The following is a 116,164-nucleotide window of genomic DNA, read 5'->3' as shown; positions in this document are numbered from 1 at the left end:
TCTTGTCTGGTTCTTGATTTTCATGATAGTACTTCATTTGGGAAAGGAAAAAAAAGCTTAGCAAAAACCTAAGAATTCATATACGTGGTTAAGTAGATCAAATAGTGTACATGGGCTTATATTATAAAAGAAGTATCTCCTGACCATTATCCTACTTAACTAAGTTTTGGTTTCTTCTGATGGTTATCATATCGCTAAATAATATGTAGCTGTTTCTAGGTTTATCAAGTTTAGAAAATGTGTATTTAATTCATTTATCCAAACCTCATAAAATTTGTTGCCTGTTTTCAAACCAGCCACATTTTTAATTTCAATTCCTCCACTGAGGCACTGCTACCACTATCTTTTTCTTTAGAGAAAGCTTCACTTGTTTCTTCATCTTCCTCCTCTACTACAAATTCTATGTTTCCCTCTCTCTGGGCCAGCAGTTAGGGTGTTCTAAATTGCTAGTCTGATGGGATGACGTGAGCCTTCATCCTCAAACTACCTTACCCTTGTTGGGTCATGGTTGCTGCAAGTACACTCTTAGAGTTATCAGTAGTTAACTAAATTAGTTAACTAAACACATTAGTTAACTAAACACACACACACATACAAACACACACCAGAATAAACACAGTGAACAAATGAGTTCCATTCCTCTAAACTTTAGGCACCCCTCTGCATCCAGAGTTTCTGATAAATCCCTTCCTTCCCTATCATGGAACTGTGATCCTATCTCCTGACTAGAATCAGGGTCAATTGTCCCCACTAATAGTTACTATTTTCTTTGCCCACTGTGTCACTGATATGAGGAGTCCAAAATGTGATAGCCATAGCTTTAAGTTCAGTGGTAACTTTACTGTGACCCCTGATAGAACTGTCTTCACTACCCTACCCCCGGAAGCAGAACCCAAAAGAATCTGGGGATTGAGGATTTTCGGGCTTGCTCCCCCATCCCAGTTCTCAAGAGTCCCATTCTTTTTCTATCTAGGCCCTGACTTTGGTATAGGAAAATTGTTGACGTGAGTTGAGTCTCTGTTGTATCTCTGCTCTCTTTGCAATTAAATTCTAAGTCTGTTTTGCTGCTGTTGCAGAAGAAAGAGTCTCTAAACACTGCCAAGGAGAACTTCTGACTTTCGCAGTGTATTTTGATTTGATATTTACTTAAACTTAGCTTGTCATTTACTTTTTACAAGGTTTCTAAAACTGTTAAAAAATCCATTTCACTCTGTAAACTGTGTAATTACCATTGTCCCCATACTGTCCATAAGTCAATACTTTATCTTCCCCATGAACCTCACCCCAATTCTTGCTCCCCCGTTGTGTGAATCTTATAAATTGTGATTTTATCGAATGCTAGGAGCTATCACTGATGCACATGTCATCAGCAGTGAGATTGTTATTGCCAGTTATTAGTGAATTAGCCAATTTCCAAGTTTCATCGTGCAGGTCTGCTTTTTAGAGCCAGTTCTTGTACAAACTGCCTCAGTCTATTTTCAGAAAACAGAGCCTGAGATAAGGATCACAAAGTAGTAGTTTATTTTGAGAACTCCTAGGATGCAGGAGTAGGGGACAGGGAAGGGTGAAACAGGAAGGGAGGAAAGTTTGTACAAGTATATTACCAAGCTAATCATCACTGTGAGCAACTGGAACTTAAGCCCACTGGGACCCAGTAAAAAGCCATGTAGAACATAATCACAAATGACCACCTGAAGGGTGGGAGAGGGCTCCTATTCAATATACTGCTAGATTATGCATGTGTGAGTGTTAGGTGAGTTCCTTCAGCAGTTCCATGCAGTGGTGTCAAAGAAGCCCTAATGTAGAAAGTGAGAGATCTGTGCTATCAAATTATAACTGTGCAGAAGCTTCTTGGTACAGCAAAAACTAATGAACAAAATAGGTTAAAAAGGTATGAGACAGGGCATAAGAGGTGTGAAATATACAAGAGCTTTCCCTTTTTTCTCATTTCATTTTGTAGTATATTATTCTTCCTGAATGAAATATTTTTGACTACCTCTGTGGTTACTAAATAAGGTTAAACTTTTTATTTTTAAAATTCTCATTTGTTCACTATGTTTATGTGTGTGTGTATGTGTGTGTGTGTGTGTTTATGTTGGCCTTAATCTGCCATTTTATTAGCTATCCCTAAATGTTTCCTGATCTTTGTTCATATTAAAGAATGAGACAACTGATCAAAGGGATCACTGGGATTTCTTTGTACTTGTGAAGGATTTATTAACTGCCTGGCTTTGACTTTTATGCTGAGTGTGTATTACTACACATTACATAAGGGACCCATACATGTCAGAATGAGAAGGGCTTTACTTTGATGTGTTACATCGATTTTAGTTAATTTTTTTCACTCTGGACAATTTCTTTAAAAAAGGACCCTAAGTTTCTGGGGGTGGGCGTGGGGAATGAGAGTAGGTAGGGTGTAGGAACCACAGTGTACGGATCTAGCTTCAGGTTTTTCTATTCTTTCAGTAACTTTTTCTGCACCAGGATCCAATCCAGGTTCATATGTTGCACATAGTTGTCATATCTCCTTAGTCTCTTTTAATCTTGGATAGTCCCTTGGTTTTTTTTTTTTTTGGTCTTTCTTAATTTTGGCACTTTTGATAAATTATTGGCCAGTTATTTTATAGGATGACCCTCAATTTAGGTTTGCTTGATATTTACTTATGATTCAATTCAAATTATGCATTTTTGGCAATAATACTGCAGAAGTGATGTGCTCTTCTCAGTACATCATTTTCAGGAGACATGATATTAATGTGTCTCATTAATGGTGATACTATTTTTGATCACTTGGTTAAGATGATGTCTACAGGTTCTGTACTGTAAAGTTACAATTTTTTAAATTTAAAATGAAATAAATAATACAAATTACCTAGAATTTTTATATACACACACACACACTCTAATACTAACTAAATGAAAACTGATGTAATAATATCAAACAAGTAGGATGAAAGATGGAAAGTATAAAATGTGATAAACATTTCTATGGGTAGAAGTAATTGACTAAGAATTAACAAGTAAGAAAAATTTGTGAGATTTTAATGTACCCTTGGAAACTGATTGATCAAGCAAACAAAAATTAGTATGAAATTTGATTGTTTTGGGAAAAAAATTAACAAGATTCATCTATTGAATTCCACGGTTACATATAGAGTATATCCATTCTTTTCAAGAGCACACACATGAAACATTTTACAAAATTGACCTTACGCAAGGTCACAAATGAAATCTCAACAAATTCTAAAGTATTTATGTGAGACGTCTCTGACTACAATAAAATTTAAAAAATAATTAAAAGGGTATGTTGTATCCCCAAACATACACATTTAAGAGTTCCATTCAGTGTAGTGGACTGAGCTGATCATAAATGACTCAACCCTTTTGTACTTCTGCTTCAGTTGCATATACATACTGAAGAAAAGACAACATAGAACAACATACACAGCGAAGTATGAAACCAAGAAAGGATATCCACGAATTGTTAGCATAAGAGGAAATCCCATGAATACATGCTTACAGGAGCTATACAACAGTGGCTTTGGGGAGGAATTTTAAAAAGATAAGGACCTTAACAATAGGGATCAAAATTTACTCTGTCTATAGAACGCAGTGACTTTAGGCTAAAAATAAATAAATAAATTGTAATGGAACTGGTCATCCCCTTAGGCTGCAGCAGAGGCAATCAAAAAACATTCTGAAGGGATGCTTTTACAATACAGGACATGTGGAATGTTTGCAGAAATAAACACCTGTTGAAGATAAAGTCATGAAAAACCACATGAGGAAATAACCAACCATACAAAATAGGATGATTTGCACCCAAGGATTATAGATGGAGGAAAAAATCATGATGAGATTTTAAAGTAAGAATGCTTATAGGCAAAACATTCTATGACATAAATCCTAGCAATATTTTCTTAGGTCAGTCTCCCAAGACAATAGAAATAAAAGCAAAAATAAATGAGACCAATCAAACTTACAAGATTTTGCACAGGAGAGAAAACCATAAACAAAACGAAAAGACAACCTATGAACTGGGAGAAAATATTTACTAACATGATCGACAAGGGCTTCATTTCCAAAATATACAAACAGCTCATAAAACTTAATAACAAAAAAATCCCAATCAAAAAATGGGCAGAAGACCTAAATAGACATATCTCCAAAGAAGACATACAGATGGCCAATAGGCACATGAAAAGATCCTTAGCATTGCTAATTATTAGAGAAATGCGAATCAAAACTATAATGAGGTATCACCTCACACTGGTCAGAATGGCCATCATTAAAAAGTCTATAATAGATGCTGGAGAGGGTGTGAAGAAAATGTTGGTCATAGTGGCACTGTTTAGCAAAGGCAAGGAAGCAACATAAATGTCCATTGGCAGATAAATGGATAAAGAAGATGTGGTATATTTATACAATGGAATATTACTCAACCATAAAAAGAATGAAATAATGCCATTTGCAGCAACATGAATGGATCTAGAGATAATCATTCTAAGTGAAGTAAGTCAGACAAAAACAAATGTCATGTGATATCACTTATATGTGGAATCTAAAAAGTGATACAATTTTATTTACAAAACAGAAACAGACTCACATAGAAAACAAACTTATGGTTACCAAAGGGGGAGGGGGGGTGAGGAATAAATCAGGAGTTTGGGATTAGCAGATACAAACTATTACATATAAAATAGATAAACAACAAGGTCCTACTGTATAGCACAGGGGATGATATTCAATATCTCCTAATAAACTATAATGGAAAATAACACATAAAAGAATATATATATACATATAACTGAATCACTTTGCTGTACACCAGAAACTAAACATTGTAAATCAACTATACTTTCAATAAAAACTTATTTTAAAAAAAGGATGTTTAGACTGTTCAGAGGTGAAAGCAGTTAAGAATGGGTTGGGGTGGGAAGGTTGAATATAAAAAGAACCATTTAGAAATTCTAGAAATCAGAAATACATTCATTGATTATATGAAATAAATGGAACTGAATGGACGAACAGAAGAATGAACACGATCAGCTGTAGAGAGAATTACTGAATTTTCTGTTTTCCTGACTGAACCTTGACTGATAGAGCCCCCTAGACCCAAAGGCTCTATGAATTTTCAGTAAACTGATTAGAATATGTGTTATTTGCTAATACATTGCATCAGAGCCCTCCTGATTATCTGTTGTGCTTTTAAAGCTCTCTTGTTTCTAATTGCTTTCCTGGCCTTACTTACCCGTCCTGCGCTGCATTGCAGTATTTGTGATCTGATTCAAAGTGTTTGCCTCCCTTTTTATTTCATTCCATCCTGACTCTTGCAACCTGCATGTCGTCATTATGATTGATCAACCCAGCTCCAAAGTTCATCTTCTCTGACCTTGAATTTCTGATTAATTTTTACCAGCTTATCTATCTTTCATGAATCTTGTTTCTGTGCCAGTCACTCTCAGCCATTTTTTGCAAATGACAAATTGATCTTTTGTACCTTCTCTAAACCAAACAAGAGTCAGTAGAAAAAGCACAATGGAAAAAGTGTGCAATATATGCAAAAAATAGCCTGGAATGGATGCGCGCACACACACACACACACACACAAAGATGGCTAATCATATACACACACACAAAGATGGCTAATCATATTAATAATTAGAGATTTGCCAGTTAAATCAATGAAATACTATATTTCCATATATTTTGGATTGTTAGACTTAATATTTATTATAGAGGAGGCACCAAATATCTGGTCACTCTAGTGCTGGTTTGATGACTGTTTGAACAGATTGTTTGAACAGATCGGGTTCAGAGATGAATGCTACATGTGGGCCTGTAGGGGAGGAAAACTTTTTCCTTCTCTCCCTGGTTCATTGACTGATCTAATAATTGAATTGACATATGAGAGATTAACAGGAAAAAAACAAATTTAATTTTGTACATAAGTGATCCCATAAAAATATGAGACTCAAAGAAATGACCAAAACAGGCACATTTTATACCTTTTAAACAAAGAAAGAATACATTTTTGGGGCTTCTCTTGTGGTGCAGTGGTTAAGAATCCGCCTGCCAATGCAGGGGACAGGGGTTCCAGCCCTGGTTCGGGAAGATTCCACATGCAGCAGAGCAACTAAGCCCGTGTTCCACAACTACTGAGCCCACGTGCCACAACTACTGAAGCCCGTGCACCTAGAGCCCATGCTCTGCAACAAGAGAAGCCACCTCAATGAGAAGCCCGCGTACTGCAACGAAGAGGAGCCCTTGCTTACCGCAACTAAAGAAAGCCACACGCAGCAATGAAGACCCAACACAGCCAAAAATAAATAAATTGAATAAATTTTTTAAGAAAATGAAGAGTAATCCACATCTCTGTGAAATTGGTAGCCAGACCTGTGGTACAGATAAGGAAGCTGAGGCTCAGGGCGGAGAAATGACTTATTAAAAAAAAAAAAAGAATACATTTGTGAAGAATAGACAAGATAAAGGGGTTTGGGCTTGGGGTAGCAAATTCGTGAAGGAGTCACAAGGTTTGTTTAAATAGCCTTCTCAGCCCTAAATTCCTTATCTCTGTTGATAAGGATGCCTTCTACTCTCCTGGTCATAGAGAGGGTAGCTTCACATGGGAGATTTATTTCCTGCTTTCAGGGGGGATAAGGAGGGTCAGAGTATCCTTGCACCAGCTGTTTCCTAAGTAACTTTAATTCAAAATAATATGCCAAAGTGACATATTTTGGGGTGGCATATTCTGTTCCCCTTCAGGCCCAACATAATGGATTCCCTGTAACCAAGACTGAGCTAGCTATTACTTAAGTCAAGAATCTAGTCTGCTAGTATGTCTATTCTACTATTATATTTGCACATCAGGGAAGTAACCACCAGTGGGGCTGCAGACCCAAAGGGGCCTACTCTTAAGTTCACCTTTGGCAGGAGCTCTATATATTGCCACTTGTACAAACTTCATTTTAAAGGAAAGCCATGCCTCTGATTCACCTGAATTTTACTATGATGCAGTGCCCAAGGATGCAAAAACATTTGGGACACTAACAAATGAGAAATTTTAAATACTGTTATTGTCTGCTATACCAGTTTTCAATTTATTGTGTCTCAACTCCAAATACAGCTTTGTGATACAGACATATCTCATTTTATTGTGCTTTGATTTATTATGCTTCACAGGTATTGCTTTTTATTTTTTTACAAAATGAAAGTTTGTGGCAACCCTGTGTCAAGCAGGTCTATCAACGCCATTTTCCTAACAGCATTGGCTCGCTTTGTGTCTCTATGTCTGTCACATTTTGGTAATTCTTGCACTATTTCCAACTTTTTCATTATTATTGTGTTTGTTATGGTGATATGGGATCAATGAACTTTTAAAAATTGTTTTTTAATTTTGAAATTTTATTTATCTTTTAATTGAAGTATAGTTGATTTACAACATTGTGTTAGTTTCAGGTGTACAGCATAGTGATTCAGTATATTTGCAGATTATACTCCATTATAGGTTATTACAAGATAATGTGTATACTTCCCTATGCTATATAGTATATCCTTGTTGTGTATCTACATAGTAGTTTATATATCTGTTAATCCCATATCCCGAATTTGTCCATTCTCCCATCCCTCTCCCCTTTGGTAACCACAAAATTGTTTTCTGTATCTATGAGTCTATTTCTGTTTTGCATATACCTTCATTTGTATTATTTTTTATATTACACATATATGATATCATATGATGTTTATCTTTGTCTGACTTATTTCACTAAACATAATATTCTCAAAGTCCATCCACGTTGCTGCAAATGGCAGTATTTCATATTTTTTATGGTTGAGTTATATTCCATTGTACAATATATATATATTTATATATATACACCACATCTTCTTAATCCAATCATCTGTTAATGGGCACTAAGGTTGCTTCCATGTATTGGCTATTGTAAATAGTGCTGTTATGAACATTGGGGTGCATGTATCTTTTCGAATTAGTGTTTTTATTTTTTTCAGGTATATACCCAGGAGAGGAATTGCTGGATCATATTTTTAGTTTTTTGAGGAACCTCCATACTGTTTTCCATAGTGGCTGCACCAATTTACATTCCCACCAACAATTTACAAGTGTTCCCTTTTCTCCACATCCTCTCCAACATTTGTTATTCGTAGACTTTTTGATGCTAGCCATTCTGGCAGGTGTGAGGTGATACCTCATTGTAGTTTTGATTTGCATTTCTCTAATAGTTAGCAATGTTGAGTATATTTTTGAATGTCTGTTAGCCATCTGTATATCTTCTTTGGAAAAAATGTCTATTTGAGACTTGTGCCCATTCTTTGATTGTGTTATTTGTTTTCTTTGATAATGAATTGTATGAGCTGTTTGTGTATTTTGGATATTAACCCCTTGTCAGTCAGATCATTTACAAATATTTTCTCCCATTCTGTAGATTGTATTTTTGTTCTGCCAATGGTTTCCTTTCCTGTGCAAAAGGTTTTATGTTAATTAGGTCTCATTTGTTTATTGCTGCTTTTATTTCTTTTGCCTTAGGAGACTGATCCAAGAAAATATTGCTGTGATTTATGTCAAAAAGTGTTCTGCCTATGTTCCCTTCTAGGAGTTTTATAGTTTCAGGTCTTATATTTAAATCTTTAAACCATTTTGAGTTTATTTTTGTATAATGTTGTAAAGGAATGGTCTAATCTCATTGTTTTTAATGTGGCTGTCCAGTTTTCCCAACACCACCTGTTGAAGAGACTCTTTTCTCTGTTGCATATTCTTGTTGACTTTCTCAGAGATTGATTGACCATAGGTGTGTGGGATTATTTCTGGGCTCTCTATTCTGTTCCATTGATCTATGTGTCTGTTTTTGTGCCAGTACCACACTGTTTTCATTACTGTAGCTTTGTCGTATATGTAGTCTGAAGTCTGGAAGAATTATACCTCCAGCTTTGTTCTTTATCCTCAGGACTGCTATGGCAATTTGGAGTCTTTTGGGGTTCCATATAAATTTTAGTATTATTTGTTCTAGTTCTGTGAAAAATGTTCTGGGTATTTTGATCAGGACTGCACTAAATCTGTAGATAGCTTTGGGTACTAAGGCAGTTTTAATAATACTAATTCTTCCAACCTAAGAGCACAGGATATCTTTCCATTTCTTTGAATCATCTTCAATTTCTTTCATCAGTGTTTTATAGTTTTCAGCCTGTAGGTCTTTCACCTCCTTGATTAAGTCTATTCCTAGGTATTTTATTATTTTTTATGTGATTTTAAACAGGATTTTTATTTTACTTTCTTGTTCTGACATTTCATTATTAGTTTATAGAAATGCAACAGATTTCTTTGTATTGATCTTGTATCCTGCATCCTTGCTGAAATTATTTATTAGTTCTAATAGTTTTTGTGTGGAGACTTTAGTGTTCTCTATATAGAGTATCATGTCATCTGCAAATAGTGACAGTTTTACCTCTTTCCTTCCAATCTGGGTACTTTTTATTTCCTTTTTGTATCTGATTGTTGTGGTTAGGACTTCACATGCTATGTTAAATAGAGGCCGTGAGAGTGGCATCCTTGTCTTGTTCCTGAATTTAGAGATAAGGTTTTCAGCTTATCACTGTTGAGTAATATGTTTGTTGTGGGTTTGTCATAAATGGCCTTTATTATGTTGAAATATGTTCCCTCTATACCCACTTTGATGAAAGTTTTGTCATGAATGGATGATGAATTTTATAAATTGCTTTTTGTGTATCTATTGAGATATTCATGTGATTTTTATCTTTCCCTTTGTTAATGTGGTATATTACATTGATTGATTTGCATATGTTGAATCATCCTTGTGACCCTGGAATGAATCCAACTTGATCATGGTGTGTGATTCTTTTTATGTATTGTTGGATTCAGTTTGCTAGTATTTTTCATTAGCTAATTTTTTTTAAGGATTTTTGCATCTATATTCATTAATGATATCCACCTATAATTTTCTTTTTTTTTTGTCTTTGACTGGTTTTGTTATCAGGGTAATTGTGGTCTTGTAGAGTGAATTTGGGAGTGTTCCCTTCTCTTCACTTTTTTGAAATAGTTTGAGAAGGATAGGTATAAATTCTTTTTTATATGTTTGGTAGAATTCCCCAGTGAAGCCATCTGGTCCTGGACTTTTGTTTCCTGGGAGTCTTTTTAAATTTCAAATTCAATTTCACTTCTAGTGATCAGTCTGTTCAAATTGTCTGTTTCTTTTTGACTCAGTCTTGGCAGGCTATATGCTCCTAGAAACTTGTCCATTTCTTCTATGTTGTCCAATTTGTTGGCATGTAATTGTTCATAGTATTCTCTTATGATTTTTTGAATTTCTGTGGAATTGGTTGTTATTTCTCCTCTTTTATTTCTTCTTTTGTTTTTTCGGGTCCTCTCTTTCTTCTTGGTGGGCTTGGCTAAAGATTAATCAATTTTGTTTATCTTTTCAAAAAACCAGTTCTTGGTTTCATTGATTTTTCTATTGTTTTTTGATGTCTATTTCATTTGTTTCCTCTCTGATCATTATTATTTCCTTCCTTCTGCCAACTTTCAGCTTTCTCTCTTCTTCTTCTAATTCCTTTAGTTGATAGATTAGGTTGTTTGAGATTTTTCTTATTTCTTGAGGAAGGCCTGCATCACTATGAACTTCCCTCTTAGAACTGCTTTTTGTTGCAACCCCTAGATTTTGGAAAGCTGTGTTTCCATTCTTATTTGTCTTGAGGTGTTTTCCTTTTTCCTCTTTGATTTCATTGTTGACCCACATTTTTGGTAGTAACATGCGGTTTAGTCTCCATATGTTTGTTCTTTTCCCGATTTTCTTTCTTTAGCTGATTTCTAGTTTCATGCTACTGTGGTCAGAAAAATGCTTAGTATAGTTTCTATCCTCATAAGTTTGTTGATACTTGTTTTGTGACCTAGTATGTGATCTACATTGGCGAGCATTCCATGTGCACTGGAAAAGAATGTGTATTTCTTATTTTTTTTGGAAGTAATGTCCTGTAGATACCAAGTAAGTTCGACTGGTCTATTGTGCCATTTAAGACCACTGTTGCTTTATTGATATTTGTCTGGATGATCGGCCCATTGATGTCAGAGGGGTTTTAAAGTCTCCTGCTATTATAGTACTATTGTGAAGTGTTCCCTTTGTGTCTGTTAGTATTTGCTATATATATTTAGGTGCTCCTGTATTGGGTGTGTATATGTTAACAAGTGTAATATCCTTTTCTAGTTTTCCCTTTATTATTCTATAATGACCTTCTTTGTCTTTCATTATGGCCTTTCAAAGTTTATTTTGTCTGATATGAGTATTGCTACCTCTGCTTTCTTGTTGTTTTCATTTACATGAAATATCTTTTTCTACCTCCTCACTTTCAATCTGTGTATGTCTTTTGCCCTGAAGTGAGTCTCTTGTAAGGCAGCATACTGAAGGCTCTTGTTCTTTTTTATCCAATCAGCTTCCCTATGTCTTTTGGTTGGAGCATTTAGTCCATTGACATGTAAAGGAATTTTTGATAGTTATTAATGACTTATTGCCATTCTAAAACTGTTTTCCAGTTGTTTTTGTAGTTTTTTTCTGTTCATTTCTTCTTTTTGTTTCTCTGTTGTGGTTTGATGATTTTATTTCATAGTATGCTTGGGATCCATCTTTTTGATTTTTGTGTATCTATTATACATTTTTGATTTGTGGTTATTGTGGGGTTCATATATGTTAACCCATAATTATATCTACTTTCTTTAAACTAATAGTCATTTAAGTTTAAACACATTCTAAGAAATATTAATTTTTTATTCCTCTCCCTCATATTTTGTGTTTTTGATATACTTTACATCTTCATGCTTATCCCTTTACTGTTTATTGTAGTTATAATTGCTTTTGCAATATTTTTTTGTCTTTTAATGTATATACTGGCTTATTTAAGTGCTCTTCAGGAAAAAAAGTGATCTTCAATCCTTACTTTATATTTGCTGTTTCTACTGTGATTATCCCTTTCCTATAGATTCTTACTTCTTTTTCATTTAGAGAAGACCCATCAACATTTCTTTTTGGGTAGGTTTATTATTGCCAAATTTTTTTAGTTATTGCTTGTCTGAGAAGTTCTTTATCTCTCCTATTTTAAATGACAATCTTGCTGGGTAGAGTATCCTAGGTTGCAAATTTTTCCCTTTCAGGAATTTGAATAGATCATGCTGCCCCCCTTCTGGCCTGAAAGTTTCTGCAGAGAAATCAGATAATAGCCTTATAGTGATTCTTTTGTAAATGACTCTTTGTCTTCTCTTTCTGCTTTTAGAATTCTCTCTTTATTTTTAACTCTTGTCATTAATTATGATATGTCTTATTCTGGGTCTGTCTGGGTTCATGTTGTTTCAGATCCTCTGTGCTTTCTATACCTGGATGTCTGTTTCCTTCTTTAGATTTGGGAATTTTTTAGCCATAATTTCTTCAAATACATCTCGATACCCTTTTCTCTCTCTTTCACCTTCTGGAACCCCTAAAATGCAAATGTTGGCATGTTTTATGTTATCCCATAGATCTCATATGTTACTTTATTTTTATTTATTTGTTATTTGTTCTGATTGGGTGATTTTCATTCTATTTTCTAGATTACTTATGCATTCTTCTGTGTCATTTAGTATTCTATTCATTGCTTCTAGAGTGCTTTTTATCTCAGATATTGAATTATCTATTTTTTTGTGTGTCTTCTTTATATTTTCTAGTTCCCTGTTAAAATGATCTGTGCTTAGATGAATTCTCTTTCCTAATTCAGTTAGCATTTTTATTATCAACAGTTTGAATTCATTGTCTGGTAGACTGATTATCTCTGTTTCATTTTTTTTTTTCAGGGGTTTTGTCTTGCTCTTTCAATTGAGAGTAGTTCTCTGCCTTTTCATTTTACTTGCTCTGTCTCTGTGAATATAGGTGAAACAGTTATCTCTTGTGGTCCTGAAGTAGTGTTCTTATGTGGAAGCATCCTTATGTAGACCTTGTGTGCCTTTGGTGGGAGGGCTGTGTTTAATGTGGATGCCAGTCACACATTTCCTTAGGGTGTGCTGGGAGCTATCACCTTGGTGTAGTGGTTGTGGCTGGTGATGGAGAAGCCTGAGCCTGTGCAGGGTGTGAGGTGGGACTTCCGCTCTGCTCAGTGGCCATCTTCACCCTTTCACAGGTGGAGTCTGCTCCCAAGATGCTGCAGCAGAAGGTTGAGAATCTGGCTCGAGCTGGTTGTGTGTTCCATTTAAGTGTGTGTTTTTCCTCCTCCCTGCACTGGGGTCTTTTCCCCAAAGCAGGGGAGTGCTGAAGCAAGTGGGGCTTCTGTGCTTACAGTGGTCTGATGCACTGCTTGTGTAGGCATCTGTGGCTAGCTCAGACACCGCTCACATTCACATCTCTTCCCCTGTTGTGGTCACTCCAGATCTAGTGCTAGATTGTGGCATCAAGTGGGCAGGGCTGGAGCATTTGCTCATCTGGGATTGCGTACTTGTGGTCACAGGAGTTCAAGCAGCTGTGCTGCCATCAGAAGTCTGGGCTGCTTATGGGGTGCTGTCTTAGTAAGCACCAACAACGGCTTCCACCATCCCACCTGCAAACACCCCGGGCCCTGGGTCACCTCTGAGTCCCAAGATTGAATCTTTTCCCAGTTTGTGGGAAATCTCCCTAGATCCAGGGCCAAGCTGTGGTGTGGAGTGGGTGGGGTAGGAGTGTTTGCTTGGCTTGGACTGGGGAGCCCAGTGAGGCAGCAGCCACTAGGGCTGACCTCTCTCTGCCCTGTCTGTTGGCAAGCCAGCACCCTTGCATTCCACATGAGTGGAGTCTAGGCTTCTCCAGACTTTCTATCTGTCCCAGCAGTTCTCCAAGCAGCCAAGGGAACTTGTCTCCTTCCTGTAGGACCCCAGGACTGGGATGCCCAGTCTGTGACTTGACTCACTCACTTCCCAGAGTGAGTGTCCACCTGTGCAATCTCTCTTTTCCTCTTAGTACCCTCCCAGGGACATTGGTCCCAGACCAGTGCTTTTTATCCTGTCCTACTCAATTATGTGTGTATCTTACTTACAGCTTTGGTTTGTAGGAGTTCTGCCACTTTCCAGTTAGTTTTCCATGAGAATTGTTCCACCTGTAGATGTATTTTTGATGTGTTTGTGGGGGGAGGTGAGCTCCACATCATCTTGCTCAACCACCATTTGATCCTCCTCTGATCAGAGATCTTTGACGTTACTATTGCAAAAAGATTATGACTCACTGAAGGCTCAATATGATTAGTATTTATTACCAATAAGGTGTTTTTAGTACATTTTAAAGATGAAATATATTTGACATAAAACGTTATGTAATTTAAGGTGTATAATGTATTGATTTGATACATTTATATTCAATATACTGTAATAGAATTGTCATTTTTCATGATAGTTTGCACCTCTATCATGTCACATAATTATTATTTCTTTTTGTGGTTGGAATAGTTAAGATGTAGTCTCTTAGCAAGTTTGATGATTATAATATAATATGGTTGTCCATATTCACTGTACTCTACCTTAGATCTCTAGGACTTATTTTTCTATGAGATGCAAATCTGTACCCTTAAAAGACATCTCTCCTATTCTCCTACCCCTCAGCTCCCGGTAACCACCATATTACTCTCTGCTTTTACAAGTTTGACTTTTTTATATTCCATATAAAATGGATATCATATAGTATTTGTCTTTCTCTGTCTTTAAAAAAAATAAACAAAATGACAATCTTTAGCTAGATTAACTAAGGAAGGAAGAAGACATAAATAAAATTAGAAATGAAAGTGGAGACATTACAACTGATGCTACAGAAATACATAGGCTCGTAAGAGACTACTGTGTAGAATTATATGCCAAAAAATTACATTACCAAGAAGAATGAATAAATTCCTAGAAACACGCAATCTATCAAGACTGAATCAGGAAGAATTAGAAAATCTGGACAGTCATAATAAGTAAAGGTATTGAATCAGTTTCAAAAACCTCTCAACAGAAAACCCCAGGACCAGATGGCTTCACTGACAAATTCTATGAAATATTTAAAGAATAATTAACGCCAGTTCTTCAAAAACTCTTCCAAAAAAATTAAAAAGGAGAGAGAGAACACTTCCAAACTCATTCTACAAGGCCAGTATTACCTTGAATATAAGCCGTTATCCAGGATGAATATAGATGCAAAAATTCTCATTCAAATATCAGCAAGTCAAATTCAAGAACACATTAAAAGGATTATATACCATGACCAAATGGGATTTATCCCTGGGATGTAAGGATGGTTCAAAGTACCCAACTCAATAAGTGTAATACATTGCATTAATAGAATGAAATTTAAAATAACTTGATCATCTCAATAGATGTAGAATAACATTTGGCAAGATACAACATCCTTTCCTGATAAAAACCCTCAACATATTGGGTGTAGAAGGAACATACTTCAACATGATAAAGATGTGATATATATAATACACACACACACATGCACACACACACAGAGAACTGAATGTTATTCATCCATGAGAAAGAAGGACATCCTGCCATTTTTTGACAACATGGATGGACTTTGATGGCATTATGCTAAAATTTGTGCTTTCATTCTAATCTTATTTACTCCTATAACTAAATATACATTGTGACATATATTTTGAAAATTGTAATTCTAATTTATATTTTTTATCCTACAAGAAAACTGTGATCTTATTATAGCTGTTATTTTCCAACTAAACCTCATACTATAGTTGATTTAGTGTAATAAGAAATTCTTTGAGAAAACGATTGTAATGGTGTGATATGCACATGATAATTTATTTAATTATTGCTTAATTTTGAATATTTACATTACATCCAGTGTTGGCTTTTATGAATTACTGCCCAAAATATTGTTTTTGCACATCTTGATTAATTTTCTCTGTATGGTTTCTTAGGTGTATACTATGAAGTCAAAGGCTATAGCATTTTTAAGATTCTTGAAGCATTTTGCCAAATGTCTTAATTCTTTAAAAATTACAGAAATTTTCTGAGAACCTAATACTGAATGGAAAAGTTAGTAGTTTGAAGGAATAGTTTCTTTATATAATGAAATCTTCACAATCATTGATGGATTTAAATCTTGTTTTGCAACTTAATAGCAACAGCTACTATTACTAATTATTATCATTATCCTACTATTCATCTTTTCTTTGTCCTTATTCCTCTCCTCTTAACCTCCCTTCTTACTAACACTATCACTTTCCTGCAATAAGAACAGGGAAATCTTTCATAAACTAGGGTTAGATAACATAGACCTTTCACTAATCTTATCTCAGCTTTTTTGGTGCAAATGGCATTATTTTGTTCTTTTTTATGGCTGAGTAATAGTCCATTGTATATATGTACCATCTTCTTTTATTTATTTTTGGCTGCATTGGTTCTTCCTTGCTGTGCATGGGCTTTCTCTAGTTGCGGTGAGTGGGGCTGCTCTTTGCAGTGCACGGGCTTCTCATTGCGGTGGCTTCTCTTGTTGTGGAGCGTGGGCTCTGGGCATGCTGGCTTCAGTACTTGTGGCTCACAGGCTCTAGAGCACAGGCTCAGTAGTTGTGGTGCACGGGCTTAGTTGCTCTGTGGTATGTGGGATCTTCCCGGACCAGGGCTTGAACCCATGTCCCCTGCATTGGCAGGCAGATTCTTAACCACTGTGCCACCAAGGAAGACCTTAAGTCAATTTAAAAGAGATCATATCAATTTAAAACAGATTAGATTCTTGCTTTCCTTCATGAGGAATAGCATCCTATAAACTGTTGAGAATTCTTTGTATTTTTAAACTACGGGAAGTTTTCAGATTCAAGTGGTACAAATTATTTGCTGTTTAGTGTATGTGCAGAGTTTATGGTTCTTATATATGCAGTGTATATTTTCCCTGTGCTCATTCTGTTAGGCAGCTATGATGTTGAGATGTACATTCCTAAGGGAGCTTTACTGAGGTTTTCTATAGGGTTGGTATAGGCAGAAAACACCTATCCTAATAAACTAAGAAGTTATCTCTTTTATTCTGCAAGTTGTAAAACCTTGGGATTTCAAATGAGGAATGGTTTAAATGCTGATTTGAAAGCTAGGAAATGCTGAATTTGGCTCCAAAAATTGTTAGGTCATACATTTATATTGTTCAAGAATGGTCTTCTTTTTGGCTAGTGCACCAGTGAAGATTCTCAATCCTTAGAAAAGAATTTTATCATTTCATCTTGCTGATCAGATAGCCAAACCTTGAAAAATTCTTAAAATTAAAAAAACTTTAAATTAAATGTATTAAATTATATTTTATTTAACTTAAGTTTTATTAAACGTATTAAAATTTTAATTACCTTTATTTTTCATTTAAAAACTTCTAAAATTTACTTTTAAAAAACTCCTTGGGATATCTACTCTTTAGGGCTTTGCTAGATTATATAATCTTGATATATTGGAAAACCAGTTTCTAGTAATTTAGAAATTAGATCCATGTGACTGGTACACATTGGGTTATTGACAGTATGGAATAGCAACAAAATAACAATAAAGACAATAGGTAATATTTTTTCTGGATCACTAAGTATGTTCCAGAGACATTTTGGGTGTTTCATACGTACTAATAGATTTTTTTCCCCACAACAATATGAGGTTGGTACTATTATTATAAGAGTTAGTGCGGACATAACTCTATGAACATTGTATTCTAGTTTTCCATCATTGTTGCCTGTATCTTGCAACAACCAGCTAAATGGTGTCCCTTTTCACTCTTGCCCCTTTACAATCCAACCCAGTGACTACATCCTGTGTGAGTTTTCTTTAATGTGAACATCTCTCTCCCTTTCTTTACCCTTTTAATTTTCTCCCTAATGCTCCTACTAGATGTTTCAAACTCCTTATAATTATCTGTCTCCAACTTACCTCTCCAGCATCATCTGCCTCTTTACTCAGCCTCTTCCTTTTTAGGCTAAACTTAGACTTCTTGGAAACTGTCATTACTACTCTACCTGCTTTTCTTTTGTGCCTTCCTCTACCCCTGCCCTATCCCGAACATCTTTCAGATCTTGTCTTAATTATCAATGCCTCAGGGATAATATCTGTGATTCCTGCTGGATGTTTCCTTAGTGTTGTGGTCTTTCCTTATTATAAAAATTTCACACAGTTTTTTTTTTTTTTTTTTTAAGAGAAAGGTAATTTTAAATTTATTTATTTATTTATTTATTTATTTTTGGCTGTGTTGGATCCTCGTTTCTGTGCAAGGGCCCTCTCTAGCTGCGGCGAGCGGGGGCCACTCCTCATCGCGGTGCGCGGTACTCTCACTATCGCGGCCTCTCTTGTTGCGGAGCACAGGCTCCAGACGCGCAGGCTCAGCAGTTGTGGCTTACGGGCCCAGTCGCTCCGCGGCATGTGGGATCCTCCCAGACCAGGGCTCGAACCCGTGTCCCCTGCATTGGCAGGCGGACTCTCAACCACTGCGCCACCAGGGAAGCCCTCACACAGTTTTTACTACTTGCTGGTATTCTGTCTTTCCAGGTAGAGTGTCAGACGGCAGAAACTGTGTCTACACCATTTCTCTGCATATTAGCACTTACTTCTGGAATATGCTAGTCATTTTATAATTATTTTTTAAATTTTTTATAATAATTCTTTTAATGAAGTCTGATGCTTTATTATGTATTGAATAATGAAAGTAATAATTTTACTGACATATTCTCAAAGTCTTCCACTTTATTCTGTTTGATAATGAAATTCTGATACTTGCATTGGTATAGAAATAAATATATGAGTTTCTAATTGACAAGTCACTTTATCTAGCATCCCACATCTCTCTCACTGTAATTAACTATTCTAAATAAAGAACACAGGAGTCTTCCTATTGAAAATGCAATGTAAACAAAACAAAATAAATAGGAATAGGTAAACTTAGGCAGGGGTTTGGCTGGTTTGCAGTGGAGGCCTCCAACAAATTCAAAATTTGGTATAGGTATAGCAGTGGGAGAGGAAATGCAAAATCCCAGTATGTTCGAATGAGCCACATTTCAGCTTTCCCCATTGCCTTTAATAATGTAGTCGGTCTTCCTGGAAGGAAAAACCAAAACAACAAGAGTTAGATTAAATGAGAATATTGCCATGTGAATATATTAGGTAATTTTTGGAAAGGAGTTTGGAATGATGTAACCAAAGATGTTTGAAAGTGTTCTCTAATAAAGCAAATATATATCGTATGTGTATAGTGTATATCATATTGTATCATATTATATCATATCATATAATACAGAAACCGAGCTACACAAGTAGAAACAATTTCTAAATGCTACCTAGATACTTGTGCTACAAATATGTAACTCTTCAATCTACCTGTCTTCATTTATCAAGGCATTTTATGAGGTTTCTAGTGACTATTTTTAAGTTAAAAAAGGAAGTTTACTAATATGGATATATAATTGCTTGGAGAAGTCCTAAGTGCTTCAGTTTGTGTTTTATGGCTTCCTGGAGAATCTGTATGAGTAATGGGAAACAGGGTTATACCTTACCCTATAATTTAATATTTTGATAATATATATGAAATCATTTTATATTTTCATTTCATTGTTTCACTTATAAGAGACAAAATTCTGTTACTTTATACAAACTCACCTTCCAAGGCACTAGGAAAGTTAGGACTTCATGCTACCAACTAAAAATATGACTTACCTAGTACTTCGCTGTAAAACTGATTCCATTTCTTCTCATTAAATGTCTGGAACCAAAAGTCAAAATAAAGTGCATATATCATATTTTTGACCCTCTCCATGAATGTCATGTGATCACTTGATTCTGAAAACATAGCAGGTACATAGGATGGTGGGAATGGAAGTCTTCCACTATACTTTTCAACTGAATAGCCAGGAGAGAAGCGGAGACTGTACACTGAAGGTACTTTAAGTACCTCAGCCAGCAGCTCACCACGGGGTCCAACAACATCTGCAAGAACAACATCAAACCTTGATTCATGTAGTTTTGTCATAAGCTTCTTGTTCGAAACAACATCTTTACAGATATTCATAAGCATGTCAGAAAGTTCCCAAAATAAACTTCTTAATGATGAAAAATATGTCCACAACGAATTTTTTGCCAGATATGTCCATTTCTCTACCAAATGCTTGATGGCATTCTTCAAATTATCTTTAGTTAAAGACATAGGGAAAGTCTCAAACTTAATAGCAGATGGTTTGTTGGGATCAATAAGAATGGAAGCTGAAGATGTCAGAACAGTCACCTTATGACCCCTCATGACAAGTTCATCCAGGATTGTCTTCATATTCATTCAATGACTGTATTTCATTGGCCGTGCCAGCACCTTTCCACAACTTCCAGGACTAAAGTAGCAAGTCAGCTGTAGTAGCAGCAGAAGTGAGAGCCATTTCACAGACATCTTGTTCATATGCAATACTTTTCAAAAATTACATTATCCTTTTGCCATTGCTCATGCTTATATCCAAGGAGAAATCAATCAGGATGTTAAATTATAACTCCTATGCCTCAAATAACTACATTATATGAATAGTCACAGCTGTGGAAATCAAGTGAAAGGGCAAAGTGTAGAACACTTCATGTTTATACTGGTGTTTAATATTGTTTCATCAGTGCTATCACCCATCTAAAAGTCGATGACCTTGCACACGCAAATCAGTTATTATGTAAGAGAGAAAAATAGTGTAACAACAGTGGCAAGTGAGAGGCTCTTGTGTCTGCAGTCCCCTTGACACAGAATTAGAGATAATGTGACATCAATGGGATGGAGGGTTAGGAGGTCCCAACGCTTGTATCCCCCACAAAAGCAACAAAAACAATAAATGAGCAACTACAAACCAATGTAAATTACTTTGGGAAAGCTCTGGACTACAATGAAGCAGCAGCAGAAACCCTGCAGATTGCAAAAACTGAGGATGGCCCTGGAAAAAAGCTTGGGAAAGATTTTACCTCCATCACCTCATCCTCCAGTTCAGAGCAGCTTGGCACCCACAGAAATTCCTTCAAATGGATTTCACCCCATGGGGAGAAGAAGAGCAGGAGAATCCCAGCAAGTGTCACCATCATAGAGGTTTGCAGCATTTGCTACTGAGGACTTCCACAGTCTTCACCAACACTGATTACAGCAGACACAGGGCTGCCCAGAGTCCCTGCTTCTGTGTCTTTCCTGAGGCTGGAAATGTTTCTGTGGTGAGATCTGACACTTGGGGCCCCGTCACTCCGGTACCTGGCTTTCCCTGGCTGAGTTGCCACAATGCCTGACTATCTATGAGACTGGAGCTCCTGCTCTGTGCCCTGCCCACAGGTATTAAGTCAGTACTTTGTCTTGCCATAACTGGAGCAAGGCTGCTATTGCTTGGACTTCACTGTGTATTCCTAGTTGTGGCTTTGACTGGTCATTACCTAGGCTGAGCTGCTGAGCTACACACCATTCCTGGAGCCTAAGTCATGGCTTTAACCTATCATTGCTGGGGCTAAAATGCTGCTACTTTGTACCTCACCCTGGGTCAGGGTTCTGATCCACAATTACCATGGCCACACTACTGGGGCTCTGCACCCCACCCCATGGCTCCTGACTTGCGACTTTAACAGGCCATTGCTGGGCACACGCTGCTGCTGCTCTGTGACTTCCACTATGGCCAGAATTGGAATCTTGGCCCACCATTTCCAGGCTGTGCAGCTACAGGACCCTGGACGCCTGGACCTAAGCCATTGTAGAACCCTGTCATCTCAGGGCCTGTAACACTGCTGCATCCCACTCACCCCCCCCAAATATATTAACTATATGTCAAATGCCTAGGACTACAACTATATACATGTTCGACATGCTTACTTTTTATATTTATTAAGAGAAGAAAGACGATATATGCATTTATACTGTCATATAATTACTTATCTCACCAGTTCTCTCTGTTTTATCATGGTGATTAGAATTGCAATCTGGGTTTACTTCCTTCAGTTTGAAGACTTTCTTTTAATTTTTCCTATAAGGCAGATTTCCTAGCACTGAATTTTTTGGGGGGGAGTGGAGGGAGAGGAATATCTGTATTTTGCCCTCATTTTTGAAAGATAGTTTTGTTTGATATAGAACTTTTGGTTGACAGTTTTGTCTTTCAGTGCTTCGAATATGTCATCCCACTGCCATAGGGCTTCCATTGTTTCTGATGAGATATAAGTGATGCCTTATTGGAGTTCCCTTGTATGGATAAATTACTTTTCTTTTAGTGCTTCAAGATTTTCTGTCTTTAGCTTTCAACATTTCATTAGGTCTGTGTATGGCTGTCCTATGTTTATCGCACTTGGACTTGGTTGAACAATTGGGATACGTAGGTTAATGCTTTTCATCATATTTGGGATGTTTTCAGTCATTATTTTTAAAAATATTTTGCTCTGCTCCTTTTTCTTCTGACACACTCCCATTTTGTGTATGTTACTGTGCTTAATTATGTCCCACAATTCTCAACCCCTCAGTTCATTTTTCTTCATTCTTTTTTCTCTCTGTTCTTTGAGTTGTATTATTTTATTGATCTATCTTCAAGTTTGCAGGTTTTTTTTTTTTTAATTTATTTTTGTCTGTGTTGGATCTTTGTTGCTGTGCATGGGCTCTCTCTAGTTGCAGTCAGTGGGGGCTATTCTTCATTGTGGTGCACGGGCTTTTCACTGTGGTGGCTTCTACTGTTGCAGAGCACAGGCTCTAAGTGCGTGGCTTCAGGAGTTGTGGTGTGCAGGCTCAGTAGTTGTCATGCATGGGCTTGTTGTTCCATGGCATGTGGGAACTTCCTGGACCAGGGCTCAAACCCATGTCCCCTGTATTGGCAGGTGGATTCTTAACTACTGCGCCACCAGGGAAGTCCCTTGCAGGCTTTTTTTTGTTTTTTTTTTTAAACTTCAGCAAGATTTTGTTATTTTTTTTGGATAGACCTTGATGATCTGATTTTTAAATTCATATGGAAAGGAAAAGGACCTAGAATAGCCAAAGTTGTATATCAAACTTTAAAAAGGAAAACAAAGTTGAAGGACTAACATTACCTGATTTCAGGAGTTATTGTAAAGCTAAGTAATCAAGAGAGTATGGTATTGGTGCAAAGACAGACAAATAGATCAGCGGAATAGAATAGCAAGTCCATTAACTAACCCACACACATATGGCACACATATGTGGACAGTTGATTTTTGACAAAGGTGTAAGACAATTTAGTGGAGAAAGGGTAGCCTTTTCAACAAGTGGTGCTGGCATAACAGGACAGGCATGTGCCAAAAAAAACAAAAAAAAAACCAAAAAAAGAACTTCAAACCATACCTTGTATCATATACAAAAATTAACTTAAAATGGATCATAAAATCAAATGCAAAATCTACAACTATAAAACTCCTAGGAGAAAAACTTAGGAGAAAACTTTCATGACCTTGAATTGGGCAAAAATTTCTTAAATATGACACCAAAAGCATGGTTCAGAAAAGGCAAAACTGATCAACTGGACTTTATCAAAGTTAAAACTTCTCTTTGAAAGACACTTTTAAAAGAATGAAAGACAAGCCACAGACTGAGAGAAAATATTTGCAAATCATATGTCTGATAAAGGACTTGTATCAAGAATACGTAAAGAACTCTCTTAGAACGCAATTAGAAAACAAAAATGTCATTTGTAAAACAGGCAGAGGAGTTGAACAAATACATCAGTAAGGAAGATATATGGTGGTAAATAAGGTACAAGAAAAGATGCTTAACATTATTAGTCATTAGGGAAATGCAAATTAAAACCATGAGGTACCACTATACACCTATTTTTTTTTTATTTCGTAGTTACATGTTTTATTAATCACATCTGAGAAAAGTCACTGATTTTCATTTTGTACAGCATTATCTTGTAAGGACAAGATACAGTGACAACTTCCAAGCTTTCTGCATATCAGAGCTGAAACTGAAAGCATCTCCATAATTGAATTTTCACTTCTTATTTGTAATAAGTTTATCCTTAGGAGGATACTTCATAGTGTTTGATCACAGATGAGTTTGGGCATTGCTATCACTCAATAATGTTAAGCATCTGTCAGGTTCTCTCCTATACTATATATTAATTTTTTTCTCCATTAAGCAAATATTTATTGGCGGCCAGTGGGAATAAGATACACCTAGGTCCTCTTTCCTTGGTATATTCACAAAAGCATCTGAAACTAAATTTCCAAGTCAGGCCATACTAAGCCATGGCATAGCAAGTTTTCATTGTTAACAGTGCTTTTTTTTTTTTTTTTATTCAAACAGCAAGTCACAAAAATTATAATCATCCTCATCAGTTCACTTAGTCCCACGTAATTAATTTTTTTTTTTCATCTTGATCTTTTGTTAGCACTTTTATGAATTCATCAGTTTTCCATTAGAGTTCTGAAAATGCTTATTCATTCAGTTCAGCAGTATAGTCAGTTACCAGAAACCTGTGCTTGCCAGAGTCTTTTCCATGAATTCCTTGAAGATGAAACCCTTTTATAGGAACATTTTTGCAAAAGCATCAGAGTACACCCAGAACTGTCTGTAAATGACAAAAGACTTAAAAATGACCACGGTTAAAGATTTGATGAAAGTTCATAATAATGTAGTTGACAAGGAAATTTAGTTATTTCTGAGATATACATTTTAAAATAATAACTAGAATTATGACTTATAACATTATACCAGAATATATGACTTTTAGAAATTTCATGCAATGTCTGAAACATTTATATTAACATATTTCCATACAAATAACCCAAAGAAAGTTTAGTGTTAGTTGTTTTTTTTGTTTCTTTGTTTTAACTTTTGAATTTTATTTTATTTATTTTTTATACAGCAGGTTCTTATTAGTCATCAATTTTATACACATCAGTGTATACATGTCAATCCCAATCGCCCAATTCATCACACCACCATCCCCACCCCCCTGCGGCTTTCCCCCCTTGGTGTCCATACGTTTGTAGTGGTGAGCGTGGACAACTTTGTCTTGTTCCTGATATTAGAGGAAATGCTTTCAGTTTTTCACCATTGAGAATGATGTATTCTGTGGGCTTGTCGTATATGGCCTTTATTATGTTGAGGTAGGTTCCCTCTATGCCCACTTTCTGGAGAGTTTTTATCATAAATGGGTGTTGAATTTTGTCAAAAGCTTTTTCTGCATCTATTGAGATGATCATATGGTTTTTATTGTTCAATTTGTTAATATGGTGTATCACATTGATTGATTTGTGTATATTGCAGAATCCTTGCATTCCTGGGATAAATCGCACTTGATCATGGTGTATGATCCTTTTAATGTGTTGTTGGATTCTGTTTGCTAGTATTTTGTTGAGGATTTTTGCATCTAGATTCATCAGTGAAATTGGTCTGTAATTTACTTTTTTTGTAGTATCTTTGTCTGGTTTTGGTATCAGGGTGATGGTGGCTTATAGAATGAGTTTGGGAGTGTTCCTTCCTCTGCAATTTTTTGGAAGAGTTTGAGAAGGATGGGTGTTAGCTCTTCTCTAAATGTTTGCTAGAATTCACCTGTGAAGCCATCTGGTCCTGGACTTTTGTTTGTTGGAAGATTTTTAATCACAGTTTCAATTTCATTACTTGTGATTGGTCTGTTCATATTTTCTGTTTCTTCCTGGTTCAGTCTTGGAAGTTTATACCTTTCTAAGAATTTGTCCATTTCTTCCAGGTTGTCCATTTTATTGGCATAGAGTTGCTTGTAGTAGTCTCTTAGGATACTTTGTATTTCTGCAGTGTCTGTTGTAACTTCTCCCTTTTCATTTCTAATTTTATTGATTTGAGTCCTCTCCCTCTTTTTCTTGATGAGCCTGGCTAATGATTTATCAATTTTGTTTATCTTCTCAAAGAACCAGCTATTAGTTTCATTGACCTTTGCTATTGTTTTCTTTGTTTCTATTTCACTTATTTCTGCTCTGATCTTGATGATTTCTTTCCTTCTGCTACCTCTGGGTTTTGTTTGTTTTTCTTTCTCTAGTTCCTTTAGGTGTAAGGTTAGATTGTTTCTTTGAGATTTTTCTTGTTTCTGGAGGTAGGCTTGTACAGCTATAAACTTCCCTCTTAGAACTGCTTTTGCTGCATCCCATAGGTTTTGGATCATCGTGTTTTCATTGTCATTTGTCTCTAGGTATTTTTTGATTTCCTCTTTGATTTCTTCAGTGATTTCTTGGTTATTTAGTAACGTATTGTTTAACCTGTATGTGTTTGTGTTTTTTACGTTTTTTTCCCTGTAATTCATTTCTAATCTCATAGCGTTGCGGTCAGAAAGGATGCTTGATATGATTTCAATTTTCTTAGATTTACTGAGGCTTGATTTGTGACCCAAGATGTGATCTATCCTGGAGAATGTTCCGTGTGCACTTGAGAAGAAAGTGTAATCTGCTGTTTTTGGATGGAATGTCATATAAATATCAATTAAATCTACCTGGTCTATTGTGTCATTTAAAGCTTCTGTTTCCTTATTTATTTTCATTTTGGATGATCTGTCCATTGGTGTAAATGAGGTGTTAAAATCCCCCACTATTATTGTGTTACTGTCGATTTCCTCTTTTATAGCTGTTAGCAGTTGCCTCATGTATTGAGTTGCTCCTATGTTGGGTGCATATATATTTATAATTGTTATATCTTCTTCTTTGATTGATTCCTTGTTCATTATGTAGTGTCCTTCCTTGTCTCTTATAACATTCTTTATTTTAAAGTCTATTTTATCTGATATGAGTATTGCTACTCAAGCTTTCTTTTGATTTCCATTTGCATGGAATATCTTTTTCCGTCCCCTCACTTTCAGTCTGTATGTGTCCCTAGGTCTGAAGAGGGTCTCTTGTAGACAGCATATATATGGGTCTTGTTTTTGTATCCATTCAGCAAGCCTGTGTCTTTTGGTTGGAGCATTTAATCCATTCACTTTTAAGGTAATTATCGATATGTATGTTCCTATTACCATTTTCTTAATTGTTTTGGGTTTGTTTTCGTAAGTCCTTTTCTTCTCTTGTGTTTCCCACTTAGAGAAGTTCCTTTAGCCTTTGTTGTAGAGCTGGTTTGGTGGTGCTGAATTCTCTTAGCTTTTGCTTGTCTGTAAAGTTTTTGATTTCTCTGTCAAATCTGAATGAGAGACTTGCCGGGTAGAGTAATCTTGGTTGTAGAGTCTTCCCTTTCATCACTTTAAGTATATCATGCCACTCCCTTCTGGCTTGTAGAGTTTCTGCTGAGAAATCAGCTGTTAACCTTATGGGAGTTCCCTTGTATGTTATTTGTCGTTTTTCCCTTGCTGCTTTCAATAATTTTCCTTGTCTTTAATTTTTGCCAATTTGATTACTATGTGTCTCAGCATGTTTCTCCTTGGGTTTACCCTGTATGGGACTCGCTGTGCTTCCTGGACTTGAGTGGCTATTTCCTTTCCCATGTTATGGAAGTTTTTGACTATAATCTATTCAAATATTTTCTCTGTATCTTCCTCTCTCTCTTCTCCTTCTGGGACCCCTATAATGCGAATGTTGTTGCATTTAATGTTGTCCCAGAGGTCTCTTAGTGTGTCTTCATTTCTTTTCATTCTTTTTTCTTAATTCTGTCCTGCAGCAGTGAATTCCACCATTCTGTCTTCCAGGTCACTTATCCGTTCTTCTGCCTCAGTTATTCTGCTATGGATTCCTTCTAATGTAGTTTTCATTTCAGTTATTGTATTGTTCATCTCTGTTTGTTCTTTAATTCTTCTAGGTCTTTGTTAAACACTTCTTGCATCTTCTCTATCTTTGCCTCCACTCTTTTTCTGAGGTCCTGGATCATCTTCACTATCATTATTCTGAATTCTTTCTTTAGAAGGTTGCCTATCTCCACTTCATTTAATTGTTTTTCTAGGGTTTTATCTTGTTCCTTCATCTGGTACATAGCCCTCTGCCTTTTCATCTTGTCTATCTTTCTGTGAATGTGGTTTTTGTTCCACAGGCTGCAGGACTGTGGTTCTTCTTGCTTCTGCTGTCTGCCCTCTGGTGGATGAGGCTATCTAAAAGGCTTGTGCAAGTTTTCTGATGGGAGTGACTGGTGGTGGGCAGAGCTGGCTGTTGCTCTGGTGGGCAGAGCTCAATAAAACTTTAATCCACTTGTCTGCTGATGGGTGGGGCTGGGTTCCCTCCTTGTTGGTTGTTTGCAGTGAGGCAACCCAACAATGGAGCTTACCCGGGCTCTTTGGTGGGGCTAATGGCGGGCTCTGGGAGAGCTCACACCAAGCAGTACTTCCCAGAACTTCTGCTGCCAGTGTCCTTGTCCTCACAGTGAGACACTGCCACCTGCTGCCTCTGCAGGACACCCCCCAACACTAGCAGGTAGGTCTGGTTCAGTCTCCCATTGAGTCACTGCTCCTTCCCCTGGGTCCCGATGTTCACACTACTTTGTGTGTGCCCTCCAAGAGTGGAGTCTCTGTTTCCCCCAGTCCTGTCAAAGTCCTGCAAGCAAATACTGCTAGCCTTCAAAGTCTGATTATCTAGGAATTCCTCCTCCTGTGGCCGGACCCCCAGGTTGGGAAGCCTGACGTGGGGCTCAGAACCTTCACTCCAGTGGGTGGACTTCTGTGGTATAAGTGTTCTCCAGTGTGAGTCACCTACCCAGCAGTTATGGGATTTGATTTTATTGTGACTGCGCCCCTCTTACCATCTCAATGTGGCTTCTCCTTTGTCTTTGGATGTGGGGTATCTTTTTTGGTGAGTTCCAGTGTCTTCCTGTCAATGATTGTTCAGCAGTTAGTTGTGATTCTGGTGCTCTCGTAAGAGGAAATGAGAGCACGTCCTTCTACTCTGCCATCTTGAATCAATCTCCTATAATCTTTTAAGTATAAATTTTTCAAGACGTTATCTTAGTCTTCTTCCCTCAAAGTTACTAAGAGTGGAGTTATCCATGCACAGTTTTACCTATTTTTATGCAAAGCTAGGAACTGAAGAATAATACAAGTGATAAAATTTTAAAAAAGACAATGTCACATTAATTTTCACTGACCATTATATGCTAAAATAGGCAAATTAGCAGTTTATGCTTTCAGGAGATATAACTGCATTTTATACAATGGAAAACACTAATTTAGAAGGTATCAAACATGCTATATCCAGCCGAAAGAATTCATGGATGCTGAAATTCTCACTTCTCAATGGGATGAGATCCCAAGGAATCCTAGGTTAGTGGGGCAATTTTTTTTTTTTTTTAAAGCAGGTGGTTGTCTATTACTTGTCAAGGCAGTCAGCCTGATTCCAGGCTGTAGAAGATAAAAGTTGTGTGGGTTGTTTTGTGGCAGTTTAAATCATGCCTGAAGGTGGCAAGTAGTTCACAGCTAGTGAGAGAGCCCAGATGGATTTATACTGTCATATAAGTAACTATAGGATTTTACCAGGGAGCGCTTCTGTAATTTTCTCTGTGCTAACCCTAACTACCCCCATGCTTTCCAGTTTTTGCCTCTCCTCTTCCTCCCCACCTCTGAGAAAGTAGCTGTTAATCCAATTGATCAGAACTGTATGTTGATTAGGCCAAGTTGTTAATGGGCAGGACTAAGAGACCTTAAATTCAGAGCCTATGCCTCTTCCTGTCACCCTTTTCTGCTTTAACGGGAAACAAAGCATGGCTCCCAGGGGTCTCTCTTGGTCTTTTACTCAACGACTGGTTTTAAGACACAGACCTACTAGAGAATGGACTTGAGGATACGGGGAGGGGGAAGGGTAATCTGGGACAAAGTGAGAGAGTGGCATGGACATATATACACTACCAAATGTAAAATAGATAGCTAGTGGGAAGCAGCCGCATAGCACAGGGAGATCAGCTCGGTGTTTTGTGACCACCTAGAGGGGTGGGATAGGGAGAGTGGGATGGAGGGAGACGCAAGAGGGAAGAGATATGGGGACATATGTATGTGTATAACTGATTCACTTTGTTATAAGGCAGAAACTAACACACCATTGTAAAGCAATTATACTCCAATAAAGATGTTTAAAAAAAAAAAGAGAAAAAAAAAAGATATATGCTCTTTTCATCTTGGGAAAAGGGAGAGCAGGAGCAGGAGGAAGGATCTGAATCTTTATGCTCCAACTCAGCCTTTTTCAAAATTCTATTTTGAATATTGAATATCGAGTGCAGCTACTAACTGAACTGTAACACATGCCTCTTTGCTGCTCAGAACTTCCACAGTCCCCCAGGAACTCCTCTGGGAAAAAATGATCATTCGTGGGGTAAGGTTTGGACATTCTTATGTTCTTACTATTAACTTAATAACACTGAAACCTCACACATAACCTCCAATATAGAAGTGTCTCTGAGAACAAAGTAAAACTTGAGTTGGAATATTTAAGCACATGAGTCCCCTTGCGCCATTTTAAAATCTGACTTCAAAAGAAAAACAGATATACCTGTTCATTTTGATCTAATTGTGTTATGAAATTCTCTCCCCCTTGCAAAAACTATTTTAATGGATCCACTCCATAGACATTAAAGAGAGTCATTCAAGTAGTTGTTCAGCACAAAGGCAATGTATCATACCTTCTGTGGAATCTGGGCAAGGGCCAATGCAATCATGTTAGCCTTTTCTTCTGGAAGGTTTTGGACCATTGAGCCCAAACGAAATAATACAATGCCATCTTCTCCAGAGCTTTGGACAAACTTTTCGATTTCCTGAAAAGAAATAATTTGTTGTACAACAAAGGGGCATCAGCAAAGAGAGAGAGAGAGTTTTGTTTGTTTGTTTGTTTCATTCATTCCTTTTTTAGTTTGTTTGAAGGAAAGGAATACATACATTTCTAAAGAGAGAAGTATGGTTAGAATGCCTCATCTTCTAACATGCCAAACCATTAAACCCCCCTTGGAAAGAGATGTGTAATATGAAATCTATTTTCTTTAATCAATGTATAATCATTGACTACTAGGCAAGTATGGTGATTTATTTGTTACTTATCAACAAGAGACAACAGTAAAGTGAAAGTTTCCAGTGAAGAACATTTTACGTTGTGACAGCACAGGTTTAATTTTCTTAAGTGAGTTTTGAAAACAGTGTAATTTTTATTCCATGTCTCAAACAATAGCAGGACCAGGAATTTTTTTCTAGTTCTGTGTTAAATAATGCTAAGTTCCAGCAACAATGACTTAGTAATTTGTCCCAGGATGACAGGATTGTGACCAAGTAAAATAGTGTGCTTATTAAAACACGTGACTTGCTCAGCAGGACAAAATTCAAGACCTGACCTCACTGTGTCCAGCAATCCAAAGTTATGCCTTGAACTTTGCCCAGTCCGAAACTGTTCCTTACTTTACAAATTCTTCCTCGATATCACCAACCAGGCCCCAACACCTTAGAATTATCTTCCCCTGACTTTCCTCTGCTGAAAAGTAATAAAACTCTGTCAAAGTGCTGTTCTTGTTTCCTATAATAAGTCAAATAAACCCAGCCTTGCTTGATCAACAAGGTTTTTTTTGTTTGTTTGGCTATTTTTTGGTTTTGTTTGGAGGAGTTGACAAAAGACAAATATTTAAAAGGACCTGAATTCCTAACAGAGAGTCTGTCTGTAGCTCGGCTTCTTGAATTTTTATGTCATTCTATGTCCAGTGTATTTGTTACTGAATTGGTCTACTTTTCTTCTTGGCAGTTTTCAGGATGTCTCTTTTGGTGTACAGGCTTTCCTGATTATAAAGGCTACATATGATAATATAACCTGATTATGAGGTTACATATAATTGCTTTGGTAAAAGAAGGAAAGTGCTCTTGTTAAATCATCTATGTATAAATAAATGACTCTGAATTTATTAATCACAATTTATTCTTTATTTATTGGTGTTTCAAATTCCCAATACTGACAGGTTCCCTAAATTTAATCCTCAGCTAAGATTCTGATCTATTAAACTTCTGGTGATATTACATTAATTGACTGAAAGAGAAAAAGACTGATGAAAGAAATTTTCCTTATCTTAAAATATTATTTCCTTTTTCTTTCTACCTCATGCTCTGATAACACTGGGCATGCTATATTAATTTCATCTCTCTTAAGGAAATAGCTTTTCAAAACTTCCTGCAGTTTATTTCTATTTTCATTCAAAACCTAATGAAATTACAATATCATATATTATCATTATTTTTATATGGGATGTTTAAATTTTGAGTATAAATTTAATTTTATTTCTGATCATGGCCCAGATATTTTAAGGGAATTAATGCTATGACATAATGAATGTGACAGATTTTGCCTGTAAACTGTTTATTTTGGGTGGATTTTACTCCATGAGAGTGTGATTTATTGGGTAAAACATCTGATCAGGCTATCTATGAACTAATTGGGGTTCATGACATAAAGTTATGGAAAACTTTCATTTACATTTTAAAATTTGTAGCCTATTGTGCAGGTTAATACTAAACTAGGCACTTTCTCTCTGATATCTACTTTACTATATTTGTTTCCAAGCCTAGCTAGTGAGATCAGGCAGTTTACATGATTGAAATAGAACTATATCTTATCTAATTTATGCATTACTGGATGATTTTTAATGCACCACTACAACCAGTTCCTGAGAGAGGCTTATTTCCATGAATTGTATTATCAGGATACAATAATTTCTGTTCTATTTTGTGCTGTGAAGTTCTTTGATCTCAAATATGATGAGAACAAATTTTTTGGGAAAACTATCATGAGTTTGCCAGTATGACACATACACAAGTGCATATATCAGAAGGAATCCCTCCACTCTAGATACTAGTGAGACTGCTTAAAGCTTCAAATACAATTTTAACATTTTCTTCTTCTTACTTTGGTTTCTGAGACAAATTCCTTTTGTCAAAAGGGGCACTAAGCAATTTGTCACAATAGCTAATATTTATCAAGCACTATGTCCTTGGGACTGTGTAAAGGCTTTATGTATCCAGTCGATTCTTTTTATTCTCAGTAATTATGTTCTATAAAGTTGCCACAAACATGTCATTAGTGAGTAATGAATCATTGCTCCTGGTTTCACCCAAGCTTCTTGTCGCAACATTTTTGTCAACTGCTCAACACATAAGCTGGTTTTATGTGTGTTTCTGTTTTAAAACACCTTGTTTAACATACATTGTTGATTCATTAACACTGAACTCATAGCCAACAGTGCTATAACTCATGGAACGGAATGCAGATTATCTGGCAAACATATTTTCTTCCTAAGGCACATCACAGCCTTCTTACTTCTTTTCTGGAACAACAGAAAACATGTCAGCACTCTCCTTGGGGGCCATTCTAAACAGCGACATCACCAACAGAAAGCACTCAAATGCAAAAATGTGGCATTAATTAGACCTGAAAGGGACACTTATTTATAGTGTGAGAGCTGCAACAAAAAGGCAGAGAATTGCCTTGTTCAATGCTCAACTGGGAACATGCACGTCCAGTGAGTAATTTTTTTGCTGCTCTGTATATATCTATGAATGACCATGAAGCACTACAAATATTGATTCTGGGGTTACAAATAAGTTTTAGGGAGTAGGCAAATTTGAAAATACAGAATCTGTATATAATGAGGAATGACTGTATTAGACCATTTTATTCTCACACCACTCCAATGAGATAGGTAAGTAAACCCCCTCCCTCATTTTTCTTCTTTTTTTCTGGTGCATCCATATTTTATAGGAAAGGCACTACCGGTAGGATTTGGCTTTTGTATATTTCCTAGCTACCATAGTACCATATATTAAAGCACCAGATTCCATAACCTTTGAATACTCTCACATATTTCCACTTTTAATATTGCATTATCAGAATTTGATTCTTTTAAATACCTCATTGCAATTTACTTTAATAAAATACAAGAGATAAGCTCCCACATTACCTCAGTCTTATGCATTTTGTGATTTGTACTTTATTGTAAATAACTGTTTAACATTTATAGTTTTTCTGGCTGACCAGTCTATAATATCCCTAAGGACTACAACAGTGTCTATTTCATTCACCCCTCCTTCTTCAGTTCAGAGTGTAGAATCTGGTATCTAGCAGACAAAGAATACACATTTGTTGAAAAAAATTATCATTTCTTATGTGTTGGAAGACTTTTTTATAGTGGCTATATCCACACAATCTTGCATTTCTCTCTTACTTTTCATGACTATTATGTAGCTCAGAATCTTCAGTGATAATAAAACATGAAACACATAATAAGTTAGGGCATGGTGTGAAGAAATTTTATATATTGTCCATGTCTTTTCCATAAGACAGTATTTGGACTGGGAATGGAAAACTATTCAAGAGACCAGTTTACCTTAGGCAGTGGTTTGGCAGGTTTGCTGTGGAGTCCTCCAACAAATTCAAAATTTGGTAAGAGTGGGTGGGGAAATTCAAACTCTCAATAGCTTCTTATCAGCCAAATATCAATTTTCCCCATCAATTCACACAATGTAGTGGGTCTTCCTGAAAAAGAAAATAGGAAAAGGAATATATGTAAATTTGTGAATTTGTATCCATTTTTTCTTACAAGATATAGCAATAAAGCTTCAAGTCTGTGTTGGTCAAGATGAACAAATAATGCCAGTGTTTTATAATTTAAACAAACATATATACAGAAAAAAGAGAAGAAAAAAAAATACATGTTAAGTGAGAGACTTACATAGCTTACAATAACCTCTCCCCTCTGCACCTTTGAAGCCAGGTTCAAATAATTGTTAAAGATTACTTCTTGTTTTATGTATTACAAGTTCAAGTTAACTAACAGATTTTAATTCTAAGTCAATATCTCTCTGTAATTATTTAAGTATGTGATGAATATTACATTCTAAATGGTCATTTTCCTGCATAGCATTGGGCTTGTATCACGTTCATGATATTTGTGCATTTTTACTTAATGCTCTAACATTTTAAACTTTTTTTTTTTTTTTTTAACTGAGCATCCCCATCTTCCAGGGATGACCCAGCATTGTGTGACCGCCAGGGACCCACTGGCAGGCAAGCCCCTGGTGCTAATAGGTTAGAGGGAGGCTTCCAAAATTGTGCTTGCCAGTGCCAGTGTCAGCATGGTAGAACAAGATCCCCAAAATGACTTCCACCGGAGTCTCCATCCCTAGGAGGAGTCCCAGCTGCACAATGTCTCTCCAGGAGACTCGCCAAGATCAGCAAGTGGGTCTCACCCAGGTGCCTTTCAAACTACTGCCTCTTCACTGGGACTCAGACTGTGTGAGATTTTGTGGGCACACTTTGAGAACAGAATCTCTGTTTACAGACTCTCCTGTTCTCTCGAATGTAAGCCCGTCTGGTTTTCAAAGCCAGACATTCTGGGGGCCTATCTTACCAAAATGGGGAGCCTGAAGTGGGGGCTCAGACCTCTTTCTCCTGGAGGAGGACCTCTGTGGTTGTGACATTCCTCCTGTTGGTGGGTGGCCAACCCCAGGGTGTGGGTCCTGGTTAGACTGCATCTCTGCTCCTCCTACTTGTCTAGTTGTGGCTCCTTCTTTATATCTTTAGTCGTGGGCAATCTTTTATGCTAGTCCTCAAGTTGTTCTCAAAGATAGTTGCTTTGTGAGTAGTTTTATTTTGGTGTGTCCATGGGAGGAGGTAAGTTCAGGGCCTTCCTACTTCATCAACTTGATCTCACCCCCATAGAGATTGTTTTCTAAAGATTATTAATGACTTTCCACATTAAACATGGACCTGCAGCATGAAGAATTTGCACTATTCACACTTGTTTCCATCTGGTCTCCAGTGTCACTAAGCTAACCACCAGAGAATAAACAGGTTACTCATAGGAGATTGAATTTCCTTTAGGGGTATAGAGAAAGGCGAGAAGAGAAACCCCAGTGGTTTGAGATGCTTCACTAACGATGCATATATCACTAAGAATCAATAGCCTTCCCTTCCATAGCTTAGAGTCTCACCCTTTCTTGTATGTTTTAAAGAAGAAAGCTTACTGTGGGACTAGATTCTTGGACCATCTGTGATCAAGAAAGGGCATGATGAATGAGGTGCACTAAATGAAATGATGTCTTTCACCTTGATCTCTATGTCATTTATTTTTTCTGTCCTAGGAAATTTGAAACATTCTGACTGTATCAATTACTACAATCTAATATAAAGAGAAGGCTGCTTGATAACTGCCTAGAAAGGATAGGAGGCTAAGGAAGTATCTCATGATTCAGACTGTGAAGTGTTTTCCCATATCTAAACTTGTCTCTTTGGTCTCCAGAAAAATTATAAATACTGGAAAGGCTAAAAATAAATATTATGAAGCAAGTGGGAATGAGTGATAAAGGAGACTCACCTGAAAAAAGCTGAAATATCTTCCTTTTTAGTGTTTATAGCTTGGTCAAAGGATCTCCTTTGTTAGTTTCTATTCCTAGAATAAATCAGCAATGCTGTGATGGCTTCTTGTTCAAGGAATGACATAAAACTTCTGGAAAGTCAGACTGGAAAACTGCCTTGGTTGTAAAAGTCTATTTGTGTCAATCACTTTCACCTCTGTCCCCTTATTTACCTACAATTTCTCTAAGCTTTTTCGTGACTTTGGATTATTTGCTTAGTCATATTCTCACAGACCAATGCACCCACCCCATTCACAGCCCAGCATTCTACTTTGATTGTTATTTGGTGCCCTGTTTTCCTTCCCATTGCTGCGCATGTGCTTATTATGGTATCTCATTTAAGAGCTTATTTTCTATGACCTATGATTCCTGATTAATTTTTATCTTAGAAACTTTGGTCTTTGGGTTATTTGTTTAGTCTTTTATTCCAGATAGGCCTACTCATCCTCCCATTTCATTCACCAACCAGCTTTCTACTTTGATTGTTTGGCATTTGATGCTCTGTTTTCCTTCACATTACCTTGCATGCCCTGGCAATGGAATCTCATCTAAGAGCTTATTTTCTATGATCTGTGATTCTTGATTAATTTTTAGCAGAATTTGTTCCTGAGACTTTGACCTTGGTTCTATTCTCCAATCCACTACCTCCTATAACCTCATACACTATATATGTATTTGAAGATTAATATTTATATAACTTGGATATTTATTTCCTTTGTAATTGTAAATTACCTTGTAAATATTCTTAGGCATTGAGAGTAATTATGAATTTCTGTCAAGGATGGTTAAGATAAGTTTGGAAGGGATAATTTTCTTAAGTTTCTAAAATTTTTACAATACTTCCCAAACAAAAAGATGCTTTATATGTACCTATGAGTAAATGGTGATGAGGGAACATCTCTCCTGGCAAAGATAAGTTTGGTTAGTTGAGCGGTATATGCTGACTATGGAGAGTGTTTGTTATAAAGACCACCAACATCAAGAAAAACTAATCTTCTTGGTCTTCTATATTGCAGCACACTTGGTGCTTAGCACAATGCTTCTCCAAATCGTACATGGAATTTTGAAATTACAGTCTCATGCTTTTCTTTCAGTTAATGCAATATACAAGTGCTTAGGTCCAGGGGCCAGACTGCTGTGTTTTAACCCCATCTCCATCACTTCTTCCCCAAGAGAACCTGAGTAGGTTATCTTACTTAAGTTTCCATATTTATAAAATGACGAGAATAATAGTGCCTATGAACAGGATTTCTATGTGTGTCTCTCATGAGTTAATAAATGTAAAGGATGTAGAAGATTTCCTGGAGAAGAGTAAATTCTCAATAAATATTTACTAATTTCCTTCTGTGCTCCACCCCACCATGAACAAGAAGAAGCTCAATAAATATTTGTAGTTGAATGAATGTACTCACAGAATCAAGATTAGAAATCATCCAGATATGAAAAATATACTGGACCTTCGCCTTTTGCTTCATTTTTCAAACTGCAGTGTTGTAGAATCAGAAAGCAGACATTGATAATTCTAATATTAATCCCCAGTGTTTTAGGTTTACTTAGCAAATGACTTTTAATACATTGAGAGGGAAGGAATAATACTGTATAATTCCCAGAGACAACTCATCCACACTAAGAAATTTTCCTTCTTAATAGAGATATTAGCTGATGGAGATGTTAGAGATATTAAAATAATAGAAGAACTGAATCTAGAAGAGAGATATCAGAGACTTTGATGCTGAAAGCTGAAAGGAACCTCAGGTATGAGTTCATAGAAATGTTTAATTTTAAAAACAAGTAAACATAAAGCTTACACAAAGTGTCATACTTTCTTGTACATGAAGTAGATTTTTTTACTAGACCCAGGTTTAAAATTACATTTGCTCATGACTGACTTTCACTTGATTTTTAAATATATTTAATGAAGTTTCTTACTATAGTATATTAAAAATGGCTATGTAGTCTTTGAAACTCCTCCTATTGAGAGGTGAAGGCTACTTCTTCACCCTTTGAATTCGGGCTTGCCTTGTGACTTGTTTTACCAATAGAAGGTGGTAGAAGTGACATTGTGTGACTTCCAAATCTAGGCCTAAAACTTTCATACAAGCTGTTCTAGAATTCTGCTGTCATGTGAAAAATTCCAAGCTTTTCTGTTGGAGAGGTCACATGGAAGAGACAATCACAGTATCCTGCCAATCTGCCAAATCCCAGCCATGAGAGTGACACTTTCTTGGACTGTTCCACCGCAGCCAAACTGATAACTAACCATAGGCTAATGAAGAAGTCCAGACAAGCCTCAAAGAAGAAACATTTCCCTGAGCTCAGCCCAAGTTGCTGATTCATAGGATCATGAGCAAATAATACGTTTGCTCTTTTAAATGCTAAGTTTTAGGGTGGTTGGTTTTACAGCAATAAATAACAGACAGTATGATTTATCGAAAACACAGTGAGTATGTAGCTTTCTAAATAAACAAGTCCCAAGAATATTCACATATTGGAATATTATTGTCAAATGGAGGGATATCTCCAGTGTCACACAGTTCTAGATTACTTTGCATACTTTCTTGAATAGTTGATAAATTTTGACTGAGAAGCTGTTCTATTTCCATTTTGACACTAAAACTAAGAAAATACAAGTTATTTTTTATTTTAAATTATATATATATATACACACATATACACTGTAACCCACACAAAGGAAGTAAGGTTTCTTTCCATCTACTAGAGGGAAAATGTAATAAATAAACCAGACTTACCTAATACTTCACTGTAAAATGTATCCCACTACTTCTTGTTAAAAGTCTCAAATGCAAAGTCAAAATATAGGTAATACAACATATTTGTTACCCTCTCCATAAATGTCCTTTTGTCACTAAGTTCTGATATGATAACAGGTACATAGGAAAGAGGTAATATAAGCCCTCCGCAGAATTTTTCATATGTATTGCCAGTGGTAAGTCAAAGACTGTAGACCAAAGGTAGGTTAAGTAGTTCAGACAGCAGCTCGGCACAAGGAGAAATGGCATGTCCAAGAACAACATCAAATCTGTATTCCTGCAGTTTTTTCACAAGTTTTTTGTTCAAAACTGCATCCTCACAGAGCTTTTGAACAGTATCAGAATATTCATAATATGTTTTTTGCATCTTTGGATCATGTGCCCATAATGTACTCTTTGGTAACTCATATGTCCATATCTTGATCCATTTTATAAAAAGTAAATCAAGCTCATTCTTAGTGAAGGATGTAGGGTGAACCTCAAATTTAAGGGTAGATGGCTTATTGGGACCCACAAGGATGGAAGCTGAAGATACTAGCACAGTCACTTCATGGTCCTTCTGAGCAAGTTCATCCAATATTGTCTTTAAATTGATCCAATGATTATATTCCATTGGCCACAGCAGCACCTTTCCACAAGATGCACAGCCGAAATAAAAAGAAAGCACAAGAGGAGAAGCCCGTGTCTTAGACATCTTGATAAAATCCAAACCTTCTTCATAAACTTTCTTTACTGCAGAGATAGCTCTCACTTATATCCAGGATGGAGTCAATTAAGTAGTTAAAATATAACTGGCACATAGCAAGGTCACAATGACTATGAGATAAAGACTCTTTCCAAGAGCACACCTTCGTAATTTCTCTGCAAGCTAATCTCCAGTTCAGAGGCTTTGGAAAGCAAATAGATAAAGAAAAGCATAGATGATCTTGTGCCTCTATGTGTGAAAAATAAATACCAGTATCATTGTAAATGTGACTGGCTCTAGGCTAAGAAGAAATTACCTTGTATGTAGGGAGTTTCCAGATACGAAAGCAGCATGTGTCAACACAAGGATATTCTGATTTATTTGAGCATTTCTAAGCATTTTTCTCCATATTTTCACACCTGTTTTATTAGCTCCATTTCATTTAGCTTGCTGTTGTTCTTTTGGCTATAGTTATTCCTTCCCTTTTTTCCTTTTTATCCAAACATGGGTATCCTCTGAGTATCAACTTTGGTTACTTTCCTTTATTTAAGAATATTACCTCTGAATTATGATCATTTCCTTTTCTGAACATTTGCAACATTCCTTATATTTCTCTCACTTCTTCAATACTTCCTCAATACTTACTCTTAGAAAGTATTTATCCTCTAAGTACCTTCTTCTGAACTTTGTTTTGTATCCTGCCTTTGTAGTCCAGGTAAGTTATATTTAAAAAAATATCTTACCAGGAATTCCCATCAAATTAGAAGTAGGAAGGGAAAGATGCATGTCATGGGATAGATTTGTTTTCATGCTATCAATAATCTATTGACCTGAAATGAGAGGAGAATCTTCCTTAAAAAGGATTTGGATACAGATTCTAAGTAAACATTCATTCTGTGAGTGATATAAGCTTTGGTTTCCAGGAGACTGAGGAAAGAGATAAAGGAGAAATATAAATTTGGAAATCTAGAAATGGAAATGGAAATGGCTAGTGTACACCCATGAAGGAGGCATTATTTTAGTTATGACTGTTCTGTTCATAAAGCTCCTTATAAATCCCTGTAGGATACAGTATAAGTCTGCCTGGAATAGTAAAAGAGTGATGTTCACAAAGTGATGTTGGTGCAGAGAGTGAGTAATGACTAGTGTTTTGTCAAGTATAATAGGTGTGGGGGGGAATCTAGATTTAGAAAGCAACGTGAAAAAGCATGGAAGCCTGAAGGAACACAGTTTCCTCAGAGTATGAGGAGCAATTCGCAGTGGTAATATAAATATTTAGACTTTGCTCTGTAGACAGTGAGGAGTCTTTGAAAGTTTTGAGTCATGGAGAGATATTTCCTTATTTCATTTTTGAAAATTTCTTATGGCAGATTGTAAGAATGTAGATATGAGATGAAAGAACCACTCAATAAGGGGACCAATGTAGAAACTCTTAAAATTTCCAGAGGAGAAGTAATTAGCACTTAGGAGCCAATGTTTCAGAGTAGCAAATGTTAAATGGTTTCTTGTTGAAATATTATTTCTCAGATTGGTTTTACTCTTACTCTAACTTTCAGTGTTTGTGTCTGTGAATTATACCAAGATCATTCCAGTGATCAATCTTTAGAATGGATGTTAGGTTAAGGTGTTAGGTTTCTTGTCATTGTATCTCTATAGAACCTGTTTATATAAAGAAATGTTTTTATTCCATGATTAGAAGTACAGAATCATAGAATTTAATTCTGTGTTAGTTTTTTTTAATTTTTTTTTTTTTTTTTTATTGCTGGTGTAACAAATTACTACAAACTCAGAACTTTAAACCTTGTAAATTTACTTCTTAGATCAGAAGTCTGATATAGGTCTCAGTGGAATAAACTCAAGGTGTTGACAGAGCTGCATTTCCTTCTGAAGGCTTAGGGGGTAATCAATTTTCTTTTCTTTTTCAGGTTCAGGCGGCTGCCTGCATTCCCTGGTGCATTTCTCCCCTGAGTACCTGCATTCCAACCCCTTCCTCCATCTCCAAATTCAGCATCAGCAAGTTGATTTCTTCTCATCTTGTCATCTCTCTGGTCCTCTGAAGCCAGGTAAAGTTCTCTACTTTTGAGAAATCTTAGATGTGATTAGATGGGCTCTCCCTGGATAATCCAAGATATTTCCCTCCCCTCAAAAGTTTTTAATTATAATAACATCTGCAAAGTTACTTTCACCAAGGGTGCTCACATATACTCACAGATTCTGAGGATTAGGGCTTAGATATCTTTGTCAGCCATTATTCTGATCACCACAGTCTATCCTCTGGGCCCCAAAGATTCATGTTCATCACACGTGCAAAATATATTCACTTCCTCCTAAGGTTTCTAAAGGTCTCAACACATTACAGCATGATCTCAAAGTCCCAAATTTCATCCTTCATATCATCTCAGTCAGGTATGGGAGAAGCTCTGGATATGATTCATTATGGAGAATGATTCCTCTCCTGTGAAACTAAGGAAGATGTTTTCCACTCTCCAAATATAATGGTGACAGATCTAGCATAACAATTATAGACACTGTAGTTCAAAAGAGGAGGAAATGGGGAAGAAAGGATAACTTCCACTATGCTCTCTGGTTTGATTGATTCATACCCTCAATGTCTCCAAAGAGTCTTTTGTGTGACTGAGTACTCTGATCTTTTGATTTTTCTGAGGTATTAGCAAAAGATTCTATAGCCATCTTGGCTTTTTCTCCAGAGCAGTTTTATTTTGTTTTGTTTTGTTTTACAGTGACTCTCTTAACATTAGCTTCTTTTGCAATCTGGACAGACTGTGAATTTCACAAGTCATCAAGTCCAGGTTACTTTTTGTTTAACAGTTCTTCCATCACTTTACTGTCTCTTCTCTCACATTTTATTATAAGCAGCAGAAGACACCAGTCAGTATCTTGAAACTTTGCTTGAAAATTTCCTCAGCTAGACATACAAGTTTGTCACATAGAAATCCTTCATTCCATGTAGTCATAGGACAATTTCTTTAAGCTTTCTGATACGATATAACAAGGATTTTCTTTCCTCCAGTTTCCAATCATACACTTTTCATTTTCTTTTGAGCACTCACTGGCAGCAAATTTAATGCCAATATTTACACTGACAGTTTATTTTTTTATGTTTTAGGTATTCTCTAAGCCAGTTTAGTTCCTTTACTATGATCCTTGTTACTCTTTTTTTTTTTTAGGAAATATGGAGTGATTTGCTTATATTTCTTACCCATAAGATACTTCACAGAAGATTTATATCTTTCTATGTTATGTATTCAATAATACTATTGTCACTGACTTGGGAGTAAGAATATAATTTATTCTTCTTTGAGAGGCAATATAACTAAGTTTTTATTATATAGTAGTGGGAAACCTTGTTTCCTAGAATATTGTGGACAGAAATCTTTGACTTGCATCTAATGTGTTTTGTCACTGAGGGCCTAGTCATTAGTTTTGATGTAGAAATAAAAAAGCCCATAGGAATGACAGAAATAATAATAATGTTATTATTGGTATATCCACAAGAATGATCATCCCACATTATAGTCAATTTACCATCATTATTGAAAATGTGAAAATTATCAGGGTGTTCTCTTAGGCAATCTAATCACACTTTATTATCTATAAAAGATCGAATATACCATGAATCTAACTAGAGCCTGATTATGCAACCAAATCCATGGAATAAAATCCCAGGGAATCTGAAATTACTGGAATGTATATATTTTAAGGACGAATTGCTATGTACTGCATTCCAGGTCAGCTCTAAAATAACACTGTGTGTAGGTTGCTTGGAAGTAGTTCAGATCAATCATGAACCTAGCCTGTAGCTCAAAAGCAATGAGAGAACTCTGATCTTACAATTTTAGAAAAAAACAGTAAGATTTTAAACAAAGGGGACTTATTTACTTTTTTCTAGGGTAGACCTGACTCTGCCACTTTTTTTCCCCAAGTTTATACCTGTACACTCCTACCCTAGCTGAGAAAGTTGGAATTGTTCATCTAATTATTCAGAAGCAATTAGATTGATGAAGTCACATTCTGCATGGGCAATTGAGGAGACATTAAATTCAGGAACCTATGGATCAATCTTTATGTTGTCATTTCCCACTTGAAACCAGATAAAGAACTAGCCATTTTTAGACTGACTTTTGGTCTCTTACCTCTATTCCACAGTGTAAGTGGACTCAGAGTGGCCCATGTCATCTATCTTAGGCTACACACCAAGTATGCTATTCCCCAATTTTATACAGTACTCAGTTGGAAAAAGGGAATATGAGCAGGGGGAAAGTTGGAGGCCATTTTGTACCTGGAATCAGAGCTTGTCAACTCAGCCTTTTACCAAACTCTACACTGGGTAACACGTGGTTGGAATGATAGCATGACTCCCTCTGTTGCTGCTTGCAGGTGTCACATTTTATTTCGAAATCCCTTGGGATGAAGTCTAATTGATGGATGAATCTAGGCATTCTTTTGTTCCTGGTCATAATACCAAAATCTCCTTCTTAATTTACATTCATATAATTTTCTGAAAGCAAAGCAAAGTTTGCAAAATTTAAGAAATTTTATTAAAAAATATGGAAATAGGAGGATATTTGACTATACATGCATTTTGAAATTTTACCTCTTTTTGTAGAAAACATTTTACAGATATGATCAAGAGTGTAAAGTTTATTTGAACTTCTATGGGATCTGGGCAAAGATCACTGTGATCATGTTTGTGTTTTCTTTGGTGAAATTTTTCATCATTGATTCCAATAGAAATAACACAACATCATCTTCTCCAAAGCTCTGGACAAATTTTTCCATTTTCTGTAAAGAAAGAATTTGCTCATCCATTAAAGAAAGGCATCAGAAGGATTTTTCAAAAAGAAATAGATGCATACACTTGTAAATAGAAATAAATTGTTACTATAATGCTACTTTCTAATATGCCAAATAATTAAATATCTTCACTTGAGATAATTGATATAAAATCTATAACCCGTAAATTATAGATAAACAAGATAAGCAATGGAAATGACCACGAATTTATGATAGAGATGAGTTCTTGTTCCTCAAAGAGGAAACAAGAGATGGTCGGTCCATAACTTGGTCCTTAGGATTATTTGTGTGCCATTCTATGTCTGATAAAATTGTTAGATTGATTTACTTTTCTTCTGGGTAGGCTCTCAGGATTTCCTTTTAGTGAATTAGTTCTTTTACATCTCTCCAAGTAATGAAGGCCAGAGAGTTTACGTCTCTTTGCTTTGTTTTAAGAAGAGAAGTATTTTTGTTAAGTCACTCTGATGCTCATAAGAACTTTGTTCACAATGTTCTTCCTGGTGTTTCAAGTTCCCACATTACTAGTACATTAAGCACCCTGAATTTGTCTAATAGTTCAATTCACTAACTTTTTTCTAACAGTACATTAATTCCTTAGAGAAGCATAAGATTTGGAAAATGATTTTTATATAGGTGGAAAAGTTAAAATTGGACATGCCAATTAATAACTGCCTCACATCAGGCAAACATTTTCAACAGCTCTGCAGTCTGTTTCATAAGGTCACTAATGAGATAAAAATTTGACCATATATCTGATGATTGGCCTTATTATTTCATGGGACCAGAACACTATGCTTGTTAATGATTGGCAGATTTTGTCCATAGATCATCAGGATGGTGGCTTTTACTCCTCTGTTATGAACTACTGGGTAAAACATCTAGTCAACATTATCTCTGGACCAATATGAGTTTATGAAACAAGGCTAAAGAAAACTTGCACCCTTATTTCTCACTTAGAATCCACTTTTATAGACAATTTAATATTCAACTAAACATTTCCTCCACAAAGACTGCAAACATTATATGTTTCCAAGTTTGGCAGATGAGATTATGTAATTTAAAGGGTAAATTACCGTTATGGGTACTTGTGCTTATGATAGTGGTCACAGTACAGTTCATGAGAGGACGAGGGGAAGTGATGGGACAAAGGAAAAGGAAGAAATGGGCAAACTCTTGAGTTTCTGATGGAGAAATCATACCCATAGAAAATAGCATTTCTGAGAAATACATTTTCTTCCCAAAGTATTTGCAGAGTAGCTCTTAAGTAGTTTGCTTCTTCTTTTCAAATATGTACATTGTAAGTAAAATTAATGTAGGAAAGAATTAAATAAATTTTTTAATTAATTTAAAAGGGTAGGAATTAAATTCCAGTCATTTACTTTTGCTCCATCATATCATCAACCATGCTAACATATGATAATCAGCTAGTTCTCCGAAGCCACGAAGTGTTACAATACAAATGAAGTACTATCATTATTAATATCCAAATGAAGGGAAATCTTCAAATCAAAGACCAAAAATAGTGTTTTGTATTCCAAGAGGGACAAAGTTTGATGTGTCATATGAAAGGAAATGGATGGTGTAAAATCTGCTTTACAGCAGAGTAGAAACCCTGACAGTTTCCTGATCTTCCTGACCAGAAGGGAAGCTCTGGCTAGAGTAATGCTTTGCATTACTTCTTGTCTAGTTCCTTTAGATAACATGCAATAATTCTTATACACTGGACCCAAAACGATGTTATTTAGGAAATATTCAGCATGAACAGTACTGAAAACAGAATTAATCATTATGTTCCTAAGGTCTCAAACAGCATCTCAATTGGTTGAACTGAAAGAAATAAATAAAGCACTGAGACTTTAATGGTAGTAACTTCCATGTGTTTTGTTTATATTCTCTTTTAAAGAACAGATTATTTTAAACCTTAATTCTGAATCATGTGGCATATCTTTGGGGTGAGTCTTTGATCTGTGACTTGATAAGCTGAGGAATGGACAAGAGCCTGGGGAAGCAGGAGAGGAATCTATTCTAATCAGTGGCTGGGTTAATTCAGATGGATCCTACCAAAGTTTCCAGCCGAACTGTTAAAAAAAAAAACTACTTTCTCTTTTTCTTCTTTGCAGTTTTACCAAACTTCCAGCAACAAAACAGGCAACATTTAGTGATCAGGAATATAAAAGTTGCCACGCATGCTAGCAGGAACCCAATTACATCCAAAGAATTGTACTGGTACCAGGTGAGGTTGTGGATGGCTGGCCGAAGGTGTTTGGCTCCTTTATGGCGCATGATAAACTCAATCCAGAAGACTGCTAATTCCAGAGGTTTCATAGGCTGATCATGGTGAATTCTTGATAACTTCATAGCATTCTCTTTATAGCTAAAATTGAATATACAGATAGCAACTTGAAAAATTTGTTAAGGACATGATATATCTAAAACATATATTATTAAAAGTATATACATAATTATATAATAAGTTGTGTCATAACTGATATCACCAAGAGTCAGAATGCATATGAAAGTTTGTTTCCTCTTGAGATATTTCTAGATATGGTGGCCTATCTGCTGGAATTTGTTGGATGTTTCATAGTCTCAGTAATGATTGGAGGCAGGGGAGAAAAGAATTTCTAACTGGAAATGGCATTTTGAAAGTTCAGAAATAGGAATGTAGAATATGTAGGTTGAGAATAAAGAATTTGATCTCTTTTGCTGAGTATGGTATTGGGAACATGATAGTGACAAGAAGCAGCAATGAGGGGTAAGTTTATGAAAAAGGAACTCTTCCCCCCACCACTCCACTCTTCCCCAGGTTCTGTCTGGAGTGTCAGTGTTAACAAGGAGCTAGTCTTCAATAGTAACGGGAAATGGTTTCTGTCTGTGATCTTCATGGCCCTGACATTCCAGATGAAACCAGTAAGCTTCATGTGACCCTCTGGGCAAGAAGTGGGCCTGAAAGTGAGTAGATGCTGGAATCTTTGCTTCAAGATACAGAGGGATGCATGTGCCAGTGTTGAGATAGAACAATGGCAATAGCTAGAACACTAACCCTTCTAACTTCTGTCAAGGAACAAAGACCAGACCAAGGTGTGGTTTAAGGTTTTGAATGTCTGACTTAGAAAAAGGATTTCCTTGTATCTGTGAAGGAGTTGAAGGAGGAAGGTTATTCTCCCACACTGAAGTGCAGTCATCTTTGATGGAGAATATAGAACATTAAATTGTAGAAGACAGTGGAAGAGCATGTAGAAGGTTCTGAGGAAGGGAACGGTAAGTCAGAAAAAAATCAAATCCTTGTTGCTCTTTGGTTTAAAAAAAATAAAATAGGCCTTTCTTAATACCAAGAATTTAAAGAATAAGTACTTCTGAATGTATCTCAAGGAAACAAGGAAATAGCAACAAGAAACCCTCCAAGACACAAAAACAAAATATCTGTCAGATAAAAAATTAATGAAAAAGAAAATCCTCCAGGAATAGAGAGACTGCAATAAACAGAAAGTGCATCATTAAATCCATATAAATACAAAACTAAGGCTAAATGTTATTCGAAATTTTGGTCATGGACAAAATGTGTACGTTGTAAGTTTTGAACATGTTATAATGATAATACAGCAAACAAAAATTAAGATGTGATGTTTAAGTGACATGAATGGGAAGTTTAAAAGTGACTTCATAGTGAAAAGTCATTCTATATTGACCAAAATTGGAAATATTTAAAAAGTAATTATTCTAAACTCTAATGTAAATATTTGTACATAGAATTATAGGAAAATTTTAGTAAGAATTTATCTAATATTAAAAAACATCTATCCAACCGTGGCAATTCTTTTAATTTTAATATAGCTTATTTTTTCCCAAGAATATATTTGATTTACTTGAAATACACTAAAATGATAAATATAATCACTTGCTGTTGAGAATATTTTTATTTATTTATAATCACAGCTAATCACCATGCACGACAAATATCCCTATAACTTATTCACTTCAAACTAAAAGTTTGTACCTTTTGACCAGCATCTCTTCACTTCCCAAACCCCTAGACTCTAGTTACCACCAATCTGCTTTCAGTTTCTATGAATTTGACTTTTTAGATTACACATATAAGTGATATCATACAGTATTTGACTTTCTCTGCCTGACATTTCACTTAGCAAAATGCCATGTTGCACAAATGGCAGGATTTCCTTCTTTTTGCTGAATAATATTCCTTTACATACATATACCACATCTTCTTTATCCATTTATCCATTGATGGATACTTAGGTTGTTTTTATATCTTAGTTGTTATGAATAATGCTACAATGAACATAGAAATGCAGGTATCTCTTCCATATTCTGTTGTAATTTCCTTTAGATGTATACCCCAAAGTGGCATTGCTGAATGATGTAGTAGTTCTATTTTAAATATTTGGAGGAACCTCCTTCCTATTTTCCATAGTGGTTACAGCAATTTACATTTCTACCAACACGCTTCTTCACTTCCTCACCAACATTTGTTATACCTTTTCTTTCGATCATGGCCATTCTAATAAATGTGAGGTGATATCTCATTGTGGTTTTGATTTGCATTTCCTGATGCTTACTGATGTCAAGTCCCCTTTCAAGTATCTGTTGGCCATTTGTACATCTTCTTTGGAAAAATGTCTATTCAGTAACTCTACTAATTTTTAAATTTTTCTTTACTTGAGTTATATGAGGTTTATTTTTTTATTTTTTTTATTTATTTATGGCTGTGTTGGGTCTTCGTTTCTGCGCGAGGGCTTCCTCTAGTTGCGGCAAGCGGGGGCCACTCTTCATCGCGGTGCGCGGGCCTCTCACTATCGTGGCCTCTCTTGTTGCGGAGCACAGGCTCCAGACGCACAGGCTCAGTAGTTGTGGCTCACGGGCCCATTTGCTCCGCGGCATGTGGGATCTTCCCAGACCAGGGCTCGAACCCGTGTCCCCTGCATTGGCAGGCAGATTCTCAACCACTGCACCACCAGGGAAGCCCTCAAATGCTTGCAATAATCCTAGTCGATAGGCTATCATCATCAGTTTAATTCTAACTTGTAGATGAAGATAAAAGACAATCTGTATCGGAAACAAGTGTATATTGGTATTACTAGGCCATTCTGGTAAAGTGGATTTTTGAAACAAAGTTTTCAGAGGCAAAGGGAAGGAATGTCATTTACCTCACTAAGAAATTGTTAGGGCTTTGATCTTTGTTATATATTTGGTAGTAACTTAGAATCAAGTATTGCCTTTTTTATTATAGTAAAATATACATAATGATGTCTATCATTTTAAAGTATTGTAAGTATAGAATTTGGTGGCACTAAATATATCCACAATGATGTGTAACCATAAGCACTATCTATACCCCAAATGTTTTCATCTTCCCTACATAAACTCTGTATCATTAAGCAATAACTCCCTAATCCCCCTACTCTCTAGCCCCTGGTACCTCTATTCTACTTTCTGTCTCCATGAATTTGTCTAATCTAAGTATCTGATATAAGTGGAATCATACAGTATTTGTCTTCTGACAACATTATTTCACTTAGCATTATGTCTTCAAGGTTCATGTATATTGTAGCATATCAGAATTTCCTTTCTTTTTAAGGCTGAATAATATTCCATTTTGTGTGTATATCACATTTTCTTTATCCATTCATTTTGGTATTGTGAATAATGTTGCTGTGACCATTGTTGTACAAATATCTGTTTGAGTCCCTGATTTCAATTCCTCTTCATAAATAGTCAGGATTAGAATTACCGGGTCATATAACAGCTCTATGTTTAACTTAGTGAGGAACAACAAAAATGTTTTTCAGAGCAGATGCATCATTTTGCACTCTTATGAGTATAATAGAGAAGAACAAATTTTACTTTAATCTTTCTGTTCTGTTTCCTGTGTTGGTCATGCTGGCTCTCCACCTTTTGTGAAATAATGTTGCTTACAGACTGAAATGTACAGGATAGCCTATTCTCAAGGCTCTGACCTTTAAGAGTCCATTAATATAGAGATAAAAGCTGCAGAACAGAAAACAATATTTGTCTTGTTGGAGGTTTACAGGAACATCGTGACCTGACCTACTTGGAGAGTGGCAAGAACAAAGTACAGTCCTACATCAAGAAGTTTGCAACGACTAACCACACACCTCTCTTACCTTGCCTTTAAAAGTGCTTTGTTGAAACCCTTATGAGAGTTCAGGGTTTTCTGGGCACAAGCCACCCACCTCCTTCGTGGACTTGCAGTAAACCTTTCTCTGCTCCAAACTCCTATGTTTTGGTTTGTCTGGACTCACTGTGCATCAGGTATACAAACTTGCATTTGGTAACAGAAGTGTAACGCACAAGGTCCTATTTCTCCACATTCTCACCAACCCTTGCTGTTTTCCTTTTATTTATTTTTTATAATAGTATCTTTTGATGCACAAAAGTTCTGCATTTGATGAAGTCCAATTTATTTACTTTTTCTTTTATTGTTTGTGCTTTTGGTGCCATACCTATGAAATCATAGCAAAATACAATGTGATGAAGTTTTCCCTTAGGATTTTCTTGTAAAAGTATTATATTTTTACTTCTAAAGTTTGTCTCTGATCCATTTTGAGTTAATCTTTTTAAGGTAAGTGTCCAACTTTATTCCTTTGCATGTGGATATCAAGATTTTACAAGCACTATTTGTTGAGAAGACTGTCTTTCCCCACTGAATGGTCTTGCATCCTTGTTGAAAATCAATTGCCCATACGTGTGAGGGTTAATTTCTACTTTGTCTTCTATTCTATTGGTTTATATGTCTGACCTTTTCCCATTACCACACTGTTAATTTACTGTAGGTTTATAGTAAATTTCTAACTTCAGTGTTTGAAAGTGTGAGTCCTTTAACTTTGTTGTTTTTCAGGATTGTTTCGTCTATTTGTGGTTCTTGTAGTTCCATATGAGGTTGAGGATTGGATTTTTTTATTTCTACAAAAAGGCTGTTAGAGTTTTGATAGGCATTGCATTAAATCTGTAGATTGTTTTAGATAGTGTTGACATCTTAACCATGTTAAGTATTCCTATCATGAACATACGTAGGATGAGTTTCCATGTATTTAGGTATTCTTTAATTTCTTGCAGCAATAATGTTTTGTGGGGAATTCCCTGGCGGTCCAGTGGTTAGGGCCCTGAGCTTCCACTGCAGGGGGCACAGGTTCGATCCCTGGTTGGGGAAATAAGATCCTGCATGCCACGCAGCACAGTAATAATAATAATAATAACAATAATAATAATAATAATAATAATGTTTTGTGGTTGTCATCATGCAAATGTTTTACCTCCTTGGTTAGATTTATTCTTAAGTATTTAATTTGTTTTGTTGCTCTAGTAAATGGAATTTTAAAAATTTCATGTTCAGAGAGTTCACTGACCCTGTGTGTCAACAAAACTGATTTTTGCTGTTAATCTTGTATTATGCACCTTAGTTAAGTTTGATTATTATCCCTAGTAGCTTTCTGTGAATTCTTTGAGATTTTCTATGTATAGTATCATGTCATCTGCAAATACACATTGCTTTACCTCTCTCATTCCAATGTGGATGCATTTTTATTTCTTTTTCCTGTGTCATTCCTATGCTAGAACTTCTGGTATAAGGTTAAATAGCAGCAGTGAAACAATACAACCTTGTATTTTTCCTGATCTTAGGAAGAAAGCTTTCAGTTTACACCACTGAGTATGATATAAGCTGTGGGTTTTTCAAAAGTATCCTGTATCATATTGAGGACTTCTCCCTCTATTCCTAAGTTTCTTGAGAGTTTTCATCAAAAGAATGTTGGATTTTCTCAACTTCCTTTGCTGTGTAAGTTAAAGTGATCATTTGTTTGTTTGTTTGTTTTTCCCTTCATTATATTCATGGGCTGTATTATATGGATTGATTTACATTTGCTGAACCACCTTTGCACAAATAGAGTAAGTATCATTTTACTATGGTGAATACTCCTTTCAATATTCTAGTGGATTTGATCTGCAAATATTTTCTTGAGTATTTTAATATCCATATTTAGAAATGATCATGGTCCGTAATTTTATTCTTTTGTGGTGTCTTTATCTGGCTGTTGGGAAAACTAGTAAAGTAGTCTTGTTTAGGCTTCAGAGGCAAAAGAAGGCCTCTGACCGACTTGTGACCCTGCCTGGACTGCGTGCCTGCTTGCACACCTAACAATTGTTACTAACAAGTCAAGCAGCAAGTACAATAAGAAAGGGAGTGGGTCTTGGAATTTCTTGAGCCCTGGGGACCTGGCTAGTCCCCTGGGGTCTAGAAAATCTTGTGACTCTTATGGTGAAATCAACAGCATTGTTACAGTTGAAGCAGAGCTGCATTTTTGCATGCAAACTGATGACATCAGTTTGTGGCCTGGAATTATAAACGGAAGCCCCCAGAACTACAATTTGAAGTTTCACCCCTGAGGTGGACGCACCGCCTGGGACCCTTCCCAGCTGGGACTCCAGATTACTGTTACTCGGGCTTTCCCAGCTGCTGTTTGAATCTGGATGAAGGTGTCGGCCCAATCTGGTGATGTATACTTTGTTATGTCTTTCTAATAATTTTATTCATCCCCTTCTAATGACTGTATATTGAAATTAAGTTAAATCATCTTCTTTTAAAGAAATTAATTAAATCTGTTCAGTTGTGTGAGACGAGTGGTTATTTTGCCGGTGAGTCCAACGAACCTTGAAACTGAAAGCAGATTTCGGCAATACACACGCTTTCATATCAGGTAAATCTAGCCTCACAGCATTATTTAATGTTTCCTTCTTTTCACTTTTTTTGGAATATTTGAAATGGATTACTTAATTATTTAATTATATAAATGTTTGATAGAACTTGCCAGTGATGCTATCTCTCCAAGACTTCCTTTTTGGTAGGTTTTGATTACTATCTCAGTCTCTTAATTTGATATAGGTCTGTTGAAATACTCTATTTCTTGCTTAGTCAGTGTAAGTAAATTGAGTTTTTCAAGGTATTTATCCACGTCTTCCAGGTTGTCTAACTTTGTTGTGCAATTTTTGATAATATCCTATTTTCTTCCAGTTTTGTTGATATATAATTGACATACAGCACTAAGTTTAAGTGGTATAGCATTATAATTTTACTTACATACATTATGAAATGACTATCACAATAAGTGATAAGTGAATAAGTGAATATCCATCATCTTATGTAGGTACAAAATTAAAGAAATAGGAAAAAAAAATTTCTTGACATGAGAACTCAAGATTTACTCTCAACAATTTTCATATATAACATACAGCAGTGTTTATTTATGATGTATATTGCATTCCTAGTACTCATTTATCGTATAACTGGAAGTTTGAAACTTTTAACCACCTTCCTCCAATTGTCCCTTCCCCAATCCCCTGCCTCTGGTAACCACAAATCTGATCTGTTTTTCCATGAGGTTGTTTTTTCTTTTCTGTTTTGAAGTATAACTAACCTACAACACTATGTTAGTTCCTGTTACACAATACAGCTATTTGGTATTTCTATACCTCTCAAAATGATTATCACGATAAGTCTAGTTACAACATGTAAAGCTATTGCATAGTTATTGTCTTATTCCCCACACTGTATTTAGCAAAATACATACATATATATGTGAAAATACATGATTATTTTAAGTTGCTGATCTCTTAAGTTCAAGTGCATTTTAACAACCTTGCATTTTTACTTCCCTCACCACACTTGCTATTTTTGACATCATATTTTAAACCTTTTAGTTTCATGTATCTCTTAACTACTTATTATGAGTATACATGATTGTATTACTTTTGTGTTTTAACCTTCCTTCTAGCTTTATACCTGGCTGATTTACTAACTTTACTATATATTTGCCTTTACCAATTTTTCCTTTTGTGATTTTCATGTTTCTAGTTGTGACCTTTTCTCTCTCACTTAGAAAAGTCCCCTTAACATTTCTTGTACACCTGGTTTAGTGGTGCTGAACTCTTTAACTTTTGCTTGCTTGTAAAACTTTTGATCTCTCCATCAAACATGAATGAGAGCCTTGCTGGTGAGAGTATTCCTGGTAGTAGGTTTTCCCCTTTCATCATTTTAAATATTATATATTGTGCCACTCCCTTCAGGTCTGCAGTGTTTCTGCTGAAAAGTTAGCCAATAGGCTTATGGGAGTTTCCTTGTAAGTAACTTGTTCCTTTTCCCTTGCTGCTTTTAAAATTTTCTCTTAATTTTTGCCATTTTAATTGCAATGTGTCTTGGTGTGGTCTTCTTTGGGTTGATCCTGTTTGGGATTGTCTCTGCTTCCTACGACTAGATGACTGTTTCCTTTCCCAAATTAGGGAATTATAGCTATTACGTCTTCAAATATGTTCTCTGCCCCTTTCTGCCTCTCTTCTCCTTCTGGGAGACCTATAATGCAAATGTTAATGTGCTTGATGTTGTCACAGAAGTCTCTTAAACTGTCTTCCTTTCTTTTTATTCTTTTTTCTGTTCAACTTCAATGATTTCCACTACTTTGTCTTTCAGCTCGCTGACTGATGTCTCTGTATCATCTAATCTACTGTTGATTCTTTCTGGTGTATTTATCATTTCAGTTATTGTATTGTTCATCTTTGTTTTGTTCTTATTTATATTTTCTAATTTTTTGCTAAAAACTTCCACCTTCTCACTCTGTTTATTTAATCTTCTCCCCAGTTTTTCTGAACATCTTTACAATCATTACCTTGAACTCTCTATGGGGTAGATTGCCTATGTCCACTTCACTTAGTTCTTTTTCTGGGGTTTTATGTTGTTGCTTCATTTGCAACATATTCCTCTGTTGCCTTATTTCACCCAATTTGCTGTTTTTATTTTTATGTATCTGAAGGTTGGTTACATTTCCTGACCTTGGAAAAGTGGCCTTTTGTATTAGACATCCTATCCATCCAAGCAGTGCACCCTCATCCGGTCACCAGACTTAGATGCTCTAGGGGTACCTGTATTTGGGCTACCTGTGTCCTCTTGTTGTGGCAGATTGATTACTATGAGCCCTTAGCTCTTCTGAAAGTACTCTCCACTGGCCTTTAAGGCCACTGTTTTGGGGGCATGGCTTCCTGGTGCCAGAGCCCTGGTCTGGGGAGCCTAATGTTTGTTGGGCTTGAACTATGCACTCCTTGGGGACAACCTTTGCTAATTTGCTCACTTGGTGGTATGAGTCTTGACTATACCACTTCTTCATCCCCCTTATCTGTCTCACTGTGGGAAGAGGTAAGCTGGGGTATTCTTACTCTCCCATCTTGGCTACACCTCCTTCATATCCTCTTATAAAATTTTTATCTTTGAAAAGCCATTAGTAATCTCCCTAGATTCATTTCTCAATTTAAAATTATTTGCATCTACTTTTTTTTTCTCTCTGGCAGTTTAGCTAAAAGTTTGATAATTTTGCTGACCTTTCCAAAGAACCAGGTTTAGGTATTATTGATTTTCTCTGGTTTTTTTTTTTTTTGTTCATTTTGTTTATCTCTGCTCTAACTCCATTATTTTTTTCCTTCTGCTATCTTTTGGTTTAGTTTGCCTTCTTTTTATAGTTCTTTAAAGTATAATATTAGTTTATTGATTTTTAGATCTTTTTTCTTATTTAATGTAGGCACTTGCACCTATAAATTCCTCTCTGAGTCCTGCTTCTCCACATCTATTGATTTGGACTGTTGTGTTTTCATTCATTAAAAAAAATATTTTCCAATTACTATTTTTTTTCAGATTTTTTTTAAGTTTATGTTTTAGAATACATTTACATTTACAGAAAAATTGCAGAATTTCCATAAACCCCACACCCAATTTCTGCTATTACTAGCATCTAACATTAGTATGGTACACTTGTTTGTTTTTTTTTTAAGGTTCTTATTTATTCTTGAATTTTATTTTATTTATTTTTTTTATACAGCAGGTTCTTATTAGTTATCTATTTTATACATATTAGTGTATATATGTCAATCCTAATCTCCCAATTCATCCCACCACCCCTCGCCCCCATGTCCATATGTTTGTTCTCTACATCTGTGTCTCTATTTATGCCTTGCAAACCAGATCATCTGTACCATTTTTCTAGATTCCACATATATGTGTTAATATATGATATTTGTTTTTCTCTTTCTGACTTACTTCACTTTGTATGACAGTCTCGAGGTCCATCCACGTACCTACATATGACCCAATTTCATTCCTTTTTATGGCTGAGTAATATTCCACTGTATATATGTACCACATCTTCTTTATCCATTCATCTGTAAGTGGGCATTTAGGTTGCTTCCATGACCTGGCTATTGTAAATAGTGCTGCAATGAACTTTGGAGTGCATGTGTCTTTTTGAATTATGGTTTTCTCTGGGTATATGCCCAGTAGTGGGATTGCTGGGTAGTATGGTACTTCTATTTTTAGTTTTTTAAGGAACCTCCATACTGTTCTCCATAGTGGCTGAATCAATTTACATTCCCACCAACAGTGCAAGAGGGTTCCCTTTTCTCCACACCCTCTCCAGCATTTGCTGTTTGTAGATTTTCTGATGATGCCCATTCTAACTGGTGTGAGGTGACACCTCATTGTAGTTTTGATTTGCATTTCTCTAATAATTAGTGATGTTGAGCAGCTTTTCATGTGCCTCTTGGCCATCTGTATGTCTTCTTTGGAGAAATGTCTATTTAGGTCTTCTGCCCATTTTTGGACTGGGTTGTTTGTTTTTTTAATATTGAGCTGAATGAGCTGTTTATATATTTTGGAGATTAATCCTTTGTCTGTTGATTCATTTGCAAATATTTTCTCCCATTCTGAGTGTTGTCTTTTCATCTTGTTCATAGTTTCCTTTGTTGTGCAAAAGCTTTTAAGTTTCATTAGGTCCAAATGAATTGTTTCATTTATTTATTTTTGTTTTTATTTCCATTACTCTAGGAGGTGTGTCAAAAAAGATCTTGCTGTGATTTATGTCAAGGAACATTCTTCCTATGTTTTCCTTTAAGAGTTTTATAGTGTCCAGTCTTACATTTAGGTCTTTAATCCATTTTGAGTTTATTTTTGTGTATGGTGTTAGGGAGTGTTCTAATTTCATTCTTTTACAAGTAGCTGTCTGGTTTTCCCAGCACTGCTTATTGAAGAGACTGTCTTATATACATTGTATATCCTTGCCTCTTTTGTCATAGATTAGTTGACCATAGGTGCGTGGGTTTATCTCTGGGCTTTCTATCCTGTTCCATTGATCTATATTTCTGTTTTTGTGCCAGTACCATACTGTCTTGATTACTGTAGCTTTGTAGTATAATCTGAAGTCAGGGAGCCTGATTCCTCCAGTTCCGTTTTTCTTTCTCAAGATTGCTTTGGCTATTCAGGGTCTTTTGTGTCTCCATACAAATTGTGAAATTTTTTGTTCTAGTTCTCTGAAAAATGCCAGTGGTAGTTTGATAGGGATTGCATTGACTCTGTAGATTGCTTTGGGTAGTATAGTCATTTTCACAATGTTGATTCTTCCAATCCAAGAACATGGTATATTTCTCCATCTGTTTGTATCATCTTTAATTTCTTTCATCAGTGTCTTATAGTTTTCTGCATACAGGTCTTTTGTCTCCTTAGGTAGGTTTATTCCTAGATATTTTATCCTTTTTGTTGCAGTGGTAAATGGGAGTGTTTTCTTAATTTCACTTTCAGATTTTTCATCAGTGTATAGCAGTGCAAGAGATTTCTGTGCATTAATTTTGTATCCTGCTACTTTACCAGATTCATTGATTGGCTCTAGTAGTTTTCTGTAGCATCTTTAGGATTCTCTATGTGAAAGTATCATGTCATCTGCAAACAGTGACATCTTTACTTCTTCTTTTCTGATTTGGATTCCTTTTATTTCTTTTTCTTCTCTGATTGCTGTGGCTAAAACTTCCAAAACTATGCACAACTCCAGTTTTTCAGAGCTTTGCACAAACTCTTCTAACTCCTGTGAGGGAAACAGTCTTTGTTATATGAAAGTTGATAGTTCCAACAATAAGTCATACACTTTTCTCAAGGTGTCTGAATTATTAGAACACTTCTGTTTTTTCATATGTTAACCATTTCAGTGTACAAAATATGACCTGAAATCACTGGTTATTAGACAAATTGAAAATGACTTAAATTGGATGTTCCCTTCAGCATGATAGAGCGGTGTGTGTGTGTGTGTGTGTTTACAAATTATTGACTACATGTTATCTTCTGCCATGTGCAGAGCTCTTTACATGTATCATTTAACTTAGATATATGGGAATCCTAAGAGATATTTATACATTTGCAAATGAGAAAGCTATCTCAGTAAGGTTAAGCAATTTGTCCAAGTCTACACAGCAGTATCTGGCAGAGCCAAATTTCTAAGTTAAGCTTGTTGATTGTAAAGCCAATGACTATATTCAGTACTCTCTATTGCCTTCCAAAACCCTCTCCACAATGTTCCAAATGAAGAACATTTGATTCCTGCTTTAAGTTAAATAGTTCTGGTGCTTCACTTTATATTTAGTTTTGGATGCTAATAAGATTATCATTCATTTTTCTGCTGAATCACAGTCAGTATAATGACATAATTTTGGTATATTTACTTTATTATGTTTTCTAAATTTCAGTTTTCTTTTATTTTGGTTACATTTTCTCTTTGTATAAGCTTCCATAAACACATTTAGAAATAAGGTAGTCATATAAATTCCTGACCAGATAAGACATGCAGAAAGAACTATAATGAATACTCTGAGGCTGACAGTAATATAATAGAAATATATGGCTTTCCATTAAAAATAAAAATATTGTATTTAATCATTGCTGAAGTAAAAAATGATCCTTTCATCCTATGTTTAACTACTAACAAAACTAAAACTAAGTCAACTAAATAAGAGAAGGAAAAACATGTGTGAGTCTTGAAAGGGAAAGACAGGGAAGAGATTTATATTAAGAAATTGACTCACACGATTATGGAGTTTGGAAAGTTTAATCTGCAGAATAGGCCATGAGGCTGGAGACTCAGAGAAGAACCATTGCTCTAGTTCAAGTCTGAAGGCTGTCTACTGGCAGAATTCTTTTTTGCTTGGGAGCATTCAGTCTTTTGTTCTATTCAGGTCTTCAACTAATTGGGTGAGGCTCACCCACATAATGGAGAGCAATTTGTTTACTCAAGGTCCACATATTTAAATGTTAATGTCATCCAAAAATACCCTCACAGAAACTTCCAGAATGATGTTTGGCTAAATAGCTGGGTGCCTGGCCCAGGCAAGTTGACACATGAAATTAAACATCACTTTATATTTTACATGGATTGACTTAATATGTAAAGCTATCAATCTCTTTAAATTTCTTTTCGTTTATGGCATTTTTCTTGACAAATTGGCAAATATTTTAAAATTTATATAAAAATTAAATTTTCATGAATAATGAATGAACTTTGAAAAAGAAAAGGAAATACTGGAGACTACTTCATCAGATAATAATGCAGAATACAAAATGAAGGCTACTGAATTACTAACAGACTAAGTGAACCATAGAATAATGTACTTAGGATGGAAAGAGAGCCATGAGTATGTGAAAGCCCCATTTATACTAAAAATGGTATCACAATTCACTGGGACAATCAGTGAGAAAAATCCATACTGAGTGGATTGTTTATCAGGTAGTGGTATAACAATATATTCATTATTCAGACAAAGCAGGGAGGTGAATATTTACCTCCTAGCATGTATTAATAAAAAAATCTGAATGCATTAAATATATCATGTTAAACTATAATGCTATACATTTAAAAATAAAATATAAGAGAATGTCTCTTTAACCTCAGAAAAGATACATATATTTTAAATGAGACTTTGAAAAGTACAAATCATAAGGTATTAAAGGATGGATTTGATTACATCAAATTTGGCAGTTTATGTTTAAAAAGGAAATTAGAGGTAATATTAACAAATATATGAAGTCATAGGAGAAGATATTTGCAATGGCTAGATCAAGGATTAATACTTAGATATTCTATGCTATGGAAAGAATTTGTATTTCTTGCAAAAAAAGTTAGAATATCCAAAATAATGTACTAAGTATACGAATTTCAAAGAGGGAAAATAAGAATAATTAATAAGTTTCTGAAAAGATGGTCAGCTTTGCTATTACAGAGAATACAAATAAAATTCAGCAATGTAATATCACTTTACCTCTTTGAAACTGACAAATAGAATAGTATCAAGGTGTAGATAAAATGTGGAAGATGTGACCACCTATGCACTCCTGATGAAACAACACATTTGTACAGCTATTCAGTGAAATTAAATGTATAACACAATTAAATATGCCAATAACCCATGATACTATAATTTAATCACACTATTGTATATAAATCTCAAATATATGCCTAGCTTTGCAATTTTTCCTCCTAATATTCTCTGTTGTAGGATGGAGATGGGGACACCTAATTACCCTTTGTGAGGAATAAATAAAATGTGATAAATACATAAACCAAAACTCTGCAACTCTCACAATGAATGAAATAGATTTACAAATAGAAACTTGGATATATTTGAAAAAAATCATAGAGTAATAATAAAAAGAAAACGTGAATTATAGTATAAAACAATTTACATAATTATAAAACTCAAATCAATACTATATATAGTTTGAAGATCCACAGTATCTGTGTAAATTGAAGTGAGATGATAAATATTAAATGCATTTGACTGGGTGCCTACTGGTTATGGGGTAATTAAAAAAAAAGAAGATAAAGAAAAAAAATGTAAGAAAATAAATCAAAAGAGATGTCAGCTATGGGCTGATTATTGTATGGCATGAATTGAGAGAATGATTAATACATTCTGAGGCTCTGAAATTAAAAAAAGAAAACCCCAAATTCCGTAATTCCACAAACTTACGTTTTGGCGTTCAAAATCAAATTGACATCTTTTTCATGTTGTAGTGGAATCTGAATACATGTATCATATTGAAAATTCTATAATAGATCATGTGACAAATAGTGCTACTGGCACAAACATTACTGAGTAATAATCTTTTTTTTTTTTTTTTTTTTAGAATATTTCAAAGTGTTTTTTTTTTTTAACATACATTTATTTATTTATTTATTTATTTATTTATTTATTTATTTATTTATTTTTGGCTGTGTTGGGTCTTCGTTTCTGTGCGAGGGCTTTCTCTAGTTGCGGCAAGCGGGGGCCACTCTTCATCGCGATGCACGGACCTCTCACTATCACGGCCTCTCCTGTTGCGGAGCACAGGCTCCAGACGCGCAGGCTCAGCAATTGTGGCTCACGGGCCCAGCCGCTCCGCGGCATGTGGGAGCTTCCCAGACCAGGGCTCGAACCCGTGTCCCCTGCATTAGCAGGCATACTCTCAACCACTGCGCCAGGGAAGCCCAATAATCTATTTTGAAGTGATAATTTTAAGGTTTAGATTGTGATTCAATGTCAGTTTGAGGTAAGTATTTCTTGTCCTGTGTGAATAAATATTATTGTTGGAATTAGGCTGGCGATAAAAGCATATGAGATTGTTGTTTTACATAGGATGGATATATATTTTGTAAATGCTGGAGTTTATAATTGTAAATGTTATTATAATTGGAATTGTTAATATGAATAGTGTGACTAGTGTGAAGGAGGTAAATAAGTTTATTACTTTTATTTGGAGGGAAATTTTTCACTCCTCTCTCCAACCTTTTCCTACATCTTCCTTGCAGGGAAAAGATGAAAGTCTGAGTCTTACTGCAGATTCCTAGTTGGGTCACATTCCTTAGAGGACTGTTGTGCTGAGTGTTATAAGAACACACATACATGATTAACTGTGATTCTCCCTCTAATTCTTCAGTAGATGGGGCTAAAAGTTTAAGAAGAAAAGACCCTGTTCCAAAGATGGGTCTTCAATGCTGCTTTTTCCTTTTAATGTTTACATTGATCTCATTAATTTGACATAGCTGCCTGACATTGATAAGATTTTGGCTCAAGGGAAGAAGCAGCTGTGTACATTTTGAGTTTAACAAAATGATCCAGGCTAATTTACCAGAGAGCTCTGCAGAGGGATTAAGGCACAAATGTAGTTAACAAAGGGCTCGCACTTATATATCATCTGTCATTGTACATACTCTAACTCAGAAACAGAACACAAATGTGGTTACTGTTTGTGGAAAGGTTCAAGTTTTACACTTTCTCCCATCATATTCCTTTCTATTAAAGCCTCAAACCTCACGATTACTTTACTTGTCACTCTCTTTATGTGTTACTTTGCACATTCACATCGACTCGTATTTGTATGTAAATATAGATACAGTGTACTTTAGTATCTGCTTTTTTTAAAAAGATTTATTTATTTTATTTTATTTTTGGTTGCATTAGGTCTTAGTGGCAGCACACGGGATCTTCATTGAGGCATGCAGGATCTTTCCTTGCGGTGTGCGGGTTCTTCATTGGGGCATGTGGGCTTCTCTCTAGTTATCGTGTGTGGGTTTTCTCTCTCTAGTTATGGCACGTGGGCTCCAGAGTGCGTGGGCTCTGTAGTTTGCGGCATGGCAGGCTCTCTAGTTGAGGCGCGCGAGCTCAGTAGTTGTGGTGCGCAGGTTTAGTTGCCCTGCGGCATGTGGGATCTTAGTTCCCTGACCAGGATCAAACCCTCGTCCCCTGCACCGTAAAGGCGGATTCTTTACCACTGGACCACGAGGGAGGTCCCTAGTATCTGCTTTTTATAGTTAGGGATATTATTGAAAATCTTCTGGAAATATTCTAATACCACAATTAATCATGTGAATTATTCAAACAATTAATGTTGTGAAAATGCTTGCTATATTAAAGAACCCCCTTACAGCTGTCATAAACTTAGGAATCGTTTTTTTTTTTCCATGAGTGTGAGAGCATGTCATTATTGGACTGCAGAGATGTGATTGTGCTTTTGTAGTGTCCCCAGGGTCCTAGTGTTCTCTGATGGGTGGAGACAGGGGAAATAAGATCCACTGGAAATACTTCAAAGTTCTTACACTTTCTGGACATCCTTAAAGTTCATACAAAAAAAATCAGTTAGATCCTTGGTGACATATAGTTGGTAAAATAAATAAATGCACAAATTCACACAAACACACATTATATATACATGTATGTGTGTTACTGGGTCAATAATAAGGCAATAGGAGAATTCTGAATATTTTTGAATTATTAAATATAACAAATATACTTATAAGTAAGTCTCACACTATCCCCACAGGGCATAGACCTTTTATCAAAAATTATGAAATAAAATAAAAAAGGCTCAGAATATTTAAGTGATTGCTTTCTGAGCAGAAACAATGGCTTAGAACAATGTAGAATGGATATCCAATATCATTTAACTTGTCAAAATATTAATGTACATATTCATATAACAGGATAAAGTAAAAATTTCTGTTTCATGATTTAAAAATTCCTCCAAATTCTCAACCTCTTCAATGAGTATTCCATATATTTCCTGACCTTACCTGAAACTCAGGTCTTGCCCTATAATCCTTTAAGTATACCCAATCATTCTACCCTACCTACATCAAACAGGGTCCAGACAGAGTCTTAATGTGTGTCCTGCTTTCTTCTGACTGCCATTTCCAACCGTTTCATTTTCTCTGCTTTTAAAAAATATCCTTATCTTTATGTCTTTACTCTGTACCGTCAACTACTCATGTTCTCTAATGCCAACTGTCAGGCTGTCAGGAGCAACACCTGTTCACAAAAGCCTTAGACATTTGGATTATAGTCTCCTGTTCCACCCCAACTTCTTTTTTAATGTTTACAATAAACAGCCAATACAAAGTCATGTCTTCTTATTCATTGACATCCCTAATTTAAAACCACTTCTTATGGAAAAGGCAAAACTGTGGAGGAAGTAAAAATAGTGATTTCTAAAGATTTAGGGGCAGGGAAGGATGAAGAAGTGGAGCACAGAGGATTTTTAGGAGAGTGGAGATTCTGTATGAGAGTATAAGGGTAGATAACATGTCATTATACATTTATCAAAAGATGGAATGTACAACACACAGAGTAAACCTTACTGTAAACCATGGACATTTGTTGATATTCACGTGGATGTTGGTTCATAAAGTGTAACAAATGTGCTGCAGGAGTGTGGGATATTGATGGTGAGGGAAGCTGTGTATGGGAGGGGGCTAGAAATAGGTGGGGACCCTCTGTATTTTGTGCTCAGCTTTTCTGTGAATATAAATGCCCCTAAAAATAGTCAATTAATTTTAAAAAACCCCACAAATACTGCATAGACCTGCCCTCTGAGATTGAAACAATGTATTTTATAGCTGCTTGCTAGACACTGCATTGTATCTTATTCAACATACCCATATATGAAACGATCATTTTCCCTCACAACTGCTCCCATTTACTTCACCTTAGTAAATGACAATATTCACTACTAAATTGCCCATACCAAAAAAGAAAATAAGTAAAGGGCTGACATATACAAAGAAACAAAAGCCAAGGATTAATTCTGGCACTATCTCTTTTAATCTCCACCTTCAGCCTATCAGAAAACCCTATTGACTTTCTTTGTAAATACTTCCTAAATCTCTCCATTTATATTCAAATTGCTATCATATTGAAGTTTGGATCTTTATAATGACTTTCAGGAACTATTGCAACTGTATCTCAGCCCATTTCCCTGCTTTAAATCTTGCTCCATTCCAAACAATTCAATAGTCAAAATTTACGAAAGGGAATGCTATATCACATTACTGCTTAAAAATTATATGTTGATCCTCATTGACCTCAAATTTGAAGTGAAGAATACTTAGCATTGCCCCTTTGTTTTTTCACAACCTATCCTCCAATCATGTCTCCAGTCTAATTTCTCTCCTCTATTCAAATCAAACAGGTCATCATTACTGAATTTCTGCCAGAATTTTACTGGGCCATCTCATTTCTATTAGATCTTTTCTCAAAGTATTATAATTTCCCCACTATTGTCCATGTCTTAGACAAGATTATGCTAAATAACATGCAATTCCAAAATCTCAGTGGCTTCAAACAACAGCTTATTTCTTTCCCATGCCATATGTCCATCTAGTGAGTTGCAACTGTTACATATATTCTTTAACCAGGACTCAGGTTGACAGAGTAGCCACTCTGGAACACAGCCCATTGACATCACAGAAAAGAGAACTCTGGAGTAAGTGCTCCTGACAGTTAAGTGTTGGACCTGGAAGTGATACATGACACTTCAGCTCATACTCATTGCCTGGAGAGTATTGAACAATTGCGCTAAACTCAGGGGCTAGGGATTTTTATTGTTGTCAAATATCTGGCATAGTTGATGAACATCATTAATGATTACCATGATAATGTTATTAATCCTATGGTATTATAATACTCCAAGTGGATAATTCCCATTAATTCCTATGTCCAAGTTTTCAGATTGAAGATCAAATACTAAAAATAATAAACTAGAAATCATTCCAAGAGGTAAACACTCAAAGAGGCAATAATAAGTACATTTAATTACCTTTAGCAGGGGCTTTGCAGGCTTGCAGTGCAGTCCTCCAACGAATTCAAGATTAGGTAATAAGGGCGAAGAAATTCAAAATCTCGGTAAGTTCGAATCAACCACATTTCAGCTTTCCCCATAATCTCACATAATGTGGTAGGTTTTCCTGAATAAAAATACAGAATGATAGAGGGAAAACAAACTGATATATGAGATGGGAAATGTTTTACCATCAAATTTTCTAAGAAAAATCTTTAAAGAACCAGTATTGGTCCCATGTAACTCTTGCCTTTTCCCCACAAGAGTACACAATAGTGAGATTATGAAGAATCAAACACAGATTTAAGTATGATACAAATAGATGGAGAGATATACCATGTTCCTGGATTGGAAGAATCAACATTGTGAAAATGACTCTACTACCCAAAGCAATCTACAGATTCAATGCAATCCCTATCAAACTACCACTGGCATTTTTCACAGAACTAGAACAAAAAATTTCACAATTTGTATGGAAACACAAAAGACACCGAATAGCCAAAGCAATCTTGAGAACGAAAAATGGAGCTGGGGGAATCAGGCTCCCTGACTTCAGACTATATTACAAAGCTTCAGTAATCAAGACAGTTTGGTACTGGCACAAAAACAGAAATATAGATCAATGGAACAGGATAGAAAGCCCAGAGATAAACCCACACACATATGGTCACCTTATCTTTGATAAAGGAGGCAAGCATATACAGTGGAGAAAAGACAGCCTCTTCAATAAGTGGTGCTGGGAAAATTGGACAGGTACATGTAAAAGTATGAAATTAGAACACTCCCTGACACCATGCACAAAAATAAACTCAAAATGGATTAAAGACCTAAGTGTAAGGGCAGACACTATCAAACTCTTAGAGGAAAACATAGGCAGACCACTCTATGACATACATCACAGCAAGATTCTTTTTGACCCAGCTCCCAGAGAAATGGAAATAAGAACACAAATAAACAAATGGGACCTAATGAAATTTAAAAGCTTTTGCACAGCAAAGGAAACCATAAACAAGACCAAAAGACAACCATCAGAATGGGAGAAAATATTTGCAAATGAAGCAACTGACAAAGGATTAATCTCCAAGATTTACAAGCAGCTCATGCAGCTCAATAACAAAAAAACGAACAACCCAATCCAAAAATGGGCAGAAGACCTAAATAGACATTTCTCCAAAGAAGATATACAGATGGCCTACAGACACATGAAAGAATGCTCAACATCATTAATCATTAGAGAAATGCAAATCAAAACTACAATGAGATATCATCTCACACCGGTCAGAATGGCCATCATCAAAAAATCTAGAAACAATAAATGCTGGAGAGGGTGTGGAGGAAAGGGAACACTCTTGCACTGTTGGTGGGAATGTAAATTGATACAGCCACTATGGAGAACAGTATGGAGGTTCCTTAAAAAACTAAAAATAGAACTACCATACGATCCAGCAATCCCACTACTGGGCATATACCCTGAGAGAACCATAGGTCAAAAAGTGTCATGTACCACAATGTTCATTGCAGCTCTATTTACAATAGCCAGGACATGGAAGCAACATAAATGTCCATCGACAGATGAATGGATAAAGAAGATGTGGCACATATATACAATGGAATATTACTCAGCCATACAAAGAAATGAAATGGAGGTATTTGTAATGAGGTGGATGGAGTTAGAGTCTGTCATACAGAGTGAAGTAAGTCAGAAAGAGAAAAACAAATACAGTATGCTAACACATATATATGGAATCTAAGGAAAAAAAAAAAAAGGCCATGAAGAACCTAGTGGCAAGACGGGAATAAAGACACAGACCTACTAGAGAATGGACTTGAGGATATGGGGAGGGGGTGGGGTGAGATGTGACAGGGTAAGAGAGTGTCATGGACATATATACACTACCAAATGTAAAATAGATAGCTAGTGGGAAGCAGCCGCATAGCACAGGAAGATCAGCTCGGTGCTTTGTGACCACCTAGAGGGGTGGGATGGGGAGGGTGGGAGGGAGGAAGATGCAAGAGGGAAGAGAAATGGGAACATATTGTATATGTATAACTGATTCACTTTGTTATAAAGCAGAAGCTAACACACCATTGTAAGGCAATTATACTTCAATAAAGATGTTTAAAAAAAAAAAAGTTTTCTCCACATTAAAAAAAAAAAAAAAAAAAAGTATGGAACAAAGTCAAAAGCCTGCTGCTTTCTCTCTGCCAACAGACTCTTTCTGCTTGAGCTAAGCCTGAGCCCCACTCCAAGCTCAGAATCAGCACGTGCTCCGAGCAATAAACAAGAAACTCAGCCAGTGATCCCAGCCTACTATGGTAGAGTCTCCTCCTCTTCTGAAATTCCAATTTATCTCATCCTCATTGCTCCAAAAGAATTTGATATCTTTAAAAATCAGCTTTTGTAATTGATCCATCTTTTTTTTTTTTCTTCTGGTGTTTGGGAGTGTGCCGCCACAACTAACTATATCCTATCAGGAACTGAAATCTTTTAATAAACATTTAAAAGTTATTATCTCCTTTGCTATCCATAATTATAGTTCCTATTTTAATGTTAAAAAAAAAAAAAAAAAGAAGTGGAGCCTAGGGACTTCCCTGGTGGTCCAGTGATAAAGAATCCGCCTTCCAATGCAGGGGACATGGGTTCAATTCCTGGTCGGGGAACTAAGATCCCACATGCCGCGGGGCAATTAAGTCTGCGCGCCACAACTACTGAGCTTGCGCACCTCAGTGAGAGAGCCTGTGTGCTGCAAACTACAGAGCCCATGCACTCTGGAGCCCACACCACAACTAGAGAAAAGAAAACCCGCCCTTCATAACTAAAGAGAAGCCCACGTGCTACAACTAAGACCCGAAGCAGCCAAAAAAAAAAAAAAAAAGAAGTGGAGCCTAAAGATGTGACTGAATTGCTGCAATCTCATGATAGAACTAATGGGTGAGGAGTTGCTTCTTATGGATTAGTAAAGAAAGTGACTTCTTGAGATGGAAAGTAGTGCTGGTGCAGATGCTACGAAGATTGTTGAAATGAAAACAAATGATTTAGAATATTGCATATACTTAGTTGATAAAGGGGCAGCAAGGTTTGAGAGGATTGACTCCAATTTCAAATGAAGTTCTATTGAGCACAAAATGTTTTCAAATAGCATTGTATGTTACAGAGAAACGAAAGAAAGAGTCAATTGATGTGCAGACTTCATTGTTGTCTTATTTTAAGAAATTGCCACAGCCACCCTTGTCTTAAGCAACCACCACCCTGATTCATTAACAGTCATCAAAAAGGCAAGACCTCCACCAGCAAAAAGATTATGACCCACTGAAGGTTCAGATGATGATTAACATTGATTAGCAATAAAATATTTTTTAATTAAGGAAGGTACTTTTTTTACACACTTAATAGATTACATTATAGTGCAAATATAACTTTTACATCCACTGAGAAACAAATAAATTTGTGACTCACTTCACTGTGTTTTTTGCTTTGTTGTGGTGGTCTGGAATCCAACCTGCTATACCTCTGATGTATGCCTGTAATTAAGTTAAAGATATCGAGGTAAGTTCATACTGGATTTAGGATGGGCTCTAAATCCAATGACAGATATTCTTATGACAAGAAGGATGGAAGGGGTTTATAGACACACAAAGGAAAAGGTGATGTGAAGAGAGAGAGAGCAATTTGAGAGAAACCACAGCCAAGGAACAGCATGCATTGTCAGAAGCCAACAGAATCTTGTAGCGAGCCATCGAATGGATTTTTCAAGAAATCTCAAAAAGTAATGGACCATAACACCCCCTTGATTTCGGACTTCTGGCTTCCATTAACTGTGAAAGAATAAATTTCAGTTGTTATAAACTACTAAGTTTGTGGTAATTTGTTATAGCAGCCCTAGGAATCTAATACAGAGTGCTTCTACCCGACCTTTCCCACTATTACACCTTTTATCCCACATGTCAAGGATACAGTTTGGATTTGTGTCACTGACAATGTATTTCTACCCAATTATATATTTGAAGGACTGAAAAAATCATCAGCTGTCCCAGGATGCTGTCGTCCTCTTGGGAAAGAATTGAGGAAGTTATTAGCACGTACACTTACTGTGATGCTACAGCGTTCTTCCTCTAAAGGACCCAGTCTCTTCATTAGTCAATGGATCAGGTCTATCTAAACACTCTCAGGTCTAAAGTCTTGGCAAGTGATTATGATTTGAGGGAAGTGATGGTCCTCATCCTTCGGATACTCATCCTCGAGCTCTTCTGGTAATATAGACAGGACAATGCCCTTTTTGGTGGCCTGTTTATCTCTATCGCCATATTGATAGCTTTTCATGGGTTAAGACTGCCCAGCTGCCACTCTAACCTCACTGTTCACTGTGACCACTGTGACTGTCTGACTTCTGATGATTGAGTACCATCACTAGTCTCTCTTATTTTTGGATTTGATTACAATTAACATCATTGAGCTCAGTTTTGTTACTGCCAAACACCTGGCCCTCAGAATATGGCCACACTGAACAATTTATAACTTCAGTAAACAATCATGTGGTAGATTTTCCAGACTTACAAGCATATAGATCTTAATATATCCACTCTTCTAAGCCTTTGGATTCCTTCTTTCACTGTTTATCATGGCACTTCCAGCATATCAGTTTTACTTCCTAAGGGCCATCACTTTTTCCAAGTTTCTACAGGCATCTCAGTACTCTGTTACCACCATCTCCTGGAGTCTGAACCCAGGTATTAAATCCTATGTCCTGAGTGAGTGCTCCAAAATTTTAAATGATGCTTCCTTATACAACTTTATGTTTTACTTTCCTTAATCCTATTCTTCAGCATACAGTTCCATATATAATCTCTCAGTTCCTGCTGGTAAATATTGGATAGGTCCTCCAGTTCTTTTGGGTTATACTATGTTTCCTCCCTTGGTTGATCCTTCTTATACCTGGCTTTATACAGTGTGACTTAACCCTAGTCATTGGCCTGTGGCCAAGAGGGGAGATAAGAGCAGATACTGAGAGGGACGTAAGATGTTCTGTAGGGTAGAGGACCCTATATCATCCTCAAACAATGGAGAAGTGCTACCCCTTCACAGAGAGGAGTGGGCTCAGGGGAATCTAGGAATGCAAGATTTTCACATACATTAACTATTTCTCTGATGTCTTGGCATTCTTTTCTTTCTCAACCATGGTCCTGCTCTTCAAAAAAGTTCAAACTAGGTTGGGAATTTAAGTAGAACTGGAAATGTTTTATTTTAAAATAAAACTGATTTTTCTTTCTTTTTTTTTGCCTTTTACAAGAGATGAGAATCGCTTTATATTCTGACAAGGAGGCTCCTCTGGCTTTCTCACTTAGTCTTAATACGATGGTCTAAAGTTCTCATTCTATCATATTTTTCAAAGCACTAATTCTGCAGAAACAAACATGTACCTTCATTTTCCTCATAATTTCTGCTTTTTCCATATTTATCAAATACATGATATATCACAAACACTGCTACCTTCTATTGGGTTTTAAAACGGGTCATGAGGCAGTACCAAATTCAAGGCTGGAGAAGTAGCTTCACCTCTTGACGGGAGGAGTTACAAAGCAAATGTAACCATTTATATTATAGTGCAGTAAGAAACTTCATTAAAATATAAATAAAGTCATGAGGAAGTACATCTTTCAAACATGGTTTTAGTAAAAAATCTACTTTAAACATAAGAAAGTATGACTACTTTATGTAAACTTTATGTTTGTTTGCCTTACAAATCAAACATTTCTATGGGCTCACACCTGATGTTCCTGCAGCTTTCAGAATGATATCTCTGATATCTCTTCTCCAAATTCAAGTTTTTCTATTATTGTATCTGTGCTATTTCTCTATTAGGAAGGAAGATTGCTTAGTTATGGATGAGTTGTCTCTGGGCATTGTCTGTTATTACTCCTTCCTTCTCAATGGATTAAAATTCATTTGTTAAGGAAAACTAAAACTTTGGGGATTAACATTAGGATTATTATTATCAAGTATCTATTTTCTGATTGTACGGTTACTGCCAATAGGCTTTTACAACCAAGTCAGTTCTCCAGCCTAACTTTCCAGATTTTTTAATGTCATTCCTTGAACAGGCACCCATCACAGCATTGTTGATTTAGTCTATGGATAGAAACTGACAAAGGAGATATTTTGACCAAGCTATAATATATACAAGTGCTAATTTTTAGCTTTTTGCTGTTGAATCTCCCTTTTACCCATTCCTGCTTGCTTAGTAATATTTTTCAGTTTGTTTAATACTTATATTTTTTCTTGAAACCAGAGACACAAATTTAGATATGGGAAAACATTTGATAGATTAAATCATGCTATACTTCTTCATGGACTTGTTCTTTCCAGGCAGTTATCAAGCAACCTTTTACTTATATTAAATTGCAATAATCAATACATTTCAGGAAGTTCCAACTTACCTAGAAAGAAGAATATAAATGACATGGAGATGGAGGTGAAAGACATCATTTCATTTAGTGCATCTCATTCATCACTCACCTTACTGATCATGGATTAACCAGGAATTTAGTCCTGCAATAACCTTTATTCTATAAAATATACATAGAAGGATGAGTCTTTTCACTATGGTAGGGAAGACTTGTTGATTCCTGGTGAGATCTGCATCATTAGGGTGGGCTCTTAAGCCACTGGGGCTTCTCTGCTTGCCTTTCTTTACACTCCAAAAGGAAATTCACCTTCTCACGTGTAACCTGTTTATTCTCTGGTGGCTGACTAGTGCAATTGGAGACCAAATTGAGACACATGTGAGTGATGCAAATTCTTTATGCTGCACTTCCATACTTAGTATGGAAGAATTTGTCATCTTTAGAAATCAGTTTCTCATTTAACCATTTATATGGACCTTGGGGCATTTCTTCATTCTCAGTGAGCATGATGAAATAGCAGTTTTATATCAATAAAGGAAGAAAGGTCTAATTTGTTCCAAACTCTCCATGAGTTTTAGGATCATCACTATCGCTACCTGCATGATGAGATTTTATGTCTAGGAGTCCTGGAAAGGAGACAGGATTTAACATGAAGCATGTTAACCAGGGCAAATGATCTAAGATGTGGGGAGGTTTCCCTCTGTAGAAGAATCATGATTTTACCACCTGACAAATGCTTTAAGGGTGAAAAATAGGTGCCTGCAGTTCATGGTATCATGTTGACTTCTGATATCATATAGGAGTGGTTTACATCTGAAGATATAAAAAGGTCATCTCTGTGGGAAATTAATGGAGGAATTGAGAGTGAGACATTAGTGGCAGAATCTAGAACCATGGTAGAATTGGAGTGGGATTCAGAAGCAAAGAACCTGCAGAGGAAATGAAATTGAGAAGCCAAGTGTAGGTAATGATTCAATGTGCATTGTGGGACTGATGGTTCCTTGTTCCATAAGCAGCAAACTCTTCTAAGTCCCAACTGTATTGCCTTTTAAAATATCACCGTTGATATTCCCATAAATTTGGGGAGTATGGTAGATCTGAGGCTGTAGGTTAATCATTATTTTTGGTAAAATATGTAGAACATTACAGTAACAAACACTTCCCTCATCAGAAAAGGGAAGCAAGTTTGACAATCAAAACATACAACCATATGAATCACTTTTTATTTATAACAGATAGAGCTTGACTTTGTGTTCACACATATATACATGTGCACATGTACAAAATACCTGCATATACCTATTATCATTTTCAAATAAGTCATGACACAGAAGATATTTGAGCAGGATTTCCTAACATAGCCACATATAGATTATATGTCGTTTACAAATAGAGTATTTTAAATCATATTGTTTTAACTGACTAGGAAAGCCAGAGGTCATCAAACTCCAGAAAAAAGTCTTCTTATTGAAACTTAAACTAGAAAAATATAACATATTAGAAAGGTTTAACTTCTGCATACCTAAAATTATTACCAGATTGTTAATATAGTTAATATAATGATGCATAGATGATATAAATAGGTAAATATTTGTGTTTAAGAAAAGCTTTGGTCTCTATAAATAGAATATATTCATTTATTTGTTGGAGTAGTTCTTTTGAATAAACAGAAATTGCTAACAAGGTATCCAAATCTTGAGTTTAAACTCCTTTATATTAAATCATTTTATAAGAATGAAAAAGTGAAGAGATATCTTGACATTAAGATTAAACTATGATTTTAAAGATTATTATAGGAAAGGACATTATCTTATTGCCAGAATAAATGATTTAGAAGTATGGTAAGTTATTGCTTTGATTACATGAATTAGATCTTAAAACAAACAGCATTAGTGCTTACATTTTTTAAACTTTATACCTTAAAGTATAATAATTATTTAATTATTTCAAATCTCATAAAATTAAGAAAATACGTTTTTTCTGCTATATTTCTTTATAGTTAATTTGCCATTTAAGAATAAATTTATATTTACATTGTACTTATTTGTGCCACTATTCCTGTTTAAAAAAACAGATAAATGCCCAAATAATTTTCATTTGTCCTAAGATAATTTTATATTATTTTCTAAAATAATTTTATATTTGATAGACTATGTTTGTTCTATGATAGTAACTTTCAGTCTATTTTGCTTGGGTTATAAATATCAAAGTCCATAGTAAATTATTACTGAACTTGGTAGATATGTATTATATTGAATAATTTTTTGACCTCATGGGCAAATTATTGGCAAGCATACTGAAGATAGACTTTTTGGAAATGAAAGAAAGAGACTTTTTTTTTTTTAATGGAGAATTTGGCAGAATTTCAAAATAAAATCATTGTCAGAACTCCCCAAAATTGACCCTGTATGGTTAGAGAAGAAGGAGAGGGAATACTCTTTTTTTTGAGACATCTTTCTATTAAAATCCAACATGTTGTCTTCATGTTTACTGCAGATTTCAGGCTGACGCTAGTTAATAAGAAGCCTAAGTACTTGTGCTTGGTATAGTGATCACGATACAGTTTATGAGAAGACCAGGGGAAGTTATGGAGTAAAAGAAAAGGAAGAAATGAGAAAACTCACTGAGTTTCTGATTATATGTAGAAATCATCCTCATAGCAGATAGTATTTCAGAGAAATGCATTTTTCCCCCAAAGAATCTGCAGTGTAGTCTAAGAAGTTTGCTTATTTCCAAATGTGTTTATTGTAAGTAAAATTAACGTAGGAAAGAATTTTTTAAAAAATTAAGTTACTTTTAAAAAGTGGGTATTAAATTCCAATCATTTACTTTTGCTCCATCATACTATTAACCATGCTAACATATGATAATTAGCTAGTTCTCCGAAGCCACAAAGTGTTACAATACAAATGAAGTACTATCATTATTAATATCCAAATGAAAGACAATCTTCAAATCAAAGACAAAAAGTAGTGTTTTGTATTCTAAGAGGGACAAAGTGCAGTGTGTCATATGAAAGGAAAGTGATGGTGCAAAACGTGCTTAATAGCAGACTAGAAACCCTAACAGTCTCCTGACCTTCCTGATTGGAAGGGAAGCTCTGACTAGAGAGAGTAAGCTCTACACTACTTCTTGTCTAGTTCCTTTAGATAATATGCAATAATTCTTACATACTGGACCCAAAATGATGTTAGATATTTAGGAAATATTCAATATGATCAGTACTGAAAATAGAATTAATCATTATGTTCCTAAGGCCTCAAACAGCATCTCAATTTGTTGAGCTGAAAGCAATGAATGAAGTAAAGCACTAAGTCTTTAATGGTAGCAACTTCCATGTGTTTATTTGTTTATCCTCTGTTTTTAAAGAATAGATTAGTTTAAACCTTAATTCTAAATCATGTGGCACATTTTTGGGGTGAGTCTTTGATCTGTGACTTGATAAGCTGAGGAATGGATAAGAACCCAGGAGAGTAGGAGAGGAATCTGTTCAAATCAGTGGCTGGGTTAATTCAGATGGACTTTATCAAGGTTTCCAGCCCAACTGTTAAAAAAACAAAAAACCAAAAAAACACTACTCTTTCTTTTTCTTCTTTGCAGTTTTACCAAACTTCCAGTAACAAAACAGGCAACATTTAGTGACCAGGAATATAAAAGTTGCCACGCATGCTAGCAGGAACCCAATTACATCCAAAGAATTGTACTGGTACCAGGTGAGGTTGTGGATGGCTGGCCGAAGGTGTTTGGCTCCTTTGTGGCGCATGATAAACTCAATCCAGAAGACTGCTCGGTCCAGGGGCTTCATAGGCTGATCGTGGTGAATTCTTGATAACTTCATAGCATTCTCTTTATAGCTAAGGATTGAATAAATATGTAGATACTCACTTGAAAAATTTGTTAAGGACATGAAATACCTAAAATTATTATATATTATTAAAGGTATATTACATAATTATTAATACATTATTTCATAAATATATCATTAAGGGCACAGAATGCACATGAAAGTTTGTTTTCTGTTGAGATATTTCTAGATAAGGTGGTCTATCACCTGGAATTCATTGGATGTTTCATAGTCTTAGTAATGATTGGAGGTAGGGGAGAAAATAATTTCTAATTGGAAGTAGAATTTTAAAAGTTCAGAAATAGGAATGTAGAATATGTAGGTTGAGAATACAGAATTTGATCTCATTTGCTGAGTGTGGTATTGGGAACATGATAGTGACAGGAAGCAGCATTGAGGGGTAGGTCTATGAGAAAGGAACCCCTTCCCCTTCCCCCCCAACCTTCCCCAGGTTCTGTCTGGAGTGTTAGTGTTAACAAGAAGCTAGTCTTCAACAGTAGCAAGAAAGATTTCAGTCTGTGATCTTCATGGCCCTGACATTTCAGTTGAAAGCAAAAAACTTAATGTGACCCTATGGGCGAGAAGAAGGGCCTGAGATTGAGTAGATGCTGGAAACTTTGCTTCAGGCAACAGAGGGATGCAAGTGTAGTGGTGAGAGGGAAAAATGGCAACAACTAGAACACTAACCCTTCTAATTTTAGTCAAGGAACAGAAGACCAGTCCCTGGTTTTGGTTTAAGTTTTTGAACGGCTGACTTAGAGGAAGGATTTCCTTGGGTTTGTGAAGGAGATGAAGAAGTGAGGTTATTCTCCCACACTGAAGTGCAGTCACCATTGATGGAGAATACAGAACATTAAATTATAGAAAATAGTGGAACAGCATGTAGAAAGTTCTGAGGAAGATAACTGTGGCCAAAAAAAAGAAAAATTATACAAAGTCCTGTTGCTCTTTGTTTAAAAAAAAAACAACACACTACAGGTCTTTCTTAATACACAAGAATTTAAGGAGTAAATACCTCTGGATATATCTCAGGAAAACAAGGAAACAACAACAACAAAAGCTCCAAGACACAGAAACAAAATATTTGTCAGATAAAAAAATAATAAAAACAAAATTGTTGAGGAATAGAAATACTGTAATAAAACGCAAATTACATCAAGTCCAAATAAACACCAAACTAATGCTAAACAATGTTGGAAATGTGGTCATGGACAAGATGTGTATGTTGTAAGCTTTGATAATGTTGTAATGATAATACAGTTAACAGAAATTAACATGTGATGTTTAAGAGACATGGGCTGGAAGTTGAGAATTGACTTCAAGTAAAAGTCATTCTATACTGACCAAAATTGGAAACATTTACAAAACAATTATTCTAATCTCTAATGTCAAAATTTGTTCATAGATTTATATGAAATTTTTAGTAAGAATTTATCTGATATTAAAGAAATATTTATCCAAAGCCTGGCAATAGTTTTAATTTTAATGTTTTTTCCTCACAGAATATATTTATTTGATTTTTATGAGAAAGAATAACATAATAAATATAATCATTCATCATTAGGAATTTATTTATTTATTTATGATCACAGCTAATCTTCATGTTGTACAAAGTTCCCCAAAATTTATTAACTGAAGTAAGTTTCAATTTACTGAAAGTTTGTAATTTTGTATAACATCTCTTCATTCCTCCAACTCCTACCTCCTGGTAACCACCACTCTAGTATCTATTTCTGTGCGTTTCACTTTTTATATACAAATATAAGTGCTATCATACAGTATTTTTCCTTCTCTGACTTATTTCACTTACCATATCGTCACAAATGGAAAGATTTCCTATTTTCTCTTTGCTGAATAATATTTCTTTACATACATATACTACATATTCTTTATCCTTTCATCCACTGACAGAAACTTAGGTTGTTTTCATATCTTGGCTATTGTCAACAATGCTGCAATGAACATGGAAGTGAAGATATCTCTTCCATATTCTGTTTTTATTCCCTTTAGATACATAACCAGAAGTAGGATTACTGGATAGTGTAGTAGTTCTATTTTTAATCTTTTGAGGAGCCTCCATACTTCTTTTTTATAGTCACTGCACCATTTGCATTCCCACCAAGAGTGCACTAGAGTTCCCCTTCCTTCATATCCTCACCAACACTTGTTATAACTTGTCTTTTTTTTTTAAATAGATCTTTATTGGAGTATAATTGCTTCACAATACTGTGTTAGTTTCTGTTGTACAACAAAGTGAATCAGCCATATGCATACATATATCCCCATATCCCCTCCCTCTTGAGCCTCCCTCCCACCCTCCCTATCCCACCCTTCTAGGTCATCGCAAAGCACCAAGCTGATCTCCCTGTGCTATGCTGCTGCTTCCTACTAGCTATTTTACATTTCGTAGTGTATATATGTCGCTGCTACTCTAACTTCACCCCAGCTTCCCCCTCCCCCGCCATGTCCTCAAGTTCATTCTCTATGTCTACATCTTTATTCCTGCCCTGCCACTAGATTCATCAGTACCATTTTTTTTAAATTCCATATATATGCGTTAGCATACGGTATTTGTTTTTCTCTTTCTGACATTTCACTCTGTATGAAAGACTCTAGGCCCATACACCTCACTATAAATAACTCAATATTGTTTCTTTTTATGGCTGAGTAATATTCCATTGTGTATATGTGCCACATCTTCTTTATCCATTCATCTGTCAGTGGGCATTTAGGTTGCTTCCATGTCCTGGCTATTGTAAATAGTGCTGCAATGAACATTGTGGTACATGTCTCTTTTTCTTTTTTTTCTTTAAAGATTTATTTATTGATTGATTGATTGCTATGTCGGGTCTTCGTTTCTGTGCTAGGGCTTTCTCTAGTTGCAGCAAGTGGGGGCCACTCTTCATCGTGGTGCGCGGGCCTGCACGGCCCTCTCACTATTGTGGCTTCTCTTGTTGTGGAGCACAGGCTCCAGAAGCGCAGGCTCAGTAATTGTGGCTCACGGGCCCAGTTGCTCCACGGCATGTGGGATCTTCCCAGACCAGGGCTCGAACCCGTGTCCCCTGCATTAGCAGGCAGATTCTCAACCACTGCACCACCAGGGAAGCCCACATGTCTCTTTTTGAATTATGGTTTTCTCAGGGTATATGCCCAGGAGTGGGATTGCTGGGTCATATAGTAGTTCTATTTTTAGTTTTTTAAGGCACCTCCAGACTGTTCTCCATAATGGTTGTATCAATTTACATTCTCACCAACAGTGCAAGAGGGTTCCCTTTTCACCACACCCTTTCAAGCATTTATTGTTTCTAGATTTTTTGATAATGGCCATTCTGACCAGTGATACCTCGTTGTAGTTTTGATTTGCATTTCTTTAATAATTAGTGATGTTGAGCATCTTTTCATGTGCCTCTTGACCATCTGCATGTCTTATTTGGTGAAATGTCTATTTAGGTCTTCTGTCCATTTTTTAATTGGATTGGTTTTTTTTTTTGATATTGAGCTCCATGAGCTGTTTGTATATTTTGGAGATTAATCCTTTGTCCATTGCTTCGTTTGCAAATATTTTCTCCCATTCTGAGCATTGTATTTATGATCATACACCATGATCAAGTGGGATTTATCCCAGGGATGCAAGGATTCTTCCGTATATGCAAATCAATCAATGTGATACACCATATTAACAAATTAAGGAATAAAAACCATATGATCATCTCCATAGATGCAGAAAAAGCTTTTGTTCAATACCCATTTATGATAAAAACTTTCCAGAAAAAAGGCATAGAGGGAACCTACTCAACATAATAAAGGCCATATATGACAAACCCACAGCAAACATCATTCTCAATGGTGAAAAAATGAAAACATTTCCTCTAAGATCAGGAAAAAGACAAAGATGTCCACTCTCACCACTATTATTCAACATAGCTTTGGAAGTCCTAGCCATGGCAAACAGAGAAGAAAAAGAAATAAAAGGAATACAAACTGGAAAAGGAGAAGTAAAACTGTCACTGTTTGCAGATGACATGATACTATACATAGAGAATCCTAAAGATGCCACCAGAAAACTACTAGAGCTAATCAATGAATTTGGTAAAGTTGCAGGATACAAAATTACTGCACAGGAATCTCTTGCATTCCTATACACTAACAATGAAATATCAGAAAGAGAAATTAAGGAAACAATCCCATTCACCATTGCAACAATAAGAATAAAATACCTAGGAATAAACCTACCTAAGGAGGCAAAAGACTTGTACTCAGAAAACTATAAAACTCTGATGCAAGAAATCAAACATGACATAAACAGATGGAGAAATATACCATGTTCTTGGATTGGAAGAATCAATATTGTGAAAATGACTATACTAACCAAAGCAATCTACAGATTCAATGCAATCCTTATCAAACTAATGGCATTCTTCACAGAATTAGAACAAAAATTTTTACAATTTGTATGGAAACACAAAAGACCCCGAATAGTCAAAGCAATTTTCAGAAAGAAAAATGGAGCTGGAGGAATCAGGCTCCCAGACTTCAAACTATACTACAAGGCTACAGTAATCAAGACAGTATGGTACTGGCACAAAAACAGAAATAAAGATCAATGGTACAGGATAGAAAGCCCAGAGATAGACTCACGCACATATGGTCACCTAATTTATGACAAAGGAGGCAAGAACATACAATGGAGAAAAGACAGTCTCTTCAATAAGTGGTGCTGGGAAAACTGGACAGCTACATGTAAAAGAATGAAATTAGAACACTACCTAACACCATACACAAAAATAAACTTCAAATGGATTAAAGACCTAAATGTAAGACCAGACACTATAAAACTCTTAGAGGAAAATGTAGGAACTCTTTGACATAAACTGCAGCAAGATCTTTTTTGACTCACCTCCTAGAGTAATGAAAATAAAAACAAAAATAAACAAATGAAACTTAAAAGCTTTTGCACAGCAAAGGAAACAATAAACAAGACGAAAAGACAATATACCTAGTCTTTTGATAGTGGCCATTCTAACAGGTGTGAGGTGATACCTTATTAAGGTTTGGATTTACATTTCCTGATGCTTAGTGACATCAAACCCCTTTTCATGTACGTGTTAGCCATTTGTGTGTCTTCTTTGGACAAATATCTATTCAGTAACTCTACTTTAAAGAGTTCTTTATATGTTTTGTATATTAACCTCTTATCAGATATGTACTTTGCAAATATTTTCTTCCATTTTGTAGGTTGCCTTTCATTTTGTGGATCATTTATTTTGCTGTGCAGAAGTTTTTAAGTTTGATGTAGTCCCACTTGTTGATTTTTGCATTTGTTCCTTGTGTTGTTGGTGTCATACTTAAAATATTGTTGGCAAAACCCTTGTCAAGGAATTTTTCCCCTTTATTTTCTTCTGGGAGTTTCATGGTTTCAGGTTATGTTTTAGTATTTAATCCATTTCTAGTCAATGATTCTAAGTGATGGAACATAGCGGTCCAAATTTCATTCTCCTGCATATGATTATCAATTTACCCCAGTATCATTTAATGAAGAGACAACCATTTTCCTATTGATTATTCTTGGCTCTTTTTTCAAATATTATTCAAGTTTGTATATGAAGGTTTGTTTCAGTGCTCTCAATCCTGCCCATTGGTCTATGTGTCTATTTTTATGCTAATACCATACTTTTAAATTTACTATAGCTTTGCAGTATAGTTTGAAGTAGGAAGTGGGATGCCTTCAGCTTCATTCTTCTTTCTCAGGACTTCTTTGGCTATTTGAGATATTTTGTGGCTTCATACAAATTTAGAATTGGTTTTTCTATTTCTGTGCCCCAAAAGGCTTTAGAAGCTGGTCACTCAGTTCACTCTTCCTTTCCTGGTGAGGAACTCTTTCTAGCTGGGAAGTTCTCTGTTGGTGCTGAGCAATGCTGGCCTGGGGATGGGATGATGCAGGCATAAATAAGCTGTCTTCACTGTTCTTCTGTGATTATTCTCAGAGTTTTTTGTTCCACATTGTTGCTAAAATTTCTTAAGTGAACTTTAGAGCTCTCCCAGAGATGTTTTTGTTCATGGATAGTGTCTAATTGTTGATCTTTGTCAGGGGACAGGGAGGCTGGGGTCTTCTATGTCTCCATTTGGAGCTCTCAATTTTACTTCATTGAATTTCTCTTGAAATATTTTTAATTAAAAAGTAGCACAATCCCATTTTTATAAGATTATTTTTCTTTTCTATTTATAAATTAGCACAAGGAAATAGCTGAGGTAATATTTCTACTGGTAATTGGTTATAGCTACATGAGGAGAGTTAAGTGGGTTTTCATTTTTATTTCCTTATGTTTTTGTCATATTGCCTAAATTCTTTATAATGGTAATATCTGCAATTTTTAAGAAATAAACAATAAATACTATTAATAAAAATAATAATATTTAGTAATAGCTTAGTTTATTTAAATAAATTTAGTATTTCTTTGAGGTTGTAATTTGTTGCCCAGTAATCTATTGCCCAGGTGAATCTAAATGCATTCATAAAATTTGAAAGGTATAAGACAATCATATTTAATGTTAGCCAGGCCCTGGTGATTATGTAAAAGTAATCAGTTTAGTAGAATAAAACAATTTACTCCTTTTAAAATACTGATGCTTCTCAGAAAAGAATATATTCTATACTCACGAAGGGTTGTTAATAACTGTGTTCAAAGTGTTAAGCAGATCGGAACTTGTCATTCTTTGCAAGTCTACTTCAACAGCTGCCCCTTTGGCTTTTATACGAGCAATATTATCATGCTGATCACCAAACAGGGGAATTCCCACCATAGGGACCCCATGGTAAATAGCTTCATAGATCCCATTGGTTCCACAGTGAGTAATAAAAGCTCTGGTTTTGGGATGACCTAAAAAGAAAAAATATATATCATTATTCTATGTTGTAAGAGTTTCAGAAACAGAAAATCATGACACTTGTATAAATAATTAATTCAATTATGGAGCATCTTCTATATAATTCTGTGCCATGAGGCCATATGTAAATTCCTATAAACGCTAAAGAAAGCAGAAATTGATTATTCCATGCTAAGCAGCAACTAGTGATTCCAGCAATTAAGTGATCCCATAAACCTCTGAAAGGTTTGCACAGAGTTAAATGATGAAGAATACTTGCCTTTGGACAAGTTTTTGGGGTGAGAATACTTTAGTAAACAGGACTGAGGGATTTAAGAAAAAAATGCTTCTGTGGATGGGAAAGGGGGGTAATATGCGCAGGGTTTCAATGTGAGAATGGCTAGAAAGATAGATGAGGGCAAGGTCATGAGGTTTCTGTTTAGGAAAATGGGAATTTGCCCTTTATTTTGAGTAATGTGGAACCATTTATAACATTATAGTTGGTGAAATGGTTTATCAGATTGTTTTCAAATAGTTATAGTGAGTAAAAGAGAAGAGAGGTGGGTGGGAGAAACTGGATACAGAAAGTCAGGAGGATGCTGCAATATTGTATACGATAGTTAATGAGAGCCTGATCTAAAGGTACTTTCCTTGACTCTGATTCTGAGGAGGGAGAGATTGTATCATAAATGGGAGAATTATAAATTCCATATTTATGTTAGAACTTAACAAAGATTCTATCCTTGACCAAAGTCTAGTCAAACTCCTCTGAACTCTCTTCTCAACTAGGCCCTGATTTGGGGGTTTATTTGTTTATCTCTGCATGGCTCAATTTTAGCAAGCATCCTGCTAAGTCAGTTTAGCTAGACTCTTCCAGCCTGATATCTGATCACCCTATGTAACTGTTGCCTCATACTTCACCATCCCCCAAGTGATGTCTGCCTTCAGCAAGAATCTGATTAAGTCAGTTTTGCCAGGGTCCCCCCTTGCCCCTGAGGTTTCCTTAGTAATCTTCCATCCAGTGACACCCCCCACTCTGAACTTTGCCTACAAATTTCCCACTTTTCCTTTTTGCACTCAGAGTTGAGCCCAATCTCTCTGACTTACTGTAGAAGTCCATTGCAGTAGTAACTATACTTATCATGATGGTTTTGAATAATGTGTGCTTTACAGTCTTTAACAAGTGCCATTTATAATTTTTTCTTTAACAAGCTCCACAAGAAATGTGAAGACATCAAGGGTTTTTGTTGTTGTTGTTTATTCCTTATTTTGAATAGAAATTTGTTGGATATATTTGTTATTGAGTAATCATTCAGATTATCCCTCATTCACTTCCATTTAATTTTGCTTCTCTTTGGTCTTACCAAGAAGATCATTCTGTGGAATCCACTCATATAGTCGGGTATTGGCTCCTAAAGTTTCTGGTTTCTTTCCTGTGTATCTCCATAGGACCTGTTAAGATAAATGCCTTTACTCTAGAAAATTTTTAGAATCACATCCTATCAGAAGGAAGCAACTGACTTAGAATTAACCTGGTTTGGTGCCTCCAGGTAATACACAAGCAAACTGAGGCCTGAAGTGATTAAGTAACGAATGTTTTTAAACCATTGACGCTATAACCATGTTTACAAATGCTTGCAATAATTCTAATCGATAGGCTATCATCAGGTTAATTCTCACTTAGGAGATGAAGAAAAAAGATAACCTGTACCTGAAACAATTACATAGTGATGTTACTAAGCCATTCAGGTAAAGGGGATTTTTGAAACAGTTTTCAGAGGCAAAGGGGAGAGATGTTATTTACCTCACTAAGAAACTGTTAGTGCTTTGACCTTTGTTTTATATATATATGTATGTGTGTGTGTGTATATATATATATATATACACATATATATACACAGACACAGTAATATAGAATCAAGCATTGCCTTTTTTAATTATAGTAAAATATACATAATGATATTTATCATTTTAAAGTATTGTAAGTATAGAATTTGGTGGCATTAAATACATCTATAATGTTTGTAATCATAAGCACTATCTATACCCCAGATATTTTCATCTTCCCTAACATAGACTCTGTACCATTAAGCAATAACTCCCTATTTCCTCCACTCTCTAGCCTCTGGTAAAGTACATTCTACTTCCTGTCTCTTTGAATTTGACTACTCTAGACATCTGATATAAGTGGAATCATACAATATTTGCCCTTTTCCCACTTAGCATTATTTCACTTAGCATTGTCTTCAAGGTTCATGCATGTTGTACCATGCCAGAATTTCCTTTCCTTTTAAGGCTGAATAATATTCTGTTTTGTGTGTATATCACATTTTCTTTATTCACTCATTTACTATTGTGAATAATGTTGCTGTGAACATTGGTGTGCAAGTATTTGTTTGAGCCCCTGATTTCAATTCTTTTGGCTATATAGCCAGGATTAGAATGATTGGGTTATATGATAGCTCCGTGTTTAATTTTCTGAGGAACCACAAAAATGTTTTCCAGAGAAGATGCGTGATTTTGCTCTCCTACTAGCAATGCAGGAGGTCTCATTTCTCCATTAACACTTGTATTTTCTTTTTTTTTTTTAAATAATAGCTGTCCTATGTGAAGTGGTATCTCTTTGTTCTTTGATTTGCATTTCCCTAATGATTAACGATGTTGAGCATCTTTTCATATACTTTTTGACCACTTGTATATCTTCTTTGGAGAAATGTCTATTCAAGTACTTTCCCCTTTTTCAATTGGGTTTTTGTTGCTGTTGTTGAGTTGCAGGAGTTCTTTACGTATGGTGCATGTTAATTCCTTGTCAGCGATATGATTTGCAAAGATTTTCTCCCAATCTGTACATTGTATTTTACTTTCTTGATAGTATGTTTTGATGCACAAAAGTTCTGCATTTGATGTAGTCCAATTTGATGTAGTCCAATTTATTTATTTATTTTTAAATTTTTTTTGCTTGTGCTTTGGTGTTATATCTATGAAATTCTGACATAATCCAATGTGATAGTTTTCCCTGAGAATTTTCTTGGGAAAGTGTTACAGTTTTACTTCTAAAGTTTGTCTCTGATCCATTTTCAGTTAATTTTTGCATATGGTGTAGGGTAAGGCTCCAACTTCAATCTTTTGCATGTGGATATCAAGATTTTATCAGCATTATTTGTTGAGAAGAGACTGTCCTTTCCCCTATTGAACGGTCTTGCACTCTTGTTGAAAATCAATTGACTATATATGTGAGGATTAATTTCTGCATTTTCTTCTGTTCCATTGGGTTATATGCCTGTCCTTCTTCCAGTACAACAGTGTTAATTTACTGTAGGTATTATAGCATATTTCTAATTTCAATGTTTGAAAATGTGACTCCTTTAACTTTGTTGTTTTTCAAGATTTTTTTGTCTTATTGTAGTTCTTATAGTTCCATATGAGGTTGAGGATTGGATTATTCATTTCTATAAAAAAGGCTGTTAGAGTTTTGATAGGCATTGCATTAATCTGTAGATTGCTTTGGATAGTGTTGACTTCTTAACCATGTTAAACGTTCCTATCTATGAACATGAGATGACTTTCCAAGTATTTAGGTATTCTTTAATTTCTTGCAGCAATAATGTTTTGTGGTTTTCAGCAGCAAATATTTTACTTCCTTGATTAGGTTCATTCTTAAGTATTTGTTTTGTTGTTCTTGTAAATGGAATTTAAAACATTTCATGTTCAGAGTGTTCATTGACGTTTAGATAAACAAAACTGATTTTTGTGTGTTAATCTTGTATTCTGCACTTTTGTTAAGTTTGGTAATTAGTTCTAGTAGCTTTTTGTGAATTCTTGAGATTTTCTATGCATAGGATCATGTCATCTGCAAATACACATTGTTTTACCTCTCTCCAATTTGGATGCCTTTCATTTCTTTTTCCGGTATAATCCCCATGTTAAAACTTCTAGTATAAGGTTATATAACAGCAGTGAAACGATACATCCTTGTATTGTTCCTTATCTTAGTTTCCACCATTGAGTATGATATTAGCTGTGGGTTTTTCAGAAATACCCTGTATTATATTGAGGGCTTTTTCCTCTGTTCCTAGTTTCTTGAGAGTTTTTATTAGGAGAGAATGTTGGATTTTCTCAACTTCTTTTTCTGTGTAAGTTGAAATGATCATTTGATAGTGGTTTTTTTTTTCCCCCTTCATTATAATCATGTATTACATTGATTGATTTACTTTCGGTAAATCAATCAATGTAATATTTATTTACTTTGCATAAATAGCATAAATACTATTTTACTATGGTGAATACTCTTTTCAACATTCTAGTGGATCTGATCTGCAAATATTTTCTTGAGTATTTTAATATCTATATTTAGAAATGATCATGGTCCGTAATTTTATTCTTGTGTGATGTCTTTATCTGGCTTTTGTATCAGGGAACATCTGGCCTCATAGAATAATTTATTGTTTCCTTCTTTCCACATTTTTGGAATATTTGAAAAGGATTACCTTAATTATTCAATTCCTTAAACATTTGGTAGAATTTACCATTGATGTTATATGACCCTGATTTTTCCTTTTTGGCAGGTCTTTGATTACTAATTCAGTCTCTTAATTTGATATAGGTCTGTTGAAGTAATCTCTTTCTTTTATAGTCAGTGTAAGTAAATAGAGTTTTTCAGGGCATTTATCCACTTCTTCTAGATTGTCTAATTTTTGTTGTGCAACTTTTCATAATATCCTCTTTTATCTTCCAGTTGTATGAGATATAATTGACATACAGCACTGTGTAAGTTTAATGTGTACAGCATTATGATTCTACTCACATACATTATGAAATGATTCTCACAGTAGGTACAACATTAAAGAAATTAAAAAAAATTTTTCTTGACATGAAAACTCTTAGGATTTACTCTCTTAACAATTTTCACATATAAAGGACAGCAGTGTTACCTAAATTTATGATGTATATTGCATTCCTAGTACTCATTTATCTTATAACTGGAAGTTTGAACCTTTTAACCACCTTCTTCCAATCGTCCCTTCCCCAATCCCCTGACTCTGGTAACCACAAATCTGATCTGTTTTTCTCTGAGTTTGTTTGTTTCTTTTTTGTTTTTGAAGTACAACTGACCTACAACACTATGATAGTATCTGTTACACAACATAGTGATTTGGTATTTCTATATGTTTCAAAATGATTATCACGATAAGTCTAGTTACAACATGTGAAGATATTACATAGCTATTGTCCATATTCCTCACACTGTACTTAGCAAAATACATATATATGTAAAATACATGATTAAGTTGCTGATCTTTTAAGATCAAATGCATTTTAAACAACCTTGCCTTTTTACTTCCCTCACCACACTTACTGTTTTTTTTTGTTTTGTTTTTTTTTTATTTTTGGCTGCGTTGGGTCTTCATTGCTGCGCGGGCTTTCTCTAGTTGTGGCGAGCGGGGGCTACTCTTCGTTGCGGTGCGTGGGCTACTCATCGCGGTGGCTTCTGTTGTTGCAGAGCACAGGCTCTAGGGCGCACAGGCTTCAGTAGTTGTGGCACGCAGGCTTAGCAGTTGTGGCTCGTGGACTCTAGAGCACAGTCTCAGTAGTTGTGGAGCACGGGCTTAGTTGCTCCATGGCATGTGGGATCTTCCCGGACCAGGTCTTGAACCCATGTCCCCTGCATTGGTAGGCGGATTCTTAACCACTGCGCCACCAGGGAAGCCCCACACTTACTGTTTTTGACATCATATTTTAAATCTTTTTGTTTTGTGTATCCCTGAACTAGTTATTGTGAGTATACATGATTGTATAATTTTGTCTTTTAGCCTTCCTTCTAGCTTAATACATGGCTGATTTACTGACTTTGCCGCATATTTGCCTTTACCAATGAGATTTTTCCTTTGTAATTTTTATGTTTCTAGTTTTGGGCTTTTCTTTCTCACTTAGAGAAGTCCCCTTAACATTTCTTGTAAACCTAGTTTGGTGGTGCTGAACTCTCTTAGCTTTTGGTTGCTTGTAAATCTTTTGATCTCTCCATCAAATCTGAATGAGAGCCTTACTGGGTAGAGTATTCTTGGTTGTAAGTTCTCCCCTTTCATTATTTAAAATATATCCTGCCACTCCCTTCGGGCCTGCAGTGTTTCTGCTGACTAGTCAGCTTTTAGCCTTATAGGAGTTTCCTTGTACTTAACTTGTTCCTTTTTTCTTGGGCTTTTAAAATTCTCTCTTTATGTTTTATTTTTGCTGTTTCATTACAAGGTGTCTTGGTGTGGTCTTCTTTGGGTTCATCCTATTTGGGACTGTCTCTGCTTCCTACAATTGGAAGACCATTTCCTTTCCCAAGTTAGGGAAGTTTTCAGCTATTATGACTTCAAATATGTTCTCTGCCCTTTTCTCTCTCTCTTCTCCTTCTGGAACCCCTATAATGTTAATGTTAGTATGCTTGATGTTGTCACAGAGGTCTCTTAAACTGTCCTCATTACTTTTTTTTTTTTTAAGAGTTCACATATTCACAGGTTTAATGTTTTAATATAACTCCCTCACCAATTCTCTTTGTATCAAAATTTCAACTAGGGGTCTACAAGTTATGGGTGTCTATTTTTCCAGTTCACAGTAATGCTAAAGATTTCTTTCTTTTTTTTTTTAATCTTTATTGGAGTATAATTGCTTTACAATGGTGTGTTAGTTCCTGCTTTATAACAAAGTGAATTTGCTATACAAATACATATATCCCCATATCTCCTCCCTCTTGCGTCTCCCTCCCATCCTCCCTATCCCACCCCCCTAGGTGGTCACAAAGCACGAGCTGATCTCCCTGTGCTATGTGGCTGCTTCCCACTAGCTAACTATTTTACATTTGGTAGTATATATATGTCCATGCCACTCTTTCACTTTGTCCCAGCTTACCATTCTTCCTCCCCATGTCCTCAAGTCCATTCTCTACGTCTGCATCTTTATTCCTGTCCTGCCCTTAGGTTCTTCAAAACCATTTTTTTTTTTTTTTAGATTCCATATATACGTTAGCATATGGTATTTGTTTTTCTCTTTCTGTCTTACTTCACTCTATATGACAGACTCTAGGTCCATCCAACTCACTACAAATAACTCAATTTCAATTTTGTCTTTCAGCACTTTGAATTTATCAATCCACTGCCTTTTGGCCTCCAGTGTTTCTGATGAGAAACTGGCTAATCACTTTATTGAAGATATCTTTTAGGTGATGAATTCTTTCTCTTGTTTCTTTCAATAGTCACTCATTATCTTTGGTTTTCAACAACTTGAATATAATGTGTCTTGGTGTAGGTGTCTTTGAGTTTATCCAACTTGAAGTTCACTAAGCTTCTTGGATTTGTAAATTTATGTATTTTATTAAATTGGGACTATGTTAAGCCATTATTTCTTTAAATATTCTTTCTGCCCATTCTGCCCATTTCTCTCTTTCTGAGACTCCCACAATGTGTATGCTTATTCACACGATGGTGTCCCACAAGTCCCTTAGGCTTTGTTCATTTTTCTTCATTTGTTTTTCTTCCTCGAACTCGATAATTTCAAATATTCTTTCTTCAAGTTTGCTGATGCTTTTGCCTGCTCATGTCTGATTTTGAACCCGAGGTGAACTTTTCATTACAGTTATTGTAATTTTTACCTCTGGAATTTCTTTTTGATTCTTTTTAAAAATAATTTCTTTCTCATTATAAATATTTCCTTTTGTTCCTCCATCATTTTCTTCTCTTTCTCATTGTCTTCCTTTAGTTCTTTGTACATCTTTAAAAATGTGCTTTTAAAGGCTTTTTCTAGTAATTCCAAAATCCAGGCTCCCTCAAGAATGGTTTCTCTCAGTTTATTTTGTTCCTTTGATTGGGCCATACTTTCATCTATCTTTGTATGCCTTGTGATATTTTTCGAGTATTGTACATTTGCTTTTTATAATGTTCTATCTTCAGAAATCAGATTTGCCCCTTTGTTAGAGTTTGATTTTGTTGTTGCTGTTGTTGAAGTGTTTCTCTTTGCTAGAAATCAGGCTGAGGTTAAAGCTTTAGGTCTTCTCAGGTAGTTTATGACCCAGTGTTTTTCCCTGGACATGCACATAGTTTTCTAAATTCCACTGTTTGTGAGGTTGTTTTTTTAATGGTCTAATTCTTTAACGCCTGGCTCCCAAATGGAGAAAAAAGGAAAAAGAAAAAAAAAAAAGCTTATCCTTTAAAACCCCTGGAAGTTGCTTCTTCTAATGAATGTTGAAACAACTGTGCCCAGTTTCTGTGCATATACCTCAATGATCATGGGCAGTAATCAGCAATTAGAATGCAGAACCACAGTATTTGGAGGATAAGGTCTTTATTGTCTACTGGTTCCACCAAATTACACCAGGAATGCAGGCATGTTGGCTGCCATGGGACAGAGTGATGAAGACTTTGAAGCTGCTGATATTCTAAAGGGATGGCATTGACTAAAATTAACCACAGTTCCCACTCAGTTTTTCCACTGTGAGTTGCAAGTGCTCAGTTAGAGTCCAGAGTTCCAATGTAGTTACTTCAGACAGTTTTTGCTAGTACAATTTTGTTTAGGTAGAGAGACAGGTCTTGGTGCTTCCTAGTCTACCCTGGTTTCACCCCTAAACATTGTATTTTAATGCAATTGAAAGTTTAATATTTTTATGAAGATGGAATTTAGATTAAATATTTAAATGGGTGCGCTTCCACAAAACAATTATTGAAAGTAATTTGGTTATGAATACAATAATTATTGTGAGCATTTGTAACTTAAAGTTACATGCAGTTTTCTATTTTAACTAAATGTAGGGGAAAAAAGTGTTCATGGTAGTTTAAAAACAATGCCACTCAGTTATAACCTAGAATGGTATAAATAAAAAATTATAATTTGGGGGAACTTCAAGGAGTGAACTGCATAAATCTTGTACTGTATTATTAAAGATTTTAACTGCTTAAAATGAAGAGTATCTATTTAGGAGTATTCCAGGAATATAAGTTGTCAATTCCAGGCTCAACCATGGCCTGGTACAAATCCACTAATTATAAGGAAATATAGTCCCAAGGCATCCAGTGAATTAAGGCTGTATTTTTGAATATCTATTCCTTTATTCTCCATCAAAGTAGTTGTAACTTGTGTATATGCCTCAGATTGAAAAATGAACAAACAAACCAAAAAAACCCCAATAAACACCAAAAAACAATGTTAGATTACATGGAAGTCTTAAAACCTAGACACAAAGTTGACTGATTGTTTGACAGTAGTGAATGATCAAGTTTTAGGTCATTATTTAAAGAAAATTCTGCAATATGTTTTCCTGTTAGTAATGCCAGGTTTAAAGCAAGATAAGAATAAAATATCCTGTTTTACCATTTAATATTTTTTCTTTACAGTTCAGTTAAATTGACACTAACAATACCAATAACTTTTCCTACTTTTTTAAGCACACTTTTAAGGATATCTTCATGGAATTTAAAGTAGCTGTCCCTGAAAAAATAAGATTATCTGACCTTCTGCGGAATCTGGGCAAGGGCTGATGCAATCACATTAGACTTTTCTTCTGTGAGGTTTTTGATCATTGACCCCAGAGTAAACACCACAACTCCATCTTTTCCAGAGCTTTGAACAAACTCTTCTAACTCCTGTGAGGGAAATAGTCTTTGTTATTTGAAAGTTGATAGTTACAAGAATAAGTCACACACTTTTCTCAATATGTCTGAATTCTTATAACACTTCTGTTTTTTCATATGTTAACCATTTCAGTATACAAAATATGACCTGAAATCACTGGTTATTAAGCAAATTAAAAATGATTTAAATTGGAGGTTCCCTTCAGCATGATAGAGGGGAGTGTGTGTGTGTGTTTACAAATTATTGACTACACGTTATCTTCTCCCAATTACAGAGCTCTTTACATGTATGATTTAACTTAGATATATGGGAATCTTAAGAGATATGTATACATTTACAGATGAGAAATCTATCTCAGTAAGGTTAAGTAATTTGTCCAAGTCTACGCAGCAGTAGCTGGCAGAGCCAAATTTCTAGTTTAAGTTAAATAGTTCTGGTGCTTCACTTTATATTTAACTTTGGATGCTAATAAGATTATCATTCATTTTTCTGCTGAATCACAGTATAATGACATACTTTTGGTATATTTACTTTTTTCTGTTTTCTAAATTTCAATTTTCTTTTATTTTGGTTATATTTTCTCTTCGTATAAGCTTCCACAAACACATTTAGAAATGAGGTAGCCATATAAATTCCTGACCAGATAAGACATGCAGAAAGAAGTATAATGAATACTCTGAGGTTAACAGTAATATAATAGAAATATATGGCTTTCCATTAAAAATTAAAATATCATATCTAATTATGATGAAGTAAAAAGAAATCTTTTCATCCTGTGTTGAACTAGTAACAAAACGAATTCAACCAAATAAGAGAAGATAAAAATGTGTAAGACTTAAAGTGGAAAGACAAGGAAGAAATTTATATTAAGGAATTAACTCACATGATTATGGAGTTTGGAAAGTTTAATCTGCAGAATAGGTCATCATGCTGGAGACTCAGAGAAGAGCCATTGCCCTAGTTCAAGTCTGAAGGCTGTCTACTAGCAGAATTCTTTTTTTCCTTGGGAGAGTTCAGTCTTTTGTTCTATTCAGGTCTTCAACTAATTGGATGAGCCTCACCCACATAATGGAGAGCAATTTGTTTACTCAAGGTCCACATATTTAAATGTTAATGTCATCCAAAAATACCCCCACAGAAACTTCCAGAGTGATGTTTGGTTAAATACCTGGGTACCTGGCCCAGGTAAATTGATGCATAAAATTAACTGTTACACTGTATTTATAGATGGATTGACATAATATGTAAAGCTATCAATCACTTTTAATTTATTTTCAATTATATCATCATATTCTTCAGATACTAGGAAATATTTTAAAGATTATATAAAAATACATTTTCATAAATAATGAATGAATTTTGAAAAAGAAAAAGGAGTACTGGAGACTATTTCAATCCGATAATAATACACAATACAAAATAAAATCTACTGACCTGCTAACAAAGTGAACAATAGAATAAAGTAGTGAGGCCGGAAAGAGAGCCATGAGTATGTGAAAGCCTCCTGTATGATAAGATGATATCACAATTCACTGGGATAATCAGTGAGAAAATATCACACTGAGTGGATGGTTTATTAAGTGGTGGTACAATAATATGTTCATTATTCAGACAAAAAAGGGAGGTGAATATTTACCTCCTACTATGTATTATTTTTAAAAATCTGAATGGATTAAATGTATCATGTTAAAATATAATATTATACATTTAAAAATAAAATATAAGAGAATGTCTTTTTAACCTTAGTAAAGAGAAAAATATTTTAAATGAGATTCTTAAAAGTACAAATCATAATGTATAAAAATATGGATTTGATTACATCAAATTTGGTACTTTATGTTTAAAAAAGGTAATTAGAGAAAATATTAACAAATGTATGGAGTCATAGGAGAAGATATTTGCAATGGCTAGATCAAGGATTAATAACTAGATATTCTAAATTACAGAAAGAATTGATATTACTTGAAAAAAAAATTATCCAAAAAATATACTAAATATATGAGTTTCACAAAGGGAAAATAAGAATAACTGATAAGTTTCTGAAACAATGCTCAACTTTGCTATAAATGGAGATTACAAATAAAATTCATCAGTGTGATATCACTTTACCTCTATGAAACTGACCCATATTAGAAAATAGAATAATAATCAAGGTTTAGATAAGATGTGGAAGATGTAACCCCCTAAGCATTCCTGATGAAACAATACATTTTTATAGATATTCAGTGAAGTTAAATGCAGAAAAAAATTAAGTATGCCTATGACCCATGACACTATCATCCCACTATTGGATATAATTCTCAAATACATGCATAGGTTTGCAATTTTTCCTCCCAATATTCTTTGTTGTATGATAGATATGTGGACACAAATTGTCCTTTGTGGGGAATAAATACATATACCAAAATTCTCTGCTATAGTCAGAATGAATGAAATGGATTTACAAATAGAAACTTGGATACATATGAAAAAAATTATATAGACTAATAAGAATGAGAAAGTGTGAATTATAACATAACATCATTTATATAATTAAAAAACTCAAATCATTTCTACATATAGTTTGAGGATCCACAGTTATCTGTTTAAATTGAAATAAGATGATAAATATTAAATGCATTTGATTGGGTGCCCACTGGTTGTGGGGTAATGGAAGAGAAGAAGATAAAGAAAAAATGTAAGAAAAATCAACCAAAAGAGATGTTTGTCATGGGCTGATTATGGAGTGGAATGAACTGAGAGTATGATTAATACATTCTGTCGCCCCGAGATGCACGAAAAACAAAGAAAAACAAATTCTGTAATTCCACAAACATATTGTGGCATTCAAAATCAAACTGACATTTTTATCATGTTGTAGTGCAAGGGAAATTTTTCACTCCTCTCCCCAACATTTTCCTATGTCTTCCTTACAAGGAAAAGATGAAAGTCTGAGTCTTACTGCAGATCCTTAGTTGGGTCACATTCACTAGAGGATTGTTGTGCTGAGAGTTATAAGAACACACATACATGATTAACTGTGATTCTCCCTCTAGTTCTTCAATAGATGGGGTAAATTTTAAAAAGAAAAGACCCTGTTCCAAAGATACTGGCACGAAAACAGAAATATAGATCAATGGAACAGGATATAAAGCCCAGAGATAAACCCATGCACCTATCGTCAACTAATCTATGACATAGGAGGCAAGAATATTACAATAGAGAAAAGACAGCCTCTTCAATAAGTGATGCTGGGAAAACTGGACAGCTACATGTAAAAGAATGAAATTAGAACACTCCCTAACACCATACACAAAAATAAACTCAAAATGGATTAAAGACCTAAATGTAAGACTGGACAATATAAAACTCTTAGAGGAAAACATAGGAAGAACACTCTTTGACATAAATCACAGCAAGATCTTTTTGACCCACCTTCTAGAGTAATGGAAATAAAAACAAAAATAAACAAATGGGACCTAATAAAACTTAAAAGCTTTTGCACAGCAAGGGAAACCATAAACAAGACAAAAAGACAACCCTCAGAATGGAAGAAAATATTTGCAAATGAATCAACAAAGGATTAATCTCCAAAATATACAAACAGCTCATGCAGCTCAGTATCAAAAAAACAACAACCCAATCCAAAAATGGGCAGAAGACCTAAATAGACATTTCTCCAAAGAAGACATACAGATGGCCAAAAAACACATGAAAAGATGCTCAACATCACTAATTATTAGAGAAATGCAAATCAAAACTTCAATGACGTATCACCTCAGACCAGTCAGAATGGCCATCATCAAAAACTCTACAAACAATGAATGCTGCAGAGGGTGTGGAGAAAAGGGAACCCTCTTGCACTGTTGGTGAGAATGTAAATTGATACAACCACTATGGAGAACAGTATGGAGGTTCCTTAAAAAGCTAAAAATAGAATTACCATATGATCCAGCAATCCCACTACTGGGCATAAACCCAGAGAAAACCAAAATTCAAAAAGACACATGCACCCCAATGTTCATTGCAGCACTATTTACAATAGCCAGGTCATGGAAGCAACCTAAATGCCCATCGACAGATGAATGGACAAAGAAGATGTGATACATATAAACAATGGAATATTACTCAGCCGTAAAAAGGAACGAAACTGGGTCATTTGTAGAAATGTGGATGGACCTAGAGACTGTCATACAGAGTGAAGTTAAGTCAGAAAGAGAAAAACAAATATCATATATTAACACATATATGTGGAATCTAGAAAAATGGTACAGTTGAACCTGCTTGCAAGGCAGAAATAGAACGCAGATGTAGAGAACAAATGTATGGACACCAAGGGAGGAAAGGGGGGGTGGGATGAATTGGGAAATTGGGATTGACATATATACACTAATATGTAAAAAATAAATAACTAGTGAGAACTTGCTGTATAGCACAGGGAACTCTACTTCACTGTACAGTAGAAACTAACACAACATTGTAAAGCAAGTATACCCTAGTAAAAAAAAAAATAATAAAATAAAATATTTTTTAAAAGTTCAATTTTTTAAAAAAGTATCCTTGTCTTTATGTCTTTATTCTATATTGTCATCTATTGCTCTAATGTCAACGGTCAGGTTTTCAGGAATAACCCCTCTTCACAGAAGGCTTAGGCATCTAGTTTATAGTATTTTGATCCACCCCAAGTTCTGTTTTTCACTCTGGGTGATGTAATGCTCACAAAAAGCAGCCAGTAAAAAGTCATGAGTTCTTATTCCTTGACTACTAATGTGAGACTACTGCTTATGGAAAAGGCAAATCTATGGAGAAAGTTAAAAAATTGGTGATTTCCAGAGATTTAGGGACAGGGAAGGATGAAGAAGTGGAGTACAGGGAATTTTTAGGACAGTGGAGAGTCTGTATGAGAGTATAAGGGTAGATACATGTCATTATATATTTATCAAAATATAGAATGTACAACACAAAGAGTTAACATTTTTGTATGCAATGGACATTGGTTGAGATTAATGTGAATGTCGGTTTATAAAATGTAACAGATGTGCTGCAGGAGTGTGGGATATTGATGGTTGGGGAAGCTGTGCATGGGAGGGGGAAAGAGATAGGTGGAACTCTCTGTACTTTGTGCTCAATTTTGCTGTGAATGTGTCTCTAAAAATAGTCTATTAATTAAAAAAAACACAAATACTACATAAATCTGTTCCCTGAGATTAAACCAATGTATTTGATAGATGCTTGCTAGACACTGCATTGTACCGCATTCAGCATATGCAAATATGAACAAATCATCTTCCCTCACAACTGCTCCCCTTTCCCTCTTCTCCTCGTAAATGATAATATTCTCTACTAAATTGCCTGTACAAAAAATAAATAAAGAAATGTAAAGAAATGACATGTACAAAGAAACAAAAAGCCAAGGATTAATTCTGGAACTCTCTCCCTTAATCTCCAGCCTATCAGAAAATCCTATTGACTTTCTTTGTAAATACTTCCTAAACCTCTCCATTTCTACTCAAAATTGCTATCATATTGTAGTTTGGATCTCTATAACGGCTTGCAGGAACTATTGCACCTCTATCTCAGCTCATTTCCCTCCTTTAAATCTTGTTACATTCCAAACAATTCAATAGATAATATTTATGAAAGGGTAAGTTGTATCACGTTACTGCTTAAAAATTATACATTGATCATTCATTGACCTTAAATTTGAAGTAAAGAATACTTAGTATTGCCCATTTGTTTATTTATAACCTATCCTGCGATCACCTCTCCAGGCTCATTTCTCTCCTCTATTCAAACCAAACAGGTCACCATTACTGAACTTATGCCAGGATTTTGGGTGGGCCATCCATCTCTATTTGATCTTTTCTCAAACTACTATAATTTCCCTACTATGTCCATTTTTTAGACTAGGTTATGCAAAATAACTTTCAGCTCCAAAATCTCAGTGGCCTAAAACAACACCTTATTGTTACCAAGTCCAAGCTCGCTTTGCTCGCTGCAGGACCGGCCAATGAACTGAAGACCAGGTGTTGAGGCAAGGAATACGACTTTATTCAGAAAGCCGGCAAACTGAGAAGAGGGCAGACTAAAGTCTCAAAATAACCATCTTATCGGGGTTTGGATGCCAGTTTCTTTTATAGCACAGAGAGTAGGGGGGAGATGAGGAAGTAAAGTAAAAAGGCCATAAGTTTTGCAAATATCACCTAGAACGGCCAGCCTCGGGGAGGGGATGTGTTAATTTCTTCTTTCTTGTAGCCATCCACAGGTGGACAGGGTCTGGATGTTTGCCAGAACAAAGGCACTTTGGTTGAACATTCAGGCAGAGGGGTAGGGTTCCCCAAGGCAGGCCATTATGTACAGACAGTATCATTTTAGTGAACAAAAGCAGCGGAAAGCAAAGGTTAAAGTAAAAGAAACAGATCCAACATGTAGTCAAGATCTGGCTCTTCCCTGTTAACATTATTTCTTTCCCATGTCATATGTCCATCTATTGAGCTGCAACTGTTATATATATTCTTTAACCAGGACTCAGATTGGCAGAGTATCTACTCTGGAACACAGCCCCCAAAGACATCACAAAGGAAAAGAGAACTCTGGAGTAAGTGCACCTGACAATTAAGTGTTGGACCTGGAAGTGATACCTGTCACTTCAGTTCATGCTCATTGCCCTGAGAGTATTGGACGATTCCACTAAACTCAGGGGCTAGGGACATTATTGTTGTCAAATGTCTGGCATATTTGATACGCATCACTAATGATTACCACAATAATGCAGTAAATACTTAATGGTAATGTAATAGTCTAAGGTGGATAATTCCCATTAATTCCTGTGTCCAGGTTTTCAGTTTGAGGATCAAATACTAAAAAAATAATAAACTAGAAATGATTCCAGGAGGTAAATACTCAGAGAAGCAGAAAGGAGCACCTTAATTACCTTAGGCAGGGGCTTTGCAGGCTTGCAGTGCAGTCCTCCAACGAATTCAACGTTAGGGAAGTAAGGGAATGGAAATTCAAAATCCCAGTAAGTTCGAATCAACCACATTTCAGCTTTCCCCATAATCTCACATAATGTGGTACGTTTTCCTGAACAAAAATAGAAGACGATAGAGGGAAAACAATCTGATATGTTAAGTGAGACATGTTTTACCATAGAATTTTCTACGAAAAATCTTTAAAGAAGCAATATTAGTTCTATGCAACCCATGAGAAATCAATAGGCCTTTGCCCCCCAAGAGTACACAATACTGAGATTATGAATAACCAAACACAGATTTAAGTATGGAACAAGGCAAAAGCCTGCTGCTTTCTCTCTGCCAACAGACTCTTTCTGCTTGAGCTAAGCCTGAGCCCCACTCCAAGCTCAGAATCAACACGTGCTCCGAGCAATGAACAAGAAACTCAGCCAGTGATCCCAGCCTACTATGGTAGAGTCTCCTCGTCTTCTGGAATTCCAATTTATCTCATCCTCATTGCTCCAAAAGCCTCTGATATCTTTTAAAAACAGCTTTTGAAATTTATCCATCTTTTCTTCTGGTGTTTGGGACTGTGCTTCCATAACTAATTATATCCTATCAGGAATGGAAATCTTTTCATAAAAATTTAAAAGTGATTATTCCTTTGCTGTACATAATTATAGCTCCTGTTTTACAAGACTTTGTCCTCTTTGGTGAAGAGAGAGCACTGCATAATAATTTGGTGATGAAATATTTGCTATTTTGACATATTTAGATGATAAACAGTACAAAAGGGATACCTTTGAACTGAAGTGGAAATCAAGTGAACATTAACGGAATAAAAACTCAAATTAGTGACTCTGAATTAAATCATTTTACTTAGTTTGGAACCAGAGCTTCATTTCTGAATTCTATTCAATTACTGTGGTATAAGGAACCTTACCCAGAGTTTTGGTGTCCTTTTGAAATACGTACTCCATATCACTGATAGGAGGAAACCATAGCTATCTGGTTTCTCACCGCATGGCTTTTTGAATATTCTCCTTGATGTTCTAAGTGTGCTAAAGTTTTGATCAGAAAATATAAGGGTTTTGATCTGACCAGGACAATCTATCTATGTAAGAGATCACAAGCAAATCTCAGTAATTTAGGGGTTTTATTCTGGTAATGACAAAAGTATTCAAAATCCAGTTTCAGACCCAGTACAGACCCCATATTGGAGCCCTATTTGTATCAGCCATGGGTATAATTTTATTCTCTTTGTGTGATGCTTTACTCCCACACTTTTTTAATGACAGTTTTATTGAGGAATAATTTATATACCATACAATTCTTCTTTTTAAATAAACTATTCAGTAGTTTTTAGTACATTTATAACATTGTGAAACCACCACCATTATTAAATTAAAAAAATTTTATTACTTGCAAAAGAAATTCTGTATCCATTGGCAGTCATTCTTCATTTCTCCCTCTTCCCAGCCCGTGACAACCACTAATCTTCTTTTTCCTTCATTTGCCTATTCCAGAAAAACCTTCTTTAACTTAATATAAATGAAATCATACACTATGTGGTCTTTTTTGCAGCCTTCTTTCATTTAGCATAATGTTTTTCAAGGGTCATCCACGTGGTAGTATGTATCAATATTTCATTACTTTTTGCTGCTGAATGATATTTTTGTAGGGATATACATTATTTTGTTCATTCATTCATTAGTTGGTGAACTTTTGGGTTGTTTTCACATTTGTCTACTATGAATAATGCTGCTATGAGCATTCATGTATATGTTTTCTGTGGACATATGTGTTCATTTTTCTTGGTTATAAACCTAGGAGTAGAATTGCAGGGTCATATGTTTGGTTCACTTTCTTTCATATCAAGATGACATCTTTTTCCTGTTAATTCTCCACTACTGATTTAGTAATCTGGTGTGCTTAATGCTTCTAATTGAAATGAAGATAATGTTGTAGGAGAAATAAAAAAATAATTGATCTGAATAAGGAGATTGTGAGAAAATATCTCAGATTTGGAAGAGCTTTTCCAAATTTCCAATAGCAATGCCACATTTGATATAATGCTAGGGCATTTGTTGAATGATTAAAGGATTATTTACATCTTCAGGAAAGTGTGCCTACATTTTATTTTGTTATTTATTATTGATTTATTGTGGACTTTTTTGTTCAGGCACTGTGAAGTTAAAAACTTGGCATGTATATTTCTGTCTGGTAGAAAAGATCACCCCCTAAATTATGATTTTATTGCCCTATTAGACATTGACCATTTTTGTGTCTAACCCAATAGTATTATCCTAACATTCCTTTGTCTCCCAAAACGTTATATTAATATTTCCTCAAAATATGGTTTGAACCAGATACCTTCTTACTTGTTTCCTCCTCAATTATTTGAACATATCTATGACATGATTCAATTTATAATTGTATAAGTTATGAGTTATAGTGTTAAAATTTGAAAAATATACTTGGAATACATTTTATAAGGAAGATACTAAATTGATACTGAATGACAATCTATATCTAATAGCATTTTAAAATTTATAAGAGTAAAAGAAATTTTTTCTTCTATTTACCAAGCCTTTATTATTCTTTCTCAGATTATTGATACGTTCCTCAAAAGAATGTTCTAAGGTGCCAAGAGCTAGCAAGGAATCAGAGACAGAGTTATGTCCTATAACTTATGCCTCACTATAAAACAGCTTCCAAAACTGAGTACAAAATTGCTGGAACCAGAGGTTAACAAATAACTTCAATACACCTGTAGATCAGTCACTGCTTGATCCATGGCTCAGAAAATGTCAATAGGATGAGATTTTAAGTTATCTTTTTTCGGTTTTGCCTTTTGCAGCTTGGTCTGTGACTCTGGGTAAGAGGTGGGTACAGCAGTTTCTGTCCACATTTTTTTTTTTTAGGGTCAAGCCTAGAGATATAAGCACCTGTTTCTGTCACAGAGTGCCCAGAAAAATCCTCAGTGCAACATGTCGACCTTGATTAGGTCATATGCCTTTTTTGAATATATGGCATATTCCTGGGCAGCATACTTCATTAGAAGCACCCATATTGTTTGTGAGTTGTTGAAGAAATAATTTCCCAGAGGAAATTATGAACAGATATCCGAAAAAGAAAAAAGGAAGTGGCTACATAAAATAATAGATTGCAACTATAAGGGTAAATTTTAATTCTTTAGGAATAAAATTAATTTTTAGTAATGATAGGGTATTGGAGATACTTCTGGTAAAATTAGTAGCAAAGAAAACACTTTTAAAATTCATATGGAAGTGCAAAAGACTCCAAAGAGCCAAAGCAATTGTGATAAAGAAGAACAAACCTGGAAGCATCACACTTTCTGATTTCAAGCAATATTTTAAAGCTGTACTAATCAAAACAATATGGTACTGGCATGAAAATAAACCCATTGATCAGCCCAGAAATAAGCCCATGCATATAAGGTCAACTAATATTTCACAAGGCAGCCAGAAATACTTAATGGAGGAAGACAGTCTTCTAAATAATTTTTGCTGAAAAAATTGGATATTCACATGCAAAAGAATGAAACTAGACCCCCATTTTACTCTGCTACAAAAATTAACTTCCGAAGGATTAAAAACATAAATATAAAACCTGAAAAACCATAAAATTCCTAGAAGGAAACATAGGGGGAAAAGCTCCTTGACATGGGTCTTGGCAATGGTTTTTTAAATATGACACCAAAAGCATAAGCAATAAAATTAAAAATAAAAAAGTGAAGACTACTTCAGATTTAAAAGCTTCTGAACGGCAAAAGAAATGATCAACAAATGAAAAAGCAACCTATGAAATGGGAGAAGATATTTGCAAACCGTGTATCTGATTTGTCATTACCACCCAAAATGTCTAAGGAACTCATAGAATTCGACAGCAAAAAACAAACAAAGAAAAATGCAAATAATTCAATTAAAAAAATGAGCAAAGGACCTGAGTAGACATCTTTCCAAAGAAGATATTCAAATAGCCAAAAAATACATAAAAAGGTACTCAGCATCACTAATCATCAGAGAAAGGCAAATCAAAATCACAGTGAGGAATCACTTCACACCTATTAGGATAGCTGTCATCGAAAAGACAAGAGATAACAAATATTGGTGAGGATGTGCAGAAAAGGGAACACTTGTTCACTGTTGGTGGGAATGTAAATTGTTGCAGGTACTTTGGAAAATAGTATGGATGTTCCTCAAAAAAGTCAAAATAAAATTCTTACTTCACTCTCATGTCCACTGCATCATTATTTACAATGGCCATAATATGGCAACAATCTGTTTTCCAATGGATGATGGATAAAGAAAGCATGGTTATATAAACAATGGAGTAATATTAAGTCATGAGAGGAAGGGACAACCTGCCATTTGCATAAACAAGAATGGAACTTGAGGAAATTGTGGTAAATGAAGTAAGTCAGACTGAGAAAGACAAATACTGTTTGATATCATTTAGATGTGGAACCTCAAAAGAAAACAAAACAAAAAAGAAAAAAAACGTTTCAGAGAACAGATTGGTTGTTGCAAGATCCTACGGTTGGAGGGTGGGCACAATAGGTAGGTAAAGGTGGACAAAAGTTATAAACTTCCAGTTCTGAAATAAGTAAGTCCTGGGGATGTAATGTACAGTATGGTGACTATAGTTAATAATACTGTATTGAATATTTGAAATGTGCTAAGAGAATAGATCTAAAGTTCTCATCTCAAGATAAAAAAGACTTTTAACTATGTGTGGTGATGAATGTTAACTAGAGTTATTGTGACGATCATTTCACTATATATACAAATATAAAATCATTATGTTGTCTACCTGTGATGAAACAAAATGATTTTAAGGCAGGACAAGAAAAATTTAATGTAAAATTTTCTCTGCCATTTGAGCTACCACCCTGCTCCCCTTTAGTGTACATTTTGCATCTGCATTGTACATTAACAAGATCTCCTTAGAAGACACAGGAATGTCTGCTCACAAACAAAACAAAAACGAAACAAACAAAAAAGCCAATTTCCTGCTGGTGCCAACAAGGTATCTCCTTACGATACAACATTCTTTCCTTAATCCCCTAAAGGGTCACAGTAACTCATTACTCGCTTTGTTGGCCTATGGTAAACCATCAATACATTACTCTGATGTATAACCCTTTGATGTAAAACCCTTTGTCTCAAAAACATATAACTGTGCTTTGCCTTCTAATGGGTGAAGCATTCCTCAGAACTTTCTGAAAGACTGTCTCCTGGGTTATAATCCCCACATTGGCTCAAATAAAGTTTTTCATTTCTTAGATTGACTATTGATTAACTTTTTCATCCACACCTGAAATTAATACAATGTTATATATTAATTATATCTCAAAAAATCTAACTAAATACTATAAATAGGATACTGCTTCCTCTAAGATAACTAATATACTATGGAAAATCATCCTTAACACAATTAAATAAAAGCTTCTTTAATTAAAAAAACCAATTATGCAAAAGGAAAATTAAAGTGGTTACAGACTTGCTTAAATTGAGAAAAGCTTTGCGCTCAGGGTCAAAGCTCTCTAGTTGACCTCTAATGCAATTATGAATAGAACAATAACAAGATAACAATGAGATAAGTTTAAAAGTCTAGAAACATAGTCCTTTAGAGAAAAATCTTCTTTGTTTCTCCTTTGGAAGACAAGAGCAGATGAAATCAAGATATATTTATTTATTTTCCAGTTTCATGCTTACCACTTCCCAAGTCCAGGAATCAGTCAATCAAGCCTTGATAGGATGCAAACAGAAAGCCTGAGAAACAGCAGGTTAATCAGAAAAAAAAGAAGTGTATACAAGGAGAAGTAAACAAGAGAGAAATAGTCCAAGGTTATGGAACTTAAGCACACATCTGATTTGGGTTTTCCAGATGTCAGATTTGGGTTTTCCAGATACTCTGAAAAACAATTAGTAGCATCAAACAGAATTTATGGAGAAATATAGAGAATATTCCTTCTCTGATATATTTGCAGTACTCAATGATCTAAAAAAAAAGAAAAAGTTTAAAAAAAGAAAGAAAAAGAGTTGTTTTTATTGTTTTCACTCAAAACAGTTAAGCAACAGGAGCTTGGGTCCTCACTTAAAAAAGGCTTTTGTAAGTTTTCCTACAGTCAGATAAATATTCACATTTTACATATGAAATAAGAATCATTATTACATGCAAGTTTCTCTTACCTAAAATCTTGCTGTAATACTCATCCCATTCTGCAAATGCATAGTATGAAGACATCATATCACTCATTGTATACAATAACCAGTTCTCCAGTCTCTGTATAAAAGTCATGTTGTCTGTCAGTCTTGATGTGATGCCAGGAACATATGAAGACGGCACAGGAAGCCTAGCACACAATCTCTCAATGACATTCCCATAGGAAAACCGAAAAGAGTATATAAATGGAATATTGAGGAGTTCAGCCACCAATTCCCCACAAAAGCTTAAAGGGTCAGCAATACAGATACCAAATTTAGCTGCCTGTAGCCTGCTGAGTAAATCCTTGTCTGTGACAGCACTGTCACATACTCTTTTGGCTGATGCGAAAAAATTGTTTATAACTTTTGTCAGTTTCACTTGCCTGTCCCACCATGAAAGTTTCGGCAGTTCAAAAGAAAGTGTATAGAGATCAGCACTGAACTCTTCCATGAAACTTTCTTTACTTATTGAAAGTTGAAGTATCTCCACATTAAAGGGAATCTTGGTATGATCAAGCAGAGAACTTGTTGAAGGTACCAGGATGGTTATCTCATGCCCATGAAGGTGGAGTTCTTCCAGAATAACTTTTAGATTAATCCAATGACTAAAATCTATGGGCCATACAAGTACTTTCCCAGTCCTTCCAGAGTCAAAGAACCATAGATGCAGCATAAAAAGGACACAGAAGCCTTTCACAGTCTTCATGATATTAAGTTCGCTCAAACTAAATCTGAGCTTATACCAAGTGCATGAAACTCACAATCCAAGGATTTGTCCTTGACCCTCCCAATCAATTTATAGTAGGTTGGGCTGAACTTTGAGTTGTGTACTTTGTATTGAAGAGTAAAATGAAACGCAAGTGCCTTGATGGAAAAAAAAAATGTCAATAAAGTCAATAAAATAAGTTAGGGAAAAAAAACAAACCTCAGAATGAGAGTTACCAAACTTCTTTTAGAGGATATCAAAAAAAGGGGGTGTGAAGTTAAACACAACTCCATAATAATTTCTAAATAATGTTAAGAAAATCCATCATCATCTGATGCATATTCAAATAAGACTAGATTTTTTGGATCTTTTTCTCTGCTTTTATTTGAATGTTCTTTTGAACAAAATGGTCTCTGTAGTGTTTCTCATGTTGATAATTCTGCTAAATATTGCAGATAAGAATGAGGCCATCACTTACTGCCAGAAGGAGAGAATATGCACACTTTGAGATGTTAAGGCAGAGAGATTTAGATCCAAATGTTCTGAAGCTAAATTCAGTGCCTTTCCTGCTAAATAACATCTATCTTTAAGAGAAAAAGAAAAAGATATCTTTTTACTGTTATTGAAGATAGGAGTTCAAGTTCTGGTTCTCATCAGATTAATGTTATATTGAGAAGAGATATCTTAGAATGGAGAAGTCATGAAGAACATAACTTGATAAGCTTATCCTTCCTTCCAGCACATCCAATTCTATTTTCTTTGCCTTCCTGTTCTAAGATACTTTTTATAATGTAAAATTCTATTTTTTGCTTGGATCTTCACAACTGGAAGACACTACCTCATGTAAAAATAGATTCACTGATATTTAGGACAATAACTTCATCTATAATCCTTTTGCTTAAAAAGTTAATTTTCCTCTAGCAATTAATCAATAAGAATATATGATGATAATAACATTATCATGAGAATAACTGGTCCTTAATAAAAATATAATTGTGTAATTATTCAATTGCTTACTATTTCTATACATTCTACTCACAAATTATAAATCAACCTATTTTCATTTGTAGTCTTCACTGCATCTATCTGACTCTAGTCATTTTTATAACTAACTTTGACTTACTGCAGTACACTTCTGATATCACTGCTTCAACTTCTGCATACCTGCAACTCACTCTCCATAAAAAACTTTTCTGATTTTCAAAAAAAAATCTGTTTTAGAAATTATCATACTTGAGTAAAATGCTTTAATAACTTCCTCTCGTCTATATATTAAAATCTATACTCTCTGAAATGGCCCACAAGATCCTGACTTGCTTTCTAATCTTATGTTCTTCCACCTCCATTGATATCAGCTTCCTTTGAGGTTTTCATGGTAAGAATTTCTTTTCTGTAGTGACATCAGCAGGGCTGCAGAATAGGATATCTCTACTGTCATCCCCACAGAACAATGATTTTGGCAGTCCCCCAGGGGTGAGCATAACTTTCTGGGAATCAGAAAGTCCAGTGAAGAAGTTTTGTCCCACCACTGGAGCAAATAATTCCAAGAACGTGTGCATTGAAGAGGGTAAGATGAATAGTTTCACTTTTCTATGTCAATCCTTTCCCAATTATTGTGGCTTAGTGCCAAGAAAGATCCATGTGAAATGTAATGTCTCCCACAGGGGAAAGTGAAATTGTATGAGTGAGTGCCTGGTTTCCCCAGCAATAAGGAATGTCCACTTTTTCCTCACCTTACCGAGATTACTGAGGTGATCTGAAAAGCTTAGGGACTACGAGAGGCTGGGATCATTGCCAGGCCTTAGAACTCATCAAAGCAATGCTACTAACCACTTTGTGATTCTTCCTGCTAAACAATTTGTGGACTCCATCAGGATTCCCACCATCTCCTCGGGCACCTCATCTGCAGACCCCTCTGAGTGGCCACAGGTTTCTCCAATGCTTTGTGTACCTCCCCCACACCACTCTGCTCCTCCTCCCTGACCCACAGAAATGTATCCTTCTGTGCACTGCCATGGAAAGCGGGAATTAGCAAGTGCAGAAATCGGACCCATATCTGTTGGATTGGAAGAATACTCACAAACTAACATTTCAGGACTTGGTACTAGGGAAAATGAATGGGAGACTCTCAACATGTGGCTTGCATTGTGGGATCAAAAGGAGACATACAATCAAAAGAAATCCCCCTCAAGAGGAAAGAAGCAATGTGGAACAGACATATCCATAGAAATGTTCTGAGAAAGTCTAAAAAACACCTCATATCATACAAGGAAATCCCCACTGGAATATTATTGGATTTCTCAGTAGAAACTTCGCAGGCCAGGACAGAGTTGGTTCGTATATTCAAAGTTCTGAAAGACAAAATCTGTGACCGAAAATATTTTACCTGAAAATGATGTCCTTCAAAAATAGAGAGAAATACTTTCCCAGAAAAACAAAATCTGAGTGAGTAAAAAATTACAGACCAATATCTTTGACGAATATAGACATAAAATTTTTCACTAGGACATTAGCAAACCAAATTAAACAGTGCAAAAAAAGGGACCATACACTATGATCAAATGGGATTTATCCCTGGGATTCAAGGATGGGTCAACATAAGTAAATCAATAATGTGATACACAACATTAAGAGAATGAAAAATAAAAATTATGTGATCATCTCAATAGATGCAAAAATTTTGAAAAAACATAATATCTTTTCATGATAAAAACAATTAAACTGGGTATAAAAAGAACATGACTCAACATAATAAAGGCAATCCATGACAAATCCACAGATAACATAATAGAAAATAATAAAACATTGAAAACTTTCCCTCTGAAATTTCACCAGGAATAACACATATGCTCTATTCAACAGAGTACTAGAAGTCATGGCCAGAGCAATCATCCAAAAATAAATAAATAAATAGATAAATAAATAAATAAAATAAAAGACATCCAAATTTGAAAGGAAAAAGTAAAATTGTGTTTCTTTGCAGATGACATGATCTTATACATAGGAAATTCTAAAGACTCCACCAAAAATCTGTTAGAAATAATCAGTGGATTCAGTATATTTTCAGGATAAAAATAAACATAAAAGAAATGATTTGTGTTTCTACACACTATTAACAAAACATCTAAAAAAGGGACAAAGAAAACAATCCCATTCAAAATAGCATAACAAATAATAAAATGCGTAGGAATAAATTTACCTAGGAGGTGAAAGGAAAGTTCTGTACACAGGAAACTATGACATTTTTAAAATAAATGGAAGAAGACACAAAAAGTTGTAATGATATACAAAGTCATGGATGAGTAGAATATTGTTAAAATGTCCATACTAACCAAAGCGTTCTCTATTTAATGCAGTTAATATAAAAATTCCAATGCATCGTCACAAAAATAGGAAAAAACAATCCTAATATTTGTATGGAGCCACAAAACACCCTGAATTGCCAAAGCAATCCCAAGAAAGAAGGACAGAGCTGGAGGCATCACACTTCCTGATTCAAATTATATTACAAAGGAATAATAATAATCAAAATGGTATGGCACTGGCATAAAATATGCACATAGACCAATGGAACAGAATTGAGAGTTCAAAAAAAAACTGTCATAAATAAGGTCAACTAATATTTGACACAAAATCCAATAACACTAAATGGGGAATGGATAATCTCTTCAGTAAATGGGGTAGGAAAACCAGATCACCACATGTAGAAGAATGAAACTGAACCCCTATACAGCACCACTCACAAAATTAGCGTGAAATGGATAAAGAATTAAATATAACAAAAACTGAAGACATTCCTAGAGAAACAGACAGGAGAAATGCTCCTTGACATTGGTCTTGGCAACGATTTTTTGGATTGACACCAAAAGCACAGCAACAAGAGCAAAAATAAACAAGTGGGACCTTATCAAACTAATAAGTTCTGCACAGAAAAAGGAAAAATCAACAAAAGAGAAGGTAACTGACAGAATGGGAGAAGATGTTAGCAAATCGTATATCTGATAAGACATTAATATCCAAAATATAAAAAGAATTCATATGTCAAACCCAATCTCCCAATTTGCTTTGCTGTACAGCAGAAACTAACACAACATTGTAAATCAACTATATTCCACTAAAAATTAATTAAGAAAAAAACTCATACATTTAACAGTAAAAATAGTCTAATTTAAAAATGGGCAGACACATTGAATAATTTTTCCAAAGAATACATATATGACCAACAACTACATTGAAATGTGCTCAACATTTCTAAAGATCACAGAAATGCAAATCAAAGCCACAGTGATATGTCACCTCACTCCCGTTAGAATGGTTATCATCAAAACACAAATTATAAAAAGTGTTGTTTAGGATGTGGAGAAAAGAGAACTCTAGTATACTGTTTTGGGAAATGTAAATTAATATGGCTACTATGGAAAACACTATGTAGGTTTCTCAAAAGAAAAATAAAGCTACCACATGATTAAGCAATTCTGCTTCTGGGTATATATCCAATGGGAATGGAGACAGAATCTTGGAGAGATATCTGCACTTTCATGTTTATTTCAGCATTATTAACTACAGCCAAAATATGGAAACAACTTGAGTGTCCATCAGTGGATAAAGTTGATGTGATACATTGCATACAATCGAAAATTCTTTAGCTATGTATGAGAGAGAAGGAAGTCTTTCTTTTTGCCACAACATGGATGGACCTTGAGGTCATTATGTTAAGTTAAATAAGTCTGATAGAGAAAGACAAATACTGTATGATATCACTTATATATGGAATCTAAAAAAGCTAAACTTATAGAAACGGAGAATAGAATGATAGTTTCCGGGGGCTGAGGGTTAAGGTAAAGGGGGAGAAGATGGTCAAAGGGCAAGAACTTCCAGCTATAGGATGAATAAGTTCTGTGCATTCAATGTACAGAATGGTGATATTTGTTAATAGTATTGTATTATGCTTGAAAGTTGTTAAGTGAATAGATTTTCAATTTTCTCACCACAAAAGAAAAGAATGATAATTACGTGATGTCATAGAGGTGTTAATTAATACCAGTATATGTTTGTAATATATAAGCATTTCAAATCACCTCAAAATTATACAATGTTATGTGTCAATTTTATCTCAATAAACTGGAAAAAAAAATTTTAAATAATGCTTAGATGTCACTAAAAAATTCTCTGCATCAACACTTTTTCAGAATTATATTTGTCATGAACTACAGAAGAGTTAAAGAACTTTGACCCAGAGCCAACAAATTTATCCATTATCAACATTACTCTCTCAATATTATTAGGTGTTTCCTGGCCTGGATGTACTTTAGGAGGAATAAAAGGTGTTTACTTTGTTCTCCTAATCTTAGTAAGTTTGGAAAAACAAGAGGATGTACTTTCTCTTACATATGAGTTCAGCGAGTCACTGAATTTCTACATTACAAAAATTCCCTTTTTGTTGGAAACCTTCCTTAGTTTCTGCTTCCATTTGTCTACTCAAAGACTATTCCAAATTGGTTAAACTGCTTAGTAATTAAGTCATTTAAGGTATTGACTCCATTTCTGGCCATGATAGTGTTAACAGGGACCAGACTAACCCTCTGCCATGAACAAATAGAAAACTGGACAAATTATATGTAACACTATTTTCAGTTATGAAATCAGGCATCACAGAAACATGACAACTAAGAGAAGGGAAGCTAATTAGGTGAACCCTAAGATCACTATAGCTTTCTGACTGTAGCCACTTTTGAGATTACATTGCCCCAAATAGAATCAACAGCAGAAACTGGGGGTATCAATGATGAAAGAAAAAGAAATTAGAATTTGAGGAGAATTGACATCTGGAATAGGAACAGCATAATTTGGAAATTCAAAATGTCCCACACTGTTTTCTACCAAATAAGTAAGCTAGTCATTTGGTAAGTAAGACTTTGTGTTCACATGCTGAAGTCAATTTTCACCCATGACCTTAAAATATCTTGATTTTTTACCATTTTTATATCTTTCAGTGCTATGAACTGTTAAAATTGCTAAAATTCCTGGTTACTGGAATGTGACCTTTTTGCAGAGTTCGTGCAGATAATAAGATAAAGTAATTCCTAGTATATGTGACTATTCCTGTCAGGGTAAATAGCCAGTGTGGAAGAGATCCAAGTTAGGAAATTGGCCCCCAGTATCCAGTTGGTCTACTCATACAACAGTGCCTTATCAGGAACTCAGTGTTTAATTAGATTCCTAGCAGATGTGATCATCGTGATACTCAGTTAGGGGGTAGTTACATAAGCCTTGGTAAACAGGAGCCCATACCTTGGAGCCCATGCATAGCTCCACTCGCTGTCACCGTAACCACTTTGTTAATTTGTTCTAGGGACAGGCACTGGGGTGGATGATAGTAAAGGCTGTCTGATGTGAGCTGGCTGGGTAATTTTGCCTACTTTATTGCTTAATCCCTATTCTATGATGGATAATCTCTGGTAGGAAATAACATTCTGTTCTATGGTTGAATGTTCCATCTCTAACAGGGTCCCATAGCATGCCAGGAGTTGTTTTTCCAAACACATGTAATTCTTCAGTCCAGATGACTTTGTGTTGCTATGTCGTGATTCTGCCATTAACCTTGGCAGAGATTCCACACAGTGTCTTTTCTCACTATTGATGTATTTAATACTATAAGGTCTACCTAATATTATAGCCCATCACAGGCTACACCAACTGCAGAATTCTGTTCTGCTATGGGCCCACTCAAAACTGGTAGTTTTGTGTTTTGTGTTACCTGGCATAGGAGTCACAGGATGGAATACATATGCTTTCCTCAATTCCTCAATTCCTGGAAAGGCCTACAAATAACTATTGTTTTTTCCTCTTTGTAGAAAGAAAGGCAAATACAAAAATCTATTCTCTTTTGGAAATCATGACCTCAAATACCCCTGATCACTGGATTCCAATTAATGTCACTGATGTGGCAGATCACACTTGAATATTCATAGGGTTTATCTCCCAGTTTCTTGTAAATGTCTGCTGTTTCTGTTCCCAAGTGAATGAGCACTCTGTCTGATCTTCTCAGATAGAGATGGCAGAGAACACAATCACCAAAGAAATGACCTCCTACTATGTACCTGAAGATGTGTTAATAGGCTCTAGCAGAGATATCCCATCTTAAAGAGAGGCTGAGAGTAGAGTGAATTCTTGGATGAGTTTGCAGGAGGCCAGTACCATTTTCCAGGATCTTTTGGTTTTGCAGGGCCCAGATATGATGGAGCTAATCATCCTGCATTCTTTAACTTTTTGAGATCGTTAATTTGTACCATCCATAGAAATGTGATCTTATCTTCTGTTTGTGCTTTGGTTTGGGTCAGGGTGGTGGTGAGAGGAAGATGTTTCAAGGCTATAGTGGGTTGAATAGTGGATATCCCAAAATATGTCCATGTTGTAACTATGAAACTGATCTTATATAGAGAAAGGGTCCTTGAAATGTACAGTCATACCTTGTTTTGTTGTGTTTTGCTTTATTGTGCTTCACACATGCTGGCTTTTGACAAAGTGAAAGTTTGTGGTAACCTTGAGTGAATTAGGTCAATCCGTGCCATTTACCAACAGCCTTTGCTCACTTCATATGTTTGTGTTACGTTTGGGTGATCTTGAAATGTTTCAAATTTTTTCATTATTATTATATTTTCTATGGTGATCTGTGATCAGTGATCTTTGATGTTGCTATTTTAAGTTGTGGGGTTGCACCAGAACACCTCACCCATATAAGATGGTGAACTTAATCAATAAATATATGTGGTCTAACTGCTCCATCAACTGGCTATTCCCCTGTCTCTCTTCCATTCCTCAGATCTCCCCCTTCCCTGAGGCATAACAGTATTGATATTCGGCCATTAATAACACTGCCATGGCCTCTAAGTATCTAGTAAAAGGAAGAGTTGAATGTACTTCATTTTAAATCAAAAGCTAGAAATAATAAAGCTTAGTTATGAAGGCAGGTGGAAAGCTAAGGTAGGCCAAAATCTAGGCCTCCTGCACAAAATCAAGGAATAGTTTTGCAAATGAAAAATTCTAGCAGGAAATGAAAAGTGCTACTCCAGCGAGCACACAAATGATAAGAAAGTGAAATAGTCTTATTACTGATATGGAGAAAATTTCTGTGGTCTAGATAGGAGATCAAATCAGCCACAACATTCTCTTAAGCCAAAGCCTAATCCAAAGCAAGGCCCTAATTCTCTTCAGTTCTGAGAAGGCTGAGAGTGGTGAGGATGCTGCAGAAGAAACGTTGGAACTAGCAGAGTTTGAATCATCTAGTTGAAGGAAAGAAGCCACCTTCATAACATAAAAGTGCAAGGTGAAGCAGCAAGTGCTGATGTAGAAGCTACAGCAAGTTATCCAGAAGATCTAGCTAAGATCATTCATAAAAGTGGCTACCCTAAACAACAGACATTCAATGTTGACAAAAGATCCCTATATTGGAAGATGATGCAATTTAGGACTTTCATAGCTAGAGAAGAGAAGTCAATGCCTGACTTTAAAGTTTCAGAGGACAAGCTGACTCTCGTGTTAGGGGCCAAAGCAGCTAGTGACTTGAAGTTGAAGCCAGTGTTCTTTTACCATTCCAAAAGTCCTACGGCCCTTAAGAATTATGCTAAATCTACTCTGCCTGTGCTTTATAAATGGAACAACAAAACAGATGACAGCACATCTCCTCTTTACAACATGGATTACTGAATATTTTCAGCCCAGTGTTGAGTCCTCTGCTCAGAAAGAAAAGGTTCCTTTCAAATATACTGCTCATTGACAAAGCACCTGGTCACCCAAGAGCTCTGATGGAGATGTGTAATGAGATTACTGTAGTTTTCATGCCTGCTAACACAACAACCATTCTGCATCCCACAGATCAAAGAGTAATTGCAACATTCAACTCTTATTATTTAAGGAATACATTTTTTAAGGCTATGGCTGCCTCAGATCGTGATCCCAATGATGGAGCTAGGCACAGTCTGTTGAAAATTTTCTGGGAAGGATTCACCATTCTAGACACCATTAAGAACATTTGTGATTCATGGGAAGAAGTAAAAATCTCAACATTAACAGGGATTTGAAAGAAGTTGATTTCAGCTCTCATGGATGACTTAGAGGGGTTCAAGATTTCAGTGGGGGAAGGAACTGCAGATGTGGTGGAAATAGAAAGAGAACTTGAATTAGATGTGGACCCTGAAGGTCTGAATTCCCTGCAGCAATCTCCGATAGAACTAACCGGTGAGAAGTTGCTTCTTATGAATGAGCAAAGAGAGTGATTTCCTGAAATGGAAAGCACAGCTGGTGCAGATGCTGTGAAAATCGTTGAAATGAAAATAAAGGATTTAGAATATTACATAAACTTAGTTGATAAAGTGGCAGCAGGGTTTGAGCAGATAGACTCCAATTTTCAATGAAGTTCTACTGAGAGTAAACTTCTATCGAACAACATTGCATGCTACAGAGAAATTATTCATGAAAGGAAGAGTCAGTTGATGTGCAGACTTCAGTGTTTTCTTATTTTAAGAAATTGTCACAGTCAACCTGGTCTTAAGCAGCCAACTCCCT

At 35.5% G+C, this 116,164-nt stretch overlaps 1 protein-coding gene and 3 pseudogenes across 7 annotated transcripts; all 4 read right to left on the bottom strand.

The window, feature by feature from the left end:
• Window positions 1-18,485: 18,485 nt before the first annotated feature.
• Window positions 18,486-20,411, bottom strand: LOC309627900 (UDP-glucuronosyltransferase 2B4-like; annotated as a pseudogene). The gene is made up of 2 exons (XR_014249461.1): window positions 19,682-20,411; window positions 18,486-19,066 (listed from the first exon to the last, which is right to left on the bottom strand). The product of XR_014249461.1 is annotated as a UDP-glucuronosyltransferase 2B4-like (transcript).
• A 6,603-nt stretch (window positions 20,412-27,014) lies between these two features.
• On the bottom strand, window positions 27,015-42,776 carry LOC309627952 (UDP-glucuronosyltransferase 2B17-like; annotated as a pseudogene). Its single transcript has 3 exons — window positions 39,018-42,776; window positions 34,239-34,387; window positions 27,015-30,641 (listed from the first exon to the last, which is right to left on the bottom strand). The product of its transcript is annotated as a UDP-glucuronosyltransferase 2B17-like (transcript).
• Window positions 42,777-42,888: 112 nt separating this feature from the next.
• LOC309628532 (UDP-glucuronosyltransferase 2B10 pseudogene) lies at window positions 42,889-66,070 on the bottom strand (annotated as a pseudogene). Its single transcript, XR_014249459.1, has 3 exons — window positions 65,996-66,070; window positions 58,293-58,463; window positions 42,889-46,944 (listed from the first exon to the last, which is right to left on the bottom strand). The product of XR_014249459.1 is annotated as a UDP-glucuronosyltransferase 2B10 pseudogene (transcript).
• LOC309627877 (UDP-glucuronosyltransferase 2C1-like) lies at window positions 66,068-113,584 on the bottom strand. 4 transcript variants are annotated; one of them, XM_082390229.1, is made up of 8 exons: window positions 105,880-113,584; window positions 99,643-99,791; window positions 92,609-92,740; window positions 84,491-84,578; window positions 82,921-83,140; window positions 76,129-76,272; window positions 69,474-69,538; window positions 66,068-66,143 (listed from the first exon to the last, which is right to left on the bottom strand). In XM_082390229.1, exons 1-7 carry the CDS (start codon window positions 106,598-106,600, stop codon window positions 69,520-69,522), a joined length of 1,473 nt encoding a protein of 490 aa, XP_082246355.1. In that variant the 5' UTR covers window positions 106,601-113,584; the 3' UTR covers window positions 66,068-66,143; window positions 69,474-69,519. The 4 variants fall into 4 exon arrangements, with proteins under 4 accessions (XP_082246355.1, XP_082246354.1, XP_082246353.1 ...); XM_082390228.1 differs by lacking the exon at window positions 69,474-69,538; XM_082390227.1 differs by lacking the exons at window positions 66,068-66,143; window positions 69,474-69,538 and having other exon boundaries at window positions 73,620-76,272.
• Window positions 113,585-116,164: the final 2,580 nt, after the last annotated feature.

This window comes from Balaenoptera borealis (assembly GCF_965194805.1).
Source record: "Balaenoptera borealis genome assembly, chromosome: 4".
Taxonomy (NCBI): domain Eukaryota; kingdom Metazoa; phylum Chordata; class Mammalia; order Artiodactyla; family Balaenopteridae; genus Balaenoptera; species Balaenoptera borealis.
This window is presented reverse-complemented; position numbering and strand designations above follow the sequence as displayed.

Coding starts and splice junctions, on each gene's coding strand:
- LOC309627877 (XM_082390227.1), bottom strand. CDS start 106,600: ATGAAGACTGTGAAAGGCTTCTGTGTCCTTTTTATGCTGCATCTATGG. Junction 83,141..84,490: donor TCCACAGAATGATCTTCTTG/GTAAGACCAAAG, acceptor TTTTCTTTTTAG/GTCATCCCAAAACCAGAGCT. Junction 76,273..82,920: donor ACAGTTATTAACAACCCTTC/GTGAGTATAGAA, acceptor TTCAATCCTTAG/CTATAAAGAGAATGCTATGA.